The sequence below is a fragment of the Canis aureus genome, chromosome 1 (genome assembly GCF_053574225.1).
Source record: "Canis aureus isolate CA01 chromosome 1, VMU_Caureus_v.1.0, whole genome shotgun sequence".
Lineage (NCBI taxonomy): Eukaryota > Metazoa > Chordata > Mammalia > Carnivora > Canidae > Canis > Canis aureus.
Genome location: NC_135611.1, coordinates 27,591,332 through 27,735,510, shown reverse-complemented (window position 1 = coordinate 27,735,510; position 144,179 = coordinate 27,591,332). Strand labels below are relative to the sequence as shown.

At 39.4% G+C, this 144,179-nt stretch overlaps 1 protein-coding gene across 4 annotated transcripts; it reads left to right on the top strand.

The window, feature by feature from the left end:
• Positions 1-22,821: 22,821 nt before the first annotated feature.
• SGK1 (serum/glucocorticoid regulated kinase 1) lies at positions 22,822-132,545 on the top strand. Of its 4 annotated transcripts, XM_077893845.1 has the most exons (14): positions 22,822-23,003; positions 65,162-65,377; positions 99,102-99,177; positions 127,142-127,217; positions 127,676-127,751; positions 128,165-128,269; positions 128,374-128,457; positions 128,575-128,706; positions 128,976-129,088; positions 129,437-129,560; positions 130,021-130,116; positions 130,548-130,703; positions 130,811-130,900; positions 131,336-132,545. In XM_077893845.1, exons 1-14 carry the CDS (start codon positions 22,935-22,937, stop codon positions 131,501-131,503), a joined length of 1,581 nt encoding a protein of 526 aa, XP_077749971.1. In that variant the 5' UTR covers positions 22,822-22,934; the 3' UTR covers positions 131,504-132,545. The 4 variants fall into 4 exon arrangements, with proteins under 4 accessions (XP_077749971.1, XP_077749991.1, XP_077749979.1 ...); XM_077893865.1 differs by lacking the exons at positions 22,822-23,003; positions 65,162-65,377; positions 99,102-99,177 and adding an exon at positions 124,334-124,516; XM_077893853.1 differs by lacking the exons at positions 22,822-23,003; positions 65,162-65,377; positions 99,102-99,177 and adding an exon at positions 125,936-126,228.
• Positions 132,546-144,179: the final 11,634 nt, after the last annotated feature.

Here is a 144,179-nt window from a genome sequence, read left to right as displayed (position 1 = left end):
ATCTGGGAAGCCAGGAGCCTAGAACAGCCCCATAAAACACCGACACTATCAATGATCATCTGTAAAACCAGAGTGAATTTCCTGAAGTACTTTCAAAACATAAAATTAACAGCTACACATAAATACTTTCCTTTTTTTATACATTTAAATAATTTTGATTAAGCACAATATGATTACTTTGATTTACCTTCTTGAGTCTATAAATACCATGAGTTTTTCTTTCCTTTTTTCTTTTTTCACGTTTATTTTCTACTTTACTGTCATGGAATGGTGGATTGTTTCATAAGAATTAAAGCTACTTTCTTGCTTAAAAAATTAACATAGAGGGATCCCTGGGTGGCGCAGCGGTTTGGCGCCTGCCTTTGGCCCAGGGCGCGATCCTGGAGACCCGGGATCGAATCCCATGTCGGGCTCCCGGTGCATGGAGCCTGCTTGTGTCTCTGCCTCTCTCTCTCTCTCTCTCTCTCTCTCTGTGACTATCATTAATAAAAAAAAATCTTTAAAAAAAAAATTAACATACACTAGGCAGGATAAACAGATCCTCTTCTTTTTTTTCTCATCTCACTCATAGAGCTGTCAGAAATACAGACAGTTTAATTTGAATTTCAAATAAACTATGAATAATATTTCAGGATAAGAACGTTCTGTGTAATTTTGGGACATATTTACATTAATAAATGTCTTGTTTTATTTACCTGAAATTCAAATTTAACTAGGGATTCTGTATTTTATTTGGCAACCCATTCACAAAGATCCGAGTTTTATTTCACGATATTTTGGTTAGGATATCTAGCCTGAAAAAAAAATCTTCCACTCAGCTTCATAGAATGAAATATGCAGAAATATCATGTTGTTCAATTAAAAATAATTTGATGTCAGTAGGACGTTATATAGCCATTGCAAAGGATGTTTTGTGATAAGTATAATAACATGGGAAAGTACACATTATAAATTTTAAAAGCAGGATGCACAATTACATAACAGCAGTAAAATAATAATAGCTAGCCTTTAGAGAATGCTAATTGGTAAAAGGCATGTTCTAACCATTCTTTATATTAATATTCACAATTTTATGAGTAGTTACTATTATCATCCCCAGAGTGAAGATAAAGAAATGGAAGTCCCGAAAAGGTTTAATTGCCTACTAAATATTAAATCTTCACACATATACATTTTACCATATATACATACATAGATACATAAATGTATGTTACCAAAAAGCTACATGAAGAGAAACAGACTAGAAGAAAATATAGCAAGCTATAATGCTCATTATTTGGAGTAAGAATATAGTGATTTCTAAAATCTTATTCTTGCATTTTCTGTATTTTCTCTAAGAACATACATTGCTTTTCAAATAAAACAATAATAAAATTTAAATGGAAAAATGTATCTAATTAGAAAATTCTATTCCATTTTTAAATGCCCTTGTCCCCTGCCCACACTGTATATTACAAAATCAGTTTTGAGGGATTGTGTATGTCACTATAAGTTTTAACCCACCCAAGTGTTCACCAGGAAGATATGGGCTTCCATCTTTGAAATTAAGGGCCCCTCTGTAATCAATTGATTTATTCAATTCCATGATCCCAAGGGGTCATGGAACTCTGCAGAGGATAAAATAGGAAATGTATCTGCAAATAAATAGAGAGTTGCAATTCCAGTGGACATTCTGGACATGGACCAATCTTGGCTTCGTAGCCAGCAAGGAAAAGTACAGGCAATTTCTACATGCCTCCAAGTCATTTCCTAACCTGTCCTGAAGAATCGATCTCTTCAGAGAATTATAGGTTCATCCTAAATGATATAAGTCAAACAGAGAAAGACAAATATCACACGGTCTCTCTGGTATGTAGAATCTAAAAACAAAAACAAAAACAAGGTCAGAGGGATGCCTGGGTGGCTCAGTGGTTTAGCGCCTGCCTTTGGCCCAGGGCATGATCCTGGAGACCTAGGATCGAGTCCCACATCAGGCTCCCTGCATGGAGCCTGCTTCTCTTTCTGCCTATGTCTCTGCCTCTCTCTCTGTGTGTCTCTCATGAATAAATAAACAAAATCTTAAAAAAAAAAAAAAAAAAAGGTCAGAGATACAGAGAGAAGATTGGAGATTGCAAGAGGCAGAAGTTGGGAAGTGAAATGTTAAATTGTTTATTTTCTTTCTTTTTCTAGCTTTAGTTTAAAAAAATGAATAGAAATTTTAAAAACAAAAACAAAAAAACAAGGTAAGGTACTTATATTGGTGTTAGTGCTCTTAGGGAGAGGCTTTGTGAGCCATACATTGAAGAGAAGACTTGAGAGGAGCATGAGGCAGGCTCCAAGCTAACTATGAGCTGAGATTGTTCCAACGGCTCCTATGTCATCACTAATAAGACATTTGTTTTTACAGGAGACTGTCACTAGCAAAACATAAGCTCTGGCTTTTACTTTAAAGGAGAGATGCCAGCTTCCAAACTCATCCTTTAATTACCTTATACGTAATAAAGGAGGTTGTTAGTATAGTGAACAAGCCAGAACAGGGCTGGGGAAGCCAACTGTTCTCTATTCCTATCATGGAAAGTTCACTGGGAGGTGTGGTTCGAAGCCAGCCAGAGGATGCAGGAGATTGAAGAAAATTTCCCTTCCCTTCAGGCCCACAGCAAAGTACATTGCCTTCTTCCTTTGCAAAGCAAACTGCGTGTTTCTCAGGGAGATGCTACAAAGATACTTCAGCCTAGAACAAGAATGAGTCATGGTTTGTACAACTCGATGGTGCTGCCAACCCGCCTCTGCTATTCCTCACAGTTTTTGTTTTCTTGGTATGATAATTAGTTGTTGGCATTAGGAATGTGTCTTCTGAGGAAAAAAAATTGGGCACCTGTTATTTCTGGAATGAGTGTTCTATGCATCCTATTGAGGTAAGCTATCTATTCACAGTCCAAGTACTGGCAACATGTGGTCACCTAACCCAGAGCTCCATTGCTCTCGTGCTATGTTTTTACCAGTCCAAAATAACAAACATGATTTCCAGCCACTATCTTCTATCTTCTGCTGAGATAAACAAAGAGCAGGCTATTCAGGAAAAGCAAGAGTTTCTCAGTTACCAGAAACTTGAAAATTATCATCTAGTGGTTCTTAACCTCAACTACACATTAGAATCACTTTGGCAGCTTTTTAAAAAATATCAGTTTTGGGGTCCTACCCCAGAGCAAGTTAGAGTCTCTGGGAGTGGAGCCAGCCAGGACATTGGTGGTCCTTTAAAGCTTCTACAGAGGCCCACGGTTGAAAAGCACTGATCTCATTCATTCAGGCCCTTCCTAATAAAACAGACCCAGAGGGCTGATGGACTGTCTCAAGGTCACATAGCTTGTTAGGCAGTATGCCCTTCCCTGTTTGTCTTCTTCTAGACTATGAACTCTTTGAGTATCTGAACCATGATGATGACATTTAAATCCGCAGTGTCTACCACAATGTTTGATGAAGGAAGAAAGCCAGGAAGGAAAGGATGGGCCAGACCTATTCTTCCCTCTGTCCCACAGCTTCTCAGAAGAAAAATTGTTATTAAGATAAACTACTATGAACTTTTTAGCCCCCAAACTAAGTCATTAAATATCAGATTCCCCAAAACTTATGATTCATTCATTTCTGGAAAAATGCTCTGAGTCAGATTGCCCCCCAAATCCCAAACCAAATGACTTTACCCTAATTAATCCAACTTTTTAAAGCTAAGTAAGTGCTTGACCTTGTCCAATAGCCCATGTCTCACTAAATTCTCATTCTGTAAAGTCTTCTTTATTTCCCTAGTTAAACTTGACACTTTCCAATTAATAGGCCACTCACAATGGCATGTTTTCCTTTGATATCAAGATTCCAGAGTCAAGAGAAGAACTATAGAAAGTCTGTGCTATGATTAAGGAGACATAGGCCTTGAGCCTGACAGTTGGTGAGGTTTCAGCACAAAGTTCCAGACTATTCTGTGGCAATACATCTTTCTCCAGGCAGTCAGGTGGAATTCAGGTAAAATCTAGCTAGTGTGATGTGGTCTAAGGGCTCAGAATTGGGACACTGATGTCAGGGCCATGGAACTGTGTGGCAGATACTGTAGTACCCATGTCCTCACCCTTGGACCTACAGTACACACAGACCAGCCTTCCACATGCCTGTATCTCCACGCTGCATTCCTCTGTCAGCGGGAGTTCTCTGGACATACCCCTCTGACAGATTCAAATGTCTGAGAATGAATAGCTCCTCCATCTCCATGGTGGTCTTCAACCCAAAACTGAGTGGAATCAGGGTCTCCAGCTCCCATCTCCCTTGGGTGCAGTAATTTCAGGCATGTGTGGAGTTTCTCCTGGGGTTCTGGCCGAGTTGCCCAGTTGTTACCTGCTTGCCACCATACCTTTTATTAGCCGCCTTCTCTTCTTTCACCCTTCCCTGCCACCTTGCTGGTGTTTCCTCACCTTATTCCCCATATAATGAAATCCTGCATCAATGCCTGATTCTGGCAGAACCCAAGGAAGACACAGTGGTCTTGTCAACTTCTAGTCATTTGATTTAAGAAAAGCTGTTTAACTTTGAGAGTTGCTGTCTTCAAATGTAAAATAAGGAAAAGATTTCAGAGCTTCACTTGGTCAGAGCAGGCAAAGAGCTGCGTCCTGTGGCTGCCAGAGCCCTCCCCAGTCTCCTTCCAGCTCTCAACCTGGCTCTCAACCCTCCAGGTCTAAGTGCTCCCCTCCCCAAGCGCCTCTCTAACCACAGCGAGTTCCTTTGAATTCTTGCAAGTGCTTCATTCCCACTTGCCTTTGGAACTCTCACTCAAGCTGTCCCTCTGCCTGGAACACTCTTCTTCCTTCTGTTTATTTGGCTCACTCCTACACATCCTCCAGCTCTCTGCTGAAATGTCAATTCCTGTAGGGAAGCCTTTTCTGACGCCCAATCGAGGACCGTGCTTTTGTTGTGTGCTACCAAATATAGTGTTCCCATCATCACATTTGGCATGCTTTACAGTAATTTCTATTTACTTCCCCAAGTCCACTTCACTCCCCAGTCACCATCATCACTGGCTGTTGTATTCCTTGAAAACAGAAACTCAATGCATCTTGCTCCCCACTCCATCCCTGACACCCTGCAGCAATGTTTGTGCATAGTGGTACCTGTAAACAATTGTTGCAGAAAATGCACACTTGGTGACTAGACATGAGAGGGCTTGGGAATAGAAGTGAAAACAAAGCTTTCCAATCAGATAGTCAGGGCTCTGTCTCAAACGGTTGGCACCCAAGATATGGCTGTTCTCCATCAGCCTCGGGACTGGAAGCCTTGGGAAAAGTGTAAAGGATAGAGTTTCCCTTTAATTTGAGAACAGCTTTATCTTTTTATCCTGGTGTAGGCTATCATTATTTTTAACATGAAAAAAATTAAAGTTGGAAAGCACTGTGTTAAAATAATCTAGCTCAGTACTTATAAAAATGTGGAGTTAAAATCTGGTAAAGAAAGTTTAGTAGCAAACACTGAATGTGAACAATGCTTGGAAGCAGGAGTTACCACGTTTATCAGCTGTTAAAGACAATGCAGCCTTCCTAGGTGTGGGCCTTTCTGACATTCCTTAACACTTGGTGACCTGATGGGCTTTATCTCAAAAACCCCTGGATCTTCCAGGGATGGGGCCAAGTGCAGGGAGCAACTCTCAATTTTTCCAACTACCCCTTATCCTAGAATAAATTCCTCAGCATGCATAGAAGCCCCCCTGGAGGCTGGACATTGTGTCCCTTTCTCTCCAGGCTCATCTCCTCCATATCCTGCCACACACCTTCCTTGTGTATTTCTTTGCAGACTATTTCATATCTCTGGGCTGTTGCCCTGCTATTCACCCAAATGCAGACTCCTCCTTCCCTCTCCCACCCTTCCATCAAAATTTTGCCCAGTGACTCCTTTCATCCTCCTCCAAGACTCCACTCAAGCCCCAGGGCAGCCTTCTCTGACCTTCTAGAGTGAAGTTTTCCACTTCTGGTTTCCACCATCACCTGAGTCTTCTTCCAGCACATTTATGTGTTGAAAATATTGGTCTGCTGTGCCCCACTTACTCTACCCTTTATGAGTTTTTTGAAGACAAGAACTATGTCTTGTTCATCTTTGTCTCCTCAGGGCCAAGCACAGGGTCTGCTTTTGAGTAGATATTCAATAAACGTTTGCTCAAATATGCTAAGCAGCATGATCATTTTTGTGTGATCTAGCCCTTGTCTGACTTACAGTAGTAGGCACACTTTAACAAATTGCTGATGACTGATTTACTACTAAATTATAATTTAAAAGTTTTTGCATGTGCAGTTTAAGTGCTGGTCAATAAATTGGCACAGATTGGAAAAAGGAAGCAATGTGCACAATGTAATGTGCACAAGTCTTTTGTTTTGAGTGCTGTGATCACAGAGAGTCGTGATGTGAAGCACCTGGGAGAACAGGTGAAAGGGAAAACATTTCAGGCATTGAACTCCTCAAATGTGTAGCAAATATGACTGCATGTTGATAATTCTTAAGACATCCATTTTCTGTTTTAGTAAAATTGAATAAAAGTAGTCCTTTGTTAAGATAAATGAAATCTGCACTTAGGCTTTGGAATTTATTTTGGAAGGAGAGGTTATCCAGGAAGATTTGCTCCACTCTCGTGCCTGCCCTCAGAAAGACTGAGGCCAGTGTCCACATCCAAGCCAGGAGCCTGTGACAGGATGACAGGATGCAGAGCCCCTGGGGATGGGTGGCTGCCACACCATTACACTTGTCCTAGGATTCCAGCACAGGATGAGATCTCCCAAGTTTGGATTTCTGGGGCTCTGGCCTCTTCAGACCTTTGGCACACTTCTCACAACCGCCCCCCCCCCCCACCACCAAAGCATAATAGCTACTGTTTACTGAGCTGTTGTCAGATGATGTCCTGCACATTTGCATAAACCTACATCTTTGTTTTTTAAAGAAAGAGAGAGGGCAGCCTGGGTGGTTCAGCGGTTTAGCACCGCCTTCAGCCCAGGGCCTGATCCTGGAGACCCGGGATCCAGTCCCACGTTGGGCTCCCTGCATGGAGCCTGCTTTTCCCTCTGCCTGTGTCTCTGCCTTTCTCTCTCTGTTTCTCATGAATAAATAAATAAAATCTTTTTTAAAAAAGAAGAAAGAAAGAAGAAAGAAAGAAAGAAAGAAAGAAAGAAAGAAAGAAAGAAAGAAAGAAAGAAAGAAAGAAAGAAAGAAAGAAAGAAAGAAAGAAAGAAAGAAAGAAAGAAAGGGAAAGAGAGAGTGCACAGGTGAGGGCAGAGAGGAAGGGAAAGTAGGAATCTCAAGCAGACTCTATGCTGAGATGGAGCACGTCTCAGGGCTCCATCCCACAACCCTGAGATCATGACCTGAGCTGAAGTCAAGAGTCCATCGCTTAACTGACCCACTAAGGCCAAAACTTTCCCAAAGCCAGGGAGTAGTAGTGCTAGGTTAATACCTGAGGGTTCCATCTGCACTCATGATGATCAATACATCAAAACCATGATAGAACTTATAGCCTGGGTGTTATTTACATGTATCAGCTCATTATATTCCCACAAAAATTTCTTTAGGAAAAAGGTATCTTCTTCTTACTGATGAGGGTATTGAGGTAGAGATGAAGAAAAGTATGGAGAGATGTACTACCACTAACCATGTAGTGCAGGGGGGTGGGGAAAAAATCCATCTCCTATCTTCTGATTCAGAACTCTGTCTATCCCTTCACACACACACACACACACACACACACACACACACACACAGATGCTTTACTTCTGATAAAAAAAAAAAAAAATGAGACTGGTGGGAAAAGGACTAGTGAGGAGCCAGATGTGTAATTTACATAACACAGGTTCTTCATAAACATGCCAGACAACATGAGAAATAAATTATAGTATCAGTCACCAGTAATTAAACTACAAGCTAGGAGGTCTAGTAGCCCCCAAAATTGGCTCATAGTAAGGATGACTTGAGTTCTGCCCTAGGTTCGATCCCACTTTGCTCCAAAGTATAAATTACAACTATGAAAAGATAAATGTGTTTGCAATGTTAACTTCACAAATAAAAGCATTCAGACTGAACTCCCTGCGGGCCCCAAGAATGTGGCTTCAAATGAACACTGGTTGTCTCTTGCCATGGAGTATGACATGAGCCCTCCTGACATCTGAATATCTCTAACATCCACTTAGCTGAAGGCCCACTCATCATTGCACTGTGGCAGCAGGAGCATGGGCTGAGATGAGTTTGAAGATAGCTTTGTAAAAAATGAGCTACTGGTCTCATGAGACCTGCCGAGGGTGTGAAGTGCATTGGGATGAAGAAACCCTGAAATTGAAAGTGTCACCTTCATCCGTGAAACAACAAGGTTGGTTCTTACCACTTGCCCTAGTGTGATAACTGTTTCTCCTGGATTAACATCACATTGATTAATAATGCCACGCAAAAGCCAAAGCATGCTGAGAGCTGACCTCCATGGAAGATTGCAAAGTTATGTAAATCTAATAAGGGGCATTGGAAAGGGGGCATGACACTGAAAAGAGTTTCCTTGCTACTCTGGTTGTTAAGGATTTGCATTAAAATGAGGTCAGGTCATAACAATTTCTGTTTTAATTTGTCAATAGGCAATCATGCTTTGTAGTTACTGGCTGCCATCTCCAGCTTCCTAGGTCCCAAGTGGCATATCCTTTTCCAGTATTACAGAAACTTCCAATCCTGATGGAATGGCTTAGTACCCTATTTCCAAACAAGAACATAATATATATAGAAAAATTAGGTCAATATTTAGCTTAAGTATCTTCTGGCAATAGTTTTAAACATAGAGTGGATATAAATTTACCTTGACCAAAAGTTTCATCATGTGTCATTTGCTATTATAAATATATCAGACATTCTGGAAAATTCAGTTTTCTGCTCATATAGTAGCCTTCATGTACCACAAACTAGGTCAGGGACTTTGTCCTAGATGATTTACCTATTAGAACACTTCCCCCAGTTATCCTCCTGGCTCACTCCATGGGCCCCTTCAGGGCTTCACTCAAAATCACCTTCCCAAAGAGGTCATTCCTGACTATTCTTTTAAAATTTAAGCTGTCTCTTCACTGACCTTGGCACTTTCCATGCTCCTTTCCCATTTTATTTTTCTCCACAATCTGTTTTATTTTATACCTATTTTTTTTTCTTCTCTATTTGCTCCTACTAAAATATAAGCATCGTAAGGCTAGGGACTTTTTCTATTTTTTTCCCCTTTACTAAAATCCTTGCTTGTAGATGAATTCCTAGTACATAGTAGTCATTTAATAAATTTGTGTTGAATGGATGGATGGATGAATAGATGCATGGGTGGACAGACAGATGGACGGATGGATGGATGGGTGGCTGATAACTGCATCTTTCAGCTGGCTGGAACCTGACAAAGTACAGGTCCAAAAGTAAATAAAGGACAAGCTGATTTCTCAGCTTTTCTCTCTCTGCATGTTGGCAGTTGTTAAACCATCTGCCATACAAGCCAGCTCTACCATTTCAATCCTGAAACCCTGTGTTAATTATATCACTACATGGTATTTCTTCACTTATCCAGGACAGCTATGTGGTAATAATCTTTTGAGACAATCCTAAAAGAATAGTATTTTATGATTTTATTAAAAGAAGGGATTGAGGTGGTTGCTGAAGATGTGCCTATGGGGAAGTCTCAAGTCTTTTTGTGTGGTTAAACATAGCAACTGCCTCATGGGATAAATTCTTTATATAGGTCAAGAGTCCAATTGTCAGAGGCATTTTTCGTGCACTTACAAACTATTTAAATTTCCCTATTCTAAAGGCATTAGATGCTAATTCTTATACCTGTTCTTTTCTGTATGTATCAGGGACTGGCTACAATGTCTTCACTCAAAGGGATATTCCTAATTGGTTCTTGTGGATCCTGCTTTGATCCAAGGGTCCTGTGTGACACTCCATTCCATAAGATGTCCATGCTCTCTCATCTGTGCTAGAGATGAGGTAGAAAATAGACATGTAAGAGTTTAGCACATAAAGTTGGTGCGTAATCCACAGGCAATAAGCAGGAGAGGAAAGAGTAGGCCAAAGGCTCTTGGGGCTCCTCACTTGACAATAACATGTGCCAAATCTGCTTCTGTCCCTGGTCCTGGAATGGAAGGTCCTTCTTTTGGTACTCATTGTATTTCTTCTTCTCTTCCCCTCTATTCATTGGCTCTCCCTTCTCCTTTCTCCTGAATCAGTTTTTTTTTTTAATTTTTTTTTTCATTTATTTATGATAGTCACACACAGAGAGAGAGAGAGAGGCAGAGACATAGGCAGAGGGGGAAGCAGGCTCCATGCACCAGGAGCCCGACGTGGGATTCGATACCGGGTCTCCAGGATCGCGCCCTGGGCCAAAGGCAGGCGCTAAACCGCTGCGCCACCCAGGGATCCCCTGAATCAGTTTTATTTAAAGAATGGGGTACAACTCTTCTCCATGTACCTTAAAAAATTCCCACTTATTATGGAGAATACATACACCAAGTATTCAACAAAAATCTGCTGATGCATTGCTCAAGTTCCAACCTGAAGCATCTGTGAAGTACAACTGACTAAGAAGGGAATTAAACTGGTTGATATGAGGTAGTATCCTGTAGTCTGAGGTGGGGAAACCCTCCTATCCTAAGTATTATCACTAGAAGTTTTGACACAAAATGCAAGGAAGTGATGGCATAACCTAAACAAGATAAGTGACAAAAATCTAGGGGGAAGTTTATATTAATGATGATGATGATAAAGATTTGACTATTAACTATGTTTCAGATAACTGTTCTAGGTCCTTTACACATTTGTACTAACTTAATCCTTACAATAATAGCCCATGTGATCTACATTCATGGACAAAGCATTCATGTATGACCTAAGAGAATGGACTTAATTTGAAAGAACAAAAAGAACAAATTAGAAATTGTAAAAGATTAAGTTTTCTAGTTAGTATTATTTTCCCATTAAAGTCTTAATACTCACCCCAGGGAAACAGTATATTGCATAATATTAATGGCATTTGCATTTTTTGTAGTGCTCTAAAGCTCTCCATTAGCAAGGGAAAGGATTTCCACTCAATTAGATCACAAAGTAGAGGATTATGCGGTTTGAATCCCAACATATGAGAGACTTGAAGACATTGTATATAGGAAAAATTAATGGAGGACAAGAAGGGTTATGATATGCATTAGCACTGTGGCAGTGTCCACAAAAGAAAAGTGTTTCTTTTCACTCAAAAGGATATTCCTAATTGGTTAGGAATTGTGCTTTCATAATGCTTTGTTGAGGGGTACCAGTCATTTGTGCTTTCATAATGCTTTGTTGAGGGGTACCAGTCATTTCCAGTAGAAATGAGTCATGCATCCTCAAATTGGATGTGGCTAGCTGAGTCTAAAGGGTCTCAGTCTTTGAGTTGCACAGTCTAATGTCAGCACTTTGTTTACTTAGAATGTAAATTAAATCCCTGAACTGGGACAAGCTGTTGGAGAGACAGCAGGATGGATTTGTTGTGGTAGGAAAGAGTAAATCACAGTGTATCCTCATAAAACACATTAAAGATGTAAATTTGTAAAAAAAAAAAAATTAAAAAATAAAGATGTAAATTTGCACAGGAAAATCCTGTTGTTATTGCTTATTAATTGTTAATCTGAATTCTTCCAGGAATTTTGAATTTACAGAATTCGGGTTAGTAGGATGCAGTGGAATAAAGAAAAGCTAAAGTTTTGGTTCTCAACCTGGTTTGGTTGTTGACTTCTCTTTAAACCCAGGATAAATATGATAACCTTTATGTGATTCAGTTTATTCTCTCCGTGAAATATAGTAATAAAAGTATGATCAGTTTGGGTGTTTAGTTTTCTGAATGAGATTTTGCTGATAGGATCATCTGATAAAGCCATGGACTCAGTAGAATAAAGAGTTCCGATGAGCCCCTGTGCTCTCACTGCCACTCCCTGTCCCCTGGTATATTCACACCACTGGTCACAAGGAGGACCCACTGAAAGAGTGTGAAGAAAGCAACATGTTATTGATACTCAACAAATAGTTGTAGAATGAACGTTGTTTGAAGTTACAGCCTCATATGTCACTTAGCAGCAATTATCGATAAATGTCATCCCTCATTAGCTAAATTTGATTCTTCCATATTATAGAATATAGTTGAGGATGAAACAATAAGTGTCTGAATGTTATAAAACTAGCAATTTACATGTGTTACTATATGAGTTTTTCTCCTTAGGTCAATAAATGTCAACATCTGTGGGACGTTCAATAACTAGCTCCCTGGACACACACACACACACACACACACACACACACAGAAGGTTCCGGGTCTATAAGACACACCACCTCAAGCTATGCTATGTGGCAAACCTCTCTAGCCTGCACTGCCCAGCAGCCCAGGTGAGAAAACCAACTGGTTTTCTGTTTTAAATTGGTTCACCAGAGCCCAGCAGCATCTCTCTTCCTCCTTCTTTGGGGTAGAGAACATGAAAGAAAAAACTATTACATATGCCCTGAGGCAACAAAGAACCTAGAAGGAGATCCAAAAGACTAGATCCAGTCTGCAGAAAATTGTTTTGTCTTATACAGAGTTAAATTAAAAATTTGAAAAATTATACATAAATATATGGTTTGCAGCTTTTATTTAGATGGTGATATACAACATACAATCACAATGGTGATATACATCTAGTAGACTAAAAATATGTAACATAGCATGTAGACCCTTACAAATAAAGGGGAACTTTATTTTAGGTCCTTTCTTATTCCTTAAAAGTTCATGTTTCTGCACAATCTAGAGCACCTTGCAATGAAACATAAATTTGTATCACATTTTGAAAGTCTTTCAATGGTCCATTTCATTATAAAAATAGTAGGCAGTGGATAAAAAATAAGTCTACTTAAATTGTATTGAGCCCTTCCAGAAAAATTGAAATATTGGTGCTCTTTTCAGCTAAAGCTGAGAACGAATTATAGGCAGAACTCTCGTAAAACCTTATATTAAAAACCAAAAATAGAAATATAAAATGATAGGCTAGATAAGGAGTATTTTTAAAATATAAATAAATAAACTAGAATTTTAGAACATATTGGCCTTCCCCCACTCTGTTCAACAGCTTCCATTCAAATGTGAAGTCTGTACTTCAACGACAAGATAGTGTGGAAGGAAAAGCCAAATCAGATGAGGAACATAGTCACTAAACTGTGTTTAATCGTTTACACTGTCAGACCTTTCACAATCCAAATGATTTTTGCTTGCATTTAACTTTTCCAAGTAGACAGCTTTTTTTCAGAATGTTATTACAATTTTAACTAAAAATTCATTATTCCCATTCCACCTGAAAAAGTCTCAACGTTTCATTCAACTCCTTACAGATCTCTATCCTTTAGGAACTGATGGGAATGTTCATGAAAGTCTCATGACTCAAATTCAGTCAAATTCTTAACCACTACCTGGTGAATGACTTTATCTCTTGATTAAGAAGGTGACTTATAGAGAGAGGCTGTTAGGCTGATTTTGTAATCAGTAAAAAAAAAAAAAAAACTGAAAAGAATGGTCACCCAAAAGAGTAAATACAGCTCTTCACCCAAATTCTGTTGCATAAGCCATTACAAAAATAAACACTGGTAGCTAATGGCTGAGTCTAAAGAAAATGAGAGCCTAAAGCAATATGATAGATACTTAGGCCTGAACTCAGTGCATTAGGGATAATTGGATTGTCAACATATATTTGCTGTCCTATTGCTTGATGGTTACATTCTACTATGTTTTCTATTCTAATTTTCTGTAGATTTCATATATACTTATAATTGGCTAAATTCAGAATGGTGATGTCATTAATGATGATTAACTTTGGGCAAATTAGTCTTTCTCTGGGTCTCAATTTCATTATCTATAGAATGAAGGGTTTAGATTAGATTTTTATTTATTTATTTATTTTAAGAGGGTGGGTAGGCGGAAGGAGAAAAAAATCTTAAGCAGGCTCCATGCCAACGAAGGAATCCTGCTCAGGTCTCAATGCAAGGCTCCTGGTGGGGCTCCATCTGGAGTTTGATCTCACAACTCTGGGATCATGACCTGGGCAGAAATCAAGAGTCAGACATTTAACCAACTGAGCCATCCAAGCACCCCTGGATTTAAAAATCTTTAAGACATCTTGCAATGCTATGTTACATTTTGTAATTCTTGGTGCTAACTGGTCAAATACTATTCTTTGTAAATGTCCTAGTAGCAAGCACAGCACCTAAAATCTGTGAAGTATATATATGGAGTCAGAGATGAATGAATGGTACTTTCAAAGGAACGGAGTATAGTATCTGGTAAAAATGAGATGATCTGGGTACATTTGGTAAGGCATAGGATTTTAAATGTTTCCCAACTTTGTTGTAATAAGTATTTGTTGTAATAAGTACAACATTGCAGAAGTTTATAAAGAAAAAAAAGCCATCCATCTCTTGAATTGAAGTAACCCATTTCAACTCTTTGGTGTATAACTACGCATTCTTTTCTCTATGGTTATACAAAAGTAAGTCATTTTTATTCATTAGAAAACATTATACATTTTTTAACTTGACAGTATATCATGTAAGGTTTTTAAATCATACTTTTAGCATAATTTCTTTAGCATGATTGTATAATGCATTTAATTATTTTTTTTACATAATTTTCTTTAGCATGATTGTATAATGCATTTAATTATTTTTTTATTTCCCCAAATTTTTGCTATTACAACCTATCTCTTATTAAGCACCCCTATATAGAGAGGCTTGCATACTGATACACATATTTCCAGAGTTTATTCTTAGAAGCAAGATTTCCAGGTCAGTGGATAGGCACATTTTAATTTTGTATAAATATTGCTAAATTATTTTCCAAAATATTCACATTGTCCTCAGCAATATGAGAGTACCTATTCCCTAGAGTCTTGCCAGCTTTGAATACATGACTTTTTAAAAAATATTTTTTAGTATAAGTGAATAAAGGTATCTTGCCATTTTAAATTACAATTTTCTAACTATCAGAAATTCTGGCATTTTTATACATGTATATTTGCATTTGTCTTTGTTCTATTGCCTTATGCTTTACCTAATTTGCTTTTTATACCCTAGGAATCTTTTCTATTAGGTTATTTGTCTTAGAAATTTGTAGGAGCTTTTTATGTAGAAGTTAAATCAACCTTCTGTCACATGGATTGACAAAAATTTTGAAAAATGTTTCTACCTATTACTTACCAAATAAGCAATATAATAATATTCATTTTGGAAAATTGATATGGAAATTGGTGCATCAGTACCAAAAATAGTTTCACATTACAGAATCAGTGTACATTGAATCCTGTATCCCCAAAATTAATATGTGAAGCTCTACCCTTCAGTGGGATGGTGTTTGGAGATAGTGCCTGTGGGAGATAAGTAAAATTAAATGAGATTGTGAGCATGGGGCCCTCATAATGAGATTATCTCCCTTATAGGAAGAGACATCAGAGAACTTGCTCTTTCCTTCCTCCTGCCTTGTAAGGACACAGTAAAATGACAGCCACTTCCAAGCCAAGAAAGAGATCTCATTAGTAACTGATCATGCTGGCAATTTGATCTTGGACTTCTAACCTCTAGAACTGTGAAGCTACCCAGCCTATGATCAAGATGACTAAGGTAATAACAGTATACAAAACCCAAAGATAATGTTGCCTAAAAAAGAGCAGCATCCTTCAATGTTCTAAGCGATTATTGATGTCTATTAGAACATTTCCCCTCTAATTGTTAACTGAACATTGCTTTTGACATTCAAGGTCTCCTTGTGCTTATTTATTGGGCATGAACCATGCTCTCAGAGGTAATGGGAGAGGTACAGGACATATATAGCTATGGCTGTAAAACACACTACCTCAAACTTAGCACCATTTTGTTATGCTCACAGACTCTACCTCTGCTGCAGAGTCACAGACCTCAGGCAAACACCTCAAATGGCTAAGTGACCCAAACTCTTTGGGGCTGGAATCACCTGAAAGGCTTTTCTCCTCACATGTCTGATGCCTGGGTTGGGATGACTTGAAGGCTGGCCTCGGCTGAGACTGCTAAACTGTGTCTACTCCTGTCTACCATCCTAACGTAGTTTGGACTTTCTTGTACATGACTGTCTTATATGGTGGCTCAGAGTTCCATGTGGGACCATTTCAGTAAACAAAATGGTAGCGATATGGCCTTTTATGACCTAGCCTCAGAAATCACAAGCATCACTTCTGTGCTGCATTAAGCAGTCACAAGCCCATTTGGATTCAAGGAGAAGAGTCATAAACCCAACTTGTCAATGGGAATAGAACTGAACAATGTACAGCCATGTTTTAAAACTGTCACTTACAGATTAAACTAAACATACAGATGTAGATGTACACATCTACACACATGTGTAAGTATGTAAGTATGTACGTGTATATATTAAATTCCCTGTAATTCTCACAACAAATTACTTGGCTAGGTTGTACTATGTCTATTTTAGCTTGCCTAGGGTCACGTAACCAGTAAGTTGTAGAGACAGGCTTCCAATCCATATACAGTAATGTCATGCTAATTCTATTAAACCATATCAACCTCAGGAGAGACTCCATTTGTTTCAATGTGTAAAATTGCCAGTCTAATAATTTTGAGTTTACACTATATTCAAAGTAGCAGATTTCCCCTGAAAACAAAAGAAGCCAGAGGAAATAAGATTGTGTTCAATTTAAACAAGCATAATTTACAAAACAGATAAACCCCAGGTAAACTCTCAGAGACTTTCAACTTGAAGCCAATCATGTTCAAGAATCAACTTACCCTAAGGCATAGCATTTCCTAGAATTCTAACATGTGATGTTCCTGAGTAGTTTATTTTGTTTTTTTGCTGAGGCTACTCTCGCTGCTGGACATATCTATCCCCCTCACCCTCCCTTCCCACAAGCCTCAGCTGATTTGAATTATCAGAGGAACTGACTCAGCTTTTCATTTCACGGTGCACATAGAGATAGAGCCAAAGATCATGCTTATTCAGTAGAGAAAACAAGACTCTGGTATGGGCTACTAATTTCCCTCTAGCATCTTCTCAATCAATACCAACCATGATAGCCTATTTCATCACCTACATGGCATGGTGAGACATTAACAGGAGCAACCCTCTCATGCCACGGTTCATTTGTGCTGTACATAGAGAAGTAGCTAATGAACAAATATTTTCTGGCCTCTGTTAAAGAATTATGTTGAACGCAACCTCAGAGGTTGAGCGTTGAAAGAAAACAGAATAATCACTAAAAATACACACATATACAAAATTACATCTTATAAAAAGGCTATAAAATTCATTATCATCTAGAGTCTCTGCTTCATTTCTTGGTCATTCAGCAAGCAATCCAATTCACAGATTTTAATAACCTTTGCAGAATGCTCTGCTGACCTGTTCTATTCATTCTCACTGACCGTGAACATGTGTATGTTTTTGTACAAAGTGTGTATCTATATATTTGCCAGGTCTCTATCAATGAGACATATACAATGACAAAGTCTTGCTACAACGCTGAAAATACCCTGACTGCTGAGACAGAAGATGACTATAATAAGATTGGTCAGGACCTTAAAAGGGAGCTCAAAGAAATATATATATATTTTTAATAGATTGATTACCTTTGCTGACTCCAAATCCTTTGTATGATTTTAACAAAGGAATAGAAATAAATGCATAAATGTGAAATCCGGGAGAGCTATAAAAGTCACTGTTTCTATTCAATGAATTATCACTAATATTCAAATGAGCAATTAGTAACAAATTGATTTGTCCCCTTGGGCTACATGTTGTCACACTGACACAGAAAGAAGATTTCTTTATGCCTTTGTGTCAATGGAGGCTATATCATAAATATGTTTGGTACCATTTTATTATATAGGATCAATGAGAGAAAAAAAACAGAGAGGGTTGTGTGTAGCTGCCTGCATGGAAGAGCAAGCCCAGGTAAAAAGCAAGTAAGAGAGAGAGAGAGACAGAGAGAGAGGCAGCATGAATTTTTAATTAGTTGCTTCTCTTAAACTAAGAAACTAAATTTTGTAATTCTATCTAAAAATATTTTAGGTAGCAGAGCCTTTTATTTAAAGGCCAGTTTATTTGGTGATCTAGCTAAAACCATATATCCCTGGAAAAACATCATATGCTTTAAAGATGAATTAAATACCACTATTAGATGTGATGTGCCAGGACAAATGCAGGTCTTTTTTATTGATCTCTTTCTCATCAGTATAGTGACTAGCACATACTTGACATTCAATAAAGAGTATCCAGTCAGTTAGCACTAAATATTTTTTTAACTTTTTACCAATTAGCAAAACATAGTTGATAAATACTGACTTTATCAGGAAGCAGTTATATTTATAAATTGCCTATTTTTTAAGCATAATTAGAATGAAAACAAACTGTAAGTATGAAGCACTTTATCCTTACTCTGTCTTTTATCTATAAAAGGAAGGACAACTCCTTTCTACTCACATCTTTCCTACAAAAGGCCATGAATCCACTCTGGTGTTGATTCTTTTTGTTTGTACATAATCTTCACAAAGAAAAAATGCAACGAACTGATATTTCAGGTCTAGTTTTTCTCTTTAACTTTTCCTTTGATCTAATGCATGAATTAAATGAAATCTCGTTTGATTAAACCAAAGTATTCTAATTTTTTTAAAGGTTTTCATATTTTTAAAAACAATACCAGAATCCCCAGTGGCCCAATGGCCTTTCCTAATTCCTAATTACATACATCGCTACCATTTAGGCTGGAGTTTTAAGCGTATGATCAAGTCATCCAGGCCACAGAGGAATGTAAAACATTTCTCATGATATGGTCTATTTATGTTCCTTTCTCCTTAGAGACATTTGTCACTAGACAAATATTTTATTGTTTATTATCTTTTGTGTTTTTCAGGTTGCTGTAGAAAACAAAAACCATATTCCATTTGACAACTAAATGAATCACAAAAAAACACTTTAATCTATGGAAAGATAAGCTTTCCAAAAAAGTATTACAGTAGTATTTGTTTCTTGTTTTAATCAAATAAAAAATGTAAAGTTTATTGTTTTGCAATGCCTTTTCACATATAATTTGGCACTGACAATTTCTCTACGAGGTAAATGGGATGAGTTTGATTGTAGCGTTTTACAGATGAGAATACTGAGGCTCACTGACCTGAAGGGACTTGTTCAAGGTCACATGGAGGTCCCCATAGCTTCCATATCAACTAAGTATTCTCTCCACCTCCTGTATAGATGAGTCATCAGTTCTACCCAGCTACTTTATTTTTTGTGTTATAGGTCAAATGATACTGTTGAGAGAAAAACAGTGAATATTTTACACAGAAACAAATAGAGTTTCCAGGGAATCTTTTCAACATTAGAGTTTTCCATAAAAAGATTTGTCAAAAAAAAAAAAAGAGAGAGAGAGAGAGAGATGTGTCATCCCAGGGTTGCAATGCCATTGAGGCTTAAAGAAGAAATGGTGACAACTGCGGATCCTTTGGTCTTACTAGAGCTCAGTACATTGGTTATGATGGGATTCACTGAATTGTTTCAGAATCTCAAAGGTATTTAATGATTCACACAAATGGTCTGTGCCAGAGTCATTGATGTTAGCTTTTCATAGTTTTTTATTTGATTTCTTAGAAAACCATTTATTGAATGCCAAGCATGGTCCAGGCACTCCACAGTAGGCAGGGGCTACAAAAATGAATAAGCATTTTTTTTAAAGATTTTATTTATTCATGAGAGACACAGAGAGGCAGAGACAGTGGTAGAGGGAGAAGCAGGCTCCATACAGGGAGCCTGACGTGGGACTCCATCCCGGGACTCCAGAATCATGCCCTGGGCTGAAGGCAGGCGCCAAACCACTGAGCCACCCAGGGATCCCAGAATAAACATGTTTAATGAGAAAAGCAGGTAAGTAAAGAAATTAATTCAACTAATAAAGCAAGTTTAATGTACAAGCAGGATGGTTGAAGAAACCCTACTTTCCTTTTTGCCATAAGCAGCAGTCTATGCTCCTTCATAAGTACCAAGAACCCTGGCAAAGGAGACAGTGAGTACCTGGTAGTCACTCTGGGCCTACCTGCAGGTAATTTTATAAAAATAGAGGTAAGAGTGATATGAGAGATGCCTTGTTTTCTCTGAGTAGCCAACACAGTGTTGGCTTACCAGATCCAGCACATTTCGCTATTATTGCAGTGACCGAAATAGAGTCCAAAGTAATACCCTGACCTGGCCAGAATCCCTGCCCTATACTTCTCCTTCATCTGGCCAACTTCTACTCTTTCTTTAATGCTTTGCACTAACATTATCCCTTGCAAAAAAACTTCCCAGGCCTCCTCTGCCTACTCTAAACCACCTTGCCAGGCCTCCAACTGCAGTGGGGATAATGCCAGTACAGATATCATTCTTGCCACAGTGTATATTTTTCCACTAAGCTGTAACTTCCTTAGAGACAGAATCTATTGATACTTGTATTCACAGAATCTTCCCTAGGATTACCATAGACTCAGAGACAGTGGCAACATCTCCAAGGGATCACATATACTGGGGCAGAGGGAGAGGATTTTTTACCTCTACCTCTTCCCCTATAATTTCTATTAGCCAACCCTCTTTACCCCAAATAAACATACAGTATACTTAAAACCAGTATGCCTGCTAGGTCAGGATAGAACCAAGGCAAGGCCCCTAGCATCCCTTGCCTACAGGATGCTCAGAGAGCAACTTCGACATATCCCTCAAACTCGATAAATATCTGTTCACATGCCTTCCGGAGAGAAGAAAGTTGAAGAACAGGAAAGAATTTGAATGGTCATGATTTTTAAAAATCAAGTTTACAGCACTATAACTCACATACAGCAAAATGTTCTTCCTCTTTTCATATAAAAGTTTGATGACTTTTGACAAACGCATAGTCATAAAACCACCATCATGATCATGGTGGGAACATTTCTACAATCCTCAAAGATTCTCTCCGAGCTACCAGAGTTTTAAATGAACTCTTCAGAAGAACCACAAAACCGAATACTGTCATGGATTAAATAATGTATCCTTGCATCTTGGACAATTTAATGTATATCTCCAAAATGAATGGTCGATTTTTTTCCATCACTCATAATGCCATCATTTAGTTGTGTTTAGAAATCTCAAAGCATTTAGCAAATAAGATTGAACTGTCATTTCCCAAAGAAACTTGGTCCAGCTCTAGAGGTTTATACTCCAATTCAATGAAATGAACACATCTCTTCCCATTTGGCCTGTATGTTTCTCTTCTAGGTATATTGTTTTTAATGAGTTGGCCATTTTTTTTTTTTTTTATCCAGTTGGCATGTGCCTTCCCCTTACTTATCAATTACACTCCTTTGTGACTATGAAAAGGCTCTGCATCCTGGGGACACTTGGTACATTTGGATTTGATTTGATGGATAAATGGAATGACACAGCAAACAAGTGAATGAGTAAATAAACAAGTAAATGAAGGAAGGAAGGAATGAGCAGTTGCCTCCATTTCATGGATGAGGCACTGTCTGAGAGACACCATGAGGTCAGGTGACTGGCAAAAAGCCATACATTAATAGGCTAGCAGTGCCAGATTAGATGCCAAGCTTATTTTCTTTGCTGTCTCCATTTGCCCATCAACTCTCATTTTTGAAAGTCTCCATAAAATATCAACATTAAAGACTAAACACGGAAAAACAGGCCAGACACAAATTAAGTGGTGTCTTAAAAATGAATTTAATGTGCAAAGAATGACATGAGTAAGGGTTTCAGGGGTAGCTTTCCACTTGATAGGAAACGGCTTTCTTCTCATTCATCAGGACTTCCTTTCCATCACATGGATTCAGTAATACTTTTTGGTGATGCTCTTTGTGTTTTTTGTCTGTTTGTTTGTTATGTTTTTTTTGTTTTTGTTTTAACCATAAGGCACTTTGTATATGTCCATTGTGTTCTTTTTAAACGGCCTTCTTTAGTGAAAAAGACAATTACTTTCACTATTGCCCACTAGATGATGACAAGTGGGGAGAGGACACTAGAAGGGGTTCTATATATATGGTTAGTGTGAGATCCTCCATTGTTCTACCTACGCTTGCACCACATTTCATTTTCCTCCACATCTGAACAGATCAGGATTGAATCTGATCACATTTCCATTGAGAGACTCCCTGTATTCAGGAACACGTACCAAAAGAACGTCAGTGAGCATAAGACAAAAACGGTCTGCGTTTCCTATGCCACTCTGATCTAAATGGTCCCAACAACAAAAAAGTAAAGAAATACACTATTAAAGTAGCCCTCCCGAGGGGTGTCAACTGCTCTCCGGTGCGTCCCAGCCCAAGCCTCCTCTCCCGGGCGGCTCAGATATTCGGGATCCGCGGCGCCTCCGCAGCGCGTCCCCCCCCCCACCCCCCACCCCGGCCTCTCCGGCTCCCCCCTCCCCCGCTCCCTCCCTCCCTCCCTCCCTGAGGCTTCTGCTCCTTCTCACTCCTTCTCTCGGCTGCTTCACCGCAGCTCCCACCGAACTTGCGCGGCCGCAGCAGCCCTCCTCGGAGCCGCCCGCCAGCCGCGCGTCCCCCGGGCCGCCAGGTAGCGGGGGCGCGCACGGGGAGCCCCTCTCCGGGCCCGCCCGCCGCAGAGCATCTCCCGGGGCCGCCGGCCGCCGACGCCCGCCGTTCGCCGCCGCGATGGGAAGAGCGAAGCCACCGGCCGTGGCCACCGAGAGCGGGGAGAGGTTGCCGCAGTAGCGGCGCGGCGGAGCGAGCGAGCGAGCGAGCAAGACCCCGGGCTCCGCGTCCCGCTGCGCCCTCGCTGACTGTCTCCGGGGGGCGGGCGGCCGGGCCCCGCGGCACCCACCGGGCGCTGCCACCCTGGCTCTGTCGCAGCGAGCTCCCCGCTGTGGAAAATGGTAAACAAAGACATGAATGGATTCCCAGTCAAGAAATGCTCAGCCTTCCAATTTTTTAAGAAGCGGGTAAGGACAGGTTTTGTTCCTTTTGTTTTCTGCTCTTCTCGGAGACGCTCGAGTCGCTGGCCCGGGGTGAGCCCCAGGTTCTCTTGCAGCGGCCGGAGAGAAGGGCGGGCCGCGGGAAGCGTGGTCCAGCTGGGAAATATCCCTGCCTCGATGCCCCTCTGCGGGTGCGGGTGCGGGTGCGGGCGCGGGCGCGGGTGCGGGTGCGGGTGCGGGCGCGGGCGCGGGCGCCTGGGAGGACCGGGTGCGCTGGGCTGCCCTGGCGAGGGTGCGAGCGCCGAGGGGGCATTTCTCAAAGCCACGAGATGACGGGCGGTTTCTAAGAGAATTGGCCCCGGGTGCAGCCCCGGCTAGTACTTCTTCGGTCAGGGACCAATTCAGTAGCTCTCCTCTCTCGTCGTGGAAGGGTTCAACTTTTTCCACACCTTTCACTGACTCCGTTTCGGCTGATATTTTGCCGTCTTCATTGCAAGCGGCAGCGTCCAGCTTTCCAAAAACGTTCAGCCGGGAACTTGCCGGGTCTCTGTCTATGGTAAAAATAGCAAAGGACGACAATGACCTTTTGCAGAAATGATGGAATCCAGCATTTTAAATCCTCTATTTCAAGTTGCCTCGATGTTGCTCGGTTATGACTGCCTTTCTTTTAGCGAGAACAGTGGATGGTCTGAATCCAAGTGACAAGATGGGGTTATGCTGCTGTATACATTTATTCCTCCAATTCCTCCTGCTTCCATTCATAGCGTGAACATCACTTTGCTTATAAATGAGCAAAAGAAAAGGGGTGGGGGAGGTCTTTTTTGTGTGTGTGTTTCATGATAAACCCCATACATTGTGATGGTCACGCTCTGGTCTGTATAAACCGACAGATTTATACACAAGTGGGAGGTAAGAAATGAATGATTGTTAAGGGACCGATGACTGACACTCTTGTGGAGAGTTTCGTAAGCAACAGAACCTTCCTTCCACCCCTAAATGCCCTGTCCTATTTAATCCTCCAGGGCAATTCCATCAAAATGGCTCTCTCCATTCATTCTTCCCATCCTTCATTCAGATCCTCTCTGTGCTGTGCCTGACACAGGGTCCTTCATTTAACCCATCAGCAGAACACAGTGAATTCCATACTGGGCCAGGCTACCTTCCTGCACCAAATGGGCAAGCTGGGAAAGCCGTGCTGGCAGCAGTAAGTCAGGCCCAGCTCGAGGTCCAGCACTGGCTCCCCTTGACTGTCTCATTGATACGGCACAGCCTTCCCCCAACTCCATGGGCCAAAACATATGCATTAAAACCAAAGCAAGACCACCCTGTCCTTCCTGCTGCTCCTGGAGATCCCTCACTACCGAAGATTGCAGGCTGAAGCAAATCAAGTCCGTGCAACTTCTGAGAGCTCTGCAGTATTTCTTGGTTTTCCCTGTAGTCAAAATGCTTCTTTCCAAGGAATGGGCCCCACTCTGAAAACTAATCTCCAACAGCAAACAAATGTTTTGCTGCTAATAATAATTTCTTAAAATGTCATAGCCCATAATTCAGTGCTTAAACCCTTAACTCTGTTTCAATTAATTAATTTAGTGGTATTGGTGGGAGTGGGATGAGGATGGTATTTTAAAACTCGGTCAGGGCAGCCCGGGTGGCTCAGCGGTTTGACGCCGCCTTCCACCCAGGGCCTGATCCTGGAGACCCGGGATCGAGTCCCACGTCAGGCTCCCTGCATGGAGCCTGCTTCTCCCTCTGCCTGTGTCTCTGCCTATCTCTCTCTCTCTCATAAATAAATAAAATCTTTAAAAAAATAAATAAATACAACTCGTCAGTTAGGTTATTTATTTATTTATTTTTAATCAACCAATTAGCTGTCAGGTAGAATCTTTTTAAGTATTACTTATTTTCTTTGCTATCAAAATGCACTAATAGATACATAACTTACCGTCTGGTTTCTTTTTGCTTAAAAGCATAATTTACCCATCGTCTTCAGCTGGCACCTCTGTTGACCTTTAGTTTTGCAAAGAACTAGCTGCGGTTTTATCTGAGTATTTGGCAGGGAGTAGGAGGTCTATACCAAGATTTTCTGGCCAGCAGCTTCATCTACCTTCTAGAGCCTGGGTTTATCAGTTGCTGGAGATAGAATCAGAAATCCCCCTACTGGTCTCCTTGCTCCTCAAGGACGGCAAAATCAGCAGAATGTGACTTTGTAAGAAGTCATGGATAGCCCCAAAGATAAATTCCTTGATTCTTGTCTCCTGGTATACAAATTCTGTTTTAAAAGCTCATTTCATTTTGTACCAGGACTTTTGCTTTAGGCTTTGCTCTTTTGTTTGTTTGGTTTTGGGGAGGTTTTTTGGTGTTTCATTATACCACCAATATTAAATAAATGTGTAAAACATCAAGACGATGCCAAAGTAAGTCCCACCTCTTCCCCAATCTCTCCCAGACATAACTGCTGCTACCATGTCGGTGTTCATAACTTCTAGCTTTTTTCTATGCATCTACATACACATTCATATCCTAGAATGTCTTCGTTTTCAGCTAAGAATAATCTATTTTCCCTTTCTTCTATTGTTGAAGTTCCACACATTGCTGCATATTTATTTTTAACCTAGATGGACAGTCTTACAAAGTGAGGCTTTGTTCAGTGCCCACATAAAACCATGAATAGATCTTGGGAAAAAAAATAAAAAACCCACAGGTATTTTAGGGCTCATGAGAAAGACTGAGGCTTGGACCCAAACTATGATTGCAGAAGGCTTGAGGGGTGCTCCTGCCACCTGTGAAACATTCCAAAGGGAGCACCAAGAAACTCACCAGAGGGAAATACCAATGACTTGCCCCATCATTCATTTAGAAGAGTAAGTGTGGCTGCCATTTATCCACTGCTTCCTACATTCCGGAAGTTGAGGGCCAAGTACTTTACATATACAATCTCATTGAATCCTCACAGAAACCCTATGAAGTAAGAGAAATTATTAAATGTGCAGAGTGTGGCTTAGGGAGATTAAACATCCAACCCAAGGTCACGTAGCTAAAAAAGTAGCAGAGCTAAAATTTAAACTTTGTTTAACCCAAAACCTGTGTTCTTAGTCCAGACTTCTGATTGCAAATCATCCTCCCTACCTTTTTTTAAATTTTCCACCATAAAATCTTTTTTTTTTTCCAAGTGAAATTTTATATTTCTATGCGAGGTATCAAACCAATAGAGGCAGCCGATCCTCAGCAGACAAGCTTCTGGAAGTTCCTTTTCAGCGCACAGTCTGAAGACAAGCAGTCTTGGAGCTATTCCCCCAAATCCTTCGGACTTATGCTTTCCACTCTCATGTCTTAAAAGCTCAACTAAATCAGCTTAATTTCATTTAGTTGAGACTTGCTAAGCTAAACTCCATAAGAGTTCTACTTTCAATGTCTCCATGTTAATGATAAGTTCGCATTAGATGCCTCTGGATTATCTTTTATTCTCAGAGTCTGTAAAAATTCACTTAAAATGAATGGGGAAATGTCCTTATCAGTTTTATTTGCACAATCCAAGAGCTTTAAAAGTTATCAGTTGTGCCAACGATAATCCATTTTCATGGATTTAAAGACCCGTTCATAATTTAGATTCTTGCATTATGACTCAGAAAACACAAACAAATGGCATGGTCTTCAACTTGATAATCTTTTCTGGAAATACATTAGGTATGTATAAAAGACTTCTATAGCCATAATTATATTGTCTTCTGTAAAATTTCAAAAAATATCTAGCCATATAAAATTTTGGAGAAATTGACCTCCCTGTTTTAATGAGGAGACAGTATCAGGAAGGTGAAGACACCTGCTCAGATTAGAATGGGGCTAAGCACTGCTCACTTGTAGGGTTTTCACTCTTAGATCTAGTGTACTTTCCTCCTCATCATGACCTCTAACTGGTTCAGTGCTTCATGCCTTTTCCATTTGTTTTCTTTTTTTCTTTTTTTTAAAAGATTTATTTATTTATTTATTTATTCATTCATTCATTCATTCATTCATGATAGACATAGAGAGAGAGAGAGGCAGAGACACAGGCAGAGGGAGAAGCAGGCTCCATGCAGGGAGCCCGATGTGGGACTCAATCCTGGGAGTCGATCCTGGGACTCCAGGATCACACCCTGGGTAAAAGGCAGCGCCAAATCGCCAAACCGCTGAGCCACCCAGGGATCCCCATGTCCATTTGTTTTCTAAACGATAGAGTAGGAACAAAATCTAGCTCTTGTTTTCATAGAATTAACTGCCTAGTGACCAACTTTGACAAGATACTATTGTTTTGATGCAGTATTTCATGATTTTGTGCATTTGAACAATTCCATATGTTGTATTGTTCTTTAATCATAACAGATTTTAGAATCACCACCACTTATACAACACTAGCTTTGCTGGGCACTGTTCTAAGAGGCTTAAGTACATTACATATGTAAATTCTCACAAAAATCCCAAGGTAGTTGCTATTGTTACCCCGATTTCACAGATGAAGAAACTAAGGGGCATGGGGATGGAGGAAGTAGTCCTAAGGCACACTGCCAGTTAGTGGCAGAATCAGAGTTTGGATCAAAGCACTTGGCTCCAGAGCCCATAGCCTTAACCACTGCCCACCTTGTCTGTTGGTGTTAACCAATCCAGAGTGGTCAGAGGAGAAGTGAAGAGGTATGACTGCCCTAGCTTCCTCCTCCCTGTAAAAATGTCAGGGAACAAAGCAAAGATTTTCAGCCTGGTTATGATGTTTACCCTGGCAGAGCTGAGGGGTGAAATTTAGCTTCTCTGAAGTGGTTATTCTCCACCACAGTTCCATTAACAGCATTCCTTTACGTGTATTTCTCTTTACTGTTCTATTATGTCTGCCTAAAGCGTTGAATTGGAATGATAACAAATATCCTCTTCCTATGTGAAATGCTTCATGTCTTCCCAGAGGGCTAACATTTACTGAGCTTTTACTAAGGGTCAGGCACTGTTCAAAGCACTTTATTAGTGTAATCCTCAGAATCACTTGATTATGCCCATTTTACATCCAATGCCCGTCTTACAGCCAAGGACACTGAGCTTCAGAGAGGTTGAGTAACTGGTTCAAGGTCATAGTGCTATTAAGAGGGGTAGCAAAATTCAAACTCAGGAGGTCAGCTGTAGTCCCACCAATCTTTACACCTACATCTCTGGCACACACTGCCATGATGCTAACGCTGTTTCAGGGTTGACTCTCCCCATTGGAAACTACTGTGAGGATGATCTAGAGAGGATTTTGTGGGGAGTTTTTGGCCATAGCTATGGAGAGTTAACATTTTCCAAGTGACTCCTGAGGGTAGGAGGAATGTTTTCCAACAAATCTGGTCTCCAAGATATATTTGATCATACTTCCTGGAACCATGATGGAGACTCTACTGGCTTCTACTGTGCTTTCTTCAGAGATTGCTAAAATCTGATTTGGAGAGTCCTTCTTGTGTGAGCTCCAACAGCATAGTACATGGTCCTACTCACCCTACACTATAACATCAGGACTATTTATTCATCTGTAGCTCCCACAGGGCAGGAAGGTCCTTAAGGACAGAGAACCCATTACCTTGTTCACTATGTTTCTAACTTGTCAAAGCAAATTTGTTAAATGAAAGTATATACAAAATGAATGAATGAATCCTTTTGTTAACCTGTCCCAAAGTCATCATCTTGTCCTCTTCCTCTGCATTTTTCTTCCTTGAAACAGATTCATGACTTAGAAGTCTAATGTATTCTAATTTCCTCTCTGTTTGGATATAGATTATAAATAAATGAAAACTTTGAAAAATAACTTAAATCTGGTTCAAGAACAAGTTGGTACTAGCTTAATAGTTGACAGGTCCTTAGGGAACCTTGATCTCTTCTTGTTTGCTGCTGCAATGTCTACTCCACAACCTCTTTTCTGTAATGCTTTTCCTGTTGGGTCAATCGAGACAGATGTAGTAAGACTGACTAATCTCTAATACAACTATGACTTCAATATTATATAGTACTTGTGTTATTTATTTTCCCACCCAGAATTTAAAAAAAAAATCCTTCAAAATTATTATTGTTCCTCATTTTCCAATGTGGTTTAGGAGCCATGGAAGATGAAGGTGAATTTGAACCCAAGATGCTTTTTCCACTTTGACCACTAAGTCCTTCGGGGTTTGACCTGGAGCAGGCACAGGTTTGGCTGGCTGGGTTTAGCTATGCCAGGGAATTGGTCTCCAATACTGCAGAATGCAGGAGAGGTGCCATCCTCATGTAGTCCATGTTTTGGCACCCTAGCAATTCTCGAGAAAGCCCTGTGCTAGTTAGGCTCTCACTCTGCAACAGCGCTTGGGAAATATTTTGAGTGGAAAGTGTAGCAGAGTTCCTTGAAAGTTTTGTTTTTTGAAGAATTAGTGCTAACGTGCTGGTGCCATATATAACACTGGAGTAAGAAATATTCTGAGCTCGCCCATATTTGATGATCTGTAAATGCTTCACCAGATAGAGCAAAACCAAAATGGGGGTGGGGAGCCATTGAAACACATGTCCCCATCTGAAGATGTCGGATTATAAAAACATAAAGGGAAGAACTGTATGAGAATTGGATCTATAGAAAAATTTAATTAGTAATTTAGGTCAAGCTAAAGATAGTTCACTAGAAGAAATACTGTGGAGACAGATTTTTAAAGTGTCTTTTTTTTTTTTAAGTGCACCAGTTTTAAATTTCAGCAGTAAGTCCAAACAGTTAAATAGTAAATACTAACATTCTTGACATTGGCAGATAAGGAGGAAACTCCTGACTTACCAGTCACTTGCTGGCTAACCAGAGCCTCAGATCCCAACTTATTAGCTTGTCTGAGTGTAGACTCATTGGCTTCTCATCAACACCACAATAAGGACCTTTATTCTTTCCATAGGGTTTAAGAAAGTTAAATTCACAGGGCACACGGTTTCCCCAAAGAGCTTTAACTGAAGGAATATGCACAATGTCCCTGGAGGTCCACATTCCTCCTGTTGGGAAATCTGCTCTGGCCCTCATTCCCAGGGCATCCTCTTGGCCCAGCAAGGAAAAGGCAGTTGCAGTGATATACCCTGGTCCTTGGTCTAAGGGCCGGCCTCGCCGGCAAGTGGCCAGATTTCCCTGGCAGACTGTAGAGTTAGGCTGCAGATTTTAAAAGATTATATGTGGGAGGAAGTGGAGAATGAGGTGGGAAGAAGACAATAGGAAAAGCAGACCAGACAAGTTGCTGCTCTGGCTTCCTTGTGTAGCTGCTCCAGCATGTGAAGACAAGATTAGTATTACAAGTTTTTTTTACTCTCACACCTATTGCTTTGCAGCCTTCTAAAATGATTTCATAAGTATTTACAACAAAGGGAGATGAAAATCGAGGCTGTAACTAGGGTGGTAGGAGAATCTTCCCCTTGGTAGTGCAAGATGCCAAAATATTTCTCTAATTGCTTTACAGAGCCTGCTGTGATATTTTTCTGGGAAGAATCCACTTAGCTATTTTTATAGCATTGGGATCACCTTGATCTATTTTCCCTTCCTAGGTCAGGGTATTCACCCAAAATGCCATTTGCTTGGAGAAATGACTGACCATTTCGTTCTTCTCCTCCTCTTCTCTCCCCTCTCCCCTTCTTCTCCTCGTCCTTCCCTCCCATACCTCCTCCTCCTCTTCTTCTTCTTCTTCTTCTTCTTCTTCTTCTTCTTCTTCTTCTTCTTCTTCTTCCTTCTTCTCCTCCTCCTCCTCCTCCTCCTCCTCCTCCTCCTCCTCCACCTCTTCCTCCTCTTCTTTTTCCCTCTCTCTCTCAACTCTAAAGGATAAGTTCACACCAAGGTAAAAGATGCAAAAGCCTGAAGTAAAATATTCCTAGATTTGTGTCCTGTAGAAAGCCAAGAACTCTTGTTCCTCTAACCCAGTGGCTATAAGAAAATCTTTCTATTTCTGTTACAGTGAGCTCAGCCAGGATGAAAGACCACCACACATCAAGATTTTTGGAAACAGCAAGGTGAAATGGGTCCCCAAATAGTTAGAACATTTTGATATCAAGTCCATGTAGGCCTAACATTAAAATATACTGAGGAAAAATATTAAAGTTTGAGAATTAAAAATAAAGAAGAATATATATATATTTTTTTTTTCAGTGTTTGTTAGTCACAACTATACTCTTTTCCATAGAATGATCTTTCTGAAAAGTGACCAAATTTTCTTTGAATCCTGAATCTCTCTGGATCAGGATTAATTTGGGTTATATCACAGAAAAAAAAATTATGAGAAAGAAAACTATGAGTATATAGCTTTCAGGGTGATTAAAAAGATTGAGGTAAGGCCAAGTAGCACAACAGTGGAGATGTGGTCTAGAAGTGAACACATTAAAATGAACTTTCTAGGGGCAGCCCTGGGTGGCTTAGTGGTTTAAGCACCGCCTTCAGCCCAGGAATTGGTCCTGGAGTCCCGGGATCGAGTCCCACGCTGGGCTCCCTGCATGAAGCCTGCTTCTCCCCTTGCCTGTGTCTTTGCCTCTCTGTGTGTGTCTCTCATGAATAAATAAATAAAATCTTTTTTTAAAAAAATGAACTTTCGGGAACCCTGGGTGGCGCAGTGGTTTAGTGCCTGCCTTTGGCCCAGGGTGCGATCCTGGAGACCCGGGATCGAATCCCATGTCGGGCTCCCGGGGAATGGAGCCTGCTTCTCCCTCTGCCTGTGTCTCTGCCTCTCTCTCTCTCTCTCTGTGACTGTCATAAATTGAAAAAAAAAAAAATGAACTTTCTAGTCTCATAGAGTTTCTCTGAAACTAGGAATATTAACTCCCTGAGGGGAGAGATCATGTCTGTTTTGTTCACAGCTCTGTCTGGTACTTAGTAGCCACTCAACAAGATATGTTTAATGAATCAATAAAGAGACATTAATCACGGGGTTTGGGGAGGAGGTGTCATGTGTAATTATGATATAATTATCTTTTTAAGTAAAAAGGATTTTGATAAAGAGAGGAAGTAAGAATTAAAGAAAATCTTGTCATGATTTCCACTGCTTCTAAGTAGTGCCATTTGCATTCCAATAAATAAAAGTGTGAAAGAGTTATGCATTAATGAATGAATGTACTCTTAAAGCAGGTAATGCAGTGACATTTTTGTTTAGTTAGACTTTGCAAAAACTAGATTTGAGCAATAACCTCTAAACTGGCTTCTATTTTGATGATTAGTTTGGCATTTTTATAATATTAGATGTAAATAATTTCTAAAAAATTTGTAACAACTTGAAGGGCTTGATTTAGGAATACTCAGGTCTTTTACTTCAATTGTACTGATTAACAAGAACAGGTGAGTGGAAATATTAGTGACTTACTGAGTAATATATTTAATGGAATGATAAAGCTTAAGGAGTTAAAAGATATCAAAGAGGTCTATGGCACTGCATTCATGGAGGGAAATTATAGAATTTTGAATCCATCTTCAGGTGAGAAGTAAGAAAGTGTCTAAAAACTATCTTTGATTCTCACTGGGAAATAAGAGCTGTGCCAGTTTGGTAAGCCTGCCATAACAAAATGACAGAAAAAAAAAAAAAAAAAAAAAAAAAAACCAAAATGACAGACTGAGGGGCTTGAACCACAGAAATTGATTGTCTCACAGTTCTGGAGGCTAAAAGTCTGAGATCAAAGTGTCAGCAGTGTTGATTCCTTCTGAGGCCAGGAGAGAAGGATTTCCTTCCAGCCATCTCTCCTGGATTTGTGGATGGCTGTCTTCTCCCTGCATCTTTTTTTTTTTTTTTCCTTAGGGCTTATTTATGTTAGAAAAAGAGAGGGAGAGAGAGAGAGAAAGAGAGAGAGAGCATGAGTGAGTGGGGGGAGGGGCAGAAGGAGAGGGAGAGAGAATCTCAAGCAGGCTCCCCTCTGAGTGTGGAGGACTCGATCCTAGAACCCCAAGATCATGACCCGAGCCAAAACTAGGAGTCAATGCTTAGTGGACTGCACAACTCAGACACCCCTTCTTTCTGTATTTTCATATCCTCCACCCTCTGTAGGTATCAGTCCAAATTTCCCCTTCTTATGTCGACAACTTATAAGGGACCTTTATAAAAACACCAGGCACACCTCATTAGCAGCCAACTTCTATTAACTTGATTACCTCCATAAAGATCCTATCTCCAAATACATTCTGAGTTTCTGGGGTTAGGACTTTAATATACAAATTGGCAGGGGGGAACATAATCCAACTTATAAGAAAGGTTTTCTCTTACCATCATAGTTTCACTTATATCTGCAATGGAACATCCCCAATAGAATGGGCTCTCAAGTAGAAAGTTTTGCTTTGTCAAAATTAGTATTACTAAGTTCTGGGAAACAAAATACTGCAGAAAATCTCTAATACTGGAAAATATCAGGCAAGACAGAGGTTTAAAAGGCAAAAATATCTTAATTGTCTTAAAGATGATAATGTGGTAGAAGCGGGGAGAGAAACAATAACCGGAAAAATATTGCTGCTAAGTTTTTATGCAATAAAGCTTGAGGAGCTAGATGGCTGATGGAATGTCTACTATAGCACTTAAGAGCTTACAAGTAAATAATAATCATGTGTAAATGAACATCCCCAAAGAATATCAATATAACTTGTTCCTCTTTCAACCACTTGAACTTAAAGATTAAGTGTTACATAAGAACTAGGACCCGGCCCTAAGCACAAGGACTTCGTTATCAGCTCTGGCAAAGGGGTCATATTATAGTCAACTTTTCCATGAAAGGGCCCACACCTTCTCACATTGCTGGTGAGGAGGTGGTGAAGCCATTGCTAATAATTAGTCTTCTAGCATGAAATGAATCAGGCATTTGAGAGTAACTCTTCAGACTTAATCTCAATCAGACAGAATTCCAGAATATGTAATTATTTTTCCATCCCATATCTTGACAATTAGTTCTTGCATTATACATTTTATTCTTTTCCAAAAATCAGAGCAATTAACATTTCTAACAATGCTTTCCTTCCTAAAGTCATTATCTTCCAAAAAGCAGGTTCAGCCTTAGTGTTGAAACTCTTTTCGGTGGAGAGGGGTGCATGGAGGTTTCTCATCATCAATAACCAATATTAATTTAACACTTGCATGTGTCAGGCATTATGATAGAAATGTGAATGTAAGATAGTATGTTTTCCTTCACAGTTCCCATCCTACCCTAACCCCAGGAATTTTGATCACATCTCCCTGTTGTATACTCTTTGTAGCTTCCTGTACTTCTTTTTTTATGGCATCTGCCAATATTTAATCACATATTGGTATAGCTATTTAATAAATTTCCTTAATATTAATTAATATCCTCCTAGACTCTGATCTTTTCAAGGGCTGGGGCTTGTGCGCTCTCTTGCTTACAGTGATATCCTGAGAGCTTGTCTCCTGGAGCATTATGAATAAAACCTATGGAAACAAAAAGATAGGAAATTATGAAATGGTGATTTAAGGGGGAGAGAAGAAGTTTTTTCAATTTTATTGTTTTTTAAATTTTATTTTGTCTTAAACAGAGACAGATGCTAAGACTTCAAGTCTGAGACACGTTATATTCCAAATGGCATTGCTTTTGAAGTCATTGTCTCTTCTATCATTTACTGTTTCTTGTGAGTAGATGCACATAATAAATTGCTCTCATAATTTAGCAGTAGGTTAAAGATTTTTCTTTTTTTTTAAGATTTTATTCATTTATTCACAAGACACACACACACAGAGGCAGAGACATAGGCAGAGGGAGGAGAGGCAGGCTCCATTCAGGGAGCCTGATTTGGGACTACAGGATCATGCCCTGAGCTGAAAGCAGATGCTGAACCTCTGAGCCACCTAGGCATCCCAAAATTTTTCTTCTCTGAAAGAAATCACATTTAGCATGGTATAATCCCACAGGTTTGCCTCAGTTGCCAGGAAACCCAAAGCTAAATTTAAAGGTAGATTTCAAAAAAAAATAAAAAAATAAAAAAAAAAGTAAAGGTAGATTTCAGTGAACAATTTAGACAAATCTGTAGAAACATCTTCTCAGTTGCTAAATTTGGTTTTAGTCTTGTATTTTTATTTTAACTCTCTTGTTATGCGTATCTTGTTGTAAACTGCCTCAGATGTTTTCAAAAGTAAGATAGCATATTATACTAATGCATTGCTATAGTGATAAAACAGCAAACACAGAAGAAATCTAGTTCTAAAATGTAACGTGCTTCTCTACTAGCTTTTCTTCTTGAAAATATTTGACTCAGACTAGATGAAATTAACCACTGGACCAGAGCTAATTTTTAAACTGTAGGTTTATTATCTCAGATGTAAAATGTAAGCCATTTGCTCTCAAAGTAAAACTATCGGAATATTTTTGGCTTGTCTCCTTAAAATATATTATAATACTCCAAATCCAGTCGAATGGTACTAAATTTGTTATCTATGGTTACATTACAAAATAACCCAAACTTAGTGATCAAAAACAACCAATTTATTTTTCTCATGATTCTATAAATTAGGAGTTCAGGTTGACTCATTAAGATGGTCCTGCTCCATGTCATGGGCTGGGTTATTCCTCTACTGTGTCATTCCTCTACCCCTACAGGTCTAGGCTGGGCCAGAAAGTTCCCGAAAGCTTCACTCTCCTATCTGGAGCCTCATTGCTCCTCTTCTGGCCTCTTTCTTTCTCTATGTAGCTTGAGCTCCTTCACAGCATCACACCTTAAGGTGGTTGGATGTAGAAGTCGTCTGGCTTCTGGACGATGTGTTTCAGGAGAATGGTGCAAGCTGCCCATCTCTTAAGGCTCTGCCTTGGAGGTTCTAGTGTTGTTTTCAATGCATTTGATTCATCAAAAGAGTCACAGGTCCAGCTCACATTCAAGAGAAGGAATAAACTCCACCTCTCAATGAGAAGAGTACAAAGTGAAATTATTGGATTTTTCTATTGTTTCACTAAAACATAGCATAATTTTCCCAATTGTTTCCAGCCATACTGAATTAATCTATAAACTTTTATAATCAAAGCATTTTCAGTTACATTCATTAAGCAGAGACACACAAACACCCATAGGAGAAAGATACTAAGGACTCCTAATATGGGAACAGACAAACCCAGGTGGACTCTTACCTACATTACTCACAAGCTTTGTAACATTGGGCCAGCTATTAAATGCTCTTACATGTATTGGCTATAAAATGGGTTTAATAACAACACATAGCTCATAGAACCATTGAGAGGTTTAAATGAAAGAATGCATGTAAAGTATTTAGCTCTCATGTTTGGGACATATTTAGCACCCAAAAACGTACGATATATCAAGACAACCTTAAAATTATGGCTTGTCCTTTTAGCTTACCATTCTACACTTTTTGTTATGGTATAAGGTGTGATTTTACTCATAAGGCTACTTATAGACATGGTGCTGTTGAACCTCTTTGCTTTTGGATTTTATTGTTTAAATGTCATTTCTCAAAAGAGTTCTTCATGGTCAGCAGGTTTACACTTTTATTGAGTCATTTAGCGGTTCCCAGAGGCTTAGGAACTAGTGACCATAATTAATTTCTCTTCTATAGATACTTGTCCCTAGAGCAACTGCAGTGGTCTGGCTTCATTGCTGAAATAGTACTTCATTTGTACAGGATCTCATTAAATCAAATGATGCCAAATTACTCTACTTTTTTGGAGAAGAAGGGAGAGGGAGAAACAGATACCCAAACCCTTATGTCCAACATATGATCACTTATTGAGATTCTATCTGAATTTATTTATTTTTTCTCTCTGAATTTAAAGCCAAGTCTTGTTTTCTAATCTGCCATGCTCTATCAAGTCAAGACTTGGAATTCATTTGCATATTCAAAAGCGTGGCCTTATAACTTATCAACACTCTGAAATACTCTTTAAAATCCTCTTGCTGCTCCACTTTCATGAAAATATTTCCTATCAAAGGCTCAAAACTTATATTGCAGGGCATTCCATCCTTCTTTTTAACTCTAAGATCAAGTTGTTTCATTTGTGTTTCCTTTGTTCCATGGACACTTATCTATCCTTTCCTTACCTTTCCCTGTCTCAGCAGGCCTCCCCAGGGACCACTCCCTTCATGAAAACTCAGCTGTGGCTTCTGTGGCTCAGCACTGTCCAGATTCTTCTCTTACCTCTGAGCTACTTCTTCATTTCCTTCCAGCCTCCTCCCATTCTATCCTACTTCTAATATGGGAGTGGCTCAAACTCCAACCTTGGCTCACTGGCCTCTCTCCTCTTATCATCATTTTCTTTGTTTTCCCTCTCACTCCAGTTCTCCATCTTTCTCACTTTCCCATGCATTCTTTCCTTTCCCCTCCCCAGCAACACACAAGTTCATACATTCAGGCTTTATATCCAATCTGTAGCTTTCTTAAATTTATCAGTTAGCTGAATGTCAAATCTTTATTCCCAGTTGTCCACTTGATGTTCCCATTGAAATGTATCTTGGACACCTTAAACTAATCCCATCTAAAGTTTGAACTAATTCCCACCTAATTTGATTCCTTTCCTTATTTTCCCCATCTCAGTAAATGAAACTACTATCCACTAATCTGTTAGAGCCAGAAACCTGGCAATTATTCGTCCCTCATTTCTTCCAACATCAATGCAATTCATTGACACGTCTTACTGAGTTAACTTCAAAAATAGATTTTTTTTTTTATCTTCATGGCCTTTCATGCAAGCCATGACCATTTTTTGGATTCTTTAATAAAGCTTTTTTACTCTTTCCTCCACATCTACTCTTCCCTGTCTTTCTCTTCCTTAACTTTCCCATGAAGAAATCACAGCACTTTTAGGCAGATTAACAGCTTTCCCATAGTAGTAAGCATTCCCGAGGAAACAAGGCAGTAAAAGAAGAAAGAACCGCCCCAGAGTCAGAGAGAGAAGTGGCAAACTTGATATTAGAAGCCAAGTTTCTTCTTTTTGGCAATATACTCTTTTACTCTCAGACATCTACTGTTTTGTGTTTCTCCTCTTCTTGATTTACTTTCTTTTTTTCTTAATTGAAGCATTTTATTTTGTGAAGAATAATGGTATTTGGGGCTGTCTTGAAAAAATGGATGCCAAATGCTTTAGTTTAAGTTACATTATTCATCCTCACCTATCTCAGGGCAAAAAAAAAAAAAAACCTCACAGAGATTGGGAGAGTTTACCAGAGGCCCCAAAACCCTGTCTCGAAGGAAGTGGCCTAATTCTTTCTTTGAAATTAGAATAAACAGACATATTCAAACATTGAGTATTTCCAGATTGGGAATCTTTTTTTAAGATTTTGCTAAAACAGAGTATAATAACAATGTTAGGGACCATACTTTTTATGAATTTTACTCTTTGTCCGCTGACCTCTTTGGATGGCTTTTGAAAGTTTTCCTTATTCTGGTCTGGATACAGTCAGCATATTTTACCTTATGCCCTATGTTCCTTGGCATAACCCTCCACATCTAGTAGCTCAGGAATGAACTTGGTCTCCATCGCATCCTTTTTACTATTCCTCTACCTGCTCATTCCTCCTTTGTTCACTCCTCAGCCTTACTCCACACTTCACTAAATTCTACATAGTTTTCTGTAGCTAGCTGTAGTTTCCAAAGGATCCATGGAGTTTATCTAGCTGCTATAAATTGCACAGATTTCTTTCTTCAAATGTCTCTTTAACTCTCAGTAAATACTGACTTAGTAACAATTACCCTTCACTGACTGGTTATAATATACTCTCACAGGTAGTGTTTTCATAGCACTTAATTCGGAGCACATTCAATGATGTTTTTTTCTCCCTTGTGTCTCACAACTCAGGAATGCAGTATCCTTAACCTTGATTCACCAACAAGGATACTGAGCATCAGAAAGGTTAAGTAACTTTCCATGGTCACACAGATAAGAAGGCCCATGTAGGTTGACAACATTTAAGATTCTCTTTCCCTTACTTCACGTCACTTCTCTAGAAACTGTTACGATTTTTCACTGGACAGTCCATGCTCACTGTCTGTTACCATAGGAACTGCAGAAACGAAGACTGGAGTTTTTGTTTTCATGCTAGCATTCTCAGGTTCTTTGGTCTAGGAGTAGAAGGGAATCCACTCTTGTCAATTTGACCTTCTAAACAGCTTTTGGCTCCCACTTCCATTTACTTACTGACAGTCTGCATTGCCATTTCCCTAGCCCACGTCGCCTTCATTCTTCCCTGAAGAACTGCCACCACCTCCTAACTGGCTTTCTGTTGCCAATCTTGTCCCACAGAACCCTCTAAACTTCAGTCTACAAGAGCTTTCTAAAACATCAGTTGGAGCATGATATGCCTGTGCTTGCTATATTGCAATGCTTCATGATAGCTCTCCAAAGAAGGTCCTAATTCCACTTGCATACCGTACCTTGGCTAATCAGATTCATAGAGACAGATAGTAGAATGGTGGTTTCCAGGAGCTGGGACCAAGGGAGAGGGGAATGAAGAGCTACTGCTTAATGAGTAAGAGTTTGTGTCTGGAAAGATGCAAAGGTTCTGGATACAGATGATGGTGATGGTTGTACAGCCATGTGAATGTACAGAATTACACAAAATGATTACAATGGTAAATGTATATTATTATGTATATTATATTGCACATTATGTATGTACTACATCATGCATGTTTTCTCACAATAAAAAAAAGTAAAACACACTTCATTAGGTGGGGAATGGCTAAAGAAAATTAAAGATGAGAAGAGGCATAGGGAGGACTGTGAGGAAGGAGGCAAGATAGGCTTCACTGCTACAGAATTTCTTGCTTGTTTTTGCTCAGGACCTGAGTTACCATGCACAACCACAAGTTTTGAAGCAGATTCCTTCTGATTACTGGTGCTACAAAAGCAAAGCTTTGGAAATGTGTGCTGCTAAATTCCCAAGAATTGGATGCCCTTTATTTCCCAAGTGTAGTCAATAAGTGCAATCCTCAAAAGGAATATTAGCATCTCAAACTGCTAGTCAGACCTACCATTTATCTTTCCTTGTCCATGTTTCAGTTTGACATAAGCGCTTCTCTGCTGTGCATCATCAAAGAATTATGAGACCATTTGAGGAGGTAAAGATGACTAGATTTTGAAAAGCAGATAATTACGTCTGATTTATGTCTCCAATGTCTCAATAAATCACCTTAATATCCATGCTTCCTTGAGTTTGGTTTTATATTATTTACTTTTCTTAACTCACAAAAATAATCCATGTGGATTCCAAGTCTAATCATAATCTTGTACTAAGCGATCTGACTTCTGGGTTTTTTGACATTAAAATGCAAGTTTTTAAAAAATAAATAAATAAAATAAAATGCAAGTTTTTATTAAAGTACATGTCATCAAATCTTGAGGATTAAATCAAAGTTTGATCTCCATATTATAAAAACTAACTGGTTTAAAGTGAAATTTCTATCCAATCAAGGCTGTTTTGACTTTGTGATGTCTACTGTACAGCCTACCTGATTGTTCTTTTCTTTAATTGTAATTTGACTACTAAATAAACATACGTCTTCGAATATTTTTGTTTGCCTCTAACCTAAAGATTCCACCATTTAGGGACACATGACCAGCAAAACCTCATGATATACTTAGTTCTCCTTTATAATGTTATCTTAGTTAATTGTAACTATTTAAGATTTTTAAAAATTTACAAATGTTTCCCAATGAAATAGACTTTTACAGCTTTTTAGAAACTGGCAAATTATAAGCCATTTTAAATTGTCTAGATCCTAAGTATAAATTGCCAGAGCTTAATTCTTCTAAAATTAAAAATATTCTCTCCTTCTTCTCACCTTCTTCTGAGACTTTCAGACAGAAAACATGAAGTTCAGCTGAAAACACAGCCTAGAAAAACACAAGTTATCTAATTTGGAAGACAGCATATGAGTCACAGAATAAGCTTTGGCCGTGGTACTGCCATTTAATTTTCCTTTTTCGGTCTTTTTGTATTTTGTCAGATGGGCAGCCTTTGACATTTTGATCATTATGAGGATGTATTGGTAGTATTTCTAACATTCTTAGAAAATGAAAATATTTAAGTGACTTCCTAAATCGGAACCCTTGACTGAATGAATATTCGACCAGCTTCACATTTCAGATCAGTTTTATCTGGTGTTAGAAACTTTTTAAAACCATTTCTTTCATAATTTCAATGCATTCTGGATCCTTTTCATCTCCTCCCCACCCCACTTTTCTGTAGCTGCTTAATTTAATGTTTGTAAAATGATCCTTTCTCTTATACAATCTCTATGGGACCTTACTTTTCATAACAAAATCCATTTGTGCAGAGTGAAGAGCTCTAAAGTTTAATTAAAGGAAAGTAATTTATCTTATCTGAGTCTCACTTGTCCCATCTGTAAAATGGCAAAAGTTCTTTTTGCCTCTAAGAATGTACAATTTCTGCAAAATGATTTGCTCTCAGTGTGATTTATAACTAATGCGTACATCCACCACTCTCCTACACTATAGGATCCGATGGATTCTTATTTGGACTCCTTCAAAAGGTTCCTAGCAGGGCTCTCCACTGCCTGTCTCTCCTCACTCCAAAACATCCCACATATGGCTTGAGCTGCAGATAAACATTTAATATGCAATTTGACAGGTGGAACTGGTTTGCTCACAGAATTGGTTACAATTCTAAGCTAGTACCTCAGTTTGACCTTTCCGACCTTCCCATCTTCTTCCCTGCATGTTCTCTGTAATCATTGATTTGTTCATTCAAATGTACTTACTGAGGACTATCAGTTGAGCACTATGCTATGTGCTAGAAGTAATGATGAGCCAAAACAGAGAAGTTCCAGGCAAAGCTCTGCTTATATAAAGACTGGGATGGGAAGAAGTAGGGGTTTTATGAGACATAGTATATAGACTGAGACTGGAGCAGAGAGTCTGAGTGTAGGGCATAACTAGGGAGAGTAAAGTGAAAAAAAAACACAGACACACACACACACACACACACACACACACAACCTTCTATAGGATCTCATGGACCTCCTTAAGGATTTGTTTCCTTATCCCTAGCACAATGAGAAACTCTGCTGAACAAAGTAGTGATTCCCTGCCATGTTCCTCCCCTAAACTATTGTTCTACAGATCCTTCAGCATGAACTACACTCATCTTTCCAACTTATAACTTTTATCTAGAACACCAATTTCAAATACCATCTTTTCCATAGAAAATTTTCTTCTCTCCCTAAATCAACTAGAGCTTGTACTGCAGTCATTTATACCCTTATGCCTTTCAAATACTAGACCAATGGAGTCTAACACAGTAGCCACTAGCTAGCTACATGTGGCAGTTGAGCATCTGAAATGTGACTATTCTAAATTGAGATGTGTTCTAAGTCTAGAGTATATACCAGATTTAAAGGCTTAGTATAGTATAAAAAAATATGAAATACCTCATTGATAATTTTGTGTTGATTAAATTTTGAAAGAACAGTATTTGGAATATTTTGGGTTAAATAAGTTATATTTGTAAGTAATTTTATCTTTCTTTTTATTTCATTTAATGAGGTTAGTGGAACATTAAAATTACATATGTGGTTCACATTTTATTTCTATTGAACGATACTCTTTTAGACTATACACTTCCTGCATAGTGAATGTTTGTTCAATTATACATCTGCTTATTCCCCTAAGAAGCACATTAGCTTGGCCACAGTGAAGACTCAGTAAATATTGTTTAAATTCTTTGCCATTCTCTAAAGAGTTTTTTAAAAAGTGGTTTGCCATTTTAGTACACTACCTACTTTCCATCTGAAATGTATAGCCAAAACTCCACAGTGAAAATAATGGGTGGGGGAAGGGGACATATTTTCCCCTGGACCCTAAGAAGGCTAACGTACTAAACATGTGGCAGGACCATGGCAGACACAGTAGGCCATGACTGCTGATTCAAAAGGTTTCTCTATTTCCAAAACAAGAACTTTTATTGCAGTGTATGGAAGGAACATTCAGACAGAGGATCCTTGTGGTTTCTCACTGTATCTGTGGAAAAAATCTGAGGTTAGGGTTTAAATTAAACTGACATTATAAAGAGCCTTTGTAGTTGCTATGTGTGTTTTAACATCTGTTGCTATAACTAAACTGACACTGATTATTCTGAGTGATGGAATAAAATGTGGTTTCCTGCTTATGAACACTTTCTAGTGTTAACTTGGTCTTTCTTAATGATGAGACATCGATTGAGGAAAATTATTAAAAGTCTAGAAAACATAACACAGAGAAAAAAATTATTAGGAAACCAAGTAATTCTGGTATGAGAAAAGGTATTTAGGACTTCCTAATACCACATCTATAATCTTATGAATTACTTTGTTTTGCCTTCCTTCTGGTTTAGAGCAATTCTTCTTATGGTCCTAGAAGCTCCCCAAGGCAACCTTGCATATACATTTACCTTTTGGTTAAGGGACTTTTGAGGATAAACAAACATATTTTTCATCATAAAATGGTTGGAAATACTTCTTTGCCAATGAGAAAAACTGACTTCGTGGAAATTATATTTTACACCTGGAAAAGATGTTTAGTTTTATACTTCTTCTCTGGAAGCTAATTTTCTGTCTTGCTGCCATAGGAACCTTTGGCTTCAACCAAACTCATCTCCACCTTGTCTCTTGAAATGCCTGCCATTCATCCATATTCATCTCAACGTTCACCCTGATACCACAGATTCTTTCCACGTATCTTACCATGTAACTCTTCTCAAAAGGTTTTCAGATTGCTAATGAAGATTAAGTATGGATAGACTCCTTGTACTAGCCCCTCTCCTATGACAACAGCAGCCTATGGCAGGCTACCTCCCTGCCAGGTGCCTTGTTCAATGGATTGTGACCAATATGACCAAGTCACTTTGTTGCTTTTTTTTTTTTTTTCTCAGAAGGAGCAGAGGGATGGCAGATATCTAGGACTAATAAGCTCCTCTCTAATATGCCATGTGTTGTACTTATTTATGTGACTGTTGTTTCTACTTATTCCTAAGCTCAAAAATCTTTTGTTAGAAATAACTTATTTCATTATGTCAAGTGCAGTTATGGATGCTAGGATAAAAATGTGTTTGTATATTTGTGGTTGAAGTCTAGCACATTCTGTGGAGAGGTGATAGGAGTCAGACCTGGATTCCACATCTTACTTGCCGTATGACTTTACGCAAGGCAAGCAACTTTTTTGAGCCTCCATATTTTTCGTCTGTAATATGATAATGCTATTGACCTTGTGAAGTGTTAGGTGTAAAGGGTGATAATTACACAGTGCCTGGGACACAATAGGCCTTCAATTACAGAAAGCTGTTTCTAGTGTGTTGGCACATTGCTATTGGAATCAGTGGCAGAAACTTGACTTCATTTTTACTGAAAAGTGTCCTTGCTTTATTGAGTACTCATTTGTGAAACATTTGTGAATCTAGAATAGTGTAGAAACATGAAACTCAGATTATGTACCTTGGGTATTACATCACTCATAAGTTATCACCTTTGACATAGTCATTGATGATATGTGGCACCAAAATCCAAAAGCAAACAGAAAATCCAAGCAAAACAAAACAACCTCTCCACCTATCATTTGGATTTTAGTGTATTTGATAGCCAATATGACGGTCTTGTGACAAATCAGTGTAGCCTTTAATAATAATATACATTTGTATAAATAGAGTGTTTTCACAAACATTATCTTTATTAAGCCTCACAGTAACTACTCTGTCCTGCAAGTAGGCATCTGATAGTGGTGATGATGATGATGATGGTTAGGGAAAAGATCATAGTAATATCACATATAAGAAGACACAAGCCAAGGAGGCTAGACTTCTTGGTTTTAATTCTCAATCTGGATGAAAGAATGAAAGTAAGAAACTAAGATTAGGTGCATATTAACTATCATACATTTTATTTGGTCCTTGCAATTGCTCAATTAGAGGATATTCCCTGTTGGTAAAGGAGGATGTTGAAGCCCAGGAAGTTCATGACTAAGGTCACAAGGAGTATTCCAGCTGGAACCCAAATCCCAGCCTGTCAAATGCCAACCATCATTTCACTACAACCAGGGTGCACTTGTTTTAACTTGGGCAGTCTATTTAACTTAATCAGTGTTCATTTTCCCCAGCTGTCAGAAGGGTATAAATGATCCTTTGAGCCCTGTTAATCTCTGACCTTCTAGTATGGGTCAGATGTTGTCTCTTGGCAGTTAGTATTAAGCCTCTCTGATCTGAAGACACGCCCAAAAAACCTCTTGTCTTGCTTCACCTTCCATACCATTTTATATGTTGGAGTCAATCCTGGATCAGGTAAAGTTGGTGGCATCCTCATTGTAAAACATTGCTGGTGAAATGGGCAGTCTGCTTGGAAGTCAAATGCTTTAGTAGCTCCTTTCTCTCAGCCGATCCTAAATCCATTGCTTCTGATACTTGCTTCCCAGGAAATTTTGTCTTTATATCACTCTTAAAACATCACTGGCCTTTAGTAAAGTTCATTGTCTCCCATTTCAGTTGTACATTCTTGTTTTGTGCCTCCACAAGCACCTAACAAATAATAGCCTTCACAGATGTTCAGACCTATAAAGGAATGGGTTTGCATTGACAGCATAGCCCCATGTCCAGATGAACCCCAAGCTGGAAACCTCCATCCATCTCTACAGCTGGAGGAGGAGTGCCCAGAAAGTATTCCTTTACGTTAAATGAAATGCATGTGTGCTTCTTTTGGGTGTGGACTGAAGGGAGAAGAAGGCACTATACAAGGACAAGAGAGTGGTTGGGGGCCATAGTCCCTTGAGATTGCAGAGGGTGAAGTTTGGAAAGATTGCACAGTATTTGTTTCCCTGGATGGATTTGCACAGTGGTGGAGAAGGGAATGTAAGGACAAGATGCTGAAGGGCAGTATTCTCCAGTGGCTTTGAAACTCTGCAGGAATCATGCCCCTGATGATTGCCAAATGGGACAGAGAGCAGAGCAGAGGGGTGTTTTCCAACCCCTAGCCATCCGCCCTTCATCACCCTCTCATGTCAACATCAACACATGGTGGCTAATGCATCCCAAGGATGCCAGACTAACAGCAAAGGTGGCTAGGCAGAGCCAGCAAAATACAACCAGGCTGGAGGCCAGATAAGGTTAAAGACCACACACACACACACACACACACACACACGTGCGCGCGTGCGCACAAACACATACACACAACTGGATCTTTTTCTGGGGACAGTCTGAGGGGAGACTGCGAGGTATAATTTGGCTATTTACCTCTCACCTAACCTCAATTGCACCAAAAGGCTCCTTGAGGGCTGGAACACATTCAAATGAGCAAATCGGAATAGTAAATGGTCACTTTAGAAAATGCTAACAACCTGGCCCTGTGGGAAAGACATCAAATGTGGTTTTCCTTGTGAGGACATCAGGGTTTTAAAATCCTATCCTTGATTTGAAGGAGGAGGGAAAGGACACTAAGGAGGGAAAAGCAAGAATGTACAAGGCCTGGAGCAGTGGTTCTCCAAGTGGGGTCCCTAGAATAGTGATTTCAGCTTCACCTGGATACTTGAAAGCAAAGCAAATCTTGGTCCCCATCCTAGAACTACTGAATCAGAAACTCAGGAGATGGGGTCCAGAAATCTGTGTTTTAAAGAGCCCTCCATGTGATTTACATGCAAGCTTAAGTATAAGAACCACTGCCTAGTGGAAGGCCACCTATGGGGTGTGAGGGGGCCCTGGCAATGATACTGACCCTAGGACAGGGGCAAGAGGAGCCCCTCTGGGCCCCATTTATGGAATGCCTCTGCCTCTGCCACCGGCCTTCTGTCCTTGCTGGTGTGGAGCCCAGCCCCATGCCAACCAGAGTACTCCCCCACTTTATATCATGTCCCCTTCAGACCCTGCTCCCAGGTCTCACCTGAGGTTTCCTGTACAAATGGATAGCCCAGATATCTACACATGTGTCCAAGACAAATTGCTGATTCACAGTTCTATCTAGGGGCAATACAGCTGACCCCAGTTCCCATTACTGATCTGTGAAAAGAAATAAGACCATTACTTTTTTGTTTCCCCTCAGAAATCTTATAGTCGTTGAGACAAAATCAAGAGATTCTATGAAAATTGCCTTGGGTGTGCTTTTGAAAAAACAGTTAATATTTTTCTGCTTGCTTATTTATATTCTGTAACCTAAATTTATCATTTAATCACCATTCTGAGATAGGCCTTTTTTTTTTTGTTTAACCAGGCTTATATACGTAGAATTCTGAAATGAGTTCTGAAAAGCTAGGTTAACTAGAAAATTAATATCAATTGAACTTGAATTTTAAGCTAACTTTAAATTCCAAATGAATTAACTTTTCTTCTGATCAAGAACTAAAAAAATTTTTTTACCACATGCCAGCTGTGGAAATTCTTAAATATATTTGTTAAAAATTTCTCCAGGGACGCTGGGTGGCTCAAGGGTTAAGCGTCTGCCTTCGGCTCAGGGCATGATCCTGGAGTCCAGGGATCAAGTACCGCATCAGGTTCCTTGCATGGAGCTTGCTTCTCCCTCTGCCTCTCTCTCTGTGTCTGTCATGAATAAATACATAAAATCTTTAAAAATAAATAAATAAATAAATAAATAAATAAATAAATAAATAAATAAATAAATATTTTTTAAAAAAATTTCTCCATTTCTAGGAAAATGAGAAAGAGCAAATAATTAAGAGCACCATGGAGCTTTTAGGAACTGGAAAAATCTATTCCATTCTAGGGTTTATTAGTTCTGTTCGGATTGATATGAAATAATACCTCTCCCTTTTTAGAAATACATTTTAAAAACATTTCAAAGTGTATGTCCTATTGAATTAATATAATTGTATGTAATTTATGAAGTAAAAGAAAGCAGAAACAAGATTATGTTAACTGGTACCAGAACAACATTCAATATCCTTCAAGATAACCAGACAGAGGGACTTAAAACAGGCATAATCTCCATCTAAACTAATGATTAGAGTTAAAAGGTGCCTCATTTTAAATGAGGAAATCCATTATTTTCATCTCTCGTTGCAAGGGATGATTATTATATTGTTATTATATCTTATATTGGTTCTGTATTTCAGCTAAAGTTGCTGAAGAGTGGAAAAAGTAATTACAGCATGCAATCACATCAAGTGTACATTGGGAAAAGTAAAATTCAAGGGAGAAGCCCTCCATAAGTATATACTTGCATGATGGCATCCAGAGTTGGGTGCATAGGACACACTTGAAGTATATATTTCAAAGGCTGATTTTTAAGTCACCTCCCAGCTTCGATGTTATTTTTAAAAGATTCACTCACTAGGTTTGAGATTTGGAGATAGTAGCATTCGCATCACAAAATGATAATGCCATTTGTGCATTACAAAGTTTGCCTTTTTTAAGAACTCAGTTCTTGAGTCTATGCTTAGCATAGTCTATGCCAGCATAGAATTTGTTTTGCTGGCTAAAATCATACAGAAAAATTGGCGAAAATTGGACAATGCTAAAGCCATTTGGCTGAGAGATGGTGCCTAGTTTGGTAAGGAAAACACTGGCTCAAAGTTTATAAACTCTCTAGCCTCATCCAAGTCTTGCTCTGCTTGGATGACTTCAAAAAAGCATCAGCTTTATCTTCTACAAGTTGAGAACTATGTGAGCAGCTTCACTCAGTGAATGAATATGCATCTAGGGAGCTTCAGGCTTAGTACAATGATCCACAAAGTGGAAATATTGTGTATATGAGCCAGAGTGAAGTTCTGGGAAGAAATGTTATAAGAGCAAATAACATTTTAAAGAGCTATAAAAGAGCTATAAGGAAGGGACTTATTTAATGCCTAATATTTAAAAATGCATTATTTTGGCACTTGATTTTAGGAAGTGAAAGACTGGTCAGATTTTCTCTTTGATGTGTCTGCTGAAAGGCAGCTGCTTTCTTTAAAAGAAGGCCCCATTTAACTTTTAGTATATGGGAAGTCCAAATGTGCCCTGCTGTCACCTTCATCCATTGGTTCATCTTTCACATAATAGATATTCAGATACCAGAAAATTGTTATCATGGCCTTTCTGAGTTTTCATTTCCACCTTCCTGTTTGATCTCTACTTCAGTCAAGGTTCTCCAGAGAAACAGAACCAGTAGGAGACATATATATAGTTACTTAAATGCTATGGCTCATGTGATTGTGGGAATGGCAAGTCAGAAATGTATAGGGCAGCCCAAGAGACTAATACAGGCAGAATTTCTTATTTCTAGAGGAAACCTCAGTTCTGTTCTTAAAGCCTTTCAACTGAAAGGATGAGGTCAATTAAACATTATCAAACATAAACTCTTCCAGTTAAAGCCAACTGATTGTAGATCTTGATCAAATCTATGAAATTCCTTCATAGCAGCACATGAACCAGTGTTCAGTTTAATAACCAGGTAAAATAGTGTAGTCGAATTGATACCTAGAAGTGACCATCATTATCTCTTTCCCCATTCTATCTGCTCTTATTTGGGTGTTCCCTCATTTATCAATACCCCTGTTAAAATCAAAAGAACAAGTCTAGAATCAGGATTGATTTAACAGGACAAAGGACAGTGTATCACCTCTCTTGCTCTGGCCTCAATGTTTCTAATGATAGAGCCTCCTTGTAGTAGTACAGAAAAAAACAAATAAACAAATTATACTATTCCTATAAGGCTTACAGTAAACTGAAAGCCCTGGGACTTTTCCTACTCGAACTGCTTACAAGCCAGTGTCTCTTATTCCACAATCAGGAGGAAAGTAATTAGTGAGTTGACCTGTCATAGCTCAAGTGTAAGAAGCTCAAATACATAGTTAAACTTTATTAGTGTGTGTACAAGTTATATGTGGGATTACAGTATGTCAGAACTGAACAAGATCATAAAGATCTTGATTTCCTTCTGCCCATACTTGCCAAGACCCTACAACTTTCTCTAACGTAAGTGATTAAAAGCTTCTTGTCTTTTCTGATAGCCAATTTCATTTATGAAAAGAAAACTGTGAATAATTACAAAATTAATTACCCTTATTTTTTTTAAGATTATTTATTTATTTATTTATTTATTTATTTATTTATTTATTTATTCATAGAGACAGAGAGAGAGAGAGAGAGAGGCAGAGACACAGGCAGAGGGAGAAGCAGGCATCATACAGAGAGCCTGACGTGGGACTCGATCCAGGGCCTCCAGGATCACGCCCTGGGCTGCAGGCAGCGCTAAACCGCTGCACCACGGGGGCTGCCCCAAAATTAATTACCCTTATGATAGGCACTCCTCATTTTAATATGCTGTTGTATTGCACTTCTCAGATACAGCATTTTCTATAAATTGAAGGTTTGTGGTGTGGCAGCCCTGTGTTGAACAAGCCTATGGGTGCCATTTTTCCAACAGCATTTGCTCACTTGGTGTCTCTGTGTCACATTTTGGTAATTCTCTCAATATTTCAAATTTCTTTATTATTGTTATACTTGTTATGGTGATCTATAATCTATGATTACAACTGGCTAAAAGCTCACATAAATGATTAGTATGTTTTAGAAACAAAGTATACTTGAAAAAAGGTATATACATTTCCTTAGATAATGCTACTTCATTCACACTTAAGCTATGGGGTAGTGTAAACATAATTTTTATATGCACTGGTCAAACAAAAAAATTCATTTGACTCATTTTTTGTGACATTTCTTGTATTGCTGTGGTGTAGAATGAAGCCACAAAATCTCCGAGGTGTACCTGTACATATATATTCATTTTACATATTTAGAGCTCACGTGCTTCCTGTTACTACCAGTGAATCATCTTCCAATCCTCACCGCTTATTAGATAGGTATGATCGTACCTCTCAATGGATGAGAAAACACTCAGAGGTTAAGTTACTTGCCCAAAGTCACTCATCTAATAAGTCATAGAAACAACACTTGAAATCACATCTTTTAACAGTGCTAAGATACTGAGATAAACATCAAAGTGGACAAAAGCTAAAACTATGAACAAGTAGGTAAATGAAAACATTGGATCAGGGCCTTAAAAATGTGGTATGATCTAGATTGAAGGAAACTGGAACAGAAAATTAGCTATGAAATCTCCAAAAATTGGGTCTGCTAGTTTATACGGACCCCTCAGGATGAGAGGTGTACACTTAGCAACTGATACCATAAATTATTTGCTGAACTCGATCCATGCAAGATACTGCTTGGAGTGACAAGTGACACAAAGATGTCTAAAGTGAAATCTTTATCTATAAAGCATTTACAATCTAATAAGGGGCACAACTTAAGAAACTGAATCATCACTACAAGGCATGTCTCCATTCCTTTACATATCTATTAATTCAAAAAATACTTAGGAATTTCTATGTGTCCTCAAGACAGTCATGATTAAGATGTTGGTAATGAAATGGTAATAGGAAGTATACTTTACAGGTTAGAGACATCTTTCTACAAGGAAAGGCCACTTGGGAGATTGAGATTAGAAGAAACTGGTTATTGAAAAGAGGAATGTGATGAAAAGTCAAGTTGAGGGCTCCCAGTAAAATGGTCCAACAACTTCTACCCCCAGACATTCTTATGCTGGCCTTCGTGTGTTTTCAGGGAAAAGTGACTAAGCAGGCAACAACCATAAGGAGTCCAGCGATTTTTCAAGAAGGTGACAAGCAAAAATATTAAAGCTTGATATAATCAGAGAGGCAAAACTAATGCCAATGAATGGAAAGGCAAAAAGCACCTGGAGATGAAATTGTAAGTGAATCATTGGCCACCGCCCAAGTCAAATAAATGTCAAAAGCAAATGAGTGCTCTGGAAAGTGTTGGTCCAAGGACATGTTAGGAATTTTACTGCAGCTCTTAAGGTCTCGTACCCTCCCTGAGAAAAAGGAATAGCAGCAGTGGTGGCAAGGAATTAATTTTATGACTGAACCCTCAAGGGAATTTTCAGGGTATAAATGAAGACTTCCTATTTCATGTATGCATTATGAGTTATTTTCTCCTAACCCTTCTAGCATGACATTATGGCAAAAAAATTATTCTGTATTTCCCATGACCCCAGGAGGGGAATATACCTCATGGTAATCATCCATGAAAATAAATACTGGCTGGAGTCATTAAAGAGTGCGTGAATCATGGTGCCATATAACATGATAGATTCACATGGAAAGTTTGAATTGGAATGAGATTTCATGGAGAGAGATAACTTCATGGAGTTGCAATGAGCATTTGTGAAGATGTTTTTAGAGCTAAGATTTCAAGTTTGGGTAAGATTTGGCCTCAAAACTGAGATGAACAAAAGAATAAAAGGCATCTGTGTTGACAAGAACACACAAACAGCCAGAAGCTCAAAAGACAAAAAACTGTAGTATTTGTTAGGAAAAGACCAAATAATCTGTTTGGCTAGCATCTGGCACAAAAGCAGATGAGTTGTGAGGAATAGGATTATAAATTGTGCTAGGGCCAGAGCATGTGGTGAGTCCAGGGAAAATGCTACACAAAGGGGCTTATACCGTATTCAGTAGACAATGAAGAGCCCTTGAGGGTACTAAGCAAAGAAGTAACATAACCAAAAACTGGCACGGGGGGAAATGGATGGAGCAGCAAAGTGTAGGGTGGATTAAAAAGAGACAAAACAAAGAATGGAAATGAGTAGGTTTTCTACTAGTGTTTAATGACCACTTGACTGTGACTCTTGGGCTCCAAAAAATTTTCCCTATGGGGGCAAGAAAAATGTACCCATGAGCTAGTTGTCTGCTGACCAGTTCTTCTCAAACAATAGTATTTCCTTAATATTCGGTTCACTAGAGAAAGACAGACCTGGAGTTCAAATCCCTCATTTTCATTAATACTCTGTTTTTGTTTTGTTTTAGTGGATTTGTCAGCCAAAGTACCCACTAAAACCCATTCAAGAAATTTTATTCCATGTTTAAGGAAAATTCTTCCCTATTTTTTTATTAGTTTGGATTAGTTTCCCTTATGCTTAGAATATTTCCCAACCCCCCAATTTTTTTATTTATTTATTTTTTTTGTTTTTTTAAATTTTTCTTTTTTTTTCCCCCCACTTTTTTTTAAATGAAACATTAGCTGCTTCCTTTATTTCACCCTGGACATGGACAAATGATTTTTTTTTATACCTACTGGCACTTGGTAGAGTGCTCAGGGACAGTTGAATTGGGGAAAAAAATGAAATCTTGGTCATCATCAATTTAGGATATAAATGGAGACCACAAGATCCCAAACTCTAAGAACAGTTTGAGTTCAAGTAACTTAATGGTTTTTACAGCCATGTGAAATCTATCTCACATAGTCTACCCTTCCATTTCCACAAGAAGCAGCCCCAATACCATCTCTTCTTTCCCCAAACCAGGGCTAATGTTCAACTGGAATGCACAGTAAGCCATACTGATTTTGAAATATTGGACTATTTCTATAAGGGTTAGTAAGTAGCCAGTGTCCAGTGCCCTCTGAGTGTCCCCTCCTTCCAACCAATCCAGCTGTTCTCTCCTGGCCCAGGACTCTTCAAACACTCCTACCATCCAGCCAGCAAAGAGGTGAAGCTTGCGACAGTAGGAGCCCTACAGGAGCTGTCTAGGTCCTACAACCAACATTTGTTCTCTATTCAGCTTGTGAAATGTTTTGAATGAATATATCTACCTAAAAGCAACTTTTTCTCCTGTGTAATTCCATTCCTTGCATCTAACTACACTGTGGCCTCCATTTTAAAAAGGCACATTTTTTGGAATCTGGGTGCAATGTGTCTCCACCTCTCACCAGGTGGACTGTTATCTCAGGCTGCTATCTCCACATAACAAGAGATGTGTTGCCGGTACTTCCTCAAGGAGCATCCCTAGAACTTGAAATCCAAAAGAGAAGAAAAGACTCTACCTTCCAGGTTCAGTATGGGGGGGGGGGGGGACTGTAGAGAAAGATTCTGATTGGCTCTGTTTGAGTCACATGCCAACCCTTGGGCCAATTACCATGACCAGAGGCATGGGATTTTATCGCTGTCTGCCTGAATCACAAATCTATCCTGTTCAGGCATCCATAAACTGTCCTTGACAGGTCCCCAAAATCATAATCTTTGAGATGAGTAGTTCCCAAATAAGAAAGTAAAGGTGGAGATGGGAGTGGAGATGCTTTTACCATAAAAAGGGAAAAAGGTCACCAGGATGACACAATGAATATACCTAACACTAGTCTTTCTAAGCAAAGTTGAGTGTTTGCAGTTTTGCTTATAAGATGGCAGCATATTGCTTACTGAACATCTGTTGATTCCAAATTAGTATATAACCTCAATACTTGACTTGTTTGAGTGTTGGTTTTATAGTAAAAGACTGGCACAACATGATGATCAGAAGTTTCTATCAACCATGTAAATGTATATGAACATGTAAAATGTTGTATATAAAGCTCCCCATAAAGACAAGGATTTGCTCTTTTCTTTTGAAGTTTAATGTGGACCATATGAATGCAGTGCCTTAAATGCATATTCTTGGATTATACATTCCATTTCCATTTTTTTTTCCTTTAACAGGTCAGCTCACACCACTCAATATTGATATCCATCGACAGATGAAACCATTTCAGGAAGGGGGTGGGATCACCAGGGCTAATGCTGCTGAGATTTTTCTTTGATTCTAACCCTTTAGCTCTATTATTAGTCTTTTTATAATTATTACTACTAATATTTATACATCACAAAAATGCATGTCCTGAAAAATATCTTTTTTCCTTTTCCACTTACATGGACTCCTATTCACAATGACTTTCTTCTGTCTCAGTTGTCCTGAGGTCACAGTGAGTTTCCCAGTTTTAGCAATTTCCATGAGATCGTCAAACATCTGCAATTCATTCTCCACTTTTTCAGAACCTCACATAATTTTTGGACCTAGTAGGACCTTACTAAATACCTATTTATTAGCTGGCTTTCTTCTTGTTTTTAGGGAACAATGAAATCTTACCATTTTCTCTATAAAACATGAAGTGAGAAAAAAGCAGAATACCAAAATAGAAACCATTACCAATTCAGCACATGCACCACTTAGAGGAAAATCGTTTTTGCATAAAAATGAAACTGAGTGTGCCGTGTGTTTCTTTTAAAAGAGGACTCAACAAAGGAACAGAAAGAGCAGGGAGTAGTAATGAGTTCCCATTTTGGATGTTGTGAACCATCTCCTCTTTCATTTAGCACTTCGAATTTAATTAAGTAATGTATACAGTTCAAATAATGAGGCTTTATTCAATCTTTATTATTGCAATTTAAATGGGTTTTCTAGCAACTGCCCTTAAGACTTAAGATTATTTTAAAAGCCTTATGGGTTTTTGTTTTTTTTTTTCGGTTTCTCTAATGGAGGAAACACAAAGTTGCAGTAGAAAGTGACAGGAATGCCAAGCAAGAAGAAAATGTCCTGAGTAAAGCAATATCACTTGATCATTGGTTCATTCAACAAACCTGAGCTGAACGCTGCACATCGTAGCAGCAGAGGCTCCACATCACATTAGCAGAACTCCAGTGAGTAAATAGCCTTAAACCTGTGACATGGTTAGAAAAGACCACAAGGCTTTCCTCTTCCCAGCCCACATTTTACAGCTGAAGGTAGGGGAGGTTAATGGTCTGTGTGACTTGCTCAAAGTAGTCACAAATCCAGAACTAGAATCCAATTCTCTTAATCTAGTTTATTGTTCATTCCTATAGAAAGTCATTTTTATATCTTAAATCTATCTTTGTTCAGTAAATTGTGGGGAAATCCATATCACTTGTAAACTGACTACTCAACCTCAGAATAACATGAAAACAATATTATACTTGTTGTTTAGGAACCTTTCATGTGCCACACCTGATCCTACCCATAACCGCAAAAATATATTACCTTCATAATAAACCCACAGTATTAAGGAACCTAACAGTTGTATGAAATAATAAACCTCTGACACTAGATTAGATTGAGGGGGATGGAGTGGGGAGAATGGAAGAAAGGAAAGAGATGGTCTTTAAAGGACAACACTAGAACTCCAAGAGGGATGCATGGCCCTTCCATTATGTATTATACACAAGGATAACCCCCTCCCAGTGTACCCTCCTGGTATTCATCCTACCTGAACCCAGACCTCCAAGCCCTTATGCTTTTCATGCTGCATTCAGCCTTCCCTGACCCTTATCCAGGTCACATAGAGCTTAAAAATAAAATTTTAAAAATGTAACAGCCCTTTTCAGTCATTTTTTAAAGCTCTCCTGGGTTTGCAAATGCCTTCCTGAGACACATCCGTACACAGTGCTCATTCTTCTAGTCTAGCCTGCCTGCCCCTGGACCTACTCTAATTCATTCAGAGTACAGCAATCTGATCAGATCACTCTAAAGTTTAAAATTCTTAAGTTTTTATGTATGGTGAGTTAAAGGTAACATTTCAACATTCGAGTATTTATGTCCCTTTGATAGCTGCTCCCCTTACCTCCTGGCTTTCTATCTTGACACATGTACTTACCAACAAGGTTGGCTCCAATCAAGCCCTCTCCATGAGCTTGCCTTTAAACATGCTGTCTCTTTATCTCAAACCCATCCCCATCACAGCCCTATCCTGCTTGTCCCCCTCACTCTAGCTTTAACACTGTTTTACAACTGTTGATTCCTAAATACAACTGCTTCTTATTTTTTATTCCCTGTGCCTTGAATAGTACCTGGCTTGAAATCAATCAATAAATATTTCTTCATCACTCACTATATGCTGGGAGCTGTGCTAAACTCTGGGGGTATAATAGTGAGCCTCTTTTCTTGGAAGTTTCAACTCAAAGTGAAGGCAGATGAGAAATGCAGAGGGGACAGACTAGGAAGAGAGAACACACAAATTAAATTTGGTGAATGTCCTAGTCATGAATATAGGAGAGAAAATAGTGTTTTGGTCATTGTGAAACTCCCATTCTAATAAGGGGAAATGGATAAGTAAAGCAGAGTAAATGTGTGTGTGTTCCCATTTAAACAAATAAATACCAAAATGGGTCAAGAAGCAGTGAGAAGTCGGACAATGGAAAAGTGTCCCAAGTACGTGACTCTTAGCAGGACTACCCAAATGGACAAGGTGGGTCAGAGGGAAGAGTCTGCACATGATCAAAGATTTAGGAGAGCAGTCTTTAAGACATCTGTAAATCAAATTATATGGTGGAAGGTCTGGATGCATGGAGGGCACATGGGAGATGAGAATTCAGACTCTAGGTGACTTGGTATCGAAGGCCAAGGAATACAGATTTTACCATTTAGATGTTTTTCAGTTTGCGTGGCACTTATTATTGGGTCATGAAATCAGCTCAGTAGGTTGTAGTCAACATTTTGAAGTACTAGACTAGAATAGAAAATGTGAGTGCATTTCCTGAAAAAATGGTAAATCTGGGGTGATACCATTTGTCTCAGTTGCATCTCTCTCAATATTTATTATAAATGCATATCAGTTCAGGGATTTCTTACAGTACATCAATCTTGACCAAATAGTTTGAAAGTCACTCCTGCTGGTGATGGGGAATCACTGAAGAATTTAAAGCAGAGACAAGATCGACTTTTGCATTTAGAAAGATGCTGTGGTTCCAGTAAGAACAGACTTAAAGGGCAAGGCCACTTAGGAGATGGCTTTAGGAATCCAGAACAAGAATATAGACTAGAGAACTAAATGATAGATATATATACTTGACGATTCATCTCTTCTCCCCATTCTCATTGCTACTATTTTGGCTTGGTGCTCATCATTTCCTTTGTAACCAGTTCCTGACTCATCTAGCTACTTGTGTTCTTGACCATCCTTCACACCAAATTGAAAGACACATCTGAAAATCTCCCTCTCCTGCTTACAAGACTTCAGAGACCACTACCACTTATTGTTCGAGGCCCCAATCTTTCTGTCCAGCTTCAGTTCCTGCCTCTCCTCTTTGGGCTCACTTTCTACATGTTCCGTGCAGATCCTTGCCTTCATGTATTGGCTTCTGTCATCCTCTCTGCTGGAAATGTCTTTTCCATTTTAACTCACTTGGCTTCCTTGAACTCGACCTTCGAGATTCAGTTTAACCTTACTTCTTCCAGACAGCTTTCTTTGATTTCTCTCAGCTGGGCCAAATTACCCGCCCCCCCCCCATCTTTCTCTCCCATGGCATTTTGTATAAAGCTCTCTCATTACATGGAGCCATACTAGATAGCAAATATTAACCAAATGTTCACCCAGTGCCAGGCGCCGGGCTTACTTGCATCATTTCATTTAGTCTTCACAAAACCCTGACGAGGTAAGTATATTGCCCTGGGAAGGTGCAGCAATAGTTGCAGTGTTTTCAGCCAACCAGTGTTGTTCTAGAGCTCATGCTTTCAATTGTTCTCTATATTATACACTGACTACACTATGAAAAACCACGGGCTCTTGGGTAAGTCTCTGAAATGGCAACCCCCTTGCTCAAAGATCACTCAAGCAATCACATTTCTTTGTGTCCCCAGTACCCAGCAGAATGCCCAGCAGATAGCTGAGCTTGTGCTGAATCCTTTAAATACTATATAGAAGGCAACCTGGGTAGGTACTCAGGAGTGCTGTTTGGATCTGGCAATGAAGTTTATTGGAGTCTTGGTGAAAACTTCTTTTGATGGGATGAGTCTCTTTATCATGCTCTTCACTTCAGTCCCTGCAAGTATTAGGTCATCCATAAATATTGTTTAAGGAATAAATTGCAGTGGACTGAGGAGTAATGTGAGGTGGCTTTCTTCATGAAACGTGGCTAAGAAGGAAAGGTAGTGGTGGTGAAAGAGTTACTGGAACAAGAAAGTTTGTGAGTAAAAAAGAGTGTTCTGTGTTTGGTTTGCTAGCTTTTTAGAGATGTTGCAAGAACATGTTGAATGACACTAAGAGACAGTAGCCAAGAGAGGGAGAGGTAAAAAAATATTAGAAAAGAGGATTTCTTGCAGGAACCAAGAGGGCAAGTTTCCAAAGCTCTGGTGAATGAGCTGTGAACAGACAGCAGCAGGTCCTTCTCCAGGGGTCAGCTTAACATCACTGTATGTTAAGCTGCCTTAACAAGCCTCCATTTTCATTTGCAAAGGAAGTAACACATACCACCCCTTAGATATATGACCTGAAAAAACTTTTTCCTGATTCATCTTTCTCCTTCTTCTTCTTCTTCTTCTTCTTCTTCTTCTTCTTCTTCTTCTTCTTCTTCTTCTCCTTCTCCTTCTCCTTCTCCTTCTCCTTCTCCTTCTTCTTTCCTCTCCTTTTTTTTTTAAACTTTCTAAATCCAGGGAAGGCCAATTCAAACCAAGAGGATCAGTCCCCTCTATTAAGGGACTGAAGAAAATGTTACTTCTATTTCCAAAGGAAGATTTCTGTCACTGAATGCCTGAGCTCTTTCTATTTAAAACTTGATGGGGTGGGGTCTGGTGAGGGTCTCAATGAGGAAGAAGAGGCAGGGGATTTTATATTTATGGCACTGGAAGTAGACGGCAAAGACTGTATTTGGTGTTGAACTCTCCGAGAACTTGTTGGGTGGGAGGTGAACCCACAGGCAGCTGTATGAAGAGAAGGAGCTCTGGGTGCTGGCCACTGTGAGCAGTGTCACAGAGAAGGATGGGGCTTTGTGTGTCCTCTCTTTCCTTCCTCTTCTCCCAGTCCTCCTGGCCACCCATCCCCCAGACTCGGCCTGGGGAAGCACCAGGTTAGACGCTGAGAACCTAGAACAGGATGTAAGAGCGTTGGTCAATGCTGACAGGAGAGGCCTGGGAAATCCCAAGGGCAAATGGCATAGGACGAAGGGGAATTCCAAAAGCCACTGGGTCTTCTCAGGGTGCCACTGGTCTGGGGAGGTACTGCTGTGTGAGGGAAACAGTTACACAGACCATATTTATCACCTTGATAGAGGATGGTAGCAAAGCACGTTAAGAACTATAAATGAATATGGTTGTCAAAAATAATCAAGCAATTCCTATTTTTATTGCCTACTATTTTTAAGACCATATGCCAGCCTCTGGAGAATTTTAAAAAGCCTAAGAAACTGTTCTCATCCTTATGGTCCAGTTGGAAAGATGACATAGGCATAATAACAACCAGTGAGCATAAAAGTTCCAAGGTTTGGGGCGCCTGGGCAGCTCCATAGGTTGAGCCTCTGCCTTAGGCTCAGGTTATGATCCTGGGGTCCTGGGAATAACCCCTCGAGGCCCTCCCGTCGTCAGGCTCCCTGCTCTGCAGGGAATCTACTTCTCTCTCTCCCTCTGCCCCTCCCCCCTCCTGTTCTCTCTCTCATATAAATAATTTTTTTTTAAGTTCCAAGGTTTCACATAAGTAAATAATAAACACTACAGATATTCAGAGGAAAGAAAGCTCTGTGGTGACCCATATAGCTAGGGTGAATAAACCAGATTGCTACCACTGACCTTTTATTATATCACTGCTACATTTAAGAGCCAGGCTGTGAAGCCCCCTCAGGAACCAATGTGAGAGGCATTTGCTTCCGGGTACCTTCTCCTGACTTGCATTAATGTCATAACTGGCAGACACCTTCTAGAAAAGGAGGTCCCTTTTCATAACCAATTGAATTATCTGTATAATTCACACTAGAAAACTCGATGGCCTGTATCTGAATTGAAAGTAGGGCAGCCGTGGTGGCTCAGCAGTTTAGCACCACCTTCGGCCCAGGGCATGATCCTGGAGATGTGGGATCGAGTCCCACGTTGGGCTCCTTGCGTGGAGCCTGCTTCTCCCTCTGCCTATGTCTCTGCCTCTCTCTCTCTCTCTCTCTGTCTCTCATGAATAAATAAAATCTTAAAAAAAAAAAAAAGAAAGTAATTGTGGCATCATATAAACAAAGTCAGTTTTGGGAAATAAAAACGCATGCCCCCTAGAGACTGCAGAATTGTGTCCAATGTCAGGTTCACTGGATTTTAAGGAAAAAACAGCTCTTCACTCCCAGAAAACAAAAAGAATGATGAGACAAGTAGGCACTTCTTTAGGAGTTCACAGAGAAGTACCTGAACACTCTATAAGTTTTCTGCATCAGTTGGTATCATAATCAGCTAAACCATTTTAAATTAAGACTAATATCTGTTTACTATTACATAATAGGAAAAAACCACAAGTGGAAAATCCCTAGAAACTGGCCAATCTCTTTAACCGCATCTGGCAATTTTCTAGTCTGAGGGATTATTGCTTTTGGATATCAGGTTTTTTTCAAATAAAGAAATTAATAAAACCAGGGCAGACTGGATTTAACAAAGAAATTGGATTAAGATTTTGTGTAAACCCTGTTCAGTAAGAGTAGCTGGATGGTTCAATGAAGGGCCTTATGCTTTCATCCCGATGTCTAGAGAAGCAATTGCTTCTAAAAAATAATAATTAAATATATATATATATATATGAGGCAGTTTGGAGAACAGGCTCCTGTAAAGCCCAAGAGAGAGAATTCTTGATTTGTTCAGGGTAAGAAGGGTGTCTCACCCTGGTCTACATTTGTTTACAACACTCTCCACAAATGGGTACTGCATAGCTCTGAGGAAAACCAGGGCCCAGGTGGCCAAGGAGCCAGGGCCGCGGCTCCTATCTGGGCATTCACTTTTCTTACACACACAGCTGCCATAGCATTCCCAGAGCCACTGTGACTGGCCTCTGAGGACCTCCCAAAACCACTCACAGGCAGCTACTCCCTCTCGCAGAGAGGGACACAATAGGCCAGTTGTGGCTGGATCTCCCTCAGGGGCGTCATCTTCCTCAGTATTGCCTATTTGATAGCTCACTTTGATGGCCTAGAGCCTGATTACTTCTGGAGTCCTTACTGAAAACCTACCTGCCTTCTCAGGGAGGCCTTCCTTTCTCAGACAATTACAGTACAGCCCTTCCACTTCAATAATCCTGAGTAATCCTCTCTGATTTATGACCCCCTTACATAGTATAATTCATTTATTCATTTTATTAAATAAATAATTTATTCCCTTAATAAATAAATTTATTCCTTCAGCCATAACTCAAACTCCATAAAGGAAGGTTTCAAGAATGGCTAGGCTCTGCCTCACATACAGTTGGTCTTCAGTAATGAATATGAATGAGGCACACCCGTGTGGCTCAGAGAGTTAAGCATCCAATTCTCAGGTCAGCTCAGGTCGTGATCTCAGGGTCATGAGATCAAGCCCCGCATCAGGCCCTGTGCTGGTCGTGGACTCTGCAGGAGATGCTCTCCCTCTTCCTCTCCCTCTGGACCCTCCCCCACACTAGTGTGGGCTCACTCTCTCTTTAAATAAGTGAAATCGGAAAAAAAATGACGAATGAATGAAAGTTAAAATGTTCAGATCATTAGATTGTTTTTTGAAAAAGTTAGAAGATATCAAATCATTTTATTTCTACTTCATTCAATTCTTAATTCTACCTGGTAGAATTAACCTCAGCAGGGGGCGCCAGGGTGGCTCAGTTGGTTGAGCATCCACCTCTTGATTTTGGCTTGAGTCCTGGTCTCCGAGTTGTGGGACAGACCCCAGCATCAGACTCTAGGCTTAGCACCGAGTCTGCTTGAGATTCTCTCTCCCTGTGCCTCCGCCCCTGCCCCACTCCTGGTCATGAGCACTCTCTCTCTCCCTCTCAAAATAAATAAATAAAATCTTTAAAAAAAAAAAAAGGAATAACTTCAAGGTTCAAGTAGTGACCCTTAAAGATGTGAGGTCAATTCGACTTGTTTGTTTGCTTGGGGATTTTTGTTTGTTTTATTTTTAAATTTAAATTTGAATGTCCTTAATAAGCATGCACTTCCAGTTTGCCAGTCCCTACCACTCCCTACGTTCATACCCTGGTCCTAGGGTTTTACACATTTCCTATTCCTTCCAGCCTCTAAAGATAGTGAGTTCGCTAGCTTCTACCCTCATAGAAATTGGTTCATTGAATTGTTTAAACCATTGTATACTTTTGACTACATAATAATTTACAGTGTGCCTTTGGGCAAATTACTAAAAGTCTCTTCTAACCATGAAATTCATAAAGATATCTATTGGTTGTTTGACAGTATATGCTAAGGTCATCTGAACTATTTGGGGTAATTCTTAGCTGGATATCAAGTGAAATGACATTTCTTTATGTGATCCTTAGTCCCAATGATCTCTAATATGCAATAGATCACTTAAGTTTATAGACCAATGGAAACTTTGAATTGAGATATAATGTCTCTAAATTCTCATCCTTTGATAAAACCAGTTTGTTTTCTCTATAATGTAATGAAAGCTTAAAAAAATAATATAATGAAAGCTTAAATTCAGTCACATGGACATTCTTCCACTAAAAATTGAATAATTCTAAGACAATACCGCATAAGATTTACTTTAAATAAAGTGGCCCATAAATATAAGATTTACATTTCAATATACCAAAGATTCTTATCAGGCCATGTAAATTCATTTGCAGATAAATCTATTTATAGGAACTCCAAAGTTAAATCAACTTGGCAAAAGAGACATTAAAAGTAAGCCAGAATAAAACATTGAATTTAAAATACAAGGTTGGCAACTAACCAAGATTGGCCACCAGACTTCAAGCTCAAAACTTTCTGAATAAGAGTAATAAAAAACATTTTCCATCTCTAATAAAATTTAGTACTTTTTAGATTGATCAAAAACACATTTAGTCCTAACATCAGGAAGAGAGATTCTATTGTAGTCTCAAACCTTTAGATTTTCATTTAGACTTTCATTAATGAATCAAATAAACACTTTGAATGTACCTTCTAACATGCTAATGGTACCCTGGAGTGCAAGAAATACTGAAAGAAACCTTCCAAATATTAACAGTAGGATGGTAAACTCAAAAAGATATTTTAAATGGCTACTGAAAAGAGTACGTATAAATAAAGCAATTAAAAGACACTTATGAAACAGAAGAAAGAAATGATTTTAGCTGCTTGAGATTCTTATAAACTTTAAAAGAAATTGATCTTTGAAATATTACACTGTAGAAAGTAGGAAACTAAAACACCCATAGGCAATGAATATTACAATGAATATAATAGTTTTTATTTTCCCTGTTTTTAGGTAGTGCATATATTTTCACATTTGTAATTCTAGTGATTGAACAATTCTGTATTTGGCTTTTTCTCATGTAATTATGTTCTAAACATTTTCCATATTGCCGGAGTCTTCATAATATTTATTTTTAGTGATAGTATAATTTTCCATCAAATTGCTCAATCATTCCTTTGCTATTGCAATTTTAGTTTCTTCTCAGTGTATCGTTAAAATATTTAATTGTAACATTACTAACTATAATTCAATACTGTCATTTAATTTCTTTGTTCTTTTGGTATATGCTGATTTCACTAACTGGGTTAAATCCTCAGGAGTTTCAAAGAGCATGGAAGACACATATGAAACCAAGACACATTTCAAGCATTCAGTGACCACAAGTCTTAAAACACTGTAACACTTATTAAAGTTCCATTCTCGTAAAGGAATAGACTCTGGATTCAAGGTGCCTGGGTCCTGTCTTTGCTCAATACCAGCATGTGTCTTGGGGAAATTTGCCTCAGCTTATCTGTGCCTTTGTTTTCCCATCTGTAAAATGGGATTAGTAATAGTAAAATTGTTCAAAGAATTAAACAAGACAATATATATCAAACATTTACAACAATGCTTGAAATTTCTATTTAAGTTGCTGCAGAAAGAGTATCCCTTTTAATATTAGAATAGCTTTATATACTCTCTGTGCCTTACAGGAATTCTACCTGCAAGCAAGACAAGTGGTAAGTTTTCAAACTTTAAAAACAACTGTGAAATTTCTGTGAATTCTGTGAATTTCTGTGAACAACTGTGAATTATTTCTTAACCAGAAATAATTTCTTTTATTATCAAGTTTTTGCAATAGCAAAATACATGTCAATTCATTTAGCAGCAATTGGGTCCTAAGCTAGCAATCTCAAGTTAGTATTTCTTCCAGTAAGAATAACTCATCTTAGACATTTGTGAATCATTCTGTCAGCATAATCATAATAGTAAAAGTAAAATAGTCACCATCTACTGAACACTATGTGCCAGGCAAAACAATTGGACATTTAAAAATATTGTACAATTTTCATGACAACCTGGGAGGAAATAATATTATTCCAATCATCCCCAAATGGGGAGACAGACTCAGCAAGATGAAACGACCAACCAAAAATACACATGCCTAAAAAGTGGTCAGAATTGACCCATTTGAATTGTATTGAGATGAAGAAGTCACGAGACTGAATTCTCCTTTCATGAGTATCCATCCACCAAATTTCCCATTGAAGTCTCATTAAACATCACAGGAGGTAAAATGCATTTTCTTCTTCTGCATGCTGTAGGTACGAAGATGGATCAAGAGCCCAATGGTCAGTGTGGACAAGCATCAGAGTCCCAGCCTGAAGTACACAGGCCCCTCGGTCATGCACATCCCTCCAGGGGAGCCAGATTTTGAGTCTTCCTTGTGTCCAACGTGCCTGGGAGACCACACTTTCCAAAGAGGTGTTCTCCCTCAGGAGAAGGAATCGTGTTCATGGGAAACTCAATCCGGGTGTGAAGTAAGTTCACTTTTGCTCTGGATCCATTTCCCCAAAAGGATTCTTGGCCTTTGTTTTTCTTATATTCCTGCCACAGTATGCCAACAACCCCCCCCACCCAAAAAAAACCCAAACATATTTAATACATATGTATAAAGCTTCCGAGGAAGATATAGAATGTGGCTTTTGCTAGCCCACAGTACTAAATTTTTTAGGAGGAGGGGGAGCCAAGGTAGAGGGTGATGCCAATGCTCAGCATGGAGCCCACCACAGGGCTTGATCCCACAACTCTGAAATCATGATCTTAGTTGAAATTAAGAGTCAGATGCTCAACTGATTGAGCCACCCAGCCACCCTAGCACTATTTTTTTAATAGCCTTTATTTATTAGAAATGTTTTTGCTTCATAGCAAAATTGAATGGAAGGTATAGAGATTTCCCATGTATTCCCTGCCCCCACACATGTAGAGCCTCCTCCATTCTCACCAAAGTGGTGCATTTGTTACAACTGATGAACCTACGTTGACGCATCATCACCCAAAGACCACGGTTTACATTAGGGTTTGCTGTTGGTGTTAAGTTTGGACAAACTTATAATGACATGTATCCATTAATAGAGTATCATATAGAGCACTTTCACTGCCCTAAAAATCCTCTGTACTCCTCCTATTCATCCCTACCCCCTCCTACACCCTGGCAACCATTGATCTTTTTAGTCTTCACAGCTTTGCCTTTTCTAGAGTTGGAATATAGTTGGAATCATACAGTATGTTGTACTGATTTTAATGCTATTCCAATGTGGATCCAGCCATATATTGATCAACTAGGAATCCCTCATAAGGTGTTCGATCACACAGTGACCAGTTCTTATATAATGCAAAAAAAAGATATCATAACCGCCATTGATGGATTTGTAGCCTTCACTGAAATACTTATCTCAATATGATTTGACCCACAACAGAGCACTATGCCAAACCATATTTCACTAATTTTCATATGTAATACTCATATTTTTATATATACTCATATTTTTTAAGACTTATTTTTCTCTGTTCCACCAAGAGTTTTGTTTTTTGTTTTTAATTTTGTTAATCTAAGAAAGCCAGATAAATGATTTATCTTGCAGGTTCTAAAATTTCAAAAATTTAAGATTGTATTTTTCACTTATAACTCAATTAGGCTTATATTTATTTTGACTTTTTAAACCATTAAATTAAATGCTTATGTTACTTTTATTATCATTCTATTGACACAAAACCACAAATTAGGAAGACAGATGTTATTACAAAGTACAATTAATTGCAAATGATCTACCAATACATTATTTTAGAACAGTGCGTTATAAGATGATAAATGTTAATAACTCTTCCCTGCTTTTTTTTTTTATTTTCCTGAAGGAAATGTTTTCCAAAGATCAAGGAATCATTGTAGCTGCTAAAAATGCTTGAATCTGAGTTCAACTTTAGGATATGCAATGTCTTAGAATCTGTTTCCTGCCTACTTTCTAAGGTTCCTAGAAAGGTCAAATGAGATAACACATATAAACTATTTCATAATCCAGAAAGTGCCATGCAAATAGACATCATTATTACTTATGCTTGCTGATTTACATATTAGCTAAGCCTGTGGATCTGTAACACTAAATTAGGCTTCCTTGACTAGGTTAGCACTTGGCTGATCTATGAACATTTGTCATGGTGCCATTTGCTGTTTAGCTAGACACTGGCTCAACTCCAGATTGATCATAAAAGGCAGTAAACAGATCCTAAATGCAAGGATTGGCAAACTTTTTCTGCAAAGGACCAGTTAGTAAATGTCTTAGGCTTTGTAGGCCATTAAGTCTCTGTCATTTCTGTTCAGCTCTGCCCTGTAGGGAAAGCAGCCATAGATAATATATAATGAATGGGCCCGACTGTGCTCAAATAAAAGTTTTTATTTACAAAAACATGTGGCTGGTCTGCCAGCCTTAGTTTGCAGACTCTTAAACTCTAAGAGTGCAAACGAATTTGCCAAATCCTTAACGTCTAAAGGACTATTCATAACTTAGAGGTAGAAAGAGGGCTCTAGAAATCCTACACAGAGCACAAAGGCCTAGTACTAAATGTTTACTTGAGGGCCTGGTATATGCCCCATTTGTTAAGAGCTAGGGATAGATTAATGAATAAATGGAATTTTATATAAGAGGAAACAATAAACAAAGAGCTGGGAGGAATTTAAAGCAACACTGTGATTCATCCTTTTACTTTATCTGGAATAATAGGTGAATGATTCTATAATTTACAATGGATAACTGGATCTGACTTTGCTGAGTTTTTTCTTAAGGTCACCACAAATCAAGAAGACACTTAATATGTTAGCCATTTAACCACGAATCTATATTTTGTATTCCTACTGGGATTAAATCATGAGATAGTTCCTTGACAAAGGCACCTCTGTCCTTTCAGGAAGTAGCCTTGTGTGATGAGAAGATGCAGAGGCTGTTAGATACACAGGCCTAGTAGTAAAGACTCAAAGTTTTTCCTCCGACAACTCCTAATGTGGATAATTTTAAGCAAATCGTTAATTCATCCTTCTCTTTCAGTGTTCCCTCCTATGAAAATTGAGATTATTCATGTTTGCCATCTAGTCTTTCCTGAGGTTTTTTAGTAATTTGAGGATGAGATGGGATTTTAAAACATTTTGTAAATGTAAACCTATGTATAAATAGTGTGCTGGAGTCAGGCAACCTGCATTCTGATGCCAGCTCTGCCACAAAGTCAACATATGAACTTGAGCAAGTCACTGAACCTCTCAAACATATGATGAGGCCAATCAACTCCAAAGCTCTTTTTAGTCTGAAATCCTACAGTGGGAGTTTGATCACCTATAAATGAAAATAAACTCTGTACCTGACCTGAAAAGATAAAACGTAGAAATGAGGTAAGAATGTTTTAAATAAAATAAGAGAGCAAATAGAGTGTTAGTCCTTTAAGAATATAGGAGGGGGTGAGTTCTGACTTTAAAAAACAATACATTTCAGGGGCACCCAGGTGGCTTAGGTGGCTAAGCATGTGATTCTTGATTTCTACTCAGGTCATGATCTCAGGGTCCTGATCTCAGAGTTGTGAGATCAAGCCCCACATCAGGCTCTGTGCTTGGTGGGGAGTCTGCTTGAGATTCTCCCTCTCCCTCTGCCCCTACCTCCACTTGCTCTCTCTCGCTATCTCACAAACAATAAATAAATAAATCTTTAAAAAAATAATCACAAACCTTTTTGTACTTAACAACACAATGTAGAGGTCTTTAAAATTACCACTAATAGAATACAAAGAAAATTAGTTGATTCATGTCATAGAGGAAAATTTTTATTATACTTCTAAAATCTTTTGAGAAGACTAAAAATATGTAAGAGTAGAGGATTTTAATAAAACAATTAACCAAATATGATTTATGTAGAAATTTGTATCTAATAAACAAAGAAAACACATTATTTTACACATACATGGAACAATTACATAAATAGATCATGAAGCATATCTCATCAAATTCCAAAAAGCAGGAATCACACAGGCCACATGAGCTGATTACAATTTGGTAAAATTAGAAACTAACAGCAAAATGAGAGCCAATTGCCATCCCTGGCCAATCCTTTCACCTAGACTCCACAAACACCCTGCTATTAACTCTGGGTTTACATAGAAAATGAAAGATGGAAATTAAAAACTTTTAAGCACTTATGCCACGGCCAAGAAACTGCAAAATGAAACAATGAAATTGTATTTGCTTTGAATCCATCAGATTGTCAAAGGGTTAAAAGATTGATATTGGTAAAAACATGGGCCAAAATGCTGCTAGTAGAAGTTTTTTGGCAATGTACCTTTATTAAAAATTTTTAAATCTCATACCTTTTAATTTAGCAAATCTATGTGTTCCCATCTTCGCTCACTACATACTTGCTTATGTTATACTAAGGATGGGTACAATGACATCCATTGTGATATTGGAGATGGTAAAAAAAAAAATGGAGGGGATGGAGGGAATATCTATGAGTAATAAAACTGTAAACTCATTATTGATTATGGTACCTCCATGTTGTAGAACAGTATGCAGCAGTTAAAAATGATCTCCATAGGTACTGATCTATCTGAAGTTATTTTAAGTTAGAAAACCAAGTTGAAGGTGAATATACATATGCATGTAGCATTAGCGTCACATTTACTTTTTAACTTCATATTTTTCTTTCAATGTCTGTGTATGTATCCATGAATGTTTGTGTGCACACATGTTTGTATATAAATGCAAGTGAAAAGATCTGAAAGTATATTCACTGAACTAAAATGGTGATTACCCCCTTCCGAGGATTAGAATCAGTGGGAGAAAAGTAGTCAAGAAGGACTTCAGCTTTGTCTATACTGGTTGAGTTTTTCAAGACCATATTAATATATTACCCATGGGTTTAGGGAAAATACCATGCCTACCAGGAGACACACTTGTAGAAAGTATACAGTTACAACTCAATCCTATGGGTTGAAAGTCAGGCACTGTCACAAAGATGGTTTCACATCGTAAGACCATTCTATCACTACAAAGAAAGGCTCCTGGAGGAAAATGGAAAATGCGTGATTTTTTTGCTTCCACAGCCCCTTGCTTATATTCCTGTCCATTATGTTGCCCTGCCCTGTATGATGTCTTTATGTGTGTCCACTTATTCTCTATGGTTCCCACAGTCATCAGATCTAACGTATGTTCAGTTTCCTATCTCCTCCAGGCCTGTGTACATGCTGTAAAGTTAATGTGTTCTTTTTTTCTCTTTGCCTTTATTAGCTAAAATTGAAATTTTGTTCATGCAAGTTTTTTAAACATGAAAAAGAGAGAGTAAGGACAAAAAACTCTGCAGCCCAGGCTGGCTGGAAATCCCATGCATTCCAGAGGTACTACATGGCCAGGGCTCACAGCTGAGTCTCATTAAGCTTGCCCTCTCATATGGGATAGATATGGCGGAGTGAGGATTTCCTCAGCCTCCTCTGTCTTCCAACTGAAGGCAGCTCGTAAGGTGCCCAGTCAGTGACCAACAGCTGAAGCCAGGGCACCATGGCCTGTTTTTAGGGCCCTAGTGAAGTCAATCCTCCAAAAGGAGCCATCAGACTTGGAGAAGTTATTAACAAATTACTACAAACACAAGAATGAACACTGAGTCTGTGCTGTGAGGAAATAGAATGTCATTGCCTCTTCTTCCTCCTCAGAAACTCACCAAAGACAGAAATAGAAAGCACTTTTAATTAAGTAGACTTTACACAGTTCTACTGGGGAGAGAGTCTGCCCCAGGAGGCTTGTTCAGTGGTTGAGGTAGCTTACCTCCATCTGTAGGCTACCACAGCCCAAGAGGTGCACTGTTACCATTATATTTCCTCTCAAAATTGTTGAGCAGTTTCTTTGAAGCCCAGGAAGCTGGGTATAATAAAGTGGTCAGCTGAGCAATAGTTTCCATGCTGACTTACTTTCATATCTCCTTGAGTTTTCCTGATCCCTCTTAAGAGGAGGCTATAGAAAATATACTTAAATTATCCAGATGGCTTTATAGATTTCTGGTTTCTTTCAATTTACATAGTAAAAATGTTTTTTTTTTTATGAAGGCTTATAGAGAATAAAATAATAGTGCTTCTATTGCCCTCTTCCCCCAGTTTTCTGCTCTTGGCATGACATGGTCTCTGAAGGATGTGTGGTGATTTCTAGGCTTAACACTCATAATGGTCCTTGTTCTGCACCAAATGTTAAGCCATGTAATCCTTGGGAAAACACTCATCCCATAAAACAAAAGATGAGACTACTAAGGGGCAGAGGGGACAAAAAAATGCCTCCCACACCCCTCCCCTTTTTTTTTGTCTGTATATTTAGAATCTGATGGAATAGATGACATTCTTTCTATCCAGAAATCCTGAGTTCTCCATCCATCTCTGCCTCTGGCAGGTCACATGACCTTAGACATGTTTGCATGGTTTTTTTTTTTCCCGTTTGAGGCTCACCTGCAAGCCGCGAAGAAGGAAATAGTGCTGCTCAACTCGCAGGACTGATGAGAGGATGGGGAGCAAATGAGAAAATACGTGGAGCTCTTAAAAAACAAACAAATACACAAACAGGAGCACCTGGGTGGCGCACATGTTTAAGTGCTGGACTCTTGGTTTGAGCTCACATTGCAATCTCAGAGTCCTGAGATAGAGCCCCGCATGGGGCTCTGCTCTCCCAGTGGAGTCTGCCTCAGATTCTCTCTCCTTCTCCCTCTGTCCCTCCCACTGTGCACTCTCTCCCTCTTTCTCAAAGTAAACAAGTAAATCTTTAGAAAACAAAACATAAAAAGCATTTGAAATATTATGAATTGGCAATTATAATAAAGCTGGAAAGACTTTTAAACAAGTTAATCAGTTTTAAGCAAAACATTCATCACATATCCAAGTTTTCCTTATTAAAATAATAATAATAAAAAATAATATGTCTTGGAAAACATTAAAAATGACTCAGTAAGCTGCCCTCTTAGGATAGTGAAAAATCCCTAAATACTATTTCCATTATATATCTGAAATTATTATTCTAATACTGAGGCAGAATTAGAAGATAGTTTTACCTCCCAAAAAAACCTTGGAATTCTTTTCACTAAAAAGGCAGCATTCTTAAAAATGTTTATTTCAGGCAGGGGTATATAAAATCGAGGAAATGCTGTTGGTTTCACTTTGAAGCTTTCAATATTTTTTTCCTTTTGTCCTACAGTAATTTGAAATGTCCTAAGTGACTTCCAATTCAAGTAATTCTCTTTGGCTAAAATCCAGAGGGAAGATTGCCTCGTCATCCTATAACTTCTACTAAGAGCTATTGCCTGGCCAAAATATCCATTTTTAGATTTTATGCCTTTTAATATCAGTCCACATCTTTTCTAACTTTTCCTCATGATTTTCAAAATTCAGGTAAGAATTATTGCAGCAGCACTACTGAGATGTTTAAAAATAATTACATGAGCACCTGGGTGGCTCAGTGGTTGAGCGCCTGCCTTCAGCTCAGGGCGTGATCCCAGAGTCTTGGGATAGATTCCCACATCAGGCTCCCTGCATGGAGCCTGCTTGTCCCTCTGCCTGTGTCTCTGCCTCTCTCTGTGTGTCTCTCATGAATAAATAAATAAGATCTTTAAAAATAATAATAATTCCAGGGATGCCTGGGTGGCTCAGTGCTTGAGCGTTTGCCTTCGGCTCAGGGTGTGATCCAGGAGTACTGGGATCAAGTCCTGCATCAGGCTCCCCACAGGGAGCCTGCCTCTTTCTCTGCCTATGTCTCTGCCTCTCTCTCTCTCTCTCTGTCTTTCATGAATAAATAAATGAAATTGTAAAATAAGTAAATAAAAATAACTCCATTTTCTTTATATACCAACTATGTTTTGGTACATGTTCTCTCTCAGTTTTTTCCCACGTGCACTTATCTTGTACCCGATTGGTATTATAATGAATCTGTGACAGTGAAGCTGCCTTTTTCTCACTTAGCATTCATTGGAAATATGTATATGTTGTAACATAAGTTTAATAACTATCATTATGGTTAACATCATATCAAATTGATGTCATTCTATGTAACCATCTACCTACTGTAGTACTTTCATTTTTATTATTTTTTTCTCTTTTTGATAAGGCTGCAAGTGATTTTTCCCCTCAATTTGAATAACCTTGAGATAAATCAAACTTTAGTCTAAGTCCCTAGTAATAGAGTTTGAAGATAATTATGGTGCTTGTCAAAATACTTCTGAGACCAATTTAGAAAGAGTTGAGTCAATCCAGCATTATATGAACAAAGTTCCTTCATTAGCACATCATCTCTTGAAAGTAGTGGCATGTTTTAATTTTTGTTACTTTAATTAAATAATACTTCAGTGATGTGATATGCATTTCTTTGATTACCAAAAATTTAAGGAATTCTTTTCCATTTTTAGATTTATGACTTGTAATTCGTCATGGGAATTATTTCATTCTATCCTTGCTTCTTTATCTGTTGCAATTTTGTGTTCATGTTCATCAATTTAAATGAATTCTTTCTCTTTTTTAAAGATTTTATTTATTTACTTGAAAGAGAGAGTGGGTGAGAGAGAGGACACAGTAGGGGGAGCCGCAGAGGGAGAAGCAGGCCTCCCCCAATGCAGAGCTCCATCCCAGAACCCCAGGATTATGACCTGAGCCAAAGACAGATGCTTAACTGACTGAGGCACTCAGGTGCCCCTAAATGAATTATTTCTATGTAGATTTAAAATTCTCTTTTAATCCTAGCTGAGGCAGATTTTTTTCCCCAGTCTGAGTCTTGATTATTACATTCTCAAAAATGAACCAGGTCTGCTTTTTTGTAATATGAGAGGAAATGCCTATGTTAGCTTAAAGCTAAAATAGGCACACCTTCTTCCTTCCGAAAAAATACTGAGTAGGGCCCTGTTGCCCACGGAAGGGTTGCATGTGAAAAAACGCCAGGTCCTGGGTGAGTATGGCTTCCTGCCCGCCCCGTGTGCACAGTACGTATCTGGCCGGACAGCTTGATAACCAAGGAGGGAGCTGGCTCCTCCTCTTCCAAGAGTACTTCTGTGTTTCCAGTGCATGTTTCCAGGGTTCTCAGAGCCGGGGGGCCACCTCTACCCACTTCGGGTCTGCCTTTCTCTCCCAGAAGTGAGGCCTGGGGCCCTGGAGGAGAGTTCTGCCAGCATCCAGGGTAGAGAGGAGGCAGTGGGGCCTCCAGGCCTCCCACTCTCCCCTTTGGGTCCTGACCAAAGGACTGTTTATTCACAACTTGGCACACACTTCTGCTGTGTGTAAAGACATGGTTCAAGGACAAAAAATTAAATTATAGAGATGAAACTCTGGGGTAAAATAGGTCTATGCCTGCACTCAGAGCTCACTTCATTTTTATGACCCAAGCTCTCTTATGAATTACATCCTACTGGTATGCGTCCTTCCCAGGTGATAGGTCTGGAAGGGGACAAGGGAATCCATCCAGGCTATTTAGGACATAAAATATTCCAGGAAAGTTCCTCCTTGCCTTCTCCTGGAACTCTCCAACCCTTAGGTTGGAGCATATTTTGTTGGCTCTCACTGTATGTAACCAAATCTTTCCTGCTTCTAATTAAACTTACTCCTTTCAGTATAGTCCTTCCCAGAAACCATATGGCTCTTTTCCACTAAAATGATATCCCTTCTTAGTAGTTTTGAGATTCTGAAAATTTTAAAAGATGTTTCATATACTACTAAAAGTCTACAAGCAAGACCAAAATTTAAGGGAACAAAGTTTAACTGTATGCCACATGCTTTTTTTGCCATTATTTCTCTTTTTCTCAAAGTTTATGCTACATTTTTCCTGGATTACTTATTGAAATGATAGAATTCTATCTATTAAGTAGCATCCCTATAGTGTAAACTACTCCATAAAGAATAAATTAAGAAATAATAATTTGGGGAAAGATTTCTTAAAAAAAGTGTAACAATTCTAAAAATTACCTTTGGGAACCTGAAAAGATCCTTCTTATAAATCTTCTAAAGAAAAAAGGAAGAAAAAAAGTGATCAATATCACCTTGATATTTCCTATTCACATAAAGTAAATTGCTTCTCATTCATTCTGCTTACAGAGAGCCTCAGATGAATACTTAAATGTGCTGAGACGCATTCACCAGTGGTATTAGGATAAATAAATCATTTTATTTTCACATGTCACTGATGTTAGAGCCCCTTGTCTTTGTGAGCCAGTAAATAAATCAGTCTATTTCTAGGCAAGACTCTAGCAAAGCTCAATTTGGGTAGCATCATCTCTTGAGAGAATCATCACACCCAGCCGAGTACACCAATATTCTGTAAGTGACTCAGCTCTATTCTGTAAGAAGATTAAACTTTTCTTATTGACCTTGAGTAGCAGACATTGGCATAAGAACATACTAAAACTCCCTGTGAAGTCAGGCCAAACTCCACAGCTTGCTATCTATAATTTTAGTTTACTCTTCCAGTGTCCATAAGCCTTGATAACTGTAAATACATAATTCTATTCTCAAATCACTCTTCTCTCTTACTCTGTTTTCCTTTTAGCTTGATTGTAAAATAAAGGAGATTCGTCTAGGTTTCTATTTGAGGGAAAAATGCAAGAATTCAACAACTGTCTGGGTTAGATAAGTAGTAGACAGGTGACTCCCTATTTAAGTAATAAGGAGCAGGGGTTATAAGTCTTTATAGATTAGAAAATGCTAACTGCATTAACTTGGTGGTACCAAAAAAAAAAAAAGAAATTAATGACTCTTAGAGTGCAGTTTTTGGCTTAAAATTGCATGTATCAGCAACATTGAATTATTTTTAAAACAATCAATCTGATACCAGCATGAAGACAGAACTTTCAGGTAGCAACCACCTATGCAAAATGGTGACAGGGACATCAGAATCTCGTATCCCAGGCAGCCCCAGTGGCCCAGCGGTTTAGCGCTGCCTGCAGCCCAGGGCGTGATCCTAGAGACCCTGGGTCGAGTCCCACGTCAGGCTCTCTGCATGGAGCTTGCTTCTCCCTCTGCCTGTGTCTCTGCCTCTCTCTCTCTCTCTGCATCTCTATGAATAAATAAATAAAATCTTAAAAAAAAAAAAAAGAAGAAGAAGAATCCGTATCCCCTCCCAGTCCACGACAGAGCCTTGGTTTGTTCTCTTGACTAGCGTTCATTGAGAGTTTCTATTACAGACCAGACAGTATCCGATGCAGTGCTTTCAGGAGAGGAAGGAATATTGACAAGTAACCAGGCAGTCCTAATCACTGGGATACATGTATACATGATAGGTGAAGGTATAGACTGCACATAAGAGGGTCCCATAGCTGACTACAGGGGATCGGTGAAGGCTTCCCAGTAGAAGAGTAATCTCAATTAAGAGGTGAAGGATGAGTAAATTAGTGAGTTAGGGAAAGATGAGGATAAGAAGCCTAGGCCAATGAGGCAAATAATCCAATATCTGGAGGACTGAAGTAACATTAAATTTTTTTTAAGTAAATTTTTTTTAAGTAAAATTAAAACAGGGAAAATAAAGCTGAACTGGAAAGCAAGAATCCAGGTCATTAAGGCTTTTCACAAGGCATTTAAAAAATTTATATACTATCCTCAGGAAACAAAGATCCATTTAAATGTTTCAATCACAACAGTGTTATCATTAGGCATAAAGAATGGATAGGAGAGAGTCAGATTCCAGAAATTCTTCCTTTGGAGATTTATGGCCTAGGATTAAGGTTTATGGCTCTGACCCTGTTAAGGACAAATGAGCTTGAGATTTAATACAAAAAGTTTGGTTCTTGTTTTGTAAAAAAAAAAAAACAACAACAACAAGGATTTCAGATTGGGGAAAAGGTGAGTGATATTAACTAAAGGGCTCTCATTACTGAAATGGGGGGAAATGATTTAAAAAGAGGGTCTAAACCCATGAACAAAATTTGTTGTTCACTACGTTTGTCATTATTTAGTGACTAAAGAGAAAATGTAAAATTAGGGTGTATAATTGAAAAGCTTCAAAGAGGATGGCAGTTTGGGGGAGAGAGGGAAATACAGAGCAAGAGGAAATATTTTGGGTGTGATACCAACTATCACAGGCTATACTCCATTTGGTATTTGACTTGAGAAATCCCACAGCCTCTTGGAGAGGCAGAGCCTATGGAAACCAGAGTCAGGGAGTTCTGTCTGGTAGGATTACTTGTCCATGAGTAAGCAGAAAGCTGTAAATGATGGAAGAGAACAGGTATCCCTAAGGTGTTTTTGCATGGATATCACCAGTCTTTGTATGGGGAGATGACATTATTGACCTTGTATCAATGTTGAGTGTGGTCTGAGCTACATTTCCTAGCATTAAAGACTGAATTTGTACTGATCTGTTTATATTCTCTCACCTAATCTCACCACAGTCTAATAGGACAAATTCTCAATACACTGAAAGGATTAGTTTAACTGATGTCCCCTGAGCCTTTAGCACAATGCTCTCACAGACTACATTAATCAGACCCATGGTGTTGAATAGAAGCAATGGGGGAAAAAATAACAGAATTTGAAGAAATGCTTTCTTGAGTAATTTCTAGCCCTTGAAGAATGCAAAAGTTCCTATTTCCTTCATAGCTGAAATATTAATATCTGTAAGAACTCTACTGTTTATCAAAGATGTAAGCAGAAGTTAGACGACTTTATTTCATGGATTAAGTCTAAAAGCCGTATGTACTTTCATGAAGGCTCATAATGGATTGGTAATGGTTATTATGGATGATAATATTATTTAGACAAGTTAGAAATACCAAGTTCAAAAGATGTTTAAAGCAAAAATGGCATAAACCATTTCACAAATGCACAGACTGAAATTATCTATAATTTCAGTGAATGGCATAAATTGTATGACATACAGTTGGCTCTGGCTTTCATTTTCGTGGTAAGCACAGCTTGTAAATCAGTGACATGACTCATGGATCTCAGGCATGGTGCATCAATCAAGCACCTGCTTTCCCAATTTGTCAAGTTACATTTCATATCTGAACACAAATAACCATATTATTAACCTCAGTCATCAAAATTAATCTTTCAGTATGGAAAGGATATGCATGTTTAAGCTAATAGGGTTCACTTCCTCCTTGTGGCATATCCCATGCACTTAATTCATAAAAACAATGCTATGTCTCTTTGTTGAACATCTCAGAGGTCAATGCTATTTTGAGTTCTGTTTGTGGCTTTGTGTGGGCCATATATAGGTAAATTTTACAAAAGGCCACAGCAGGTGTGATTTTGAACCGAAGCCATGTGAAAGCAACAGCATGCTGCCTAACCTCACTTTGGGGAAATCCAAGCTTCTAAGTGGCCACACAGGATGTTTCATCAAAAGAGGGATTTTCCCCCTCTGCTCTGGGACACATTGCTTCCCTCCTCTTCCTTAATTCTGCAGTACAAAAATATTCTCCAACCAGCTAACAATTTGCCCTGTTATAGGTGACCACATTGGAGGATGGGGTGGGTGGGACTAGAGAATGGGGAGTAGTTTAAGCTCTGAGGTTTGAAAGGGACAGTAAGGACAAATCTATGAAACACTCTGGTCAGCCCATCATGCCTCTGGGCTGGCTACTTGATATTATCCAATACTAAAAAGAAATGATCCCTGGCCCACATACGCATCAAGCATCATTTTGGAGTTAGATCTCCCTTCAAACTCCAGCTCTAACACCATCTGTGTCTTAAAGTTTCCCGGTCTGTAAAATGGATAATAGTACAAACCGAACAGGGTTGCTGTGAGGTTTCAGTGAGAGAATAGATGGGCATTTACTTCATTTCTCTTTGCCTCCATCCTCCCTCAAACTCCATCTTAGTTTCCCAAGCCTAAAAGAAATCAAACAGGCCCATGCAATGAAATTATGATTCCAAATGACATGTAATGTGCCAATCTACTACTTCTCTTCACCTTATAATTTGTATCCATTGGATACTATATTTATTAATCTTTAGTTTATGTCCTATGCCTTTTTGTTCAGCAGAAAGACAATTAAAAGAGGAAGTAGAGATCACAAAGCAAGAACATGACTGAAAGAGTTCCTGTCAGTGAAACTTCTAAAGATCAAGTAAGCTTTTTATTAGTGAAGGTGTTAGGTCAACTTACTTCCAGTTTCAGTTATGTCTGCTTTTTGGAAAGCTCTCTTGAGCTACATTAGGGAGAAAACTGGAGGAAAGATCTTCAAGGGCACTTTTTCTCTAGAGCAAAATTTTTAGGATTCCCACCCCCAATTCTGAAGGTTACATCTCCCCTAAAGACCTATTATTGACAAAACTACACAGATTATTTGCCCAGTCCACACTGTGACATGAAAGGTTCTCACAGAAAAATAATTCCATTGACATTTTATCCCATGGAACTTCAGTCCTCCCTGGAAGATCAGATTCTCTGTAGAAAGGCATTTCAAGCAGGTGTGACTTTAATTGTAGGAGTTAATTGCTGCCTGGAAGACAAAACCTAAATATAAATAAAAGAACATCTCCTAAGGTTTTGTATTGTTGTTTAGAATTTTCTCAAATTTGATTTTATTATTTGAAACCTTATTGTTATCAAGACAATTTTTTTCACTTATAAAGATAAAAAATGGAATATAGTATGGAAAACATAAGTAAGAATTATCTATACATCGATGAGCAACATCTTGAGCTTTCTGAGAGTACACCAGAGTACAATTCCTTTGTGCCAGATTAGTGAATAATATAGATTTAAAAACCACCAGCAATTGAGTTTCTTCAAGAACTGTACTTTAAAACTGTAAATTACTATGAAAATAGCAAGGCTGAAAATTGCTATGTAATGAATTGCCCCAGTTATACTTCCTTAATTTACTTTTAATATGCCTCCATTCAGGCAATTTAGAAGTAAGACTTCATCATTAGTGTATTAAAGATGCCGTATATTCTTGAGTATTCTCCGATTAATTCATTAGAATTGAGTCTCTGTTTCCTACCTCAGAAGGCAGAAGCTAAATAGGGAAATGTATTGATGACAATGCTTTTCAGTATTTTTTATTTAGAAGGCTTGAGAATCTTTTTGAGGTTTTTCCTCCCTAGTTGAAATATCTGCTCAGACTGCCACTGTATAATCTCGTTCACAGCTGATGACAGATTACTATTTTGAACATACAAAAAAATTCTAAATGTTTGAAGGATCATAATGCGACATTAGGTACATTTCACGTGTTCAAAACAGCTCCACCACTGGCCCAGACCACATATCCCTCGCTCTCATTCCTTATTGCAAAAGCTCATTTCAACATCAGCAGTCCATCTGCTTGCCACCACGTTCCTCAAACCATCCTCCTGCTCAAACTCTGGGAGTCCTGAGTACCAGCACTGGAAAATCACTGCCACTCACTCAGGCCCTTCTCTGGTTTATCTTTTTCTCAACCAATGACACCAGGAGCCCCTTGGCTTCTCCGTTCTACAGCGTCCTCTGGGACTGCGATCAGTAAACTCCATTACATCATTAAACTTTTCCTCAAAAGCCTCCCTCTGTCATCTCATCTTGTTCTGTAAGATCAGGATATTACAAGTACCTCATATTACAAGTGTGTTTTGAAAAAGCCAGGTTCGCATTCCTCTGAGACTTCATTTGGGTGATGTGCTCTGAATCCCCAGGAGGGAAGAGCCTGAGCTTCCCCGAATACATTGGACCAAGACCATTTTTTTAAAGAAACATCTTCAGGAAAATGTCACCTTGGTTGAAATTTGGCTTTGTACTAAAGGTGGCACATCTTCTCCACCACCCTCAAGCATAAATAGCTTCTTTCTCCAGCTCCTCTGTCTGGGGGCCAAGACCTTGGTGGGCACTTTAACTTAGCCTTCAAGAACTTCACCAGCTCTACTGAGCCATGACCCTGATCATCTACTAACCTCCAAGATGCTTCTTCCTCTTCTTTAATCACTTTGGTGACTGATGTAACAATTTTGCTCCTACCCTTTCATGAACAATCATTCTGAGCAAATCCAATATTCACACTCACGATTCAGCTGATGGTGCCAACAATGACACTAATGATAACTAATATGTCATTTTTTTATATCTACTATAAGCAAAGTATATTAACACTTGACATACATTATCTCATTTAATCTCTCCAGCCATCTCCTCTCTGGCTGACACTGCCATACCCTACTCCTTTATCATGCCCTTCTAGGCATTGCCTTGCATGGCCGCTCCTCGTCATGCAGACATCATCATTCTTTGCTGAAGCTGCACATCTACCAGACATTCCTATGGTGTGCTTACTGCAGGATGGACCCAACAAGCTATGCACAGTTTGTGTAGCTCAGAGCAAGGGTGACACTGGCTTAATTTGCTGGCAGGTTTATAAGACACATTTATAATCATTTGAGGGATCCCTGGGTGGCGCAGCGGTTTGGCGCCTGCCTTTGGCCCAGGGCGCGATCCTGGAGACCCGGCATCGAATCCCACATCGGGATCCCGGTACATGGAGCCTGCTTCTCCCTCTGCCTGTGTCTCTGCCTCTCTCTCTCGCTCTCTCTCTCTCTCTCTGTGTGACTATCATAAATAAATTTTAAAAAATTAAAATAAAATATAATATAATCATTTGAGAGGTCATCTTTGGATGCAGACTTCTTCCCAATGATCTGATGTTATCAAGCAACATGCTCTCTCTCCTAGAGGCAGCTTCAAATGTTGGCTGCCATCCTTTCTCAGTCGTCCTTTCTCTGTGTGCCCGGGCATATATTCCATAAAATCACAAGCTGATGCAATGTTAAGATTAGAAGGGACCATAAAATTCACATGGCCCGGCCTCTCCCCCCATCTTACTGATAAAGAACTGAGGCCTGGAGAAGCCCATAAACTGACATTACCATCAAAAATTGGCTAAAGATTAGATAAAGATGATCAAATGTGCTTATTCCTTTTCAAAAAGGGATTTATTTTGTTGAATATATCCTTGGCTATTTCTTATCTGCCAGGTTGTCATGGTTATAGATCCAAGTCTGTTAGTATACACCCTGTGCATATATATTTCTCTTGATCATTCACTAATTGATAGGCTGATGTGTTGTCAGAGAAAAATAGGCCCGACTGCTTTTCATAGCAGCACAATGAGGTTCTTTCTGTTGGGTGGTTCTTATTTCCTTTGCACCAGATGGTTGTCCCCCAAAGGCCCCAAAACTCCTGGGATCATTAGGATTCCAGATGTGCTTGCTACTGTTGATCTGAGGTAATGTGACTGCACTTCTCTTCCTGCCAAGTATGTATTCAGCTGTTAGACTGAATTCAGAAATGTTGGTCGACATGCTTCTAATATATTTGAAAATTTTCCTGTTTAATTTTGATCCTCCAACTAGGCATTATCCAGTAAAGATATTTAGGGTTTAAGTAGTTTAAAAGTTTGCCGTATGAATATTGTATTCTAGAACTATATTGGTGAACATCTGAAACCATCTAATTTCCAGACTCCAGGGTTCCAAGGCATCTCCTTTCTTAATGCATTGAACTTGTTCTGAATCCAATTATACTCTTTGCATTTTGCAAAATAACTCATTTCGGGTATTTGACAGTAGAATGTACTTGGATATTGGGGGGAAAAAGTGATTTTATTTTAATGTGCTCCAGATTGGAGACCCTTATTAAGGCTGGTCTGCCTTATTTCCCAGCTGTGCTAATTAAAAGCACTAATTATTTCCATATCAGTAGCTCAAGAGCATCTTTTGATGCATAAAAGTTTGAGGGAATTAAAAAACTGACTGATTTTGGGAACCATGTGAGAAACTTAATATTCTTTAGTCTCAATTTTTTTAAAAAAAGTTTTTATGTCAATTCATTTGACTTTAGTTCCTACTTCTTTAGTTTCAGATCTGTCCTGGGTTTCTGTCATATGGGAAATAGTTGCCAGAGTCCCCTTTCTTTATATAGCAGTTAGTGTAATTAAAGCTTAAAGGGGACTTACCTCACTCCTGGTATTAATAGGCTTCTCAAAAGCAGTTTTCATATCTAATTCTTGTCATTTATGAAGGAATTAATAAACCAGATTCCCAGGACCCTCCCTGCATCTAAAGTCAGTGATTCTCTAAAACCTTATGGTCGCTTTCCTAATTCATAAATCAACCCATTTCTTACTCTCATGAGAAATAACCCAGGTGTGCTTAGGCAGGAAGTTAGTTATTTATTTTTCTATGAAGAAGGTGGAAGAATGGAAGAAAGATTATCTTTCCAGATGGAAGGTAATCCTTTCCCAGAGATACAGATAATCTCTTTGAAAAGTTTCTAGACACCAGAACAATTATACTCAAAAAAAGAATTATTAAAAAATAATAAAAATAAAATAAAATAAAATAAAATAAAATAAAGAATTATTAGGTCACATAAATTGAAGGAACCATCATACTGGGAAATAAGATTTCTATTCACACTTTTAGTGCTGTAAAATTTTGTGTTTTGTGAATTATTTACAGTATATTTTTCTCCATGGCAAGTATATTCTAATTTAAATCCTCTGGGTCTGCAAACATAACTTATTTACTCTCTTCAGTGTACCTTTGCTTGAGAGAAGAGCATATTTTGGTGGCAAGCTAGTTCAGTGGAGTCAGACTATGTAATAGTATAGAAAAAACCAAAAGGCTAAGAAAAAACAAAACAGTAGAAAAACTTCTTCCTAAACATGTAATGAAATTGAGCTGATTTTATTAAAATAAGACAAACGAAAATGTTGTAGGATGTGTAAGGAAACGAAAATAGCAGCAATGCTTTGGAGTTAATAGCCTTTGAAGTTAACAGTCTTCCAATTTTTGAGAAGGGGAGAATTGTAACTTAACAGGTAGTAAACCATTCCATTCTGAAATTAGTAGAATCATCTCAAAAACCTTGAACATTCACTGCTCAGAACAAGTCTATTTCAGATATTTGAGTTGCTGGCAAACCACCCCAAAACAGTCATCTCTTAATGATGTTTTAAAAATCACTTATCTTAGGCTATTGATGAAAATAACAAATTCTGGGGATGAAGCACAGAAGCAATTATAGGAAGAGAAAATACCTAATAGTATGCAAAATGTGCTAGAACTGAGTCATCTGTAAAATTTTTTAACGTCTTTACTCTTAAATTCTAGTTCCTGGAATCCCTTCTTTATAATTGACTCACAGTCTATTTTGAAACAAACCTGGCAGTACTACAACCCTTTCATGATAGATTAAAATTCATACAGAAAAGTCAGAGACTAATGGAATAATCAGGTAATACTGACCAAGGCACCTTGCACCCATGCACCCCTCTGCTAAACACTAAGCATATGGCTTTCAGGTTGAGGCCAACCTAAACTCTCTAGTTTTGAAGTTATGTTTCCTAAGGTGGTGTCTGGAAAAATGAACTTATTAGAAATAACTAGATCATAGTTCAGGTGAGATGCTTGCTCTTGTTCTCTATTTTAAAATATCCTTTTTTTTTTCCACTTCTAAGATTTCTCTAAGTCGTTTATAATGAATTTTATCATTGTTAAGTAATTCCCTTATCATCTTTTTTCTAAAGAGCTTGGAGCTCTATTTTCATCTTGATCTTAATTGCTTCTCCTCCTTTAGTTTACAATGTTCAACTCATTTTGTTTCAGAGTTTACAATACTTTCTTGACTTTAAGACAATTCTTTGCAGAGACTTTAATCATAGATCTAGAAGGGGCATGAGTATATCCTTCATCTTTAGGCAGGGCCATCCAAAGAAGATGCTACACAAAGATTATTTCTAATAGCTCTAGAGAAGATTGCATAAAGGCCACCTGTATGTCATTTTGGCATTTAAACACTTTTTGTCCTATCTAAACAAAGCCTTCACACTTCACATCCAGCCTGTTTTTCCTTGTTTTGTACTAACCATTTCCTTATAAAAAGCTCTCCATTATAGTCAAAGAATATATTTAGTTGCCATCTGGTTTTTCTTCAAGAAAATGAGTAACAGCCCCATTTACCTCTCTTCATTGGTCTTATTTTCCAACATTTGAGTCATTTTGCCATCTTTGTGGTTGTTTTCTAAATAATTTCCAAGTTCTTCAATCTTTAAATATGGACTCCCAGAGTTCAGAGCAATACTCAGTTGGGTTATCTGAAAGCTCCTGTACATCATACTCTCATTCTATGTATATTTATTTTTATATTGGTCTTTTTAAGTATTTTATTATTAAAAACATTCTTTGGTCTAGCTTTATTTTTAATACAGCTGATTTGGTAGAGATTTTGTAGAGGAGACATTGTATAGAGAGTCTATATAGAGTAGGTATTTTCATGCAACACTGATACATAAGTAAAATTTCTCCAAGAAACATTTATAGAAATTATAACCACAGCTTAAAAAAGCTTTATTGTATTTCTATTTAATTATTTTTCTAATATTTTTCCTCTATTTAATCTTAGATGAATTTTCCAACTCTATGTTTTTCCAGCAAGTTTCTAACCAAAAAAGAAAGAAAGAGAGAGAGAGAAACAGGATAAAAAATTAGCTGCATAAGACCAGTACAACAACTATGCCAATATAGTTTGGCATCAGTGTGATTATGAACAAATTTAGAGCCTTTAGAAAAAATTGGGCTATTTCTGCATGAATTATATTTGAATCTCAAGTTTATTGTTTTTCTATTTTTTTTAAAGCAGCCTGAAAATGATTACAACATACTCAATTATGCAATGTATAGTTCATTAATCTGATTAATACCTCTGAAGGTTTAGGCCTCCTGAAATGGTAACCTCATCTGGCCTATTCAATATTGGTCTTTGGGAAGTTTAACGAAGTACCTCCTTGGCATGTGCATTTTTATTTACCTTGGGAGAGAACCAGGTCCATGGAAAAATGGACATATGGCAATGGACAAAAATGATTGAGGCCTATAGAACTAAAAGGAAATCTTCATGGGGAGCTTTGACACTCCCTGTTCCCTGTTTCCCAGTGACACAAAAGGAAATGTCATGGATTAATATTAGAGAGTATTATCTACCCACATGTCCAGAGAAACTCAAGAACACTAAACTAGAATTTAGGACTACAGCGGGTATACATGCACCAAGATCATCAATAATTCTATCCTGAAAGATGCATGAGACTATAGCCTCAAAATGCATATATATATTATAGTGTGTGTGTGTGTGTGTGTGTGTGTATTTATAGTAACACTTTACATCTGGGCCTTTTCCAATCATTAGAACATTCATCCCTCCACTCCATTTCCTAGATATGGAAAAAACTGTTCTGTTTGCATTGAAATGATAGATAGATAGATAGATAGATAGATAGATAGATAGATAGATGATAGATAATAGATAGGTAGATTTATAAATATCTATGCTAGACAATTTTTACCTTATGAAAATAATATAAAAATATTAACATTTCAGGAAATGGGAGACAAAAGGAAAGCATCCCTAATCCCACTAACAGTAAAGCAATAAGCATTGCTTTATGCATGGATTTCACTGTCCTTCTGTACACAGAAATTGAAATACAGTTTTATATAATGATTTATTTTATTTAACATATCAATGGATAACATTTCCCCATACCATTGAAAACATTTAAAAGGCACCATATGCACAGTGGCTACACTGTTCTTTAGTTTATCATTCTCTCATTGTAATAGGTTGCTTCCAGTGTGCTGTAATTATGAATAACATTAAGACGGCTTTGTGCACACAAATTTATGAATTATTTATTGGATAAATGATCTAAGATGAGATAAACAAGATCAAAGCATTGAACATCTTAAAACTTAAAATAACAACTTTCAGAAAACATTTAAAATTAAAATACAAGGAGAGAATATGAGAATGTTATGAAAATACTAATGTTACAAAACCCTTACCAGCACTGAATGTTGTCATTTTAAAAATTAGTTCTGTGTATTATTATGAATATCATTTTCTTTTAAAACATAAATATTCTAATCAAGCATCATTATTAATAATCCTATCCCTTTATGTGGGGAAAAGAGAAATATGTATTATTTAAAACAGTGGTAAGGCTTTTTCCACTGAGGTTTTCATTTAGTAGCTTGGATTACTTAAGGAGTGTGGTGATAAGCCAGTAGACTGTCTTCGGTTATAACCCATCTCAGTAATCTTTGAGGCAGATTTTCCATAGCATCAAGTGCTAAAGTCTAACTCCTTTGGAGGAGTTATATAAACTGTTGTGTTCTGAGCCATCGCCCTCCAGCCTTACTCAGCAGCTGTACTGCAAGGTCAAGTCCTGTTAATTATCACAGCCAAATTTTAAGTCCTCCTGTGCAGACCTTTTAGTGGTATTAACTGGGGAACAAGGTGTTGATAAAAGTGGTGTTATGTTCAGAAAAGAAACTACAAAGATTCTAAGCAAGCCTTTTCCTTTCCTTTTTAATTGACTTCCCCATTCCTGACTTCGAGGCCTCATCCTTGCTATTATTCGCCACAGAGACAAAGCCCAGAGATGTGCGTGTGAGCAGCACACACACGCACACATGAGCATGCACAGACACACGCAAAGGAGAAATTATGGCAGGTATATGTTGGAGTATGTATGCATGGGAGGTTCCTGGAAGAACCCACAATAAACTGTTGGTGGTAGTTCCTGGAGACTCCTGGTAGTGGTTGTGGAGCTAGAGACGGATCTTCTTTCTTCCCTTCAAAAACCAATTTAGTGAAAAAACAACCACACCTGTGAATGTTCTAAAAAAGATATTCTTCTGTTTCCTTTACGAAGTGAAGCATATGTGACCAATATAAATGGAACTGGCACTTTTGTATGGCTATAGAGTAAATAGTAACAGGATGGAGTAACTTTAGCAAATGTGTAAGTAATGGACGGCTCAAATTCATTTTCTTTTATGCACTTGGGTGCTTCAGGGCTTGCTCTCGTTAGGTTAAAATACTCAGTGAAAAAACTCAGGTTTAGAGACCAAATCGAGGCATTAACCAGCACAGCCTACGTGAGACAAAGCCTTACCACCCATCTTACCATTCCCACATCCCCAGCCGGTATCTCTCTTCTGTAGCCCCAGTGATTTGTAGCAACTAGGCACAGCAGGTATGAGATCTAAATCTTCATTTCCTTTATAAACATCATTTGGAACCCCTATCAGGGACTTTGGGATACATTGAAAATAAGGTGACACAAGTAACCTGTATGTGTCCTAAAGGACACTCTTCTGGTTTTGAGCAGAACTGAGTAGTAAGGTACATACACATAAACGTAAAGCCATAGTTTATCATTCATTCTTTTAATAAGTATCTATTGTCACTTGGCTATGTAACTGCTACTAAGGCTAGTCCTAGTATGCTAGCATTCTAAGGCCCTGAAATTTGGTAAAGAAGTCAGGACACAGTCCCTTTTGCTGCAGAGCTGACAGTCTAGAAATATCTAAATTATAAATAACGGGCAATAAAAAGTCTTTGTTTTTCCAGGAAGTGTATGTTTTTGTATATTTTCTGCTCCCTCTTCACTTTTTAATTTCTATTTCCTTGAAATGAAGATTTTTTCCCCAATTAATTTTTAGTCATTGCTTTGTGAAAAAGTATCCTTTTATCATCTTTATTTTCCCACAATGAATACTCATGACTAGTATTTACAATCTAAGTCATTTGGCTTTAAGTGTCTGTATAGTTGGAGGCATTCTGGTGTAGTGATTTTAAGCCTGGGCTTTCTAGCTCCATTTTCCTTTTCCAAAGTTACATTATTTTGGCATCTGTAAAATGGGCATAATGATGATAATACTTTTCTGATAGGGATGTTTTGAGCACAAAGTGAGTTAGTTAATGCAAAGCACTAGAACAGTATGCTTTTCCCTCTAGACTTGAGGTGTAGTCTTTTGCCCTAGAAGGCTGACACTTGTGTTTAGCCCTGTGAAGTTTTCTAGCACATGCTTTTCTGGCCTGGCCAAGTGCTGGGTCCCTTGCAGCAGTCCTTCGGTAGTTACTGGACAGGTTCAAAGAGACCCGCGCTCAGAGCAGGGAACTGAAAACGAGTAGCAGGTGGGAGCGATGACTCTTCAAGACTGCCACTGAGCTGGGGAGATGCTGCAGTGAGAGCAAGTAAATGCAAAGCTTTCCTACCGTTTTTACATTGCTCACTCACCTTTTTAATACAGCCTTTATTCGGTCACTATAAACCTTTGTTTTCCAGAGTTTTAACAAATTTGGTTCTGACAATTCCTGCTTGCTTTTTGATGTTTCTGTCCAAAGACAGGACTTGGAGGTACCTACTCTGCCATTTTGCTGATGTCACCTCTCTGGATAAGATTTCAAAGGTTAACTTGTCCATACTTCCCCTCCTCCAAAGAAGGGACAAAAAAAAATGACCAACATTTGTTCAGAGGGATCACTGAGTGATGAGCTAATAAATATGCAGCCCATTGTAACCACTTCATAAAAATATGATTAGTAATTACTTTCTGAAATGTAGTGTAACTTTAAATGCTTGATATTCTAGGTCTAGGGAAAAGTCCACTGCCAGATTGCAGTGGCATTTGCCTGCTTTTAAGGAAAAAAGCTAAAGGTACCATCATTCAGTCCTCAGTAACAGTCCTATATGCTTTTAAATATCTGGAATGTCTGTTTGATCCTTGACCAAACTCTGAATCCACAATTACGCTTCATGAATATTGTATGCTCTCTATATGGAATGATAAAATACAAACTCAAGTCACTGAAGGACTTTTGAAGCCCACTGAAAAATATATAGAAAAAATATAGAGAGACAGAAAGAAAAGACAAAAGTAAGCTGCATATGGAAAATACCTGCCAGGGGAAACAGCTAATGCAGGATCTCTTTGGAACACTCATAGGCTTACGTTGTTATTCTGCTTTATTTCCCAGAAGTTACTTCCCTCAAGTGTTCGTCTGGGATCAGAACTTATACCTCTTAAAGCTGAAATTCAGTACTTAGTAAAGCTATCCACTTCTCCACATGTTATATAGATGTTTTTCATTCCCTGGACATCTTCCCACTTATTTCTCCATGGGCCTAATGACCTACCCACTGAATACCAAAGACATGTTGGATAAAGAATCATTGTCAAGATGTATGATTAACTTGGCTTAAACACTAACACAGTTTTACAATGAAAACCTTCCATCTCTGCCATTCAAAACTTTGTAAAAGATGTATTCATGGTGCTTTTGCTTATGCAAAAAAATGCATTTCATAATTGTCAGGTATTGTTTTCAACATGTGTTTCATATCAGATACAAGAAAGGTCAAATGAAATCTTTAAAAAAAAATGTTGGCTGCATCTGCTATAAGTAAGTCTTCCAGCACATCTGGGAACCTCTGTAAAAAATTAACTCAACATTCTGGACTCTTGGGATGGCCAGATTATTAACTGGTTTTTCAGAAGCACTCTGTGAAAGCCAAGGCATATAAGAAATATTTTTAGACCTGTAGACCATTAAATACTGTATAGTTAGCCCACTGCATGAGAAAAACAGCAGGTAGTTAAATGGAGGTGTCTAGTTCCATTCACAAGGGAAAAAGAAACCATGCATTTGTTGGCAATTGCATTTGACAGTTTAGATTCTGGCTAAAGTGTTATTAGAAGATTGAATATCAGACTTCTTTATTAAAAGAAAATTAAACATTAAGAATTATAGCAAAGAGCACATTATAATCATAGTGGCCTTGAATCTGACATAGCTTCTGTATAGGAAAGCTTTAGGAACATTTTTTCCTAGAACCCCACATAAAATCCAGATCCAGATTTCTATTTTTTCTCTCCCTTGTCAAATACCTTTCTGGAGGTAAACTCAAAGGAAAAATACTAAGGAAAGTTGTCATTTGCTCTGAAAGATACTCAAAACGTTTCTCCTTTCCCCATCATGCCTAGGAATATGTGTTTGTTCATCATTTATCTTGGGCCTGGAAGTCATCCCTTATGTTACCCTTATGGTACAATGACCCTGAAATCGCCATACTTAGTTTCTCCCCTATACCAGTGGATAAATACAGCTTAACCCATGTTACCTCTGTTTGGCAGTTAGTTGGCTTAAGCATGGCAGAGATTCCTGAGGAGTCTGGTACTCCAGTCCCCTCTCCCCTCACATGGGGTCCCGGTATCGGTATTGATTTCTTAAGTTTCTCATTGCAATGTGTAGCCTTAATTGAAGACCACTAGAAAGCAATGTGTTTTAAGTGGAGGAAAGAAAAATCTAGTTGTGGGCTAGACATGGACTAGTCATGGACAAATCCAAATAACATATTGAATTGAGTTTGAATCTATGCACAGTTTTGGAGATTATTCTTCCCAGCCTCCTATTGTGTTATAGTCATAGATAGTAGTCTGAAAGATGAAAAGAGCCAATCATTAACAACTTTTTCCAATGAATGTATTTGGTAGTACAGTATAGCCTAAACAATTTTCTACATCTTTATGCAAAGAAAAATAAATGGTTTGAATGGAATGTCAGGAGTTAAACATCAGGCCAGGGCCCAGCCTTACTGTTAGGCAGGGCGGCAGTTTCTTCCAACATTATGCATTTCTGGAATTGTGTATACTGACTGAGTTAACCCAACTTTCAATCTTCATGACTTCAGGACTCCAACATCAAAAAGTCAGGAGGGTTAACACCCTATAAGAAATGAAGACATGTGTTAAGACATTTTGGCATAATGATTATCACCTTTAATTTCTAATAGCTTAAATTGAGGGGGACTTACAGACTTCATTTTTAATTGTTTAGAGATTAATAATTCAGTCATTTAGCACATGTTTACTGAATGTCTATTGCATGCCAAGAAACCTTCTGGACTCGTGAAATTTATAAGAGACCATTAAAAAAATGAATGAGACAATTATAGAAGAAGTGCCCCAGGGAAATAAAAGCAGAAAGGGAAAGACATTTCCATTTTAAATAAGGTGTCAGGAAGGGCTTCACTGTGAGGATGACATTCGAGCAAAGAGCTAGAAGAGGTGAGAATTATGCAAATATCTGAACAAAGAAAGTTCTAGTCTGAGTGCTCAGCAAGCACAACGCCTGGAAAGAAGTCTTTCTTTTTTTTTTTTTTTTTTTTTTTTTGATACTGCTATCCGTATATAGATAATTCAGTTAATAGAGCGAACTTTTTCTATCAAAAGATTCTATCTCTTCTAGCCTGCAATCTGTCATGATTCTCCTATTACCATGTTTGATTTTATGACCATGGCTAATAACTCCTGTCAATTATTGAGCCCTACAGGGAGCTACGCCTAAACCTACACCTAATCCTAACTTTAACTTTGCCAACTTTTCTAATAAGGAGACTAATCCAAATAATGTATTGAATTGAGCCTGAATCTATGCAGAGTTCTGAAGATTATTCTTCAAGGCTAAGAGAGATTATGTAACTTTTCCAGGGTCATACACATAGCCAAGTCTGGAGCTGCCATATTTTATTACACATCATTCTGACTCCAAAGCCCATGCTCTATACAGCGATATCTAGTTATTTCTACCAACTTTGATCTAAAATAAATGCAAGGAAGCTTCTCTTAACCACAGTGGAGGTATTGCAAACAACATAAATAACTTCTGGCTATCAGTGTGACCTTCTGTAAGTCACTTTACCTCTTTCAGAATTTGTTTTCCTATCCATTAAATAAAGAGGCTAAACTAAGTCATGTGTTAAATCCACTCTACCCACAAAATACTATTATTCTGTGATACATTAACTAACACTGGCCCCTTTACCATCTTTTAAATCCTACCAAACCAATGACGTAGTCAGTGAATATGCAGTGATTGCCTTTTCTGAGCCAGGCACAATCTACAAATACCATGCCCCCAAGTAATTTCCATTTAAGAATTTAATTATATGCTTTGGTATAGAATATATAAAGGTTTGACCTGGATTCCAGTCAAACCAACTCTCGGTGTCATCTTTGTTTTGTATTTTAACTTACAAATGAAAATGTGTGATTGCTGGTTCTGATGCTATTACTGAAAAATATGTATGAAGATGTGCTCCCTTAAAGTTTCTAAATGACCACGTATTGGGGTGCTTGGGTGGCTCAGTCAGTTGAGCACCTGACTCTTGATCTAAGCTCAGGTCATGATCTCAGGGTCATGGGATACAGCCTAGCATCAGGCTCTGTGCTCAGTGGGGAGTCTGCTTGAGATTCTCTCCCTCTCCCTCACCCCTCCTCCCTGCGCTCTCTCTCTCTCTAAATAATATATAAATCACTAAAAACTAAAAGTAAAAAATAAAATGACCACATATTGCCTGACTCCCTACTCATGTCATCATATTTATTGCCCCCATAAGTGTTTGTCTCAACTGCTGGCACTAGAAAATAGGGATGCATCTGTCTATTTCACTAGCATGGTTCCCATTTATTCTACTTAGCATTGTCCCTATTCTTCAATATGTTATCCACAAATACTCATTTGATGAAATGTATAATTGAATTAATTCCAAAATTGAGGATAAATCCAAATTCTAGAAACCAAAGTCAGTTCTCAACAGGCATCTTGAAATGTCAAGACTTGGACTCTATTCCTCAATAAGTCATTCACTGAAGCTACGTTACCTGTTAGTCCTCAGGATCCTCATCTATGAAGTAAAGAGGGAGGTGACAAAAGATCTCTTCCAGCTCCCCAAATCTCTGATCCTTTCAACTCTGCTAACATCTGATTTAATAGAGGTTTAACATGAACATCTTAATTTTATGTAGACCAGAGGTTGAAACTGGAATGTTTGCTGGGCTGGCAGGAAACATAAATAAGCAAAGTGGTTTGGATGGTAAATTGTCTTAAGCAATTCATAGTCACAAAGACCAAACCAAAAAATATAAAAAAAACAACAAGAATGCAAGTGAAAGAAAGCCTCCAAAAGAACATTTGTCTACTTACTTGGAATTACAATCTTTTCAGAGGCCAAGAATATTCTCTATGCTCCATGTAACATGGATGTAATTAATGTTAAGCAACTGAATGATGATAAATCATTAGTTCACTCAGAACTATAAGACCTACGATCTCTGAGGAGATTCTTTGATGAATCTCTTGACGAGACTCCTATTATCCTTGTGTACACTGTCAGGAGGTTGGTGATACCAGATATACAGACTGTGGGATGTTTGTTGTAGTGAAATAGTGTGGATGGATTCTCATCCTGCCATGAGCAAAATGGAGGATTAACCCAGAGTAGAGGCTGAAGAAACCCACCCACCCACAACTGTGCAAGCATCACCACTAAGCACCCAAGGATGATATGGTCGGGATAGGTCAGTGATGGAGCAGGTGCTGCCAGAAGGACTACAGGTGCAGTACACGAACCAGGGCCCATATGTCCTCCACAAGCCCACCACATTAAATTAGGCCCAGTGTGGTTCCTTAAGTTGCCAAGGACTGTGGACAGTCTTGACCACATTTGGCCATGCTTCCTGGTCCCCAGGTTCCAAAGCTCTGAAGTGTTTTGGACTCCTCCATCTTCCCTCATTTTCAGTCATCCATCAAATCGTATGAAATCATTGCAGCTGCCCTTCACAGCCATCCCTCTCTTTCTATTTTCACAGTGCCCTTGCTCATCATGCTCTCATCAATGTTTCTCTGATGGTACAGCAGCCTCCTCATCTCCTTAGCTTTGATCCTTTGTGACTCTGGTCTTTCATGCAAACTGCCAAGGCTCTTGAATTCCCTCAGAGTGAAAGATTCATTGACATTCAAAGCCTTTCACCATCTGGCTTCTACCAGTCTCCAATCATTTCTCCCATGAGCCTTCTATTCCCATGAGACTGTTCCACCAACAATTGCCTGACCAGGCCTTATTAAGTTCTGCTCCTAGGTTGCCTGGGTGGCCCAGCAGTTGAGCGTCTGCCTTTGGCTCAAGGCGTGATCCCAGGGTCCTGAGATTGCATCCTGCATCAGGCTTCCTACATGGAGCCTGCTTCTCCCTCTGCCTATGTCTCTGCCTCTCTCTGTGTGTCTCTCATGAATAAATAAATAGAATCTTTAAAAAAGAAAAAGTTCTGCTCCCACAACTTTGTTTGTATTGGCCCTCCCACTTTGGGTGCTTTTCTACCACCTGTCCACCAATTCAAATATTGCCAATATTCTCAAACCTGCTCTAGTTTCTCCCTTTTCCTTAAAGCCTTACTCGATAACTTTGCACACACTATTGCTTCCTTTTTTAAAAATTTTATTTATTTATTCATGAGAGACACAGAGAGAGAGGCAGAGACATAGGCAGAGGGAGAAGCAGGCTCCTCGCAGGGAGCCCAGTGTGGACTTGATCCCAGACCCCAAGATCACACCCTGAGCCAAAGGCAGATACTCAACTGCTGAGCCACCCAGGAGTCCCTGCTTCTTTTTTAAAACATGGACAAGATGTAATAGTTATATAACATTCCTCATCTTGGATTTAGAGGTACTTAATATGAGGTTCCATAGACATCTTTGTGGATGACTATATCCTACTTCCAAATCAGAAAGTAGGGTCCTAGTGATCAATGTGTTTCTGTTGCGCCCTTATAACAACCAGAAGAGCATCTTGGCCTTCAACAAAAGCTTAATAGATACTTGCAGATATAATAAAGCCATACAAGAGAAAAAAAAAATCAAGGAAGACTTTTCTTCCCCTGGATAAACAGAACTGAATTTAAGCTTAATATTTGGAGGATGGCTTTATATCCTATGATAGCATCTAGAGGACATTTTCAAAAGCCTCACTAAAGCAGTCTGAGAAGCAAAATCTTACTTCCCTAGATATAAAATGTTCTTGCTAACTTTTGAATATTGTGTAACCTGAGATGGGAGAGCATCAACTTCCCTGGTTAAGAAGAGATCAGCATTTTAAGAGTCCCTATTGTATTTTAGGAATAACTTATGAGTTTAACAGTATTCTATTAGTAGCATACTACCAAAGTCATAAAAAGTCATGTGCAAATTATAAATAAGTCAAAAGTAAATCAGGGACAAACCCATATGTTCTGGTTTATTTTTCCTGTATCATCACCACAGGTGATTTTAAATTATTAATATATGCATGTATATTTATTTATTGTGGGCCAATGTTCTTGAAATCAAGATAAGATAAAATGAAGGAAGGTGACCATAACTATTTCCTTTCCAGCAATCCTGCAAATATTACAATTTGTCATTAATTGAAGGCTTTTTATAGAATTATTATCTGGCTCATTTTTCATGTCAGTGGAGTCTCTAATGACTTATTCCCAGGTTTATTTCCCAGAGCTTGTCCAAAATTTCTGAACATCTGACATCTCTCTAAATGTGATATTCTTATGTACCTTACCTTCTTATATTAAACTACTTTTATCCTTGTTCAAATGCCCTTATCTTTCTAATGTTCTAATGTTATAGTAACTTATGAAAGTACTTCTAGATCTCAAAACTCTAAGGAATAAGCATTTAGCAATGACCTTCTAGAAGTAATCTTTCCTTCACCCTTGCACTCTAAAACTTTCAATTCTATTAGGCAAGGAGATTTACCCTCCTTTCCCTCAGGGACATGTTAGAAATAAATTGAAAGTACCACTTCTATTAGAAAAATATTTTTTAAGATAAACTCCCCCCCAAATCCTGTAAGGATTTAAATAAGTGAGACTAAATTCTGTTGACTTTGTTGAACTCACAATTTTAAAGGATCTCTTTTTAAATCATCAGTTCCAAAGCGCACTGTACACAAAATAGTGCAAGGGCTCATTCTGTTCTTCAGAATGTTTATGCTGTCATTTATTAAATAAATAAACCTTAATAGCCTTCATTAAACTTTAATAAATCTAAGTATTGTTGAAATTGTTGGTTGTGCTAATGGCATGTGGTTATGGAAAAAAAAAGTCATTGGTTAAAAACATTCTAAAGAAATTATAGATGAAGTGTCATGATGTCTGGTATTTGCTTCACAATAGTCCAGCCTAAAAAAGAAGGGAATGGATGAACTAAGATTGGTAAAATGGTAAAGTGTTGAAAACTGTTAAAAGCTGAGGATAGGTACATAAACACAAAAGGTTGACTTTTGTGTATGCCTGAAATTTTTACCTCAGTAAAGAGACTTAAAACCATTTCATGAGGAACAGAGGAAGGAGAGAGGCCTGCCAATCTAGAAATGGAAGGCTAAGGTGAGACAGAATGGCTCCTCTCAAATATTTGAGGAATTATTTTTCAAAGAGAGCAAATCTGTTCTATCAATTCAAGAGGGAACTAGAACTGGTGAGCAAAGCTTCAAGGATCCAGCCTGTAATTCAACTAACAATTAGGGCAGTATTTTAGTGGAATATGTTATTCCTTTGAAGGCATTCATACTGAGGCCACTTAGTGAAGTTTGAGAGATTTTTGAATTGCTGCTCAAAATGTCAGCCAGGGAATGGTGCCAGTCCATACATTCTTTTTTTTTTTTCCTTGATATTTATATTTTCATGATTTTTTTACCACAATTTTACTTCCAAAATCATGTTTCCCATCAATTAAAAACACTTCACATTACCAGAAAATTCCATTAATAAAATGTAGACTATTTGCATTTTTATTTATCAAATAGTTTATGTGCCCATCTGTTATATTAACAGGTGGAGGAAGGTGACTGATCCCTAGATTTTTTGTGTGTAGTAAGAATGATGACCATGAGATCTTCTCTACTAACAGATATTTTCCGTGTACATTACAGTTATATTAACTGTGGACACAACATTGTTCAGCAGATCTCTAGAAATTAATCACCTTGCGTAACTGAAACTTTATATCCACTTCCTCTGCTTCCTACTTCCCCAGCCCCTGGTAACCACCATTCTACTCTCTGATTTTATGTGTTCGACTACTTCAGATAAGTAGTATCATGCATATTTGTCCCTTTGTGTTTGGCTTATTTCCCTTAGCATAAAGTCCTCAAGGTTTATCCATGTTGTTGCAGATGATAGGATTTCCTTCTTTCTTTAGGGCAAAATAATACTTCATTGTCTGAAAAAAAAAAAAATACTTCATTGTCTGTATATATCACATTTTCTTGATCCATTCAACTGTCTAGAGACATTTAGATTGTTTCTATGTCTTGGCTGTTGTGAATGATGCTGCAATGAATATAAGGGAGGAAATAACTCTCTGAGACCCTGATTTCTACACGTTCTTTGATAGTAGTTCACAAGCGAAGGAGCTTGTGCCAGATTGTAAATTGATGCACTGCTTCTTCCATCAGTAAAGACCTGCTATGGAAAGAAGAGGTCAGCAGAACTAAACAAGGCATTACGTGACATTCTTGAGTATTTTGATTGTTGCTGCAATGGAAGGAATTTATCCATTAAATAGTCATAGAGACTTTCACAGTAATCAAATTATAGATACAAAATATCCATAAATGGAATGTCCTTAACACTAAGATTTATATTTCCCCAATTTAAAATATAGTTGAAAGCCAAACATCACATTAGTATAAAGTTACACCCCCAAAAAGGGTTATTGCTGTTCCCTGGAAATTATTGTGAAGAATCTATTATTTGGATACGCGCTAGGCAGAGCCATTAGGTTAGATGCATAATATACATATTACATATGTGCACATGCTACTATTTTTAAAATATAGATTGTTTTAATTATAAAATAAGAATTCATTTGGTTTTTTTGTTTTATTTAATTCTCATTAGTTAACATATAGTGTGGTATTAGTTTCAGAAGAATTCATTTTAAAGTGCTACTGCATTATTTTTTTTAAAGATTTATTTATTTATCTATTCATGAAAGACACAGAGAGGGAGAGGCAGAGACACAGGCAGAGGGAGAAGCAGGCTCCCTGTGGGGAGCCCGATGGGGGACTCGATCCCGGGATCCCAGGATCAGAACCTGAGCCAAAGGCAGACACTCAAACACTGAGCCACCCAGGCATCCCTAGTGCTACTGAATTAAAAATTGCTCTCCTTTATCATGTGTTTTCCCAAGTATATATACTAAAGGTACCATTTCTGTTATGTACGAGTCCAAAACACATTTCATGTGATAAGGGTCCTTACATTAATATGTTGCTAGTGCTACGAGACCTCTGTGAAGAGCTGTACAGTTTGCACACTGCAAAAAGCACAGGGTAAGGGAGGTAATGGAAGCTGAGCTCCAGCAGCCATGTGCTTATCCAGCCACAAGCTCTGGCAGTGAAACTGCATCAGGTCAAGGGTCACCAATGATCCCAATTTGCCCAAGACTGAAGGGATGTGCTGCATGTGCGAGCTTCAGCCTTGGAATTTTGCCTATAGGACTGTAGGTTGGAAACAGCTGAAACAGTGAATCTATTTTCACATCACTTGTTTTCTCCTTATGTTTTCAAGGCAAAAGAGCCATGTAATCATGCCAGCATCCTGACCAAGCCTGACCCAAGAACCTTCTGGACTAATGATGATTCAGGTATTATTGGAAAAATACACTGTGGCCCTGTGATGTCCAGGAAGCATTATGTAGTAAAGCTCCACACAAAGGCAAGGTTGGGGGGGGGAGGAATTGTGTTTTGTTTCTTTGTTTGTCTATGCCTAGTCCAACCAACACTTGACTATATACTTCACAATCAATTTTATATATGTATTTATATGTTATATATATATAATGCAAGTCCTTTTATTTTATCTTATTTTTTAGTATCTAAACCTCATATACGATCAGGTGTAGCTTTATGGAGTGTGAAATATCTTCAAGCATTGGGGGCAACAGAGGAATGAGTCTATTTCCTGGGGAGGAGGACAGAGGATAAGGTGGGCAAATACACTGGCCCCAGTTTGTCTTCCAGAGGAAGTGGATTTAAAAACCCAAGGTGAGGGGATCCCTGGGTGGCGCAGTGGTTTAGCGCTTGCCTTTGGCCCAGGGCGCGATCCTGGAGACCCAGGATCGAATCCCACGTCAGGCTCCCGGTGCATGGAGCCTGCTTCTCCCTCTGCCTATGTCTCTGCCTCTCTCTCTCTCTCTCTCTGTGTGTGTGACTATCATAAATTAAAAAATAAAAAAAAAAAACTAAGGTGAGTCATACTTGAGAATGCTTAGTGGAGGGCAGGCATGATTTCTATCCAGGAGTATGAATCTAGTCAGAATCAGAGGAATCTCACTTTCTGAGATCATAGAGAATATGCTTCAGGTTGTGTAATTAAAAATTACCCTCAGACAAACAGTATGGTGTGGACATCCACAGATTTTTTTCCTTTTTTTTTTTCATTGTTGAAACGTGAAACCTAATTACATGAGGTAAAGACCCACTAGAAATAAAAAGAGAAGGTTAAGCCAAAGTAGCTAAAATACCTAAGAGAGTGTTATTAGAGCTTTCACCTTTTCTAATTAAGTAGGATGTAATTCAGTAGATTCTTTTTTTTTTTTAAGATTTTTATTATTTATTTGCTAATGAGAGACACAGAGAAAGGGAGAAGAGCAGAGACACAGGCAGAGGGAGAAGCAGGCTCCATGCAGGGAGCCCAACGCGGGCTTCAATCCCAGGTCTCCAGGATCAGGCCCTGGGCCAAAGGTGGCACTAAACCACTGAGCCACCCGAGCTGCCCAGATCTAATTCAGTAGAAAGCAGTAGTAGAGTAGTAGAGATGATACCTCATATTTGGATGAGGCCTCACAGCTTTATGGAGTGTGTTCACCAGAATCTAATTTAGTGTTTGTGGCAACCCTGTGAAACAGGAGGGGCAACCTATTCTCACCATCCCTGTTTAAGAGATAAAATCAGACCCTGAAAGAGGTTAGCTGACAGACCCAAAGCTTATGACCAGAAAATACCAGAGCTGGGAGTAGGTCGGAAAGCCTGCTCGCCCAGTTCTAGAACATGCTTCCTTAGAAGAAGCTATTGGATCTTGTAAGAACCAATGTGGGCTAAGTCCCCGATTTCATCTTTCTTCTATAAACGAGAGTCAGAGACTATGCCCATTGGCAGAAGCAGGGGGGCTGAGGAGAGGAGTACAAAACCCTCTCATGCCTTTTTTTTCAAAGGCCAGGCTGATAGTCTAAACTTTCTATCAATTTCCTCTGTCAAAAAAAGTATTCTCTCTTGTTTTCTGCTTTTTGAACAGAGATGAAAAACATGGAAGTAAATTGGTCTATTTATGCTATCCTTTTGGTCCATTAGTAGTACAACCACAAACTAAAACAAGCCATCCACTGGCTAATAGCACTATTAAGACTCACAGCACATTTGTTGTGAAGAAGCCGCGTCGAACAAAACATCACAATTGAAAAATAAAAATGGTTCCTAAAATTCTGTAGAGAGACTGGAATGGGAAGGGAATCTATGCAGGACAGGCCCAGAAAATAGTGTTCAGGCACTTTCTGGAGCTAGAAAAATTATGTTACAAGAAAAATGAAAGCAGAGGTACCTGGGTGGCTCAATTAAGTGTTTGCCTTCAGCTCAGGTCATGATCTCAGGGTCCTGGGATCAAGCCCCATGTGGGCTCAGTGGGGAGCCTGCTTCTCCCTCTGCCTGCTGCTCCCCATGCTTGTGCTCTCCCTCTCTCTCTCTCCTCTCAAATAAATAAATAAAATCTTAAAAAAAAAAAAACTACTGTAGAACATGTAGACAAATAATAGAAATACTTCAGGTCTACTCATTTAAAAAACTTTTTTAAAAATTACTTTTGTGTCATCGATGAGATTACAAAGATACAATGTTCCCTCTGCAGTGGCTCATCTAGCAAAGAGCTTCCACAGTAACCAAGTCTTAGACTAGGGTCTATGTCTATGATTTTGGGAGGGAAGGAGAGAGAGGCTCATTGTTCAGTCAATTCCTGAGACACAGGAAAATCCCTATCTGTGCTGGTGGAATTATCTTTGGCTTCTTTTAATTGTTTCATATATTTCAAAGGTCTGATATTAAGCACATACATTTTTATAAGTTATAATTTTCTAATGAATTGATCATGTTTCACTTTATCTCTCATGAAGGCTTTGCTTCAAGTTTGTTTTTTTCTGATATTAATACAGCCACACCACCCTTCTCATGCCTAGTCTTCTATATCTTTTCTATCCATTTGCTTTCAACTTATCTGTCTTACACATAAAATGCTTCTCATACAGATCTCTTATAGTTAGGTTTTCCTTTTAAATCCTACTGGAAAATCTTTGGGTTTTTTTTTTTTTGGAATGTTTATATCTATACCTATGTATAGATATATAATGGAATATTATTCAGTCATAAAAAAGAATGTGCATACCGCATCTCTTCTATTCATCCATCTATGGATGGACACTTAGATTGCTTCCATATCTTGGTTATCCTAAATAAGGCTGCATATATCTCTTCAAATTAGTGTTTTTGTTTTCTTTGGTTAAATAGCCAGTAGTAGAATTACTGAATCAAATGGTATTTCTATTTTTAATTTTTTGAGGAACCTTCATACTGTTCTCCACAGTGGCTGTACCAGTTTGCATTCCCACTAACAGTGAAAGGGAGTTCCTTTTTCTCTACATCCTCACCAACACTTGTTATTTCTTGTGTTTTATATTTTAGCCACTCTGATAGGTGTAAGGTGATTGTGGTTTTGATTTGCATTTTCACATGATGATTAGTGACACTGAACATCTTTTCAAGTGTCTGTTGGCCATCTGTATGTCTTCTTTGGAAAAATGTCTATTGAGGTTCTCCACCCATTTTTAAATCAGATTATTTGGGTTTTTTTGGTGTTGAGTCATGGTAAGTCTTCTATATATCTTGGATATTAACCTTTTATCAGATATGTCATTTGCAAATATCTTCTCCCATTTATTAAGTCGCCTTTTTGTTTTGTTGATGGTGTCCTATGCTGGGCAAAAGGTTTTTTATTTTGGTGTAGTCCTAGTAGTTGATTTTCTTTTGTTCCCCTTGCCTCAGGAGTCATAGCTAGAAAATGTTGCTAAGACTAATGTCCAAGAAATTCTGCCTATGTTTTCTTTACGGAGTTTTATAGCTTCAGGTCTCACATTTATCTTTGATTCATTTTATTTTTATTTTTTTGTATGTAGTGTGTATAGTGATCTAGTTTTATTCTTTTGCATGTAGTGGTCCATTTTTCCCAACACCATTTGTTGAATAGACTGTCTTCCCCCATTGTCTATTCCTGCATCCTTTTTGTAGGTTAATTGACCATATAAATGTGATTTTATTTCTGGGTTGTCTGTTCTGTTCTTTTGATCTATATGTCTATTTTTGTGCCAGTACCACACTATTTAGATTGCTATAGCTTTATAGTATATCTTGAAATCTGGGATTGTAATACATCCATCTCCTTTATTATTGTTTTTATTTTATTTCCAGTTAGTTAATATACAGTGTGTTATATTAGTTTCAGATGTACAATGTAGTGATTCAACACTTCCACACACCACCCAGTGCTCAGCACAGCAAGGACACTTAATCCCCATCACCTATTTAACCCATTTTCCCATTACTCCCCCCTCAGGTAACCATTATTTTGTTCTCCTATAATTAAGAGTATATTTCTTGATTTGTCTCTTTTTTTTTTCCTTTGTTCATTTGTTTTGTTGGCTAAATTCCACATATGATGAAATCATATGCTATTGTGTCTTCCTCTGACTGACTTATTTCTCTTAGCATTATACTCTCTACCTCCATCTGTGTTACTGCAAATGATAAGATTTCATTTTTTATGGTTGAATAATATTCCATTTTATATAGATATATATATAGATACAGATTTATCCTATTTTCTGTATCCATCTATTGATGGTCACATGGGCTGCTTCCATAGTTTGGCTATTATAGGTAATGCTACTATAAACATCACAGTGCATAGTGATATCTTTACCTTTGATATTTATTCTCAAAATTGCTTTGGCTATTCAAGTCATTTGTGATTGCATATATACATTTTAGGATTATTAGTCCTAGTTCTGTGAAAAATATTGTTTATATTTTGATAGGGACTGCATTGAATCTATAGATTGTTTGGTGTAGTATGGACATTTTGACAATATTAATTCTTCTAATCCATAAGCACAAAATATCTGAATACAATATGTCATCTTTCACTGGCTGCTTTAATTTTTTTAATCTTTGGTTTTTGTTACTTTGACTATGATATGTCTTAACTAGAATCTGTGTTCTTTAAGATGTACACCCCTCAGGCTTAGGAATTTAAAGGTCTTTCTAGTATATTAGTAGTTTTCTTAGAATTTGAATCTGAGGAATGAAATTATTTCTGCTGTGGTTTCTACACTGCTGTGTGTCCTTTGTTCTTCAGCATATTAGCACTCCAGCTACAACTTTTCCTAAATGTCTTCAATTCTGTTAAATGTAAACACAAGCTAAAGCAACTTTAGAGCCATCCTTCTGCAACATGCAAACACTTGAGCCTGTAAGTGGATTCTTTACAAAGGCAATATTCTAGTCACAGTATGAATTTGATTATGTGAACATTTACCAACTCCTGAAATAATTGTGATAAAATTACTCCATCATTTCCTACAGCAGATATATTTCAGTGAATGGCACATTTCCATTCAAAGCCAACCATCATAAGAGTATTTTACTTATTTAACCTAACATATAGGGGATCCCTGGGTGGCGCAGCGGTTTGGCGCCTGCCTTTGGCCCAGGGCGCGATCCTGGAGACCCGGGATCGAATCCCACGTCAGGCTCCCGGTGCATGGAGCCTGCTTCTCCCTCTGCCTGTGTCTCTGCCTCTCTCTCTGTGACTATCATAAATAAATAAATAAATAAAAATTAAAAAAAAAAAAAAAATTTAACCTAACATATAGTCTCTTGATATATAATTTTTAAGTAGAGTTAAATAGTAGGGGTAATTAGTCCACACCGATAGAAAGAGATGCTAAATTTTAAAATTATATTATTTCAAAATAAAGACTAACTGAGGATGAGCACACCCTGAATCTGGTGAGATTGTCTAGATACTCATACTCACTGTCTGAGGGAGTGAGAGAACTGGCTTGCTCAGTTGCCATGTGTAGATATGGTAGTTAGAGAAACAAAAGTAATTTTTAAAAGTTTAAAAAAAAACATAATATAGAAGTAACATTTCATCATAGGGAAGAAATGGAAAATACAGAAAGGAAGAAAATTAATCACCCATAATCCTACCACCCACACTTGTTTTCATTGGACTGGACTCTCGCACATTCCCAGCATTTGTTCTGACACTGAGCAAACAGGCTACACAAGTTTAGGTTCTTTCCTATTTTCTTTATTTTTAGGCTTTGAAACCTGAGTTGCTTGTTTTTTCACACGTTTGCTTTTCAATTGCTGGTCCTATAGTGGCCTGTAACAGTCTCTTAAATTTGAATCTCAAGGTAGGTTGAGTTTCTCCACACTTTCAAAATGTGCATTTTTTCTAGTACTCCTCATACTGTCTACACAGATAATGCTCTTTGCTTAGAGGAAGTCAGATAATGAAGTGGTTAAACAATAAGGTTTCTTTTGCAAATGGTATGATTTTAACTGCGTGCTTGATTTGCCAGGTAGGAGAATATTACCCTCTGTTGTTCTCTCTGGGCTTTGATTTAAAGCCACCTTTTAATGAGGAAATATAATTCTACCGTTGGGATTTTCAGAATGTCTATATTTCTTTCAAGCAAAAGTTAAAGAGCAAGAATCATTGTTGTGCAATTTTTTTTCCAGAGGGAAAAAGAAATGAATTTTCTCTTATGTTTTTCAGGATTATGCATTGTTTCTTTATATTTTCTAATGAGTCATCACATTTTAAAATTCAACCCAAATTTCTGGGGATGTGGAAATCACTATAAAGTGGTATATTCATATTTATTCAAGAGTAGTAATAGCTTATGTGCCAAATGTAGAAACAAAATGATTCATAGTTTAAAAACATATGGACTACAGAAATATTTCAGAGAATATATAAAATTAGATCATTGAATTAATATAAGGAGAGGGAGGACTTCATTATATAGGTTTAAAAAGCAAAGAAACATGATTTCTAGATTTTTTTTCTTAAAAAGCAAGTACTCTCATATTTATATCTAGAAAACAGTTGCTTCTTCCCTCAAAGTATGGCAGTATCTAACAAAAAAGAAAAACATGAAACAAATTAAATTAGATCTGCTTACACAGAAACTTTCCATCTGATACATGCTGGCCAGTGTAGACTTTGCCTCTTGCTATTAAAGATAAAACCATTGATTAAAAATCTATGGACATGTAAAAATCTTTTAAGTGGACTGACCTCATTTACTCAGGTTCTAACTACAGAAAGGGAGCCATCTCATTAGTAAGGTCATCTCACCCAGAGTGAGGAATCCCAGAGTTCACCAATGCCACCAATGGCAGCAGCTTTGCAAGGAACAGGGATACAATCATAAAGACTCTGCACTTGATGCATTTCTGAATGACCCTATTTCTCCAACTCAATCTTTTCAAAATCAAACTTGGTATTAGTTTCCACCATCATAGATCAAGTAGCCATAATCACCCTTGGTTTCCTGAACCACATCTCTCAGTCATCTGGACTTAACTCACTCACATTAGAGTTGACCAGCAAGCCATTTGGCCAGGCTCACCAGTGAGCATGTGTGAAGCAACAGGAAATGGCTCAGCAGTTCACCTTCCTCTGTGGTTAGGCTGTGAACTCCTGAGAAGGGCCAGCTGAGTTGGCCACCAACCTCATTGCTTATTATCCGTGGGACTTGGACAAATGGTTTCACTCTTCTACACTTCCCTTTTATACACCTGCAAAAAAATGTAATATTTATAATAGGTCATAGAGTTTTGTGAAAGTCAAAGGAAACAATGCAGGTAAAGGTACTCGGAAGTATATCCAGTATATAGCTTGGGCTCAATTTATGTTAGCTCTTCTAACTTGTAGATAGAATTATGTCACATATATAAATCTGAACACAGATACCCCTGCTCTATTTAGGGATTACAAACCATGGGTTGAAAGAATGCATTTTATTTTGTCATTGATGTTACTATCTCCTGCTTTACTGGACCTATAGCTCCCTGAACCACAAAGCTCATTATTCACTGTCAACTGTTATCTGGTTCCCCAGACACAAGACTGATAAGTTTCCTGAAAATAGACATATGGCTGGACATAAAACCCTGAAGCTGGAAAGAGCCTTAGACATGACCTAGTCATTTAGATAAAATATCACCTTCTTCAGCAAAGATCTGTAAAGCAACTGAAGTCATTTTTACATGACTTTAACCTTTTACAGTGGTATAGAGGATTCCAAGTTCAAGGATGAATTCTTTATCCCAGTGAGTAGCAAAATATCATCTCAAAACTCCTCCATTTAAAGACAGTAGCATTTAAGTTATGTTTGATGGCAAAAGTTTGTCAAATTCAATCCCCCCCGATTATCCTGCTGCCAAATGTGTGCATATGTGACTGCAGACTCAGTTCAGCTCAGCACAGGGAAGCCCCCTTCCCTCTCCCTCAGACCATGGAAATTAAGAGTTTAGCTTTCTAAAGCTTTACGTTGGAGCAAAATCTGTTTCCACCTTTGTTGAACTCACAGTTGTTTCTTCCTCTGTGTGATGACCAAAATTACTTGCTATTGCTGCTGTTTTACACAAGGCTGAACTGAGTTTCACAATGGCTGATTTTTCTGATTCCCCAGAACTCTTTCTAAATGTTTTCACACAGTATTTCTTGGTGCCCTTTTATTCAGATCATTCATGTCAAAGATCTTTGATTTTCATAGTATTAAAGGGCATTTCATTATAGCTAAAATGGTACCAGAAAATTTTCTCCCTTAGCAAATGCAAGGAAAGTAGATTAAATTCAACTTCACAGTTTTGGAAAAGTTCGTTTTCTCACATTTAAAAAAATATTTTATTTAAATTCAATTTGCCAACATCTAGTATAACACCCAATGCTCATCCCATCAAATGCCCTTCTCAGTGCCCGTCACCCAGTTACCCCAAGCCCCCGCTCACCTCCCCTTCCACAACCCTTTGTTTGTTTCCCAGAGTTAGGAGTCTCTCATGGTTTGTCTCCCTCTCTAATTTTCCCTCTTAGTTCACCTCCTTTCCTTTAAAGTCCTTTTCACTATCTTTTATATTCCACGTATTTTTCTCACATTTTTTTAAAGATTTTATTTATTTATTCATGAGAGACACAGAGAGAGGCAGACACACAGGCAGAGGGAGAAGCAGGCTCCATGCAAGGAGCTGGACATGGGACTCGATCCCAGGTCTCCAGGATCACGCCCTGGGCTGAAGGCTGCTCTAAACCGCTGAGCCACCTGGGCTGCACTTTTTCTCACATTTTAATGGGCATTTTGTTTTACTAGTTTGCATCAGACTAATCAGATGTGTCAGACTAATCAGACATATTTTTAAAATGTAGTGGATTTTGTTTGCCGCTGATCTGAAAATTTCCTAATGTATTTTATTATTTTAAACATGCTGAAATATTCTGCCCCTGACAGCTCTCTTTTTGCCCAAGAAGAGTGCCCCATAACACATGATGCATAATGCATGAGATAATAATATTTCGGGAGGTCATATGTCATCATAGGAAAAAACAATGAAAAAAGGGCTTGGGAGTGTTGTCTTAATAACAGAAGAATTTTATTTAGTCAAATATAAACATAGTTTTGAAAATTTGAAGAAAGATACTTCTCAATTTTAAAATTATACATCATAAAAAGAATAGGTCAATGACTAATAATGAAAACAGGCTTTCACAAGGATGAAATGGCCCACAAAAATGGGCAGGTGTGGGACAGAGAAGAAAATATTGGGAATGGAGGGGTGAGATGCACTGGGGGGAGGAGGACCATGGGGATATGGAGAAGTATAATCTGGGATGCTCAAAATGAACACGGAATTGGAATTTAGGGCAGGGAGCCTCCAGACAGCTCATTTGTAAAATGGAGAGGAAATAGAAGGAAATCTACCCTAAGAGTCTTTCTTACTCATAAACTCTTTATCGACAAAGATGCAAATTGATAGCAAAAAAAGAAAATGCAAACAGATATAGAAAAAAAAGATTAGCTCTGTGTGGGTTGGGGCCTTTGGCATAGATTTCATTGAGCAGCGTAGCTCCGGGGCCCATCTTTCCCTCAGAAATATGTGGCACTGGGTGTTGTATGTAAGTGATGAATCACTGAATTCTGCTCCTGAAACCAATATTGCACTCTATATTACCTGACTAAAATTTAAATTAAAAAAAAAAAAAGGAAAGAAATACGTTGCAATCAGTTCTTCCACTGACTAAAATTTTGGCTCTTAGAGGAAAATTTTATATTAGTAGTTCAGCTGCACTGTTCTTGTAGGTATTACATTATGTAAAACACTTAAGTTTTTAAATTGTGCTTCACCTCATACCTCACCTCATCTGATCTTTCCAATTGCCCTGTGGAATTAACCTACTGGGTGATAACCCAGAGGATATTTGAAGAAGTTAAGTGTTTTGCCCAGAGCTAAATATTGAGTCATAAATACTAAAATACAGAATTGAAATCAGATCTGGAAACTCCACCAGGTCTTCGGCTACAACTTCACAAAGGTAAGAGGGATGTTTTGTGATGAGAGTCACTTGAATGTGGACACAAATGTCCACATTCAAGTCAAGGAAAGGGAAAGGACAGAAAGTCAAGAATGAGATTCAAACTAAGATGTGGCCTGGTCATGGGGCAGGGCGAGCTGGGGAAAGGGGGAAATTAAGGTAAATGCAGGGTTTGTTTTACAGGAGGGAGATAGAATGTATCATTTCTTGCCCAGTGCTCTACTGGGTTCTGTAGGGAGAGGGGCAACAGTTTTCCCCTTGAAAGTTCAGGTAGATAAACTGGACAGATACAGGTAGGCTATGAACAGAATAAGGTAAATCCAAGTTAAAATAATTACAGCTGCCTACAGATATGTGAAGGACTGTCATTTGGAACAGATAGAGACCCACATTATTTCTCTAGTTTAAAGCAGAGCTTTTGGTGTCAGAAAATCCTAGATTTGCATTCTGGTTTTACCACTTCTAGCTTTGTTGCATCACACAACTAATGCTTCCCCCTTTAAGCTTCAGATCTTAAGAATGAATGGGGGATGGTAAGTTCTTCATATGGTTATTATGAGGATTAAATGAGACATTGCATAAAAAACACTAATGCATAGTACCTGCCACTTAGTCTAATCGTTCAATGTATGCTATTGTAACAAAATGTACTGTAGAAGTTACAGAGAGGAACATGTTCGTTTCAGCTTATCAGTACGCTCCTGGCACCACCACATGTACCAGCTTTAGAATGCACAGAAGAGTCAGTCATTAAAAAACTTTCATGAGAGTATTTGAACATGTTCTACAGAATAACTTTATTAATTGATGCTAGTTGACCATGGTAGAGATAGCATTGGAAGTAGTGATGATTCTAGTGGAAAAAATAAAGAAACAAGAAATAGCTCAAGAAATGGGTTAGTAGGATTATTGTAGGGAGGTTCAGAGTTCCTAAGGGCCTCTTAACACTGATAGAATCTTTTCACAGTTCTATAAGTACCATGAAGTGAGAACAGTGGTGCTGGTCAAATGAAAGCTCTAACTTTGAATATATACAATAGTTTCAAACTTTAAAACAAAGAGAAAAAGAGAATTTATTGTGTGGGCTATGAACTGTCCTTCATACACATGAGCACATGAGTACAATAGAGCTAAGGTGAGTAGTGGTTGGGTTATTTTTAGAAATGCCAGTGAGTCTCCAGTGATCCAGCCACATGCCTTCACCCCATCTCTTTGTGAGACAAATTACCAGAAAGCAGTCAAATCAGAAAGGATGGTTCTGTAACAAAAAATAATTGGCTGGGAAAGATAACATGTTAGATCCAGCAGTTCATGTTCTAACAATAAAAGTGTTAGATACTTTTATTCCTAAAGGTAACCTACCTAGGTGAGTGTGTTCTTCTTTGATATCTTTATGTAAATGTGTTTTCAAACGTTTTCAAAATATTAAAAGTTTAATAGTTTAATAACATTAATGTCATGTATAATGTATACTATATATCCCGTATACATACATATAATATATTGTGTGTAATATTAATTCCAATCCTTTATAACTGTTTTAAGAAAAGATTTGGAAAAAAACGTAGCAGTCCTGATAGACCTTACAATATCCCCATTAACCTTACAGAAATCGATAATCCTAAGAAAAATTAAAATCCAAAGAAAAGTACATGGGAAGTGGAAAGAAATAAGAAGGAGGCAGAGGAGGGTGGCAAATGGGACTGAGACAACATGCATGTTCAGTTCATCTCTGCCCTTCTGTTATCAAAGGAAAAGTCAGAAAGCAGTGGGCCATCAGTAATGCTTCCGAGAGCAGTTTATGGACATAAAGGTATTTACAATGTGGCAAGGAGAAGGAAAAAAAAAACACATGTTTTTCCCCTTAAAAGGCAAATTTAAGTAAGGCTTATGAAACAGAACTTGCCAAACTAGATTTGTGTTGGTATATAAATAGGTATATAAACAATATGATTTGAAGAATGAATTCCAAACAAGTCTATCATGATGATCTATGCCTGTGTTCTAAGGCTTTAGTTTTTAAACAATATTTTATGAATTGTGAAATAGAACCATTGTACACATGGACAGTAATAGTCTTGTATCTTTAGAATAATCATTTGCTCTAAAAGAGGGTAGACTGGAATTTTAAACATAAAGTTTTATAAACAAATAACGTTACAGCAACTTCTTTAAGTGACCATATTGATTCAGTCTAGAAAATGAGGCATTCTTCATGATTCCTATCTTTTGCTCACATCTGTTTAATTTCTTCTCTGTGATTTTCCTGTGGTCTTATACAAAGCTTATTTTCTTTCTTTTTCTTCTTTTTACATTTTATTTGTATCTTTTGTGTACTCATGATTATGAAACAAGTTTGGTGTTATTCAGGCCAGAAGTAATTAATACATCTGAAACTCTTAGTCAAACCATGGTTCTTTTGAGACAACCAATTTTGTTAAAAGGATTCTGTAATCACAATTCAAAAACAAATAGTACTACAAAAATGTGTCTGATGGTATGACCATATGCTCTTAGAAAATTTGGCAATGACAGCTAATCATAGTTCTGATCCAGGATATAATAATAAAAAACAAAAACAAATTTATGCCCAGTAACTAGTCCAGATTAAACATCTCCTACTTGCAATGTGTCACCTGACCAAAGGATCGTGGCTTTTAATGTTCATCTCAGGGTTTTAAAGCTGAGGAATGATAAGTAGGAGAAATTATGGTGGCCCCAGCAGAAAGACTTACTCATTAAACATATCCAATATTTACAGAACATTGATAATGTGCAATACGTATGTTAGGAAGTGAGGAAAGACAAGTGCACAAAATAATCCTGCTTTTTCTGTGTCTCTAATAACTGGAAAAGTGTAAACATGTGCACAGATTCCTATAACCCCTGCTTAGCCAAGGGGGTCACTGCTAGTGGAGATGAGACCATGAGGTTATTGGGGTCTTAAGGGCTGGAGTCGAGCTTCAAAACTTCAGAATGAGCTGTGTGGAAAATGAAGTTCCTACTTTATCTCCTGAAATTCTAGGAATAACCAATCATGGAGGCATGATGGACACTTCCCAAAGTAACAGATATCAAAAAGTCACATTTTCCTGGGGCTTTTTGAGACATCAGAAGGACTAAGGTGCCATATCCTGGCACATGGAGTGTTCAGCAACTTTAAGTCGCCAAGTTGTGGTTCTGCTCTGTAAAACATAAAGTACGTTTTAGGGGATCCTCAGAATTTTCCACAAAAATTGTTCAGTGCTAAGATAATGCCCCCTATACTTTTATTCATTATTTTTCAAGTACATTAAGTGGGTGGTCACGAGTATAGTCAGGGCATCATCAACATTTCTTTGAATTTTTGCTTGGTAAACTGATGCAGTGCCCAATTTTCACAGGGTTACAAAGAATATTGTAAATTATTAGCTGAATGAAGACTAGAAGGACAAGAAAAACAACAAAACTTAAATATCAAAGCTAGCCAGGAATGTTTTAAAAATAGTGAAATATACTCAAATCTACTAAGCACTAAGAAAGCAGCAAATGATGTAGAATCCTCAGGAAATAAAAATCCAAGTGCTAAGTATCAAGTCAATGGATTAGTGCATTTCCATATCTCTGTGTGAGATTAAGCTTGCATGTAACCCCCTCAGGGTATGAATGACACCACTGAGATACTGACACCTATATACACAACTGTGGGAGCAGACAGCTGCAATACTCTAGCCCCTTTCTAGAACACTGCTCAAGGACAGTAGTGAATGAGATCCTCTCAGTGGGTGGAACTGAAGAGCAGTTCACCTGGTTGCTCATTTTGTTTGAAAGGAGAACTGGCCAGACATGTGACCATATACCCATTCATGGGAGGTGGCTAATAATTTGGCTGGACAGTCAGGCAATTGTGTGTGAAAAGAAATGATTGCAAAATGGGTGACAGTGAAGTCTGGGGAAGAGAAATGTAGATAAACTTCTCTGAATAAGCAAAAAATGTGAAGATATTTGTGTTCCATGTGAATGACTTCCAAAGGGTGAGCTCAGCAGAGGAAGATTTTAATGATCAAGTGGATAGGATGACCCATTCTGTGGATATCAGTTAGCCTCTTTCCCAGCCACCCGTATCATCACTGAATGGGCCATGGTGATGAAAATGAAGGGTATACATGGGCTCAGCAACATGGACTTCCTTTCACCAAGGCCAGCCTAACTACAGCCATGGTTGAGTACCGAATCTGCCAGCAGCCAAGACCAATCCTGAGCCTCTGATGTCACACCATCCCCCAGAGTGATCAGCAAATTATCTGGCAGGTAGATTACATCCAACCCTCCCATCATGGAAGGGACAGCCTCTTGTTCTTACCTGAGTATACACTTACTCTAGATACAGATTTGCCCTTCCTGAACACAATGCTTCTACAAGAACAATCATCCCTAGACTTACAGAATGCCTTATCCGTTATCCTGTTATTCTATGCAGCATTGCTTCTGATCAAGAAACGAGCTTCACAGCACATAAAGTATGGCAATGGGCCCTGTGTTCATGGGATTCACTGGTCTTACCATATTCCTCGATACTCTGAGGCAACTTTTGATAGAATACTGGAAGACTCAGTTACAGTGCCAGCCAGATAGCAATACTTTGCAGGGCTGGAGCAAAGTTTTCTAGGATGTTATATATATGTTCTTAATCAGCATCCAATATATGTGCTGCTTCTCCCATAGCTGGGATTCACAGGTCCAGAAATCACAGAGTAAAAATGGGTATGGCACCACTCACTATTAGCCCTAGTGACCTACAGCAACATTTTTGCTTTCTGTCTTCCCAACTTTATGCTCTGCTGGCCTAAAGTCTTGGTTCCAAAGGGAGGCATGCTTCCACTGGGAGACACAGCAATGATTTCAGTAAGACTGCCTCTCAGTGTCCTTTGGGCTCTTTGCAACCCTCAATCAACAGGCAAAAAAGGGAGGTACTATGCTGGCTGGGATGATTGGTCCTGATGACCAAGGAGAAGCTGAGCTGCTAGTCCTCAATGGAGATAAAGAAGAGTGTGTCTGGAATACAGGAGATCCCTCAGGGAGTCTCTTACTAGTACCATGACCTGTGATTAAACCCAGTAGAAAACTACAACAACCCAATCCAGACAGGACTACTAATGGCCCAGCCCCTGTTGGGAAGGAAGGTTTGCATCATCCCATTAGGTAAAGAACTACAACCAGTTGAGGTGCTTGTTGAAGACAAATAGGTAGTGGAATAAAATAGTTATAAATACCGGCTATGACCACATGACCAATTATAGAAATAAAGACTGTGATTGTCATGAGTATTTCTTCTTTATTTGTTATGAATATGTTTGTGTGCGTGTATGTAAATCTCTTTGTTTTCTTCCCTCTCTTATCCCTTTGTGATGTCACATAAGATGCATTGACTTTATACCACAGTATTTAAGAATTATGAACTCTATTTCACAGTATTTAAGTTATAGGAAATCAAGAAGAATAAACATACCACAAAGACTTTATATCCTCTTCTGGGGAAAAGGTTATTAAATTTTCAGTTATATTCAGGACAGTCACATCATGTTAGGTGGAAGTATTGACCTTATTAATGTCTTTATATGGAGATTAAATATCATTTAAGAAGATGCATATGAATGCCAAATTGACAAGCGGTGGGCTTGTGTTAGTTAATTTTGCATATCAACTTTGCTGGGCCACAATGCTTAGATATTTGGTGAAACATTATCTTAGATGTTTTTACAAGAGTATTTTTTGTATGAGATCAGCATTTTAAATCGGTGAACTTTGAGTAAAGCAGAATGTCCTCCATGATGTGGACAAGCTTTATCTCAACAACTAAACAGTTGAAGGCCTTAAAAGAACAAAAACTGAACTCCTTTGAGTAAGAAGGAATTCTATCAGCAGATGAACTTCAGGCTTGAGCTACAACATTAGTTTTTTTCTGGGTCTGGAGCCTACCAGCCCACCCTATAGATTTTTGACTTTGGACTCCAAAGTCATATGAGCCAATTTTTAAAAAATAAAAACTCTCTCTGTGTGTACATGTGCACAAACTTATACATGATATACATGTAAATATGCATATATGTATGTCTGTACATGTATATACATATGTATATACACTATTAGTTCTGCTTCTCTGGGGAACCCTGGCTAACATACATGTGTGTATATGTCATCACAGAGATATGAAAATACAGTTACTCGTGGATAGAACTGGAGGGTATTATGCTGAGTGAAGTAAGTCAATTGGAGAAGGACAATCATCATATGGTTTCATTTATTCGGGGAATATAAAAAATAGTGGAGAGGATTAAATGGGAAAGAAGAGAAAATGAGTGGGAAATATCAGAGAGGGAGACAGAACATGAGGGACTCCTAACTCTGGGAAACGAACAAGAGGTAGTGGAAGAGGAGGTGGGCAGAGTGATGGGGTTGACTGGGTGACCGGCACTGAGGGGGGCACTTGACGGGATGAGCACTGGGTGTTATACTATATGTTGGCAAATTGAACTCCAATAAAAAAAAAAAAAAATGCAGTTACTTATCAACTTGGTATTTGCGCATGTGCCTTGCCGGTTCTGACAACCTAATGGTCGTTCTGCAATGGCTTTAAAACGACACACTAGGCACTGCACAATAGGGATCCTTTTATCCAGGCCCTACCATTGTGTAGAGAAGGATATTTTAAAAGAAAATAAAGTAGGAGTGTTTTGTAATAAATTTTCATTCAGGTTTTCGGCAATATGAAAAGTATGGAAGGCCTTTAGTATTGCAAGAGAGGAAATCCTCTGTGAGATGGCCATGTTATCCTGTGTGTCCTCAGGCTGGATGAGAGGTTCTGAAGTTCTTGAGGCAAAGTTGGTTAAATGACAGAAGTCAAAAAGGTTATGACAGCATGCTTTCCTATAGACCAAATTCATATGGAACCATTAATGAAGAGGGATTTCCCTCCCTTTATTCCTATGCATGTAGAAATACAGTGTGACATCTTGCTACTATTACCTATGGAGGGCACATCGGCTTTTACAGATCCTGCAGAGCAATCAAATTCTGCTGAGAAGAGACCACTGGAGCACCAGGCTGACTCTCTGTCTAAAGTCCATCACTCTGGGAAAGTTAGTTTGCTATTTTCTTAAACTTAAAAAAGAGCAATTCTCCTTGGTCAACTACCATCATCTTGTGAATGTGATCACTCCACTGTAAAACTGAGGAGGTTCATGAAGGGCCTTCAGCTGAAAGCAGAAGTATCATGGAATTTAATGGATTCTCACCTTAAAATTCTATCTTAATAGATAGCAAAGAATTGGGGAGTGAGAGCAAAGGAGAACTTAGGGAGCAAGTTTAAAAGGAGAAAAAAAAAGAGGATACAGTTTTCTGACTTGTTGGAAGATTATCTGTGGTCCTTGGAATAAGAGGCTAAATTGGCATTTTACCAATCTGGGCAGACAAAAGCCTAGATGGCTACCCTCCCAATGGTTTGATTCTCTGAACTTGACAAAGTATCCATTGGATATTGTCTATAAAAAAAGAGTATCTACTTCAGTTTTCTTGGAAAATGGTTATTCAATATGATTACTTAATGACCTCATTGGACCAAAAGAACAGCCTTGATTTCAAAATCTTCACTGTACATCATTCATAAAATTTAGTTCCTCAGTTTTCTGAAGCAACTGCATAATATGTGATATGTAACAGAATATCTAAACTTCGGTTTGATTTTGGTCTTCATAGTGAGTTGGAAAGAGATTGCTAAGAAAATATACCCTTGACTATTAGCTGATTGGAGGAAAACAAAATTTGGTTGAAAATCTACTATGTGCCTAGCAATATATAAGGTGCATATTATTAAATTATTTCATTTATTAAGCACTTCCTATGGGCCACACACTCTTCTGAGTACCAGGAATACTATGGAGGATAAAACAAAGATCCGTATCTTACAGAGACTATTTTCTAGTGCAAAGAGACAATGAACCCAAGAAAAATGTCAGATAATAAAACTAATATGCAGATAATTGAAATAGAGTGAGTGACAAAGGATAGCCATCCGGTTAGTTTAGGTTCACTGTGTAAGTGACGTTTACCCTGAGATCTGAATAGCAAGAAGGATCCAGCCATGTGAGCACCAGGAGGAAATCATCCCAGTTGGAGGGCATGGCATAGACAAAGTCCTGAAGGCAGACAAAAGGTTGGCCTCGCAAAAGGAACAGAGCCAAGATGGCACCAGCCTGGAAAACAAAGGGAAGAGTGGAAAGAGGGAACCACACTAGGGCCTGATTAAAGAATTGGTAGGCAGGCATTTTGTGATCCTGTGATCTAATTTTCAAGGAACTCAACAATCCAGAGAGGCACTTAAGATGTAAATGAATGAGCCACAAAATGCCTGACTAAAGAATATGATGGGGCAGTGTGGGGTGGGGTAGGGAGGAAGGTGTGGAGAAGGGGAGGATTCCAAAGGATTAGCCACATGAGGTGGTTCTGGGCATCCAAGAAGTTCCTTTTAGATTTATCTTTTCCCAGATATCACAGCACCTCACAATATTACAGCAACAGGAGAACTTCCAGCATATTCCTCATTTGAAATAGTAAGTATTCCAAATGGTTAAACCTGCCCAAAGCTATATTTTAATGGCATTTAAGTGTAGCTAGGCCTTAGAGAAAGTAGAAATATCTGTCAACTTGCCTTTGCTTTGGGGAAAGCACTAGTCAATTTAGCCAAATAAATATGGACCATGACCTCCTCGAATGTGGCAATGCTATGCATCTTGGATAACTGTCACATCCAGGACACATACTGCCTGGCACAAAAGTGCTGCTCCATAGTGTCTGAATGAGTACAAATAACAGGCCCCATGCAATCAGTTGGAGCTTGTTCTTCTTTCCCTGAGGATAAGCTGAGTAAGCACAGAAAAGCATCTTCTGTGCTAGCTAGCCTTCTCTGACCTGCTTTAAATGACCTCACCCTCTCAATAGGCCCAATGTACATTCTGTTGTTACCATCCCACCCCAAACAATTAAAACCTCCTTTGGGTTAACTTTTAGCTGATTCTCTGCTCTTTTCAACTTAAACTTTAGCCTTACTTGATATATAAACATTTATTCTGTTATCATGGTATTTAGTTCTTTGATACAACCCTTTCTGGAGCATTGTCCATGGGGAGGCCAAAGGAGTAGAAAAGTTGAAGAACAAAATGGATTATCTTTTCAGGCCTCTGATGGAATTCCCATCACACACCCCTGTCCTTAGCCTAGCAGATTAAGTGGCCCGTGCAGTTCATCTACTTACAGTACATACCCATTACCTTCCTGAGTTGTAGGAGCCATTTGTGCGATTTGTGTTGCTTGATATGTTCCGTTTGTAGTTGTGATATGTGTAGGGTAGGGGTAAAGCACCTAGACATGTCATATTTTCTATGTGGGGTCCCAAGTTAAGTAAGGCACTTATTAAATTCTCTATTTCAGTTACTTTTGCAATTTATATTAAGTTAGTATCCCCATTATACAGATTATTAAGGTTTAGAGAATACCTTGTCTAGAAGCTCACAGATAATGAGCCTCAGGTGTAGCTGACTGACGTGGACAGCGAGGAGGCCCCTCTTCAGTAACTTGCCGACACTCCAGAGCTTGCTGAGCAAAGTGGCAAAAATATTTATGGAGCTTACATTCAGGGTTGAAATGAAAAGAAAGTTCACTAAACTGCTTTATGTTAAAATGATGCCCCATCAACCTTCCGCCAGCCATCCTACCCCTGGTTTTCCCCTGTTGGTTACTGTTACATTTATCTTATTTTGTTGCTGCAATTTATAGGCAGGGTTTATAGGAAACAATTCTGGAGGGGGGAGTTTCTGTTGCTTCTTGCTAGATAAATTACAGGGCCAGAAATGGGAACGATTTGGGGAGAGATTTATAGTGAGCAAATTAAAGCTTTCAGGTCTCACTGCAGTTTGGCAAAAGCTGTGTGCCAGAAATCCAGGCTGCTCATTTACTCTTGGCACTCTGTAAACAGAGCAGGGGCGAAAGAGAACCCTTTCTGCTATCTTCATGTAGGTTACGACTTTAATATGTGTGTCCCGGGAAGGATGCGTCTTGTAAGGAAATTTCAACCCCTGTGCTGCCCGAATGTTAGGCTGCGCTGCGGACTTGCAGGGAAAGTAAGCACAGGTGTGCGTTCATCCTGGAAGGGTGAAGGGAGAGGCTCCGCAGGCCACAGCTCTCTGGACTTCCTTGCCTCGATACCTGCCATTTTACCATTACAAATCAATATTTGAGTTGACAGAGGCCTTTTGAAATACAAATGTTTAACATAAGGCTTTCAGTAAGGCCATAGTTGTCTTGTGTTTGGAAAATTGCAGATAATATTGAATTTTGACTTAAAAAGTTTTTCCAATTTACTCTTGTGTTATTTTTCTTTTTTTAATTTTTTATTTATTTATGATAGTCACATAGAGAGAGAGAGAGAGGCAGAGACATAGGCAGAGGGAGAAGTAGGCTCCGTGCACCGGCAGCCCGATGTGGGATTCGATCCCAGGTCTCCAGGATCGCGCCCTGGGCCAAAGGCAGGTGCCAAACCGCTGTGCCACCCAGGGATCCCTATTTTTCATAATCATCTAGAAAATTCCCTGGAAGTCATTTTTCAGGTCAATCCTGAGAGCCAAATATTAAGCTGTCAAATATGTGCTCTTCCTCGCCCTGCATACTGTATTCTGGTTGATAATTAGTTTTTATTTTTATTTATTGCTCATTGGATCATGCTACATCAGACATTGACAACATCCCAAAGATAAGGATAAGGTGGGGTGCCTGGGTGGCTCGGTCAGTCAAGTGTCTGCCTTCGGCCCTTTGGCTCTTGTCCTGGGATTGAGCCCCGCATGCATCCGTCTCCCTGCTCAGCAGGGATTCTGCTTCTCCCTTTCCCTGCCCCATGCTTGTGCACTCTCTCTCTCTCTCACTATCTCTCTCTCAAATAAACAAAAATCTTAAAAATAAATAAATAAATAAATAAATAAATAAATAAATAAATAAATAAATAAATAGGATACGATGAGTTTTCAGCCTGTTATAGACCTGTTGGTTTGTTGCTAGCTAGATTACCATTCCTCCCATGTCAAGAGCTACCACGGCCGCTTTGCCTGATTGAAATTAAAAAACTTACTACCAAACCATGTCCCTATCCCCCACCAGCGTTCCTGTGCGCCGACTTTCAGAAGAGACAGGTATGGAACACTGAGGTCATTCACTGCCGCTGTGAGATTGCCACTCCCTATGCGGGATTACAGCTATGCTTGCCTAAATGTTCATACTCTTCCAACTACGTGAATTTCCCATTCCAAATTCCAACGTTCCCTTATATATCTTTGTGTGTAAATTTGTTCATTTTTAATGACTTAGGGCTATTTTTAAAAAAAACAAATATCCTTTGAAAGGGTAATAGTTATCAATCACATTTTGGTTTGAATGAGCTTTCCAAAACACATTGGAATGTGTCACTTTAAAAGCCTTGAGGAAAAAATAATAATAATAAACTAAAAAATAAAAGCCTTGGTGGAATAATTTTCCTTGTGTCTTTTAATCCCTTCTCAGTAGGGCTCAGTGTACTTTGTAGGTGACTTCCCACCCGACCCCTCCCTCTGTGAGCTCATGTGCATCACTGTACCTCCTGAAGCGTAATTCTAGAACAATCTGTTGATGGATGAAGGAACTCCAGCCATGCCTAGAGCTGACCGTCCTGTGCAAATACTTGGCAGTTCTTTAAATACATACATTTTAAGACATTATTAATTCCATAGGTATTGGGGTTGGAGAAGGGGAGGCAGTGAGAGGGACAGACAGATTTATGCCACTAGGGTCTTTTTTTTTTTTTTTTTTAATTTCACCTGAGTGTGCTGTTTTGCCACTGCAGCAGAAGCAGCCACAGTCCTGTATGTCTTGCTTGTGTGCGGAGTCTGAGTAAGGGACATATTTCCAAATCACTCCAGAGGTGCTACATAGCACCTCAGAGTTTGGTACTCGTGCTTTCTTCTGCCTAGAATGACTTTCCTCTCTTGTCCCTAGCTGACCCTTCCAGGATCAGCCCAAATACCATTTCTTTGTGGGAGACTTTCCCCAACAACTACATGTCTGCTGCTTCTCCCCAGTAGAATATTCCTCTGTCTGTTTACTACGGCAGATTGCTGGGACCTCTGTTTTAACATTCATCCTATCGTATCATGATTTATGCATGTGCCCCCCATTCAGAATGACGCTTCTGTGAACTTCAAATAAAGAGATTATTCATATTTGTATCCCTTGAGCTTAATATTTATACCTAATAAGTGCTAGTTAAATTGGTTTAGCGCCGCCTGCAGCCCAGGGTGTGGTCCTGGAGACCCAGGATCCGGTCCCGGGTCGGGCTTCCTACATGGAGCTTGCTTCTCCCTCTGCCTGTGTCTCTGTCTCTGTCTCTGTCTCTCTCTCTCTCTCTGAATAAATAAATTTTAAAAAAAAAAATGCTTCCATGAACAAAGGCAAGGGAGGGTGGAAGAGAGGAAGAAAGAGAGGCATGGAAGGAAGGAGGGAGTAAGGGAAGGAGAATCAGGTCAATACCTCCTGTGGAGATTAGCTGAGAGCAGGGCTTTGAGGCAGCTGGCATTAGTGGGGTGGAGGGTGGAAGGCAACATTTCAGAGTTTGCAGGACCACAGAGCAAACCAGTGCTAGGGGCGGGGATGTGGGGAGAGGTATGGCAATGAATTTCAGGGACAGAGAAGGGTTATAGGAAGGAGATAAATTTGGTTTCAAAAGCAAATTTTGCCTATCACCTGCAACTCAGAAGAAAAATAACAATAATTGCTTAATCCTCAATAGCTGAAAAGTGTGTTAGAGAAAACAACCTAAGGCCTCCATACTAGACAGCCATGTGTATATTATTTAACAAAACTCTATTCCAGGGTTCGTTCTTATTCAAAACCACTGTCTTGGAAAAGAAATAAGCCCTGCATAAATAAAGTGTGTAGTTGTGTGCATTTTAATAGCATTGAACACCGTTATTCGAAGTAATGTGTTCTTCTCTTAGTTATCTATTCAAGCACATTCTTACCCTCTTTACGCATGTTACTTTTTATAGTTAAGGAGTCCAGAACGTAATAATCACTATAGAATCCGTGATCTACAGACAGTTATTTAACCACCATTGCCGTTTACTTATCTATAACAGCTCTCATGAATAAACTCATCTGCTGTCATCATTTTTTGTTGATGAATACTGTAAAAAAAAGGGGGGGCATGCACTCAATGACAACCTTTAACGAAAACTGATCCATGCAGTTGCTCTCTAGAGTAATAATTATGTTTTTTGGTGTTTCTATGTACTTTTTTTGGTGATGCTTCAGAAAAAGATTCTATAAGCATCAAAGAATGAGTCAATAAGCATGGGAACCTGAACTGTGCACATAACTGTTCTAGAATTTTTGGCACTTTGGGCAATACAGAACAAGTATATTGCTGTTATCAATGGAAGATATTGTATCTAGGGAAAGAAGATCCACGCAGCTGACACACTTAAGTAGTCAAAGAGCTAAGTCCTTATAAAAATATTTTTAGAGGTGCCTGGGTGGCTCAGTCAACTAGTTATGCGTCTGCCTCTTGGTTTCTGCTCAGGTCATGATCTCAGGGTCATGGGATTGAGCCCAGCTTTGGGCTCTGTGCTCAGCAGGGAGTTGGCCTGAGGATTCTCTCTTCCTCTCTCTCTCTGCACCCATCTCCCTGCTCTCTCTCTCTCCCTCTCTCTCTAAAATAAATAAATACTTCTTTTAAAAATATTTTTCAAAGCATCTCCTTTAATATGCTGAGAAGTACCAGGAATTTATTTACTGGGCCTTGTATTAAATGAAAAAAGGTCATATCTTAGTAAAGCTTTCAAGTTTCCATATTTGCAGTCCACCATTAAGGAAAATTAGAGTAGAAGAACTAAATGATTTTCTGAAGCATTAAAATACACATACATTGGAAAATGATTTGTTTCAGTGCAAACTTTACATCTTGGTGAATCATTGCCATTTGAGTGTTTTGATTGCAGTTTCCCCACTATGAGGCATAAATGAGATTACTGGCTTAGGGGAGTGGGGAAGTAATTACCCTATCTCCTATCAAGCCGTCTATATTTTCTGTGACTGCACAAGGTGCTGTAGAGAAATTACCTGGAACTGATTAAACCTCAGGAGAAGTAGGGGCAATTGTGCATTCCAGAGTGCTTCTGCCAGAGAACACGATCGCCCTCTGGGCTGCATTTACAAGCAGAATTTGGTGACGCAACTCTAGCCACTTTGCTACTAGGGAGTAAGAGGAAAGAGGCCGGCCGGATTCCTCCCGGTAGGAAGACTCTCTGGACCAAAGAAGCAGGCTGGCGACGGGAAGGAAGAACAGATCAAGCATTTGAATAGTGGCCACAGGGTAACCCAAAGCCTGCGTAGAGTGAACTGGAGCGCGTCACACACCATCCCCCCCCCACTCCCGCGGCCCCGTCTCCCCCCCACCCACCCCCACCCCATCCACCCGCCACTGCTGTGTGTCACCTTCCTGTTCGGAAGTCTTAGTAGGTTGCTGGGACAGAACTGGGGGCGCCTGCTCCACCCTTCAGGTATCCGGTTGGAAGAAAAGCCAGTCTCAACAACTTGATTCTCTACGTTAAATGATAAGTTTAACAGACCGTCCGTCTCCAACTGCTGAACATTAGGGTAGGGGGAGGAAGAAGAACATCAGACGTTCCTTTTCTGTTCCAACCACAAATCATACGGTTGTGCTTCTTCTCTATCCCACTTAGAGCCCTCTAACTTGAATTCCACGTTCCTCCTGGAATGCATGTGGCAGAGCTTCTTTGAAAAAATGAACACTGTGCATGTGTTTTGAATTTTTTCTGGACTGGTTTGTGATGATAATCAGTCAAGTTACATTTCGTGTGTGTCTTGCTGGGGGTGTAATAAACTCAGGACGCTGATGACTGTAATTTTCTGAGTGATGTTGCAATGGAGAGAATAAATGGCCCAGTGTTGAACTTTGCAGCTTGCTCCCTTCCTGTATGTAAATTGCCTTTATATAAAGTGGGGTGCATAACAGAGCAGGACAGTTGCCTCTGACTCTGCTCCCTGACATCTCAGCTTCCAGCCTTATCAGGCACATTAGCAGAGAGGCTATTCCAGCCATAACTGAGCTCTACCTCCTGCCTCCAGAAAGTAATCCCCAACCTTCATGTCTTAGGCAACCTGAAGAATGAAAGAGGAAGCTATAAAATCCCCTTTGAAAGGTTTGTGTACTTTTATTAGTGTAATTTGGAGAGGATGGCTAAAACGAAGATGCTTTAGAGGATCTGAGGCTCCTTGGCCTGGAGAAGGCACAGGAGGTGGGGATGCAGGGGAGGGTGTCTGACGAAGGTTTCTCAGTTTCATATTTTAAGAACAAACAAGCAGAAATCTCGGTGCAGGTTGGTGTTTCTGGGCAGCCTTTGCCAAATTTGCTGTCTTACAAGGGGGCAGAATGGTGGGAGAGGAGGGCCCTGCTGGGCTAGAATGGAATGGAACATGGGGGGGGGGGCGGGGGGCATTGGCAGTACCATGGAAGAGGAAACAGTAATGGGCCAGTTACTGTGACTTGGAGTATTCTAAACCTTGCTTGAGTTTGGAACGTCAATTTCAGGCATTGAAAAGTGCTTTTTTTTGAGGGTGGAAGCTGAGCAAAATTTTCCAGCCCCTCTCAGGGGAGAGGATGTGTGCTCCCCTCTCCGAGGTTGGGGCTGTTGCAACTGAGCAAACCAAGAAGCAGCTGAGGCTACAGATCATATTAGGGCAGACGAGGGGGTTGTGCCTGCAAAACAAATCCCTGCCCAGGACGAAAGGAAAGCCGCTTCACATGCTATTCTCGGTTTGACAGCTGGTATTTCGGAGTGTGTCAGACCCAGTATGCAACTCAGAAATGGCAGGGCCGTTGCCAATAAAGGGGTCACGGCAGGGCAGCCACCGCTGACAGCACCAGCAAGCGCCAGGCGCTTGGCCCCGCGAACCTTAGTGCCTTGCAGCCAGCCGGCTCCCTCTCCGGCCCCGTCGCCTGCTCGTGGCTCGTGGCTTGCCCGCCCGGCGCCGGCCAGAGTCCTCGCGCCCGCGTCCGGCCGCAGCGCCCGGGCGCCCCCAGCGGCGGGGTCCCGGGCCGCGCTGCCCTCGGTCCTCCGCGCGCTGGAGCGCAGGCACCCGCCGCTCTCTCCCGAGGTCTCCGGTCCCAGTTTATCAGGGACTCGAAAGAGCCCTGAAATTAGCCGGAGGAGGGGGAGGGAAGGCGAGGACAAAGTAAGGGTTTTCAAGACCTTGCAGAGTTTCCAGGTGAGAGAGCCGGAGGGGGAATCGGGGAGTCGCCGCTGCCCCGGGTCACGCCAGGTCGGCGCCCGGCGCGGAGCCACCGCTCCCCGAACTGCGACTCCCTCACGTGTTCCTGGCGTGGCGGAGATTAAAGATGCAAAAAAAAAAAAAAAAAAAAATGACATGCGGAACGGACAGAACGTTCTCAAAGGTTAGGGGGAAAAAAGTGAAATGCAGATTGTACTTTTTTTTACCCCCTTTAGTGCGGAGACGAATTTTATTTCCGCCCCCTCCCCTACACATTCCTGACCCTTCCCTCCCCCTTCCCTCTTTCTTTCCTTCCTTCCTCCGCTTCCAAGTTCTGGGATTTTGCAGCCTCGCTTGGCTTGGGCCAGAAGCACAAAAAAGGCGTTTTCGGAAGCGGCTCGGCCGTGCACAAGGGCCATTTGTTTGTTTTGGGTCTCGGGGCAGGAAATCTTGCCCGGCCTGAGTCACGGCGGCTCCTTCAAGGAAACGTCAGTGTTCTCCCGGCTCCCTCGCCCGCCGCGGCCCATGGGGGAGATGCAGGGCGCGCTGGCCCGGGCCCGCCTCGAGTCCCTGCTCCGGCCCCGCCACAAAAAGAGGGCCGAGGCGCAGAAGCGCAGCGAGTCCTTCCTCCTGAGCGGCCTGGGTAAGCGCCGCGGCCGCCACCGGGGACGGCCCCCCCGCTCCGTCGCTAGTCGCTCGGCTCCGGCCCGAGGGACCGGGGGTGGGCGGCGGGGCGCGGGTTGGGAGGGCGGCGGGAGCCCGGGGTCCCGGACCCACGGAGACCCCGCAGAGGGGGGCATCGGGGGCTGGTGGTGCGCGGCCGCCGGGGGCGGGGGGCGGGGTGCGGGCCGCCCCGGGCCCGGGAGGGAAGGGGCAGAGCCGCCGGGCGGAAAGCGCCCCGGTGCCGCGACTCTGATTTCCTCGGCCGGGCGGAGTAATTGAGAAAAAAGGTGGAAAATTACCCCGGACTCCACCTCCCCGCCCCCTCCGCCGGCGATTTCCCGCCCGCCCGCCCGCCCGGGAGCGGGGAGAGGCAGCTAAGAATCCGGTGCGGGCCCCCCGGGCAGTCCCCGAGCCCCCCGCCCCCGCCTCGGGCTCGCCCTGGGGCGGGGGCCGGGGCCCAACCGCCCGCCACCGCCCTCCGCGGGGCAGCCGGGCCGGGCCGCGCGAGCGGCGGGGGCGGGGCGGGGCGGGGCGGGGCCGCGTCTCGGAGTCGCGCGGGCCCCGCCCCTGCGGCGGCGACGGGCTCATAAGGCGGGCGGCGGGGCGCGCGGTCAGTGTGGGCCGAGCCGGTCTCCCGTCGCCAACGGCCCCTGCGCGCTCCCCGCGGAGATGACGGTGAAGACCGAGGCTGCTAGGGGCGCCCTCACCTACTCCAGAATGAGGGGGATGGTAGCGATCCTCATCGGTGAGTGTAGGGATCGTACCGAACTTCTGGGCTCTGCCAAGTGGGAATCTCATTTTTAAGGATTTGTGTGTGTGTGTGTGTGTGTGTGTGTGCGCGGCGTCGGACGTCACGAAGCCCTCCAGACGTTTATTTCTCCTTTATTTCACAGCTTTCATGAAACAGAGGAGGATGGGCCTGAACGACTTTATTCAGAAGATTGCCAATAACTCCTATGCATGCAAACAGTAAGTTTTGCCGGGAGGATTGGGAGAAATAAAAATAAGTTGTAGAGTTTGTTTACCAGAAGTAAAGACACATTCTCTCCGGGGACATTGATCAGAAAGCCCGAAGGCTTCCCGGAGGGTGGGAACCCTCTTTTAAGTTCCAATTGGAAACCTCTTAAACATAAAAACTAATTTGCTGATTGGACCTGTCCTAGAGCTGTAAGATAAAATTTTCGTGTTCGCCTGATTCACCCCTGTTTTCATGAAGAACAGCCCTCATCCCTGTATTTAACTGGGTTTATTTTCTTTGGCTAATATTTTCTTTAACTCAGTAATTTCTTTGGGTGTTTTTAGTTTAAACACTCGAACTGTATGTATGGGGGGGGGGAGGGGTAGTTGAGCCAGAAACTTCCTACTGGTGTTGGTGTGCCCCCTGGTGACGAGTTCTGGAGATTCTAAATTATTCTCTTTCTCCGCAGCCCTGAAGTTCAGTCCATTTTGAAGATCTCCCAACCTCAGGAGCCTGAGCTTATGAATGCCAACCCCTCCCCCCCGGTAAGTATTCTCCTTCTGTGATGCTTCTGTAGAGGAATCTCGTAAATGAGTCAGTATTCCTACACTGATGGGTTACAATAGCATTTCTAGAAATTAGTGTCAAGGCAGGAATGCCTAGTTAATGGCATAACAAGTGACATAAGCACTTACTTAACTATTGAGTCAGTGAAGTATTTTAAAAGGCCTGTTGCCTTAAAGTTTTATCCAGACACACAACACGATTGTGTACGATTTCCATACGCCCATATGAAATAGAAATGTGTTCGGATGAAAAATAGTCTTGGTTGGGGTTCTGTGCTGTGTGGTGACTTGCCTCGGCCATTTGCAGATGTAGCATCTTTTTACATGGCCTGTCCTTTATTGTTGTCTTCCTTTGAAGCAAGGATATTAAAAGAAAATACTTTCTTTTCCAGCCAAGTCCTTCTCAGCAAATCAACTTGGGACCATCATCCAATCCTCATGCTAAACCATCTGACTTTCACTTCTTGAAAGTGATTGGGAAAGGCAGTTTTGGGAAGGTAATTTCAGATTTAAAGGCCTCATTATTTATAGTCCCTCGTGTGTTCATTTTATATTCTCCCTGTAGATAGCAAAATGATTTTTTTTGTTATTGAAATTACAGGTTCTTCTAGCAAGACACAAGGCAGAGGAGGCATTCTATGCAGTCAAAGTTTTACAGAAGAAAGCGATCCTGAAAAAGAAGGAGGTACGAAGTGTGCTTGATGGATTGCAGCTGGGGATAGACATTCATTGAGTGGTTTTACCTTGGAATTTTGGTACCAAGTTGAAATTTGCCACTACATCTTAATTGTCCTTTTTCTAGGAAAAGCATATTATGTCGGAACGGAATGTTCTACTGAAGAATGTGAAACACCCTTTCCTGGTGGGCCTTCACTTCTCTTTCCAGACTGCTGACAAGTTGTACTTTGTCCTCGACTACATCAACGGTGGAGAGGTGAGCAGTGGGAATATGAACTGACCTTTGGGTGTCTGCATATGGAATTTTTGGTTTAGTCTGAGAGGAAAGTTTTTAAATGATGTTTGGGGGGCAGGGGGGAGTTACCAGAATTAGCCTTTCCTTTAACCTGAAGTTTTCAAATAGTTAATAGACTATTTAAGGCCACTTCCTGCAATTGTCCTCTTTAGCTATATATGTCAAGACTAATTAAATGCATTGTTATCAGGCCCTGGCAACCCAGACTAACTTTGTCCCGTCTCCTGCAGTTGTTCTACCATCTCCAGAGGGAGCGTTGCTTCCTGGAACCACGGGCTCGTTTCTATGCTGCTGAAATAGCCAGTGCCTTGGGTTACCTGCACTCTCTGAACATCGTTTATAGGTGAGCCGCCGGAGAGCACGCAAGGTTACCTTCCCAGGTGTGAAGGAGACGGAGCCCCGCCTCTGACAGAGCCTTAAAATCATTTGTATTTGGTACAGCTTGGTCACCTATAGCTGGACCCCCAGCATGTGAACTGTCTTGACCCCATGCCTCCAGGGAACTAGCCAGCTAGGATTGTGCCAAATCCAGAATAGATTAGCAGAACAAGGACTCCCTTTTTATTCACTGTACAGCTACAGTGAATTGAAAATGCTTCTAATACCCCAAGCTATTATTTTCACAGAGGCTTTCTTATGAAGTGAAATTCACCTACACAACTTTTTTTTTTTTTTTTTTTTTTTTCTGCAGAGACTTAAAACCAGAGAATATTTTGCTGGATTCACAGGGACACATTGTCCTTACTGACTTTGGCCTCTGCAAGGAGAACATCGAACACAATGGCACAACGTCCACCTTCTGCGGCACGCCCGAGGTAGGAGCATTCTGCATTTGCTGCCTGGTCTGCCCCTTCCCGGGAGAGCCAAGCACAATTATACTGAAATTACCAAAAGGGTAAATTGTTCTCGGAGATTTTTCAGTCCAATTCAGAGCAAGGAAAATATATTTGCTGTTTGATGCAGCATGAGAAATCCTGAGGCCTCATATGTGGCTTTAATTAGGACCAGCTGTTTGCAAAAGCCATGTCATAAAAGGTTGTAAATTCTCAAGTAAGCTATCTGTTGGGTGCCCAGCAGCTTCCTAAATATCCGAACGATACCTGGCCAGTCAGCCTCCCCAAGTCCAGCAATTTTTATCAGGAAGTAATGTAAAGAAACCCATCCTGCAAGTGACCCCAGGGTCTCAACACTTTCAAAATGCACTCCTGGTGCACTCCTGGGATTGCCTGGTTTCACAGTCTTCTAAACGCTCTGTTTTCCTGCTTTGTGTTTCAGTATCTCGCACCTGAGGTGCTTCATAAGCAGCCTTATGACAGGACCGTGGACTGGTGGTGCCTGGGGGCCGTCTTATATGAGATGCTCTATGGCCTGGTGAGTAGCACATGGAGAGTCATGGAATCTTACGCCTGGTTTAATAATGCTCCCTAGAATGTCATTGTCTTAAAATCTGGACTTACTGGTCATTGTGTCTTGCGCTCTATAAATAAGCTGATCAAATGCTGATAAGAGAGGCCCAGTGGTTATTTTGTAAGTGTTCTAGAGAAAGCTGTTAGTGAATTTTTCTTTCTTGTACATTCACATTTTACTAGATAGGGCCCCCTGCACCTGTGTGAGGAAAAATGTGGCTTATTAGGATCCATTCCTGATAGGAGTTGTGAGATAGACACTTAAAAAATCTGGGGCAAAGAAAGCCTGTTAAGGAAAAGACTTTGTCACGGCTAGCTTAATGTGGTGCAAGACTTTGTTGGTAATGCGTGCTGTAGGAACTTAAAGCTAACCAGCAATGTCCCTCCTCCTCTCAGCCTCCTTTTTACAGCCGCAATACAGCTGAGATGTATGATAACATTCTGAACAAGCCGCTCCAGCTGAAGCCAAATATCACCAATTCCGCCAGACACCTCCTGGAGGGCCTCCTGCAGAAAGACCGGACAAAGAGGCTGGGCGCCAAGGATGACTTTGTGAGTGACATCCCCCTCCTGTCCTGGGCTTCCGGGAAATGTGCTAGACCCCACTGCCCTCCCTGAATCTCTTGTGTCTGAAGCAATCTCCTGTTTCTCCTCAACAGATGGAGATTAAGAATCATGTCTTCTTCTCCCTAATTAACTGGGATGATCTCATTAATAAGAAGATTACTCCCCCTTTCAACCCAAATGTGGTGAGTATCTCTTTCTTCTGAGTATAGGAAGGGGCGAAGGGCACTCCCCTAGGACAGAGCTGGGGCTGGCGGTGTGGGCGGGGGGAGGGTTGGGGACCCTCAGGGACTGAATTGGCACAACTTTTATTCACAAACCATTATTTTATCTAGATGAAAAGTCAAATTTTTGTCCCAACGAGACTAACATGACTTTTCTACACGTTTCTCAATTAAAAGTACTAAAAGAGAAAAAGTGAACACTATCCTCGTTATTTAAACTTGCTGTGGCCTGTGGGTTCCACATTGAAGTGGATGGTCCAATGGGGGTTTCCCTGGCATCCCCTCAAAACCTGAGCTCCAGCTTTGAAAGCCCAAGAGAGGATTTCCCCGTCCTGTCTGCCGCCTGAATTCTTAACACTAAGTGGTTTGGTTTGGTTTTGTTTCCTTCCCCAATAGAGTGGACCTAGTGACCTGCGGCACTTTGACCCTGAGTTTACTGAAGAGCCAGTCCCCAACTCCATTGGCAGGTCCCCCGACAGCATCCTCCTCACAGCCAGCGTCAAGGAAGCGGCCGAGGCCTTCCTAGGCTTTTCCTATGCACCTCCTATGGACTCTTTCCTCTGAATAGTCCGAGGGTTGGTCTTGAAGGATTTTATGTGTGTTTTTAAGTGTTTTAGTTAGCCTTTTGGCGGAGCTGCCAGCTGACAGGACATAAAGAGAATTTGCACATCTCTGGAAGCTTGCACATCTTGGCAATCTTATTGCACACTGTTTGCTGGAAGCTTTTCGAAGAGCACATCCTCCTCTCAGTGAGCTCATGAGGTTTTCATTTCTATTCTTCCTTCCAACATGGTGCTATCTCTGAAATGAGCATTTGAGTGCCGCCATAGACAGATGCAGTAGTCTTAGTAGGATGACGCAGTTCTGAGAAGGATTTTCTGAAGGTCTGTCTGGGCCATGATAACGAATCTTATGAAATGTGCCTTTTCTGATGAGATCGTGTTAGCTCCAAAGCTTTTCCTATTGCAGAGCGTTTCAGTTCTTTATTTTTCCTTGTGGATTTACTGTGTGAACAGTAGTATGAGTGTGGTATGCTTGATCACAGATGGATTTAGTTATAAGCATCAATGTGACACTTGCAGGACACTACAATGTGGGACATTGTTTGTTTCTTCCATATTTGGAAGATAAATTTATGTGTAGACCGTTTTTTTTGTAAGATACAGTTAATAACTAAAATTTATTGAAAATGGTCTTGCAATGACTTGTATCCAGATGCTTAAAGAAAGCATTGCTGCTACAAATATTTCTATTTTTAGAAAGGGTTTTTATGGACCAATGCCCCAGTTGTCGGTCAAAGCCTGGTATTTTCATTGTTTAAAATGTCACCTGTAAAATGGGCATTATTTATGTTTTTTTTTTTTTTTTTGCATTCCTGATAAGTGTATGTATTGTATAAAGAAAGTCTGTACATTGGGTTATAACACTAGTATATTTAAACTTACAGGCTTATTTGTAATGTAAACCAACATTTTAATGTACTGTAATTAACATGGTTATAATATGTACAATTCTTCCCGCCCCTTCCACCCCACCACACAACTTTTCTTGTGTGTGATAAACCAACTTTGGTTTGCAATAAAACCTTGAAAAATATTTACATAAATTGTGTCATGTGTGTAATTTTGTATATCTCGGTTGGGGTGGGGAAAGGTAATAATGGGTCCATTTAAAAATTTAAAACCTGGGGGAATCCCTGGGTGGCGCAGCGGTTTGGCGCCTGACTTTGGCCCAGGGCGTGATCCTGGAGACCTGGGATCGAATCCCACGTCAGGCTCCCGGTGCATGGAGCCTGCTTCTCCCTCTGCCTATATCTCTGCCTCTCTCTCTCTCTGTGTGTGACTATCATAAATAAATTTTTTAAAAAATTTAAAAAAAAAATTTAAGACCTGGGAAATGCTGCTGTAATTTGCAGGTCAGTGATTTGCCTCCAATAGTAGCAGCTTCAGAATTTGGGGGGGTATAGTAGTCTTAAAGCCACTTTATATTAGAGGTCTTAGTATTTTATGTCAGTCATTCACAAATCCATCCAAACAATCCCTTTTCAATGTACAAATAAATCCATTTCACAAGGATGGCCATGGAGCAGTGCTCCTTCTATTTATTGCCTACCCTCTGAAGTTGGCTGTGTGTCCTGACATTTGGCTTGCCTAAAGTAACAGGTAATTCCTTCAACAACTAATTTGAGTGCCTACTCTGGGCTGAGCTCTGCCCTGAATGCTGGGGATATAGCAGTGGGCAAAGCTGACACATCTCTGCCCTTAAAGAGCCTAATGGAAAAGGGAGACTTTTTCCATAAATGTTGAAATGGAAGTCAAGACAATTGCCTATGAGTAGAATGCCACTAAAGAGCGTGGGGTGTTTGTCGTAAATGAGTATGTTCCTGAGAAGCTGAGCTGGCAGGACTAGTGTCGGAGGGTACCCAGAGCTGAATGGAAGCTGATGCCAACTCACAGAAGGACCCCCGAGGAGCCAGTCCCCGGCTTAGACTAGATGAAGCCTCTTGAGCTGGCATGCACCCAGCACTGGCTAGCCCTGACCACTCTGGGTCTGGTGCACAGAGGCCACTGGAATATCTAATGTAGAAGGGAGGATATTAGGATATTAAGAGATCGTCATTTTGAAACCAAATTGTACTTTTCCACTTTTCTAGGCCTTTCACACAAATTCCTGGCAAATAGGGAGTCCTCCAACAGCTGATGGGCTGCTGCCTTAACTCTAAGCCCACTGCACTCTCCACAGCCTCTCCATTTTCACAGGGATTTCCCCAGGAAAGCTGTGATCTTTTTCCCTTTTATCATGGTTCTTACATCTCTCTCTGCACATTCATCCCCTCACCTCCACCACCACCACAGCCCCCTTCCTCCCAAGACTTCGAAGGGCTGAACAGGTATTTGGAGATGACTTCATTCTTTCCTTGTTATCCACTGAAGGAAGGGGATCAAAGTGAGTTAATGACTTCTTGCTGAGGGTGGGCTCCTGCTGTGCATGTGAGATGCTATTGGACCTATGGGCACTAGCTACACATTGAATCCTCTACCAAACCCAGATGCCAAAGTCAGCTATAATGACAAAGAGAATCTATAGCCTGCATTTTCCTAATAAAGACTGATACCAGCTCTAATGGGGAGGCTTTCTGCTAATCTCCTCATCCTCATTATCAATAACAGTTACTAATTCCCTCTTGAACAAAGAGAACTTAAATCACATTTTTATCTGAACACAGTTCTTGCAGGCTGGGAGTCTCCAATCTAATTATAGATGAGTCAGAGGGGCTAGTCATGGGTTACAGAGCTTTTTGCTTTTTTAAGGGTAGAAATTTGGTTTATTGGGTCCATCACTGTAGAAGATCTCATTGTGTTCCTTAGGAATTGATAAGAGCAGAGGAATCCCAAACATTGTCACACAAATAGGAGATTAGATCAAACACAAGTGGGTGGGATGGGAACAAGGCAAGGACAAGGAAGTCAAGAAAGAACAAGGGATCAATTTTTTTAAAAAAGAACAAATATTTACTAAGTACTGTGATATCAAGTCACATACATGCAGCGGTATCTTTATGAGAGTAAAGTATATCCCTGCTCGCATTTGAACAACATTTGAGCATGGTGTTGGCAAAAGGGGACAGTACACTTGCTCCATTGCTCTCTCCCTATGGATCTGTTCAACAATAGGTTTGGGGGAAGGTATTCAGCTATCATCCCCACAAGTTAAAATGGGACTTTGAAACCACTGCTACCATGAAGACTCAGTCACTGTACTTAGGGAATTTGCCATCTACTTGGGGAGACATGGTACCTACTCCTGGTGTATGGCAGGTGCTGAATGGGGATAAAGAGAACTTCTGAAGTGCAGAGGCTTCTGTGGGGTCAGCTGCCTAGAGCAGGCTTCACAGAGGGCATGCCAAAGATTCTTATACCAACTGATTCTATTTGTAGGAAGTCTGAGTGCAGACCTTTAGCATTAGATAAGAACACAAATAGCTAAGACTACTGAGCTCTTATTATATACCAGACATTATTCTAAGTGTGCAGTCTAGTCTCTTTAAGTCTTCAGAACAACCCCACGATGTCAAAGTGAACAGACAGGTAACAGGTAACTTGCTGATTAGTAAGTAGTGAAGTTAGAAGGCAAATCATTATGGCCCGTCCCCAAAGCCTGTGCTTGTAACTATTATGCTATTCTAACAGATGACAACAGGTATAGGAGCAGGCAATTGTGTGTTACCTTATTATTATTATTAATTCACTTATTATTTCATCAGACTTTTACTAAGATACCTTGTAGGTGTCATGATATGCAGAGAGGGAGAAAGGGGATGGGATTTGCAATTATAAGGTAGACACTATCAGTTGTTGATGAAGATGAAGAGCAGCTGGAAATACAGGATCTTGAACTGGGAGCATAAATTAGCACAACCATTTTGGAAAACTGTATGGCACTATTTACTAAAGATGATCATATGGATAGCTTATGACCTAGCAGTTCCACTCCATGGTTTATACCTCAAAGAAGGAACATATATTCAATAAAAATTTTGCAATAATGTTCATAATAATACTATTCATATTATCCCCAAATGGGAAATATTCAAAATGTCCACCAATAGTAAAATAAGGCAGGTGCCTTCCAATAATGGAATACTATACTACAGTGAAAATGAATGAATAATCTCTACATAAAACAACAAGGAATAAATCTCAAAAAAATGTAGAAACCAGACTGTATGATTTAATTTATATAAAATTGGAAAGCAAGCAAACAAGATGAATCTCTATAGAAGTCAGGATATGATTTTGGGAAGCGAAGGGGAGTGGAAATAATGATCAAGAGGGTACAGGGAAGAGGTGGTCTTCTGCCTGCTGGTGATTCCTTGATCTGATTGGTGATTTCAGGGAGAGGTTTTGCTTTTTGATATTTCATCAAGATTTATGCTTATGATATATGCACTTTTCTCTGTGATGTATCAATAAAAACATTTATTAAAAAATATGTAGTATAGGGCACCTGGGTGGCTCAGGGGTTAAGCATCTGCCTTTGGCTCAGGTCATGATCCTGGAGTCCTGGAATTAAGTCCTGCATCAGGGTCCCCGCAGGAAGCCTGCTTCTCCCTCTGCCCGTGTCTCTGCCTCTCTCTGTCTCTCATGAATAAATAAATAACATATTTTTAAAATATATGAAATATAATGAAAGCAGGATGTCATGGAAACACAGAGGAGGGGCACCTTACCTAGTTTGGGGGTCAGGGGCTAAGTTCTCAGGTAGTTTCAGCCAGAGATGCTTAGGGAGATCTGGAGTGGTCAGATAGGCTGTGTTGGGAACTGAATCTTGGAAGTGAGGCAGAAAGAGGGGCATTTCAGGTGTGGCTGGTAGAGGTCGGGGAGCGAGGGGGCAGCTTGCATAAGCACAGTGGATGGGATATTGGGAAAAGGAAAGGTGTCAGACAGACCTAGGTCAAAATCCCAGCTCCACTGATCAGCTTTCTAGCTTTGGGCAAGTAGTAACTCTCTCCTAACCTAACTCTTCACAGTTATCTGTGAGACGAGGTCAGAAGGAATTGGACTTCAAAGACTGCAAATTAACTTCTTCTTTCCCAACTCATTGCATTTCTCAATTTCCCCTCATCTTTACTAAATTATAGAAGAAGAGTATATTAAAAAGCAGTGAGAAATAATTTTGAATAGAAAGAGGGACGGGCAGCCCGGGTGGCTCAGCAGTTTGGCGCTGCCTTCAGCCCCGATGTGATCCTGGAGACCTGGGATCAAGTCCCATGTCGGGCTCCCTACATGGAGCCTGCTTCTCCCTCTGCCTATGTCTCTGCCTCTCTCTCTCTTTCTCTGTCTCTCTCTGTCTCTCTCTCTCTCTCTCACTCTCTCTCTCATGAATAGATAAAAAATAAAATAAAAGAAAAAGAAAGAGGGACCCTGTCATTGCTGTTCCTGAAAGTCTCATGGAGAAATTTAGAATTCCTAAAATAGCAACAAGAAGCATTTGGAGGCTCTCCGTGAGGAAAGTGGGGTGATTAGGAGCTCTCTGGTGACCCTTGCCAAGAGCTGTGGGTGTGGGGAGGGCTTCACAATTAAAAGAAGAAAAAAGAAAGCCACCTAGGAGACTTCTGACAGTCATCCCATTGGTGGTGGTGAGGAAAGGATAAAGAGAGGTTTTGAAAACCCCAATCAGGGGATCCCTGGGTGGCTCAGCAGTTTGGCACCTGCCTTTGGCCCAGGGCGCCATCCTGGACACCCGGGATCCAATCCTATGTCAGGCTCCCGGTATGGAGCCTGCTTCTCCCTCTGCCTGTGTCTCCGCCTCTCTCTCTCTCTATGTCTACCACGAATAAATAAAATAAAATAAATAAAAAGAGCAACAATCAATGGAGTTTAGTGAGTCACTGGGAATGGACGAAGAAGGGTTAATCAAAACGAGGCACATTTAATGTAGTTTCATTAATGTAGTTGACTTATTGAAGTGGTTGTCATAGCTGCAATAATAGCGTCTACAAAGGCCACCCACCAGTTTCTTCAACATCCCCAAGACATAAGGAATCAGAGATGATCAATTATCAATCAGCATAATTAGCAAGGCAAGATGTTACACACTGTAGTCAATCTCTACCCCATCCTGTTAAGAAATTTCTTGCCTCATCTATCAAAAAGCCTCTAAAATCCGGTTCCATATGCCTCAAGCCTTGTCTTAAGAGCATAACGATGTTGAACTTGACCTGGTGTTCATCAGAACACCACTTCTATTAAGAAATATATACTCATCTAAATGAATTAAGCCCAATTTGAGAAATTAAATGTTTTCATCTTATTGCATGAAAATTGTTACCCAGTCACCAAAGCCAATAATTAATAACTATTGTTTAGACCTCACTTGTGCTTAGATGTGATCTTTTCTGGTCTACTTTGGCCTTACGTAATTACTATATAAGAACATGTTTGATTTATATTTTTTTTTCTGCTTTCTACATCATTTCTGTGAAAAGCTGCAAGCCTAGGAGTAATCCTTGATGTTTACTTAGTGTTTATCTATAACATTATGTCAAGACAGATAAGTTTGTGTATTTGGATACCTTGGAAACCATGGACTCCAAAGGACAGAGTTCTTGGTTTCCTCTTTTCTGTGTTGTCTGTTCTGTGCTCCACCTAGCATATCATACTAAGCATGATGATGATACTATAACAACAATATACAAGGTACAGACTGTTTCCGATAGAGTATAAATACAGACAATCACTACTTGTGAACAGTAGACCAAGGGTCAAAAGCATAAAGACATAGTGTCACTTTACATAACACATATATAAAACAGATGAGTGGTGGCCAATTTGTTCATGATATACAGGTAATTCTAACACACTTCTGCTGAGTCTTATTTTACTGCCACTTTGGATAGTTATCCACTCTTAATATAGCATTCCAGAGGCCAACTTCATTGCCCTCCCCCACTAGACCTAAACTGTTTGATTCTAAATGTGTTGCCATGTTGCTAGCAAAGTGCAGTGTAGATGTCTTTGTGTGGGCAATAATTAATTAAAGTTTATTTAATCAAATTAATTAAAGTTAGGCTGGAAAGGATTTGGAATCCAAATCAAAAACAGTGATTACATTTTCCCCTGAAAGATCATGAAAAAGAACCATACTGTGATGATCTGATCCTCGAATTAAGTTATGTAATACCTAAAATAAAGGACACTGTGGGATAAACCGGGAGAAAAATTAATTTTTCAAATCAAACAAAAATGTGACAACTCCTGTAAAAACAGAGCAAAATAAAAATGAAATGAATGAGGAAAGAATGTGAGAGAAATGATACTTTCTTTTATTTATAAATTAGATAAAATGCTCATGGTAAAACAAATAAATAAAAACATGATGGGTTGAAATGAGTAATAATTTCACAATTGCCTCTCCCAGGCATTCCTTCCCCAATTTCCCCAATTTATTTCCCTCAACGGAAATAACCAATAGTAAGCTTTTGGTATATCTTTTCAGAAACGTGGTATGCATGTATAAGCATAAAGGCTTCCTTCCAAAAACACAGAATTAGAATTTTAAAAGAGGGAGCAGAGGAGGTGTCTTGATTGCTGGTTGATTTCTTTTTTAAGTTATCTTAATTGTATTTTTTAAGAAGTTCAACATCTCACTTGTGGGATTCTAGTGTCTAAAAAATGTTGGTGCAACAGAACTCTTAACACTGCGTGTGGACTTTTTCATTTCGTGCTGAATGAAAACACAGCAATCTGGTTTCATGTTGCAGAGAAAACAAAGTGATAGACTCACTGAGACACAAGACTTGGCTTTCAAGGTTGCCCTTTGCAACTATGTACAATTTTTGCCTTGCCCACAGTCTTTGGAACCTAACAGCTCAGCAACTTGGCTCTAGTTACCCTCTTCTAAAACAGCAGAAAACCATCTTGATTTTCCAGTCATGAAAGAGCTGTTTCATGTCTAAGGCATACCTGAATATTTTCACACACGTTACCTGATTAGGGGATAATACTTTCCCTTCCAACCATTCCCACATTTCTTTAAGTCATTCACCCTAACAACTATCCTGTCCTTTCCAATTCCACAGAATCATAAAAATGTCAGAGAGGGGAAGATTACTAGGTCCTGGGGTCATCAACTCAGTGTGTTTAGGAACCAGACTAGTAAATCACATTAGAACAAGACAAAAGGTGTCAGGAACAATGCATGTTCTCTTAAAAGCCTTGAAATTAAAATAATAATTAGGATGAGAAACATAATTGTGTTGGCCAAGTGAAATGAGTCTCTGGTCAGAAACATCTGCAAATTTCTAGTCTAATCTCATATGCAATTATGTAAAATTCAATGAGCCACCCTCTCTTTTGCATTCTTGTCATTCCTTAACTATGAGCAACATAACAAAAAACAAAACCCTAAACGCTGGAGGTTAAAGTTCTGCTTCTCTTCACTACACAACAGTGAGGGAAAAAATGGGCCTACAAGGACAGGAATCTGGCGTTAGATGACACAGAATCCATCCCTCCCAGTTGATAGCGACTGTCCCCAGCTCCCAATCATATTTATGCATCTGTGGGCCCCAACTTTCGTCAGAATTCCATAACCAGTTTTGGAAAGGAAGCTAGCAGGCTTTTTAGTGTATGATCTTGGAGCTTTTAAGAGACCCCCTTTTTAACAGACCACTTACAAGGGAAAATGGATCACATATAGTTTTATAACAATCTAAAGAGTTTTCTGTCTTCCATAAAAGGATAAGGAACCAGCTTGGCTAAGCTACCCTGAGTTCTGATGGACAGGATGCCAATAAAGCTATGTCGAGGGAGGCAGCATAGTAAACTAGGAAAAATATCTGATTTTTGAAAACTACCTCCACTTCTTGGTCTCCCTGAGTCTTGTTTCCTTCTTTCCCAAATTGAGACTAAAAGACTTCTTTTGCACTACTATTAGAAGATCCAAGATAATATGCGTCAGGATACAGAAATATGTAATTTAACAAATAAGTAAGTAACAGTGCTCTTGGCACTTGATTGGGGAGTTGAGGAGCTGGGACCACTCTGATCTTCTGTATGCTTCATAACAGTGTTGTTTCCAGTGAACTCCTCCAACTGTGCATCTTTAAAAGAAAAGAGAATGATTACATGCCCTCAGATCCCCAGATCTGATTTCAGCTGCAACAGGCAGATAGTGAAGGATGACAATATAATATGTAACTAAAAAGAATGTGTATATATATATGTATATATATATATATACATATATATATATGTAAATAAATAATCCCATATCCCAGTTATATGGAGTTCAAAAAGTTCTAACAGTCCCAAAAGATTATTAAGCTTTTCAAATTGGGATCCCTGGGTGGCGCAGTGGTTTAGCTCCTGCCTCTGGCCCAGGACGCGATCCTGGAGACCCGGGATCGAGTCCCACATCGGGCTCCCGGTGCATGGAGCCTGCTTCTCCCTCTGCCTGTGTCTCTGCCTCTCTCTCTCTCTCTCTCTCTCTCTCTCTCGACTATCATAAATAAATAAATTCTTTTTAAAAAAGCTTTTCAAATTGAATTCCTTTTGTTTCTTAAGCATACACACAGTGTGAACTGTGCCACATTAGTCACCAACACAAACAGTGGCGCAGTGCTCAACAGGCTGACATGACACCATGTCAACCTTTTCCTTAGAGACAGAAGAGATGAGTCACACACTCGCAAAAGCTCTGTTCTTATTTTTCATGATTGCTGACTTGTATGGTCAAATCTATGGAAGAAACCCAGGCTTGCTGGGGCATATCTGGGGATATAAGCCAGGAGATTTGGGTTCAGGTTCTGTCTTCACTGTCTTTCTTGGTAAATCTCCTTTTCCACAAAATGGGAATATATTGGGAACTAACTGTTCTGCTTTCCTCAGAGGTCAGGGCAAAGATCCACCAAGAGAGATGCTGTATGAGAATGGCCTTCACCGACCAGGAAGTGACCAGTTAGTTTCAGATGCTTTTCGGGAGGCAGCCTCCCTTGAACGGTACCAATTTACATGATTATTTTTAATCTTTGAGGCCTCGAGGAGTCCGTTAAGACTTTCATAATAGATTGTCCTACTGAGAGTTTTGTTACTTAGAAGTTGGTTTTTAAGCACATCTAGTACATATGTTTATTGGAATTGCCTTTAAAAATTCTTCCCCAGGGGCACCTGGGTAGCTCAGGGGTTGAGCGTCTGCCTTCACCTCAGGGCATAATCCTGGGGTCCTGGGATCCAGTCCCTCATTGGGTTCCCCGCAAGGAGCCTGCTTCTCCCTTTGCCTGTGTCTCTGCCTCTCTCTCTGTTTCTCATAAATAAAATCCTAAAAAAAGAAAAGAAAAGAAAAGAAAAGAAAGAAAAGAAAAGAAAAGAAAAGAAAAGAAAAGAAAAGAAAAGAAAAGAAAAGAAAAGAAAAGAAAAAAGAAATTCTTCCCCATTAAAAACAAGAAGAGGGATCCCTGGGTGGCGCAGCGGTTTAGCGCCTGCCTTTGGCCCAGGGCGTGATCCTGGAGACCCGGGATCGAATCCCACGTCGGGCTCCCAGTGCATGGAGCCTGCTTCTCCCTCTGCCTATGTCTCTGCCTCTCTCTCTCACTGTGTGCCTATCATAAATAAAAAAAAAAAAAAAAAATTTTAAAAACAAGAAGATTTTTCAAGGAATTAAATCCCCAAATTCAGAGATAAAGAATTATTTTTCATTTTGCTAACGCTTAACATTATGAAATATGTGAACAAGCAATTTAAAATATAAGGTATAAGGGCAACTGGCTGGCTCAGTCTGTTAAGCATCCAACTCGATTCTGGCTCCAGTCATGATCTCAGGGTCATGAAATGAAGGCCTGGGTCTGGCTCTGGGCTGGGCATGGTGAATCCTGCTTAAGATTCTCTCTCTCCCTCTGCCGCTCCTCTCACGCTCTCTCTGCCTCAATAAATAAATAAATAAATAAACAAACAAATAAATAAATAGTTATAAAAGATAGTACTAAATAAAGAACATCCAAATCATTATTTCACTTTTAAGTTTTATCTAAGTCACACATTGGAGAGAAAGAGAGAGAGAGATCCTGATAGTATGATTCCTTGTTGCTATTCAACATATCTAACATAGTTTTATAGGATCCAGCAACATAAAAAGACCAGGAAAAGAAATAAGAGGTATAAGTATCCGGAAAGAAAAGGCAAAATTGCCAATGATGCAGATGATGTGATTTTACAGAAATATCAAAAAGATCAACAAACTACAGACCTACTTGGGGAGGTCAGCAAGGTCATCTTATATAAAATCAATTCAATAATGTTCCTCTGCTTGGTAATAATATAACAGAAATAAATATCTTGTTTATATCTATAGCAAAAATTATAAAGTACTTAGGAATTAAGTAATCTAACAGAATGTGCAATAATTTTGTAGAGGAAAAATTATTGAAAGGACTGACTACATGACAAGAAATATCATGTTCATGGATAGGATGTCATAATTTTGCAAAGGTATCGATTGTCCTCAAATCTATCTATTGGTTTCAGCAAATTTCTGATGAAAATTCCAAAAGGATTGTTTTGAGGGGAACTGAATAGTCAGTTGTGAAATGTATATGAAAGATTACAGCTTACCATCCACTAATATTTCATATGAAATATACATGGAAGGGGCAATCCACTAAAAGGGAGATGGAGGGTAAAGAGGGGAGAGGAGATCTACAGATCTTAAAACATACTACAAAGACATCAACACAGTGTTAAAACAGCATGCAGTTGGCATATGGACAGTCAAATGGGCCAGAGTAGATGGCATATAAAACATGAGATTAGTGCAACCACAAATCAATGAAGAAACCATGGATTATTCAGCAAATAATATTGGGAAATTGAGCTTATTGTATGAAAAAAAAAAAGTTGGATCTCTACTTCCCATGACATTTAATATTAAACATCAAATGGATTGAAGACCTAAATATGAAAGATAAAGTTATAAATCTAATAGAAAAAAAATCAAAGACTATCAAGTCATTGATTAGCTAATTAGCGACAGGTACATCAAGTTGAGAGAGACCTTTTGGTCTGTGAAGCTGAGACAGTCTTCTGTATGGAGCTTGGGGATCACAATTTAAGCCAGGATTAGGAGAATGGGAAGGATATTAATGAATGTTGAGTAAACTTCCAGAAAAAGTGAGAACAACCTACATCCACAGAGCACTTTACACTCACAGGCTGACTAGTTTTGTCTCACCAGACATGAGAGGCAAACAAGGCAAAATATTTCTATCCCCTTTTTACATATGCTAAAGTTGAAGTTCTGAAAAGTTGACATGAGTCGACACCCGAGGAAGGAGTCCATGGAAGAGTCACACTCGAACCCACTGCCTCTGACAGCTGAGCCTTTCTCTCTGCAAAGCCTCTTCTGAGCCTGCGGGCCTAGGCGCCCAGCAGGGAGCCCAGCAGGAGGGAGAGCTACCCCCTGCAATGGACAGGCCACCCATTTCAGGCTCCCTTCCATAAAGACCGCCAGTTTTGAGACAGACACTTGAAACTAGAGAAAGGAACCAAAGGTCTCCAGTAAATAACTTTGGAATATGCAGTTCAAATTCAAATGGGCCATTTTTTTAAAAGTGTCTCCTTTAAAATTTGTTACAAATCTCCCGAGAGGCAGTTTCTTCTGCTTAATGGTGTCTAAGGTCTGTGTTTAAGAGACAGTAATACATACTCCACATTCCTCCTAGAACTGTTGTAAGAACTAAATGAGA

Excerpts from the sequence above, each read along its gene's own strand:
- SGK1 (XM_077893845.1), top strand. The coding sequence starts at position 22,935 with ATGGTAAACAAAGACATGAATGGATTCCCAGTCAAGAAATGCTCAGCC. Across the intron at positions 129,561-130,020 it reads CCTTCTGCGGCACGCCCGAG|TATCTCGCACCTGAGGTGCT; the intron begins GTAGGAGCATTC and ends TTTGTGTTTCAG. Across the intron at positions 130,901-131,335 it reads CCCCTTTCAACCCAAATGTG|AGTGGACCTAGTGACCTGCG; the intron begins GTGAGTATCTCT and ends CTTCCCCAATAG.